The following is a 132,298-nucleotide window of genomic DNA, read 5'->3' on the forward strand; positions in this document are numbered from 1 at the left end:
GTGTCTTCCCCAAGGGGGCTCACACCTCCCTTGTTATGTCTCCTCCAGGGCTACATGTGAAGAGACAGATGGGTCTGGCCCTCACAGATACATTGGCCATGCCTTAAAACACACCTGCTTATTACTGAACCCCTTCTGTCAGTTTCCGTTTGCATCTCAGTGGGAAAACTCCCTCCATTCTTAGATCCTGTAACAATGTCTGTGTCCTGTGGTTTACACCTTGTGTTTCTAATCTGCTTGTTAGACACCCTACACAAATGGAGCGGTCAGGCATAAACCTGTCTTCGCATTAACGGGACAGGACTCTTGCTTTCCTATATCCTCCATTGTCCTCGTTTCGGCATCGTTCCCACCATGGGTAACGTTTCTGATCTGCCTTTATATCCCGTAATCATCAGCTGCTATTCCTACCATGTACAACGTGTACATGTTTCAAAAGCCCTTACAGGAGCCTGTGACTGCTGCATCTCGAGCCGTCGTGCAGGAGCAATACAAGGCTGCTTGCTCTCTCCTTCTCCAGTCAATCCGATCCAGTGTAGATACCCTGCCCCACATCTACGCCCCGTATCAGCAGGAAGTAGCCAGAAGGAAACCGGCGCCCCACTTCCTTATCTATACTCAAAACCAGGATTGATGGAACAAGGATAGATGTCTCAGCCATTTTAAAAAAGTCCTGGTTTTTCATGCCTTCTTTGAAGAGACCAGTTTCATCTCACATCCTGTTGTTCTCCCCCCCACCCCCCACCGCCTGCATTCTCCCCAGGTTTGGAAGCCAGGAGGCCAAACTTGAAGAACCTGTAGAGAGATGCTTGTCTCCACCTGCTGCCACCCATGCCCACCGTTAGCCCACCTAAGATTTAAAAAGGCCCTTCCTACTGGGGTGTGGGCCGTCTGCCACGTGTTCGGTCTGTGTGCTCGCTGGCAGTTGGTCCAACTCTGGGAGTTTCTTTTCTTTGACTAAATTTGATCTGGCTGTGAGTTTGTCTTGTGACTGCTGTCGATCTGCAGCCTTTCCCCTACATTTGGTGCCCAGCGAGAGGAGGCACTGCTCTGTTTAGTCTTTACTTCCAAGTTTGTATGACAATATGTCAGAAACAACCTGCCGCTTGGCAGCTTCTGCAAGGTTCTGGCCTGCTCTGCAGTCTGGTGTGTGTGTGTGGGGGGGAACGGTGCTGATAGCCAAAAAGCAGACTAATACTAGTAAAAATACATTTCTCTGGGGTGTTTTGGATAGGATGCAAAGTGATGAAAAACATTTTTTGCACTTAATGGTTGATTTTTGAAAAATGGTTTTTTGCTTTTATTTATTTAAAAGCACAGTACAGATAGTGACAGAGTGACGGGGACCTGGGGGTCTTCCATCCACTGGTTCGCTCCCTAAATGATTGCCATTGCCAGGGCTCGCCAGGGCAAAACCTTTGAGCCTGGAATTCCATTGAGGTCTTCCGTGTTGGTGGGAGGGCTCGAATATTGAGACATCTGCTGCCTTGCTGGGCGCATTAGCTGGGGGCTGGATCAGCAGTGGAGCAGCTGGGACTCGAACCAGTGCCCGTATGGGATGCTGGCCTCACAGGCGGCGGTTCATCTGCTGTGCCTCAGTGCTAGCCCGAGTGAGGAGCAGTTTTGCAGACAGTTTCCGGGTTCATAGAAGTATCTACCTGTTGACTTTGAAGAGATGCATTGTGGTTTGGGATGGCTAGGGAAGTAGGAATGTAGAGTGAGATAAGTTGAAAGGAGTAGGGTTCTCTGTGACCTTCTGCCTTCTCCTTAGGTTTTGTGCTGGTTTCTGTTCCTGCTGTCTCTTGGTCCTTGGATAATCAAAACCATTTGTGTTTAAGGCTGAATACACAACTACCTGAATCTGTTATCATGAGACACTGAATTGATAAAGGCTACCGAGTGTTCATTCACGAAATTTCCCTTTTTAAAGCTCTAGGATTAATGATTTAGGTTTTGCATGGTTTTTAAATAGAGTGTATATGACTGAAAGTTAATATTTTAGCCCTCCAAGTGTCCCATTTAATTGGATCTGGACTAGTTTTATACATGCCAACATCTAAATTTTTAAGCTTTGCTATTTTGTTCACAGTGCATAGATTCTCATGCTGAGTTGTCATTTTGTTAACCAAGCCTAAATGTAGTTTTGGTTTTACTTTGTCTCCCATTTAGCCCAGGTCTACTTTCGTTAAATCTAATTTTATGGCTTTTGGCAATTATCATCTTCCTTTTATCTCTGATAAAATTAAATTTAATTGTGGAATCTGAAAGGCTTTGAAAAATAGTCTCATCTTTAGATGGCACAGAGATCTCTGCCCATTGGTCAAAGTCTTTATATAATAAATATGTAATATAAAGCTTTTATATTGACTTTTACTTGATCTGCATTTTCTTACAACTACAATAAGCTTTCTAATGTACTTGGTTTCATTTTTCCCTTACAAAGCTTTATGGGTCCTGCCTCTGTGTTTGTGTAAGTGTTTGTAACTGGCTTTGTCACTCATTGCCTGAAGCTATATGTGGGGACATGCCTGAAGAATGGCTTCCTTGTTGTTTTTAAAGATTTATTCATTTGGAAGGGAGGCTTACAGAGAGGCAGAGAGAGTGAGAATGCTGGTTCATTCCCCAAAGGGCTGCAGTGGCCAGAGATGTGCCAGTCCAAAGCCAGGATCTAGGGTTTCTTCTGGTTTCCCGTGTGGATGCATGGCCCCAAGGATTTTGGCCATCTCCTACTGCTTTCCCAGGTCATAGCATAGAGCTTGATTGGAAGTGGGGCAGCCCGGACTCAAACCAGCACCCATGGGGGATGCCAGCACTGCAGGTGGCGGCTTTACCAGTTTTGCCACAGTGTGGGCCCCGCGAATGGTTTCTTGAATTTCGTGTGTGTGTGAGTGTGTGTGTGTGTGCATATGTGTGTGTGTATGAATAATAGAGCAAGGTTTTTATCCACTGATTCCCTTGCTGGATGACCACAATGGCCAGGCCAAAGCTAGGAGCCAAGAACCCAATCCAGATCTCCCACATGGGTGGCAGGAGTCCAGGCACTGGGGTTGTCTTCTGCCCTCCCAGGTGCATTAGCAGGGAGCTGAATCAGAAGCCGAAGAGCGAGGATTCAAAACCTGAAGTCCCATATGGGAAGCTGGTGTCCCAAATGCAGCTTAACCCTCTGAACCACACCTCCAGATCCACTCAGATTTATCCAGTATCAGACAGAATCTACTTTGTATTACTGATCGTTAATCTCCTTTTCACACAACATTTGCACTAGTAATGTCTCAGGCAGTGCTGATAAATTGGTGTTTGGAAAGCAGTATGGAAACAGATCTCAAGAATGCAAGGTTCAAAAGGAAGACTGAGCCAAGGGATCAGAAGATTGTTTCTCAGGTCCATAATTTATATCCTCCAAGAAAGTAGAATTAGCAGACAGCAGGTATGCCCATGTGTTACGGAGTAACCCTTCCATGTTGTCTGTTGGCAAGGGTTTTTCATGAGGGCTTTTCCATGAGCTTTCTGAAGTTCACATGCATGGATTTAAAAAATAAATTGCACCTGCAAGTTGCCCCAAGTGATGACCTGATTGGGAACAACCAGGAGAGTCAAGATAAAAGTTTGAATCAAAATGTCATCACCAACAGCAATACATCAGCCCTCAAGAGAATCAAGTTAAGAAAAAGACTTAATTTAAGCCCAAGTCATATTCCAAAAGTGGTTATGAAATAGGTGAACTGCTCAGGAATGAAACCAGAAGCATGCATTGTATTTCAATATGTGAAAAAAAAAATTGCGCCAAAGTAAATATGTAAATGTCATTTTCTGCAAACTTCAGGAAATACTCTTGTACTTTTAATTGTTTTAATCTTTGTTGGAACAAAAGCTCTCTGAGAAGGCAGAACATTTTGTTTTGTTCAACAAGGTGTTAGAAGTGCCTAGCACATAGTATGTGCTCATAAACATCTGTCAGCTTTATTGAAACACAGAATTAGCCCCAAGCCTAGCATTAAATACAGTTAGTTAGATGGCTCTGTTTTGAAAAACAGTGCAGTCCTAGGTGCGGAAAGAAATTTGTTCCAATTTTCTAATCCCGTGTAACAAGTCATCCCAAACGTTGTGGTTTTTAAATGGTACTTATTAATTTCCCACTATTTGGGGGATGGCTGGGTGGTTCTTACTTGGAGTTCTTGTGTGTATAGTCTGGTGGTTGCTGGGCTAATGGTTCCTTCATCATGAGGCTGTTGAAAGCTGGCAGAAAGTAACCATTTCTTCCTCCACCTCCTCCGGGTGGTGTCTCTACTTGGCTCACTTCAGCTTCCTCACCACATGGGCAGTAGGTGTGATTTCCTACACCACAGCTGGATCCCCATAGAGCCAGTGTTAGGAGAGGCCCAGGTGGCAGCTGTCTTGCTGCCTTAGAAGCCTTAAGATCATTTATGCATGGTCCAGGAAGGAAAGAATTCATCTCTTAAGAGACAAGCTACTTAGGGGATATTAAACTCATGATGTTATAGACAAAGCGACCTTCTGAACAGAATGCCATGGAAAATATGGAACAAATAGTGTTGAACGGTAATTAAGAGTAAGAACGGTGTGTCTGGTTAGATCGCCTTGGGCAAGCCCTGACTTCCCCATACGCCAGTTCTCTTTGACATATATGGCCATTTCAGGTTCAACTTCTCACACATAATAATGGATAAGCCCATTCAGATTGCATCGTTAGATTCTTCTGCCATTAGGCATGTTTTGGTGGGACATTTTGAGACTCTTTGTAAAAGGAACATGGAAGCTGATATAATCAAACTAAAAATTGTATTTGGAATGTTGTATTTCTAGTCACTTTGGCCACTGAATAACTCTAAAATCAGAATGAACCAGTGACTGGTTGGTCTTAAGTTTTAGGAATGTAGGGAGATGATCCTTCTTGTCTTTGGCCTTGGGTGCATGCATTATGGTGCAAAAATGCTGCAAAATCATCCCATCCCTGACTAGCTTGAAGTTTGCTAGTAGATAAATTTATTACAGATCAGTCCTTCCTGATGTTTACATCTCTGTTCTTTAACGCTAGAAGTGTACTCCTCAGTGAGCCTGAAGAAAATTCTACTTCTTTGCAGTGAATTCTGCTACCACTCCAGATTCATCCTGTTAGCCATGTGATGCAATGTTGAATGGGTTTTCTGAATCAATGCTGGTTTCTTGGAAGCCAAACCCTGTAAAGGCTTTTAAAGTTAGAACCTGTACCTGTTGTTCTTATGAAGCCAGGGTCCATTGGTTGGCTTCTGGATATGTGAAAGTGAAGAATTTGGAGATTGCTTTTGGGACCATGTCCTAGTCTTACGCTGAAGCATCAGTTCTGTTTGTCCCAGGTTATTTCCGGTAGTAATAGATCTGCCTTCTCTTCATTTCACTTGATCTTAGACAGCAAGGCATTCTGATTGTTGAGTGTTATTTTGTTTTTATCTTTTCTCTTGTTTTCTCTACATTCTTCTGTAATGAACATTTGGTCAAATATATGAGTCCAAGGTGAATGTGGATGCCTTTCTTGTCCTAGTGAAACTGACACAGTTGCGGCTGTCCTTTTGTTTGTACAACTTAGATTTGAGAGGCTGATGCCTGTGTCCTCCAAGTATAACATTTCAGTTGTCAAATGTAGATACGCAAAGATTTCAGAAAATGATAACCTCGGGGAGAGGTAAATATGTGTGTCCCTGACAGCGGTTTCGTTCAGTGGTGTTTTAATAGTGGAAACCATACATGAAAATTGATTGCAGGGAATAACTTATGATATCCTTGCTTTTAGTAACATGCATATAAAATAATGAAGATTTGATCTATGGTCACAGCTCTACAATCACATATGTGGGCCTGACCTCTTTGATTTAAGCAGCTGCTGCATAGAGATGCAAGCACCTTCATTGAAGCATGGAAGTTAAAAGTCATGTTAGTATTCTCGTCTGCCACGTCTTAAATATATTCCTTTCTCTGTTGTGCCTGTGCAGTTATTGCACAGCGTGGGAGAAAAGGATTTAGAAAGTGTTCCTTTTAGTTTCTGAAAGACAGTGTGTATACTTGTTGTCATTTCTTTAAATATTTGGCATAATTCACCTCTAACACCATCAGGGAATAGAGAGTTATCTTTAAGAAGATTTTGCCAAACTAAAAATTCTATTTCTTTGATATTTATAAGAATCATTAATTCATTTCATCTTGTTTGAGCTTATAGTTTACAGCTTTCAGGGAAATGCAATATTTCAGATAAAGTGTTGAGTACATAAAGCTCAGCAGAATTTTAGCTCACTGTTTTTTCTTAAAAATATTTATTTATTTATTAGCAAGTCAGAGTTACAGAGAGATCTTCCATCTGCTGGTTTACTCACCAGAAGGACCAGGCTTGAGCCAGGAGCTTCCTCTGGGTCTCCCAGGTGGGTGCAGAGATGCAAGCACTTGGGCCATCTTCTACTGCTTTCCAAGGCCATAGCAGAGAGCTGGATCAGAAGAGGAGCTACTGGGGCCCAAACCATCACCTATATGGGATGCCAGTGTTGCAGACAGCTTTACCTACTACACCACAGTGCTGGCCCCACTTATTATCCTTCTAATGTGTGTGTGGCATCTCCATAATTTGTCTTCTCTTTTTTCTTTATCATTGCAATAAAGATATATCAGTTTTGCTGACACAGTTTTTGTGCTCACTGGTTTTTTGTTTTGTTTTCAATTTTATTCTGTTTCACTCTTTGACTTATTAGTTGCTCCCTGATGCTTGGCTTAGTTTATTTTGCTGTTCTTTTTTATTTTTTCTAAACTAAGAATTATTGTTGAATAGATAGCTTTCTTCTCTTCTAATAAATGCCTTTATTGCTATGAATTTTACTCTAAATACTGCTTAAGTTGCATCTGTATAACTCTGATACATAAGCATTTTAAATTTTTTAAAGTTATATCCTTTTCTAATTTATCTTGAGACTTCCTCTTTGACTTAGGGATTTAGAAGTGAATTGTGGGGCCAGCGCTGTGGCCTAGCAGGTAAAGCTTCCACCTGCAGTGCCAGCATCCTATATGGGCACCGCTTTGAGTCCCTGTTGCTCTTTTTCGTATCCAGCTCTCTGGCCTGGGAAAGCAGTAAAAAATGGGCTAAGTCCTTGGGCCCCTGCACCGCATGGGAGACCTGGCTCCTGGCTTCAGATTGGCTCAGCTCTGGCCATTGCTGTCAATCCAGCAGATGGAAGACCTCTCTCTCTCTGACTCTCCTTCTCTCTCTGTGTAGCTCTGCCTTTCAAATAAAATAAATAAATCTTTTTTTTTTTTTTAAAAGAAGTGTGTTGTTTTACACTAAGGGATTGGAAGTTTTCCAGCTATCTTTGTAGTAATAATTTCTAACTTAATTCAATTTACATCTAATAACATTCTTTATAGCATTTAGTTTTTTTTTAAAAAAAAATTTGAAAGTCTGTTTTATGATGAATAAATGGGCTACATTGGTGAGTTTCCTTATGGACATAAAAAATGGGTCTTCTGCTATTTTTGGGTGCAGTATTCTAAAAACATCAATTATACCCATTTGATTGATAGTTTAATGCAATTCTTCAATCTCCTTAACTGATTGTCTGTCTTCTAGTCCTGTCTTTTACTAACTGATGCATTAACAATTACAAATAAAATTGTAAATTTTTCTATTTCTCTTTCGATTTTGGTCAACTTTTGCATAGTGAAGTTATGTTGCTATGTAATATGCATGTAGAATCATTTTATTGTTTTTTTTTTTTAATTGCACCTTCGGGAAACATGCCATGACCCTTTTAACTCCTTCTAATTTTTTCTGCTCCAAATTGTACTTTCTCTAGTATTAATACAGTTGTTCAAATTTGCACAGGATTAATGTTGCACAGGATGTGTTTATTTACCCCTTTTACTACTTTATCTATTTCGATGTATTTGAAGTGAGTTTGTCATAGCATCAGGAGGGCTCATTTAAAATAAAATCTTTTCTGAAAATTTCTCCTTCACTTGCTGTGTATAGGCTAGCTGCATTCAACACACTCACTGATAGTTTTGGATTTAGCCCGATTTCATCATCTGTTTTTTGACATCGAACTCATTTATTTCAGTTTCTCCTTTCTTGCTGTCAGGTGGCTTGCATGGCTTTTCATTCCATTTTAATTTATTAGTTGTGATGTATACATTATCTTTCTTTCTTTTTTTTTTTTTATAAGGGAGATGGGGGTTAGAGGGCAGGTGGAATGGTAGAGGCTTAAAGATTTTTTTTTTTTTTTTTGACAGGCAGAGTGGACAGTGAGAGAGAGAGAGACAGAGAGAAAGGTCTTCCTTTGCCGTTGGTTCACTCTCCAATGGCCGCCGCGGTTGGCGCGCTGTGGCCGGCGCACCACGCTGTTCCGATGGCAGGAGCCAGGTGCCTATCCTGGTCTCCCATGGGGTGCAGGGCCCAAGCATTTGAGCCATCCTCCACTGCACTCCCTGGCCACAGCAGAGAGCTGGCCTGGAAGAGGGGCAGCCTGGACAGAACCGGCGCCCCGACCGGGACTAGAACCCGGTATGCCGGCGCCGCAAGGCGGAGGATTAGCCTAGTGAGCCGTGGTGCCGGCTATACATTATCTGTTTCTAAGGATTGTTAGCGACTGCCCTCAGAATTACAACACACACTTTCATTTTCATAGGCTCGCAAAAATTATGCCATATCAGGGAGAAATCTTACCATCAGGTAGGTCCTTTCTTTTCTCTTTTATGTCATAGTTTTCTTACATATTCCACATATCCCAACAATCCACATTAAAAATTCATCAGGTGAATGTTATAATTTTTGGTTCAATCATTGAATCAATTTTGTTTTAAAAGATTTATTTATTTTACTTAAAAGTCACAGTTACACAGAGGGAGAGAAGGAGAGGCAGAGAGAGAGAGAGAGAGAGAGAGAGAGAGAGAGAGAGGTTTTCCATCTTTCCATCCCCTGGTTCATTTCCCGAGGGCTGCAATGGCCAGAGCTGCCCCAATCTGAAGCCAGGAGCCAGGAGCTTCTTCCAGGTCCCCCATGTGGGTGCCAGGGCCCAAGGACTTGAGCCATCTTCTACAGCTTTCCCAGGTCATAGTAGAGAGCTGGTTGGAAGTGAAACAACTGGGTCTCAAGTCGGTGCTCATATGGGATGCCGGCACTGCAGGCAGCAGCTTTATCTGCTATGCCACAGCACGGGCCCCCGTTGAATCCATTTTAAAAACCTATTGGGGCCGGCACTGTGGTGCAGTGGGTTAAGTCTCAGAGAACGTGGCGGTGAGACGGTATCACTAGTCAGGGTTAGGGGCCTGGAACTCTTTCCTCTCCTGCAGTGGAAGGCTATGTCTTTAACTGTCAGTGTGATGACATCCGCTTTCCCAGAATACACCTGTCACATCCGGGTCCAGAATGCGTGCTCGCACCCCAACATTTTCGTGGAGCCAGTCGGAGGGCGCACCAGCAGGAAGGAGCTGCACCTCCAGTGTGAATGAAGGCTGCTGTTTTCTCTCTTTCTCCGCGGAGCGCTGCACACCCGGAGCCAGGGACCGCTTGTGCGTGCTTTTTCCCGTGCAGGGCCGTCCACATTGGTGCTTTCCTGCTCTCTGTCTCCGACGTGTGCATGGACCACCCCAACCGTAGGTACCATTTTCGTTTTTTTCTCTTTCTCTTGTCCACGGGCAGTTCTTTGACCAGCTCTTGTTGAGCATTTCTCTGTGTGGGGCCGCCCATCCTTGGCCTGAATGTGTGTGTGTTTCCTGGGTGTTACATAACCTCCTTCCTATTTGCGCGTGGGACCTGTCTGTGTTTTGTATTTCTGTCTCGGAAGGAGACAAGAGCCTGCACCAAAATTAATATATTCTGAGTTCTGGTTGGAGCCTCGGCTGCTCCACTTCCTATCTAGCTCCCTGCTAGTGCCCTTGGGAAAGCAGCAGAGGATGGCCCCAGTACCTGGGCTGCTGCACCCACATGGGAGACCGGGATGGAATTCCAGGCTCCTGGCTTTGTCCTTGCCCCCGGCCTGGACATTCTGGCCATCTGGGGAGTGAACCAGCAGGTGGAAGACCTTTCTCTCTGTCTCTCCCTCTCTAACCATGACTTTCAAATAAGTAAATAAATACATCTTCAAAATCATGAATGTGTCCATGGCCCACAGAGTAGAACTCTGGGAAGTAAGCTCATGAAGAGTGAGGAGGCTTTTCCCGTCCTGCTCCTCTCCAGAGCCCTAATGGAGGTTGGGATTCTCTGCCCCTGCTGCTTTGTCTATAATTTTGGTCCAGAGTGATTTACCCTGTGAGCTCCTTTCTCTGACCAGGCTAGGAAAAGTTTTTGTTTTTGTTTTGACTTTGTGCAGTGTTTTTACTTGTTATGCATATGAACTGATGATCTACAAGCTCCTTAGTGTGCTGGACTAGATGCCAGCAAGGTTATTTTATTTTCATGCCTGGTAATATCTTGTTGAAAGTTGGACATTGTATTAAAAAATTATGAAGGCTCAGAATGATAATCTCATTGCCCAGAGATAATTCACTCTATCATAGACCAGGCAAATAGAATGAGGGTCATAACTCAGTCTTTCAGGGTGGACCTGGCTCGAGTCTGCGTTTCCTTTCTTAGAAGATTCTGGCTTCGTTTCCACTCCTAGGCGGTGGACCTGCAGGGATTCCAAGTGAAAATCAGCAACGTTTACCACCGGCTCCTGATGGCTGATTCTCAGAACTGTAAGTTGGCTTCTTACTAACATGACCAAAACCTGCACTCATCTTTCCCATTCTTTCTTCCCCTCTACTTCTTAGTCTTTTTAACCTAATGTTATAGTAGGAAAACTGGCATCTGGTCTGCTTGTCTTTTACTGTGACCTGCTGTTCTCTGGGATTTTGTTCCTTCAAGGTCTAGATGCTGGAAATTGGCAGTTAGCTGAGTGGCTCAGAAGCCCACATCCCACGTCACGGTATCTAGTTTTTTTTTTTTTTTTTTTTTTTTTGACAGGCAGAGTGGATAGAGAGAGACAGAGAGTAAGGTCTTCCTTTTTGCCGTTGGTTCACCCTCCAGTGGCCGCTGTGGCCAGCGCATCGTGCTGATCCGAAGCCAGGAGCCAGGTGCTTCTCCTAGTCTCCCATGCGGGTGCAGGGCCCAAGCACTTGGGCCATCCTCCACTGCCTTCCTGGGCCATAGCAGAGAGCTGGCCTGGAAGAGGGGAAACCGGGATAGAATCCGGCGCCCCAACCGGGACTAGAACCCAGTATGCTGGCGCCGCAAGGCGGAGGATTAGCCTGTTAAGCCACGGCACCGGCCTACGGTATCTAGTTTTGATTCCTGGCTCTGGCTCTTGGCTTCAGCTTCCTTTCAAGGCAGACCCAGGAAGGCAGCATTCATGGCTCAAATAATTGTTTTTTTCCACTCACAAGGGAGACTTGGATGGAGATACTGGTTCCCAGCTTCATCCTTGGCTGCTGTGGACATTTGGCGAGTAAACCAATGGATGGGAGTTCTCCCAGCTCCTTTAAATAAACACACATACACAATTAAAAAGATCTGGATGTTTTCATTGGCCCAAACTCCCTGGTTTTTGTTCCCCTGGTTCTGTGATATGTGGAAAGCTCTGCCTGGGTGATGATCTTCCCTTGGCTTCTGGCCCATTCTCTGGCTGGCTTCTCAGCTCCTTGCTGCAGACCAAAGTGGCTACTGCCAGTGGGAAGCACCTCACAGCATTCTCCACAGGACTGTGGCCCTCAACTCTTGAATCTTTCAGTAGCTCCCAATTAACTTGCAACCAGATGCTTTTGTTTTATGCAGTTTTTCTGGTTGTTGTTCTTGGAAATGTTGGTCTTAGTAGAAACAGAAGACCCAGGGCAACTTACTTATGAGAAGTAAAGTTGCAGACAGGTGCTCCTAGCAGCTGTGAGATAAACAGAAGTGGTATAAAGAGCCCAGAGGGCAGTGTTGGACATCCAAGTAATGAGATGACCCCTGGCTATAATTGAGGTTGTGTTTCTCTGTCCATCAGAATTGTTGGCATTCTCTTGTGTCTAGAGATGACATTACTGCATCCTTTACCCAGTCATCTCTGAGAGAGAAAAGGGGGCAGCTTTCTGACAGATCATGGTCAGGTGGCCTCTTGGGCATGGGCTAGTAAGGACTTCTTAGGAAGGGGCCAAGGCAGGGCATAACCTGTGGCGCAGGGTAGCTCCAGTGTCAGTGCTGGAACCTGCTCTTAAACTCACAAGAGCCAATGTGTGGTCACTTTAGTACATTGTGTGGTCAGTTTAGTACATTGTACAGGCCACGTACACCATGGAGATCCACAGGCACTATAAATCAGGGCTTTGTTTTACGCAGATGCTGGTTGTAAAACTTGAATCAGGAAAGACCACCCAGGAGGGATGTGTGGGTAGGGGTAGGGCCAGATTCAAGCCCTTTGGGTCAATAGATACTGGAGGCTGACTCAATAATGATTTGCTCTGTGTTCATTTGTGTGTGTGTGTATGTGTGTGTTTTATCATTTAGTTCTCACTACACCATGAAATCAGATAGTAGAGACTAGGAGATTTTCTGTTCCCTGCTTAAGTCCACATTGCAGCCCGGGTCGCTCTGACCCCCCTTCATCTTCATCCTTAACCACAGCAGCTGTAGCAGTGCAGGGTGGGAGGACTGAGCCCAGGCTAGTTTCCGGTCGCTGAGGGCAGACAATGCAGTGTGGCAGAGTCCAAGGACCCGTGTGGCCCTGAGCGCACACTCGGCCCATATAAAAAGTGCAAACAGGATTCTGAGCCCAAGCAGCATGGAGAGAACAGAGAGGGATTTGAGAAAAATTGTCCTTGGTTGCTTATTGTTCTTGCACCTTGTTGTCATGCCCCTGTCCTGTACAAACCCCACCACCTGTTTTCTCTGTTTCTATACCCAGACAGCGTAGCACAGGTAATGAAAGCCAGCACAACAGAGCAGATTGCCGCATTCTAAATTCTTGATCACCAATCTCCAAGACAGCAGGGGTCCTACCAGAACTTGTGGGCCGACTTTTCCTTTACTATCCCTAGAAAGTTTTCACACTTTTAATGTGCGGAAACATGTCTCTTCTCCCTCACTCAGTAATTCTAAAGTCAAACTCCTATTTATTTTGCAGTATCTATAAATTCACGTAATGGGGTGAGGCACAGTACAGAGAGGGTCCCGGGACCCTGTATCCGGTCTCCTGCAGAACCAGCATCTTGCAGAGTTACAGTACAGTTCCAAAGCTAGGAGACCACAATGGGCACAGCCAAGGGAGAGAATGTTTTGGACCTCACAAGACTTCACGTCACCCTCATAGAGCCACACCCATTTCCTCTGACAGGCTCCAGTCTGTCCCACGGCTCCATGACTGAGTCACATCCTGAATGTCATTTGTGTGCAGTCACACAGAGTAGGTGCCCTGGGGACTGGGTTTTATCAGTCAGCATGGTTCTCTGGAGATTCCTATAGGTCACTGTGTATCCATAGTTCCTATAGGTCACTGTGCGTACCCATAGTTCCTGTAGGTCACTGTGCATACCCATAGTTCCTATAGGTCACTGTGCGTACCCATAGTTCCATCCTTTGCATTAACATTCTGTGGGATGGATGTTCCGGTATTACCCACTAAGGCCCATCAGGATTGATTCCAGTTCTTGCCTGTTAAAAATTAAGCTGCTATAGACATGAAGTATTTTATATGAATGTAGGAATTAATTTTTGAGGGATAAAAACCTCTGGCATTTTAATGTAATTTATTATTAATTTAGTGTTCAGAGACTACCAAGCTGCTTGCCCGTGTAGCTGTACCATTTCATAGTCTCATTAGCAAGGTAGAGTTCATCCAGTTTCTCCACATCCTTGCTAGCATTGCATATTTTAAGTGATTTTTATTTGAGCCAATTTGATAGGTATATACTGATGGCCCAGGGTGGTTTGTATTTGCATTTCCCTCATGGGTAATGATATTGAACATCTTTTCATGGGCTTATTTGCCAACTGCATACTTCTTAGGTGGAATGTGTGTTTTCTAACTGGATTCTTTTTTTAGTGTTCAGTTGTGAGAGTCTTTTACATTTTCTAGATACTAGTCCTTTGTCATCTGTGTTGTTTGTAAATACATGTCTTAAAAGTATTTACCTCATTCTTTTTTTAACTTTTTTTACAAATATATTTGATGGGTAGAGTTATAGACAGTGAGTGAGAGAGAGAGAGAAAGGTCCTCCTTCTGTTGGTTCACTCCCCAAGTGGCCGCTCTGGCCAGCGCTGCGCTGATCTAAAGTCAGGAGCCAAGCATATCCTCCTGGTCTCCCATGCGGGTGCAGGGCCCAAGCACTTGGGCCATCCTCCACTGCTTCCCCAGGCCACAGCAGAGAGCTGGACTGGAAGAGGAGCAACTAGGACTAGAGCCCAGTGCTCATATAGGATGCCGGTGCTGCAGGCAGAGGATTAACCAAATGAGTCATGGTGCCGGCCCCTACCTCATTCTTTACTGCTTTATAGTTTTCTTGACATTTTGTCATTTTATATTTAAGTTTGTGATTCATTTTGAGCTCCGTTTTAAACACGCTGTGAGACTTAGGTTGAGTTTAATTGTTTTCCTCTGGGTAACCTCTTGCTCCAGGACTATTTGTTAAAAATCTTACCTTTATCGCTTTTTGGCCTTTTCGCTGAGATCAAGTGTAAAAAGTCTACCTTTCTGCTGTTGACTTGCTCTTCACTTTGTCAAAATAAGTTGAACATCTTTGCTTTATTTCTTAGTTCCCTATTCTCTTCTTATCGTCTAACCACGTACCCATCTATATATGCCACACAGTTTTCTTACTTTAGCTATTTCTTGAAACCAGATTTATTTATTTATTTATTTTATTTTTAAAGATTTATTTGAGAGGCAGAGCTACAGACAGAGAGGTCCTCCATCTGCTGGTTCACTCCCCACATGGCCGCAATGGGTGGAGCTGGGCTGATGAGAAGGCAGAAGCCAGGAGCTTCTTCTGGGTCTCCCAGGTGGGTGTAGGGACCCAAGCACCTGGGCTACCCTCCACTGCTTTCCTAGGTCATCAGCAGGGAGCGGGATCAGAAGTGGAGCAGCTGGGACTCGAACTGGTGCCCATACGGGATATGGGTACTGTAGGGAGACTTAATGTACTATGCCACAGCACCCATCCTGACAGACTTATTTATTACACTTTTTCTTCAAAGTTGTTTTAGTTATTCTAGTTATTTGCCTTTTCATTTACCTTATAGAATAATCTTGCCCCTATCTCTAAGATTCTTATAAGCTTAGTAGCAATTACATTAAGCTTGTATCTCAGTTTGGGGATAATTGACATAGTTACTATATTATGAACATAGGATATCTCTCTAATTAGATGTTACTTGATTTATTTTGTGAATATTTTGTGGATTTTTAACTTACTAAAGGTTCTCATTTTTAAAATTAATGATACTATATTTTAAATTATTGTATTCATGGGCTCATTGATAGTACCTTCAAAATCAGTTGGTTTTTATGTATATTGACCTTGTATCCTGCAACCTTACTAAATTCAGGTAAAATGTATAAAAAGTATTTTTGGAGGCAAGGGGTAGATTTCCTGAGATTTTCTATGTAGAAAATTATGCCATCTGAACATAGGGACAGTTTTGCTTATTCCTTTGCAACCTGTATGTTTTATTCTCTTGACTTATGCTAGATTGGAACCCAAGACTGCATTGAATAAGATCGCTGAGAGTGGAGGTTTTTGCATTGCTGTTGCTTTTTTGGGTTTATTTTGCTCTGCTCCCGCCAGGGTCTTGAGATAGGAGCTTATATTATTGTATTAATTATGTATACATTACTTTTCTAATATATATGTGTATATATTTAGTGCTATACATTTTCTTCTTAGCACTGCTATAGCAGTGTGCCACACTGCTATATTTGATTTTCAATTTGGAGATTTTTTTAAAAATTCCCTAGAAACTTTGTCTTTCATCTATGGATTATTTCCAACTGTGTTGCCTATTTTCCAAGCATTTGGATGTTCTCCCTATTTTATTCCTGTTACTGATGTCCAGTTTGATTCCATTGTGGCAGAAGAACATATTATTTGTGACTTGAACTTTTTAAAATTGGTTGGGGATGATTTTAGAGTCTGGAATCTGATGTATCTTTGTGAATATTTTGTGAGTATTTGATAAAAAATGTAATCTGCAGTTGGATGAATGTTCTAGAAACACTGATTAGATGCTGTTGACTGGTAATGTTGTTGATTCTTCTGTCCTTGCTGATTTTTTTTTTTCGAGTTGTTCTATTGTTTGTTGGGAGTGGGGTGTTGAAGTCACCAACTGTAATTGTAGGTTTTTCTGTTTCTGCTTCACATATTTGCAGTTCTGTTGTTTGGTGTACACAAATACACATTCAGAAATGTTGCGACTTCTTGGTATGTTGAACCTTTTGAAATATGTAAGTGTAAGCCAGGTACTCTGATATGGGGTGTGGTGTTCCAAGTGGCATCTTAACCACTGTGCCAAACAGCCAAACCGATGGTGTTTTTGGATAAATCTCTGTGCTTAGCTTGCCTAGTGTTTGCTCCAGATACTACATTATACATACATAACTTCTCACTTTCCACAAGAGTTTTCCTCTTACAGAGAAATACTGAACTGCTGCCCTTTCTACACTTTTACCTTTCCTTTCTATAGTATAATTACCTTCAGTGTTTTCTTTAAACGTCTTTACAATCACATAGAAATGTGTTTAATTCTTCCTTCAACCATGAAGCATAATTTAGTAAACTCGGTGAGGAATGCTTATTTGTTTACTCATATTTTTTCTCACTGTATTTTTCCTTGCTTCCTGATCTTCCAAGATTCTTCCTTGTTCTTTCTGTTTAGAGAATTTCTTTTATCCATCCTTTTAGGATCACTCTGCTGGTGACAAATACTCTGTTTTAATTTTTCAGAGACCATTTTCATGTCCTTTCTTTTGATGAAGTATATTTTCACTGGATAGAGAATTCTGGGATGACATTTCTTTTAGCACTTGAAAAATGTCGTTATTTACTTTTCAAAGCATTTAAAAAATTTATTTTAAGATGTAACAATGTTTTAAAGATTTATTTATTTGAAGGACAGAGTTACAGAGAGGGAGAGAGAGAGAGAGAGATATCTTCTATCCAGTGGTTTACTCTCCAAATGGCTGCTGGGCCAGGCTAAACCAGGAGCCAGGAACTTCATCCAGGTCTCCCACTTGAGGGGCCAATCTTCTGCTGCTTTCCTAGGTGTATTAGCAGGGAGCTGGACCTGAAGTGGAGTAGCTGGCGCTAAAACTGGTGCCCATATGAGATGCCAGCATCACCGACAGTGGCTTAACGCATTGCACCACAACACCAACCCCAGATATAGCGGTTTTTTTTAAACATTTTTGCTGCTTCTGGTTCATATGTAGATATTCTACACATACACATATATGTTACTTTTCTTGAATACAGGGATATTAATGTCACACAATGTGGGATTCATGACAATAGTCATAAAAAAGATCGAAGGGTATGTTGTCATGTAGATGGTATAACTCCAAGGAGAAACATATAACTATGTATACACTAAATAATATGACATCCATATCATTTTCATTTTTATACTCTTTCTATATAGTAGCTTCCACAGTAAGATAAAATGTGGTATTTGCCATTCTGTGTCTGGCTTATTTCTTTCTTTCTTTTTTTTTTTTTTTTTGACAGGCAGAGTGGACAGTGAGAGAGAGAGAGAGACAGAGAGAAAGGTCTTCCTTTTGCCGTTGGTTCACCCTCCAATGGCCACTGCAGCTGGCGCGCTGCAGCCAGCGCAGCACCACGCTGATCCCAAGGCAGGAGCCAGGTGCTTATCCTGGTCTCCCATGGGGTACAGGGTCCAAGCACTTGGGCCATCCTCCACTGCACTCCCTGGCCACAGCAGAGAGCTGGCCTGGAAGAGGGGCGTCCGGGACAGAATCCGGTGCCCTTACCGGGACTAGAACCCGGTGTACCTGCGCCGCAAGGCGGAGGATTAGCCTGTTGAGCCAAGGCGCTGGCGGCTTATTTCACTTATCATAATGATATCCAGTTTCACTGATTTTGTTTCAAACGTCAGGATTTCATTTTTTTTAATGGCTGAGTAATATTTTGTTGTGTATATATATAACATTTTCTTTATCCAGTCATCAGTTGATGGGCATCTAGGTTGATTCCATATTTTTGCTGTGGTGAATTGGGCTGCTGTAAACTTGGGAGTGCAATGTCAGCCTCCACGTTTTCTGTGAAGGAATTTGCTGTTATTGTAATTACTGTTCCTTTATAGGTAAGATGCTTTGCTTTCACTGGTTTCAAGATGTTTTCTGTGTGTTTAGTTTCCAGATATGTGAATACAATGTGTCTTCTGTGGCTTTCTTTAGGTTTATTCTGTTTTGGTTTCACTCCGCGTCTTGTATGTGTTATGTCTTTCACGGAATTTTAAAAGTTTTAAGCTATTACTTTATGAGTACTTTTCTCTGAAACCCTGTCTTCTTTCTCTCCTTTCTGGGACTCTGGTATCATGCATGTCAGATGTTTTTGTAATGTCCCGCTGACACCTGAGGCTCTGTTCATTTTTAAAGTCTATTTTCTATCTTCATTTTTCAGATTATCTAATTCGAATTGCTCTGTCTTTAAGTCCACTGCTTCTTTCCTCTTTGCTCTTCAGTTTGCTTTTGAGCCCATCCTGTGTTTACACTTTTTTCCTTGGAGTTGTATTATTCACTTCCAAAATTTGTGTTTGATTATTATTTATGTCTTCTGTTTCCTTACTGAGACTTTCTATCTTGAGTTTCCCCCAGTCTTTGTTTCAAGTATGTTCCCAATCATTTGTTGATTACTTTTATGACAGCTGCTTTAAAGACCTGTCAGGTTAATTCTGACATGGATGTCATCTCCATGTTGACATTTGTCGATCATCTTACTTTACACCTTTTTACATCTTCCTAGTTCTTGTTATGAGGAAGGATGTTAATTGAAATCTGAACATTTAGAGTATTATGCTAGGAGATGCTGGGTATTTTTAACATTTCTGCCTTTTTTTTCCATTTATTAAGAGGCAGAGCAAGAGAGGGAGGGAAGAGGGGAGGGAGAGAAGCAGAGAGAAAGAGATCTTCCATCTGCTGGCTCACTCTCCAGATGGTGGCAATAATCAGGATTAGGGCTGGGCCAGGTCATAGTCATGGAACTGGAACTCCACCCTGGTCTCTTTACAAGGGCGCAGGCACCTGAGCTGTGATCCTTGAGCCAGGCTGCATTAGGAAGCTGGATTGGAGGTGCAGGTGGTAGAACACAAGCCTGCCCTCTTGTATGGGGTGGCTGCGTCCCTAGCAGCACCTTAACCCACTGTGTGACAAACGTGCCCTGGGTTTTATGAAATCCTCTGTGTGGTTGACCTCTCTGCTCTGGTAGGAAAAAGTGGAGATGCTGCCTGGTTACTGCTACATAAGGGGTAGAGATCTACATTCACTGCTTAGCCTCCACTGAGATCCAAAATTGATGAATTCTTTGTTACTTCTGCTTGGACATGGAAGTTCCAGCTCCTCACTGGGTCCTCACAGACACCACAATGGGTGGGGGGGTGTTCCTCATTACCCCTGATGGGTAGTCCTAAAAGTCTGGTTTCCCACCATGACGCCTCTGATGCTGCCCTGACGGTTATGGATGGAGAGGGCTGATTTTCATCCTTCCCTTCTCTGTGAGCGCCCTAGTTGGAGATAAGCCTCACTTGAGCGCCACAAAGGTGGACGTCTAAGCTTGCCTCTTGGTTTTTGTTGGTGCAGGTGAGGGTGGGCCACGGTCCTTTCTCTGTCATTTTTGTTGTAGTGAAACAGTTATTACCAAGTTTTTTGTCTTGCAAAACTGCATGTTTCCTAGTACTTTGGAGACAGAGCATAGTACTCTGCTGCTGGGGCTACTTTGTGCCCCTTAGTGTTGCCCAGTTGTGTGCTTCTTCAGCTCCGAGTCCAGGATATAAGAGAGAAATAGAAAACCTCGGGGATTCATCAGACATGTTGTTCCTCACAGCCCGAGGTCCGGCCAGTCTGCTGCCATCTCTCCACCTTCCAGAGTCTTCTTTTATTTTTCCTATGTGCTATCCAGGGCTCCAAATTGTCATTTGGGGGCGGGGGGAAAGAAAGGCACATCTGCTCTGCCATGTAGAAGCAGAAGTCCTGGCTCAAGTCATTTTATTCCAGATCCATTTCACAGAAATAAACCACGTTGAAATAATAGCTTCCATGTAATAATTTGCTTGTCTTCCCAGATCTGCCAGTGACTTGCATCTGTGTGTGTGTGTGTGTGTGTCTGTTTCCTTGTAATATAGGAGACCTCTCTCACAGGAGCTAAAGCCACAGCTCATATTGAATAATAGATTCTATTCAGTTATGCTTCCCTGGGAGCATTGGAACACATTAATTATATGTACTCTCTCTTATCCATAGCTTCATCCTGTTAACTAGATTTTCCCATTGGCTTTTTAAAATTTTTAAAATTTTTAATTTTTTTTGACAGGCAGAGTGGACAGTGAGAGAGAGACAGAGAGAAAGGTCTTCCTTTTCCGTTGGTTCACCCTCCAGTGGCCGCTGCGGCTGGCACGCTGTGGCCGATGCACCGCACTGATCCGAAGCCAGGAGCCAGGTGCCTCTCCTGGTCTCCCATGGGGTGCAGGGCCCAAGGACTTGGGCCATCCTCCACTGCACTCCCTGGCCACAGCAGAGAGCTGGCCTGGAAGAGGGGCAACCGGTACAGAATCCGGCGCCCCGACCAGGACTAGAACCCGATATGCCGGCGCCGCAAGGCAGAGGATTAGCCTGTTAAGCCATGGCGCCGGCCTGTAAACGTCATTTTTGATGGGGCCATAATTTTTCAATCGTTTATCCCCACTGTAATTTCTTTAACTATTCCCACATTGCTGTCCTTTCTAGTTACTTTCTGAGGTTTCACTTTTAAGATCAATGTTGAAATACATCTTGGTTTACAAGTTTTGTGATTTCCTTTCAGTAAGTCTTTAGCGGTGAAGTTAGGGGAGCAGTGGTTCCAGACATGTTTGAGAATTACTCCCTGTTGCCAAATTGCCTTCCAGAACAGCTCTTCTCTGGAAAGGACATTTGTGGGCATCTTCTCCAACATGTGGTCCTGGGTCCTGAGACAGAGCCCATGCTCTGGGCCTTCCTCCTCAGGGAACTTCAAAGGGTGTCAGTTTACAGTTCCTGGCATCAGCCCCCTGGTTATTGCAGGCACTGAGTGACCCAGTGATTGCCAGCTCGTTCTCTCTCTCTCTCTCTCTCTCTCTCTCTCTCTCTCACACACACACACACACACACACACACACAAGTAAAACAAGGTGTGTTCCATGTGTTGTGTTGTACTGACTTGAGTTTCTTGCTCATGTCTGAAGCAATTCTAGTCCCACATTATGTACCAGGATTTCACAAGATTATAATGGAGCTCGACAATTCTGATCACCTGTTGGTGTCTTAGCCATTGTAGCATAGTAGTGCAACACATTACTCATGTGTGTGTGTGATGATGCCAGTAGAGCTAAACCTACTGCACTGCCAGTTGTACAGCACAATTGTGTACAGTATATACAATTTTTAACATTCTATTTGAGAGAGGGGGAGCTATCTCCTTTATTTCATTCCCCAAATGTGTGCAACATCAAGGCTGGGCCAAGCCAAAGGAAAGAGCTGGGAACTCAGTCTGGCTCTCCCACGTAGGTGGCAGGAACCCAACCACTTGAGCCATCATCCATTGCTTCTCAGGGTGCACATTTAAAAGAAGCTGGAATCAGGAGCAGAGATGGAACTTGAACCCAGACACTCTGATATGGGATGTGGGCATTCCCAGGGACATCTTCTTTTGAAGATTTGCTTTTATTCCCCAAGAGCATTTTTCAAATGATTCATTGCATTATACAGGCACTGCTTATTGCCCCTGCCTCCATCCTTTCCTTCCTTGGCCTAAATTTTTACTTAGTTATTTATTCTTTTTATTTTTTCTGATTTTTAAAATTTTTTAATACATAGAGAATAGATTTCATGTGTTTCCTAGGTACAATTATAAGAAATCAACCACAGTTTCAAGTGACATCTGAAATGCTATGCCAACCACCTGTCCCTACAGTGCATAATACTGATAATGAAAATCTGTGACCATGTTACTGATTTATGTACTATGCCATACACTGTTTTAGAGTGTACTCCTTTGACTGTCAAAGGAATGTTTAAAATAGCATGCTGTGTTGGGCTTGCTGCAGCTTCATACATCTTGTGGTTACCACGTCTCTTTATTGCATCAGAAGATCACTTTATGTGGTTGGCCTATCCCATCAGCATTCATGTGATTATTCTCTATGATGATAGCAAAATGAAGAAATGCCTGATAATGCATTGCTCAGCGTGTGTCCCCATCATTAAGCAACACATGATTGTACTTTATTCTGATGGAGATTGTCTTTGTCCTGTGTTTCTGTACAGAGCCCCAGGGACCATGCAGGGGGCAGATCTGTGATGCATTATGGAGTTAGCCTACTCCCCTAAGCAGTGGTGGGAGTGGGCTGTTGAGAAAGGGAGGAGGGCAGTATGTGGCAGAGCTGGTTAAGCCTCTGCCTGTAGTGCTGGCATCCCAGATGCGTGTTGGTCTGAGTTCCACATGCTCCACTTGTGATCTAGCTCCCTGCTAATGCACCTAGAAAAGCAGCAGAGGATGGCCCAAGTGTCTGGGCCGCTGTCCCCCATGTGGGAGATCTGGGTGGAGTTACAGGCTCCCGGCTTCGACCTGGCCCAGCACCAGCTGTTGTGGTCATTCAGAGAGTGAACTAGTAGGTGGAAGCTCACTCTCTCCTTCCCTCTCCCGTTTCCGCTCCCTCTCCTTCTCTCTCTGTAACTCTGTCTTTAGAATAAATAAACTACTGACTTCCCAGTGATAAAGACCCAAGTTGAGGATCCTACATCAGTTAATATGTTTTCCATGAAACCAAGCACAGTGGAAATTCTTGGGTTTTGGCTTCTGGATGACATACACAGTGGAGTTTCTAGAGTGCATTTTATTTCACCTAAAACCTGTTCTCAGAGGGTGATTCAGCCCTAGTTCAGAAGGCTCGTGATGTGCTCCTCTGCTGTGTCCTACCATTGTTCCCTGCTTCCATCCAGAGTCAGGGCAGTCCTTCCCCAGGGGCAGGCTCACCTCTGGTGTTTGGCTGTTTGCTGTCTATTGCCTGGGATGCTTCTTCTCCCCGTAATGTTGGTGCAAAGAGTTTTTTGGAGCCCATGCATAATTTTACCATAAATAGGCACTTGCTCTGAAATTGTTGAATATTTCTTGTACTTGCACTTGAATGGCTCCTTTTCCCATTGTCATCAACTCTCTGCTCAAATACTTCTCTGTAAGAGAACCTTTCCCAGGTGATTACTTTAAAATAATATCCATTCTCTCTTGCACTGCTTTATTTTCCCTGTTGCTCTTACATTCTGACGTAGTGGGTATTTATTTGCTTATTTACCATCTCCTAGTCTGTGTGGTTCACAGCTTTAACTCCATGGAAGAACTGGCATGTAGCAGATTCCCAGAAAACATTTATGAAATTGGAGAATTTTAACATGAATGTGTTTTATTTTTAGTTTCTTTGTTATGAAAGACTACTCGTATGCATGCATCCAAACTCAGTATCAATTTAGAACACATTTTAGTAGGATCTATTATATGCATAGAACTGTTCTTTTTTTCCTCAGCTGCTTTGCCTATTTTGCCTGTTTAGGTTCTTTGCATTTCTATATGATTTTACAACAACTTGGCCATGTTTTCCAGAAAAAGAAAAAAAGTTCTGCTAGATTTGGTTAGGGATTGTTTGAATCCTGTGATCATTTTTGGTAAAATGGTATCTGGACAATATTGAGTCTCCCAATCCATAAACATGGAGTGGCTCTTAGTTTATTCGTGTCTTTCTTAGGTTCCTTTGGTCATGATTTTAGTTTTTCATGTCAGCCCTCCAACTTCTGTGGATTCTGCAGTTGTGACTTGAATCAATCGAGGCCTGAAAATATTTGACAAAATTGCACCTGTGCTGAACATGTCCAGTGTTTTTCCTTTATATTATTTCCTAAACAGCATGGTCTAAGAACTATTTACATAACATTTACACTGTATTGCGTAATATAAGATCTAGAAGTGACAAAGTATACAAGAGGCAATGCTTAGGTTGTATGCAAAGACTATGCCATTGTATTGAAGGACTTCAGCAGCCATGGTTTTAGTATTCTCAGGAAGTCTTGGAACCAATGCCCCACAGTAACTAAAGGATGTCTGTATAGGAATGTATTAATTTTCTCATATATTTTTTCAGTGCTGGCGTGAACAGAATTGTTTTCTTAATTTCACACTTGGATTATTCATTGTTCACATATGTAGTTAACCTTGATTTTTATATACTGATTTGGAACTCAGAGACCTTGCTGATCTCTGTTTTTAGTTCTGGTCACTTGGTGTTTCTTAGAACATTCCATATATGAGATTGTGCATGCAAATAAAGACAGCCTTACATCTGTTTTCCACTGTGAATAGAGCTTATTTCAGTGTGATAGCACTGGATATAATTTCTAGAACAATGTAGAATGAGAGTGGCAAGAGCTGATACCTGTGCATTGCTGTGGATCCTAGGGAGACCACATTCAGTCTCCCATCCTTGAGTATGATATGGGGAGTAGGGTTTCCATAGAAGCCACTTGTCACGTTGAAGACATTGGAAACTATTTTTAACTGCATGACAGTGAAAGCATACATAGAGATTAGTGGGATACTAAGCCTCATATTTAGCATAATTGATCTGTCATTGCTCATACCACCACTCTACCATCACACAGGTTTCAACTTAGTGATACCCAGTGTGTCCGCCGCTGGCATTTTGGATGGACAGTCTTTGTTTGTGACTGTCCTGTGCTTTGTAGGGTGTTTAGCACCACCCTGGTATTCCAAAGACTAAATGTTGATGGTGCACACCCTACTCCAAGTTGTGGCAGTTGTTCTAGCTGGGATCCAGTGCCAGTGGATTTTCTTAGTTACCGTTTCCTCTGAAAATGTACTTATTTTATAGTTACTGCAAAACTGGTAGGATTCTGTGTTGATATTAGTTTTCTCTCATAAATTTAAAAATGTGTTGACACTGTCTTCTGAATTCCATCGTGGTCATCCAAACCAGTATTCTCCATTTGCACTGTGTTATTTTTCTCTGAATGTCTTTAAAATTTTCCTTTTTATTTGTTGCAGCGTGTTACCTGGTATTCCTAGGAGTGTGAGTGTGTGTGTGTATGTCTGTGTGTGTGTGTGTGTGAGAGAGAGAGAGAGAGAGAAAGTTAGTTTAAACTGTATGGGTTTAAGTGAACTTATTAATTCTGTAAATGCATGATGCCCTTCCCCACAGAAGTGGAATGAAGTCCCCATCTGAGAACAAAAACAAAACCAATGTATGTATGAAGTCTGATAATACCAAACACACACCAACGGAGTTGGAATTTATTACTCATCTCATGCAACTCTCTGGAGAGAGTAGGACAGGTTTCCCAAGCAGATATGAAATGACATGAAAGAGCAAGGCAAGGGATTGGCTTGGGTATTTTACTGTGTTGAGCGATTAAGGCCAGGATGAGTGATCCTGCATGGATTGAACTCTCCCCTGGTGCAAAAAGAGAGCACACCTGGACTTCCTTGTTTGCTCGTCCTGATGTAGGACACAGAAGGAAGATGACTTAAAAGTAGGCATCAATCACACCTCACAGATGGAATTAAACAATTCATTAGATGTCACTAAAACTTGAAACATTTAGAAAACTTTATCTCCAACTTTTTTTTTTTATTCTGAACTTCCTCTCCCTCTTCTCTCTCTCTCTCTCTCTCTCTCTCTCTGCTCTGTGTGTGTGTGTGTGTGTGTATATATATACTTCTGCCTCCAACTCTCCCCCCTGTAAATCTGCCCCCATCCCTGAAATTTGATAGTTGCTATTGCCCTGTCTTCAGGGTCACTTAGTCCTCTTCATCTCTATTCTGATGTAAACACATAGTGTGTCCCTAATGTTAGATACTGCATTTTTCACTGTAGAATGTCATCTCAGATTCTTTGTGTAGTTTCCATTTTCTGATTACATTTCATAACTTACTTGTATGAGCACATTCTCCTTTACCTATGAAATATAACTGTCATAGCTAATTGGGTACCTTTGTTTACTAATTTCAGTATCGAAATCATCTTGGGATCTGAAAGTTTCAGCTGATTGTTTTGTCTGTTGAGAATGGGTCACTGTTCACTGGTCTTTGTTGCATTTTGTTTTCACAGTATCCTGTACTAATATGGAGATGCTGGATTTTAGATTTTCCCCTGAGGAATATGAACTAGGTTGTACCCCAGTTGATAACTGTGTTTCTTGGTTTGTTGGCTTCAATAAGAGTTCAGTTTCTAAAAATCTCTATCAGTATGGCTTTGAGTCTGTTCTCTCCCTCTGGGGTTGAGGGTTTGGTTCATGCAACATGTAAACTGCCTCTTTTTAGCTTTTTGTTTGAAAAAGTGCTCCCTCCTCTGGCTTCCTTTTTGGTGGAGGGAGAGGGTAGGTTTTCCTAACCAAGTAGCGGTGGCTGTGGTTACTCCAATCTGTCCTGGGCTTCGTAGGACAGAAACATCGTCTTAACTGTTAGTTTTAGCTGGCCACACAACTTTGCCCTTCCCTCTGCTTGTATTATTTTGTTTTCCAAATTTTGAAGTCCCTTCCAGATACATCGCATTTCTCTTCATTCTCCAGTGCCTTTGTGTGATTTTATTTTTGTGTTTTTCCCATTAAGCTTCAAGGAAGTCAGACGTGTTATTTGCAGGCTGGGTGGCTCCAGCAGTAGCTTATACGACCATCACAGAATCAGTAAAATTACCTTCTGCCACCATTTTTGTTATATGGTCAGTGTTTTGCTTAAAGCTTTTTAGGAATTCTTTATATATTTTGGATATGTCTGTTTGTTCACTAGAGGATGGTGCTTCGAAAAGTTCATGGAAAATGGCATTAAAAGTTAAATATAGGGATGGGTATTTCTAGCACCTAAGAGAGCCACATCCCATGTCAGAGTGCCTGGGCTTGAGTCCTGGCTCCTGATTCCAGCTTCCTGCTGGTGCAGACCCTAGGAGGCAGCAGGCGACAGTTCAAGCAGTTGGGTCCCTGCCACACACGTGAGCTCTGGGTTGAATTCCTGGCTCCCAGCTTGTGCATAGTGGGAGCTCACTATCTGTGCCTCTCTCTCTCTCTCTCTCTCTGCCATGCAAATGATTTTTTTTTAAAAAAAGTAAGTTATTTTCACACAAATGGTTCATGGAAAATGAATTATATAAAAAACGAGGCATGGATTTCAAAATAAATTTATCTTTTAATTCCAAAATACATTTCAAAACCAAAATACATTTATCTTTTAATTCCATTTTCTATAAACTTTTTGTGGTTACTGTGTGTGTTTTGTGATATCTCCTTACACTCTGAGGCTTCCTCCTACTTACTCTTTACTCTGTCCAAAGCTTATTGGTTTTTGTTGTCTCTTGAAAATACTTTTGCTTCCTTCATGTCTTGAAGATGCTTCCCTGTTTTCTAGTTGTTACAATATGTATAACAGGCCTTTTGAGGCTTAATTGGCATATGAGAAAATGTCCCTGTTAAGTGCAGCATTTGACCAGATTCGACATGTGTGCACCTGTGAAACCAACTACCCCAGTCACGGTCTTGAACATGTGAGCACCTCCGGGGGCTTCCTGAGTTCCCCGTTAACCTTCCCAGACACACTCAGCTACTTACACCTTCTGTCACCATTTATCTCTAGCACTGATCTATCTTCTGTCACTGTTTCCTTATGCATTTAGCATTGGTTACACGTCCTGTACATGGAATAATACAGTAGGTGGGGATTTTCTGGAGGGTGGGAGTGTTTTGGGCTCTGTCCCTTCCGCATAATTATTTTGGATTTATCTAAGCTTTACAACTTGTTTCAATAATTCATTTTATTGCATGTGTTTTCTTACGTGGTATTCCATTGCATGGATATCTGTGTACTTCTTATCTTTTAGCTTATGAGTGGACATTTGGATTGTTCCTATTTTCTGGTTATTTGAAGCCAAGCTTCTATAAATGCTTTCATTAATAAAGCATATGTTTCCAATACTGTTGGGGAAGATTTGGCCTAGTGGATCAGATACCTATATGCCGTGTCAGAATGACTGGGTCCTGAATCCAGTTTCCTACTAAAGCAGACTCTGGGTGAGCAAGTGATGGCTCATGTAGTGCTGGATCATGTGGTGAATATGTATGAATATGTAACTTTTTAAGAAACTGCCAGTGTTTCTTCCACTGATTTTGTACTTTAGTTTCTTTTCTTCTTTAAAAGCATGCATTTATTTGTTTATTTTTATTTATTTTGAAATCAGTTACAGAGAGAGAGGTAGAGACAGAGACAGAGAGATCTTCCATTTGCTGATTCACTCCCCAGATGGCTGCAATATCCTGCATTGGGCCAGGCAGAAGCCAGGAGCCAGGAGCTTCATCTGGATCTCTTGCATGGGTGGCAAGAGCCCAAACACTTGGTCCATCTTCCATTGCTTTTCCCAGGCCATAAACAGGGAGCTGGATTGGAAATTGATCAGCTAGGTCATATATGTTCATATAGGATGCTGGCGTTGCCAGTGGTGGCTTTACTCACTCTACCACAACCCCAGCCCCTTCTTATTCTAGTTTCCTAAAGTAGAAATTGAGGTCCTTTGTTTGAGCTCTTTCAAAGATTTATTTATTTATTTGAAAGAGTTACACAGAGAGAGAAGGAGACAGAGAGAGAGAGAGGTCTTCCATCCACTGGTTCATTCCCCAATTGGCTGCAATGGCTGTAGCTGTGCTGATCGAAGCCAGGAGCCAGGAGCTTCTTCAGGTCTCCCACGCGGGTGCAGGGCCCCAAGGACTTGAGCCATCTTCTACTGTTTTCCTAGGTCATTAGCTGAGAGCTGGATTGGAAGTGGAACAGCCAGGACTCGAACCGGTGCCCATATGGGATGCTGGCACTGCAGGCGGCAGCTTTACCTGCTACGCCACAGCACCAGCCCCTCTTTCTTAATTTCTAATGTAAATGTTTAGTCCTGTAACCACTGCATCGGCAATATCCTATCCTTTTTCTTTATTTTTCTTATTTGTTTTGGTTTTAAAGATTTATCTGAAAGAGTTACAGAAAGGGAGAGAGAGACAGAGAAAGAAAGAGATCTTCTCTCCACTGGTTCACTCCCCAGATGGCTGCAACAGCCAGGGCTGGGTCAAGCTGAAGCCAGGAGCCAGAAGCTTCATCTGGGTCTCCCACAGGTTGCAGGGGCCTAGCTTGGACTTCAACTGGCACCTATATGGGATGCTGGCACCGCAGGCAGAGGCCTAACCCACTATACCGTGACAGTAGCTCCTGCAATGCCCCACACATTCTGATTTATCAAATCCTCATCTCAGTAAGTTTGGAGTGGTCTCTAATTTCCCTTTGAATTTCCATTTCCACCCATTCACTATTTAGAGGGGAATTAGACCTTCATTTTCAGCTATGTGGGGATTTTATTTTTTGTTACTGTTTTCAAATATAATTTCATTGTGTTCAGAGAACACATTTTGCATGACTTTGGTCATTTTAATTGTCTTAAGACTAGTTTTGTGGCCAAGAGTGTGTCCCATCTTGGTAAAGGTTCCGTGTGCCTGGAAACAAATCATGCATTGCTGTTGTGGGCTGGAGTGTCAGACAGATGTACCTGGGACAAACTCTTGCTGTGGCTGCCCTGGTCTTCCACACTCACAGTTTCTTCCAGTTGTTCCATCCATTGTCAACAGAAGGGTACAGAGGCTCTGACTACTCTTGTGGATTTGCCTGTCTTTACATTTACATTGGCTTTTGTGCTTCGCATCTTTAGGATCACTTTTATTAGGTGTGTAAGTATTTAGCTTTATATATATATGTATGTATGTATATATATATGTATATATATTCATATATATTTGATGAATTGACTCCTGAAACATATTGAAGTTTATTTATCTTTGATAAAATTCTTTTCTGTGAAATCTACCCAATATTAATACAGCTAGCTTCCTTTTATTTCTTCTATTTAGCATGGCATATTTTTTGTCCCTTTACTTTTGACCTATTTGGGTCAGTATTTTTAAAGTCCTTTTGTAGTCAGCTTATATGTTGATCTTGCTTTTTTCCAATCTTATATGTGCTGCTTTCTGTTCATGGGGAAAAGCTGCAGGTATAGACCATTAATATCAAGTGTGTTTATTGATATGTTTCAGTGTGAATTTGCCATATCATTCATTTTCAAATGTCCCATCTGTTTTTTTCCCCCTACTCTGTTTCCTCTTTCTCCTTGTTTTGGATAAAAGGCGCATTTATTATTCTTTTCTTGTTTATGTATTTGACAGATAGAGTTAGACGGTGAGAGAGAGAGAGAGAGAGGGAAAGGTCCTCCTTCTGTTGGTTCATCCCCCAAATGGCCGCTCTGGCCAGAGCTACGCTGATCCGAAGCCAGGAGCCAGGTTCTTCCTCCTGGTCTACAAGCAGGTGCAGGAGCCCAAGCACTTGGGCCATCCTCCACTGTCTCCCGGGCCACAGCAGAGAGCTGGACTGGAAGAGGAGCAACCGTGGAAAGAACCGGCAACCCAACTAGGACTAGAACCTGGAGTTCTGGCGCCGTAGGCAGAGGATTAGCCTAGTGAGCCATGGTTCCGGCCAGGACATTTGTCATTCTGTGAGTCTGCTGTGTTAGATCATTCTCTCCTTTTTCATTGTATCTATTGTTTTTACCAGACATTTGGCTTATTTATGTGATCCCTTTGACACTTAATCCTATCTATATTGATGGTTACACACATAATATGGTCACTTTAACATGTAAGATGGCATTAGTACCACCCAGCTTGATGGGATTTGGAGTCCCGTGGCAAGTTTTTAGCTTTACTCTTAGGGGTAAGTCTGTGGGAATGTGTACCAAGCTGTACATCTCTTCCCTCTCTTATTCCCATTCTTACATTTTGCTAGGATCTATTTTCTATTGGATTTAAACAACTATGAATAATTCTGTGTTAAATAACGAGTTCAACCAATAGTATTAAGTGGGAAAAGAAACTAGTAAAAAAAATAGTAAACTGTTCCTCAACAGTCAAGACAAGGACTGTTCGAGTCACTGCTTCTCATAGTGTAAATTTCACTTCTACAGGTTTTCTTTTAGGTGGTCTGTTGTCACAGGTCAGGGGGAACATGTGATCTTTGTCCCTTAGATACTGGCTTATTTCACTAAGTGTGATGTTTTCCAGATTCATCCATTTTGTTGCAAATGACTGGATTTTATCTTTTTTTTACTGATGTGGAGTATTTCATAGAGTCTATATCCCATGATTTCTTTAACCAGTATTCTGTTGCTGGGCATTTAGGTTGATTCCGTGTCTTAGCTATTGTGACTTGAGCTGCAAAAAACATGGAGATGCAGATAGCTCTTTTATTTGCTGAATTCATCTCCCTTGGATGAATTCCAAGGAGTAGCATGGCTGGGTCGTATGGTAGGACTATGTTCAGGTTTCTAAGGTACCTCCAAACTGTCTTCTCTAGTGCCTTTATCAGTTTGCATTCCCACCAACAGTGGATTTTAGGGTACCTTTTCCCCCACATCCTCTCCAGCATTTGTTGTTTGTTGATTTCTCTGTGAAAGCCATTTTAACTGGGGAGGTGAAACCTCATTGTGGTTTTGATTTGCATTTCCCTGAGGGCTAGTGATCCTGAACATTTTTTCATGTGTCTGTTGGCCATTTGGATTTCCTCTTTTGAAAAATGTCTATTGAGGTCCTTGGCCCATCTCTTAACTGGGTTGTTTGTTTAGTTGTTGTGGAGTTTCTTGATCTCTTTGTAGATTCTGGTTATCAATCCTTTATCAGTTGTATAGTTTGGAAATAATTTTTCCCACTCTGTCAATTGCCTCTTCATTTTCCTGACTGTTTCTTTTGCCATACAGAAACTTCTCAATTTGATGCAATCCCAAATGTCCATTTTGGCTTTGACTGCCTGTACCTCTGGGGTCTTTTCCAAGAACTCTTTGCCTATGCCAATGTCTTGCAGGGTTTCTCCAGTGTTCTCTAATAATTTGATGGTGTCAGGTCATAGATTGAGATCTTTAATCTATGTTGAGTGAATTTTTGTGTAAGGTGTAAGGTAGGGGTCTTGGCTTCATACTTCCGCATGTGGAAATCCAGTTTTCCCAGCACCATTTGTTGAAGAGACTGTCCTTGCTCCAGGGATTGGTTTTAGCTTCTTGATCAAATATAAGTTAGTTGTAGATGTTTGGGTTGATTTCTGGAGTTTCTGTTTTGTGCCATTGGTCAATGTATCTGTTTTTGTACTAGTATCAGGCTGTTTTGATTATAACTGCCCTGCAGTTTGTCTTAAAATCTGGTATTGTGATGCCCCGGCTTTAGCTATTTGAGGTCTCCTGTGCTGCCACATGAATTTCAGCATCATTTTTTTTATTTGACAGATAGAGTTAGACAGTGAGAGAGAGACAGAGAGAAAGGTCTTCCTTCTGTTGTTTCACCTCCCCACATGGCTGCTACAGCTGGAGCTACGCTGATCCGAAGCCAGGAGCCAGGTTCTTCCTCCTGGTCTCCCATGCGGGTGCAGGGCCCCAAGCACTTGGGCCATCCTTCACTGCCTTCCCGGGACACAGCAGAGAGCTGGACTGGAAGAGGAGCAACTGGGACTAGAACCAGGTGCCCATATGGGATGCCAGCACTGCAGGCAGAGGATTAAGATTAACCAAGTGAGCCACAGCGCTGGCCCCTCAGCACCATTTTTTCTAGATCTGAGAATATCTTTGGTATTTTGATTGGTGTTGCATTGAATCTGTAAATTGCTTTTGGAAGAATGGACTTTTTTTTTAATTTATATTTTTAATTTTTTTTTTTTTTTGACAGGCAGAGTGGATAGTGAGAGAGACAGAGAGAAAGGTCTTCCTTTTTGCCGTTGGTTCACCCTCCAATGGCCGCTGCGGTTGGCGCATCGTGCTGATCCGAAGCCAGGAGCCAGGTACTTCTCCTGGTCTCCCATGCGGGTACAGGGCCCAAGGACTTGGGCCATCCTCCACTGCCTTCCCGGGCCATAGCAGAGAGCTGGCCTGGAAGAGGGGTAACCAGGATAGAATCCGGCGCCCCGACCGGGATTAGAACCCGGTGTGCCGGCGCCGAAAGGCTGAGGATGAGCCTGTTAAGCCACGGCGCTGGCCTAGAATGGACATTTTGATGATATTGATTCTGCCAATCCATGAACATGGAAGATTTTCCCATTTTTTTTTTTGGTATCTTCTTCTATTTCTTTCTTTAATGTTTTGTAATTCTCATCGTAGAGATCTTCGACATCCTTGGTTAAATTTATTTCAAGATATTTGACTTTTTTTGTAGCTATTAGAATGGGACTGATCCTAGAAGATCTTTCTCAGCTGTGGCATTGTCTCACACACCATTAACACATGGTTATGCAAGGGCAGATTGCGTGCTTTAAATTAATTTTCTGTTACAGTAACTCAAAAGACTGGAGGGCCCAGTGCTATGGTGTAGCAGGTAACACTGCCACCTGCAGTGCCAGCATCCCATATATCCTCAGTCAAAGTGACCCCTGGTTAGTCACACACTGCCTAGAAGCATAACACTGCTTCTAGGTTCCTCCTTTTACTTTTGGTTCACCCAGCAAATTCACATAAGGGACTGATCATCCCAGAATTCAGAACCAAGTCATCTTCCCTCACTCGAGAGAGGTGACTCTCTGGAGACACCGTGTGGGCATACAGCCTTGACCTCATGAATCAAGGAGGTCCTCCATAAGCACAGGACATACCTACGATCTGATACATCACTGTCTGTTCATCTAGCCTAGGGAACCCCCTGCATAATGCCATCAGCCGCTGAGGTGCTAGGAATTTGTTTTGTTATGGCAGAAGTGCTGTGAGTGTCTTTCCTTTGGCTAGAATTGGCGTGGCATGCCAGTCTTAAACGCTCAAACATGGGAAAGATACGCCCCTCTCAGAAGCCCACAGAGATTACCAAACATAATGAATCTGTGAGTGCTAAGAGCCTGTCGTCACTCCAGGCCTCTGCCTCACAGGCAACAGTTGACTTAGGGAGAGAGAGCTCCAACAGTGAAAATGACATGACAGTGGACAATGCATCAATGCCTAGTCAGCCACCCCCCAAATACCCGTGGGATGAACTTAGACGACCTCAAGACGATAACCTATGTGAGGTCATCCCATCCGCACCCAGTGAGGATCCCCACGTTTGTGGCAGTCCCCAGACACCCCAGGCTCTCAGGGCAGCCCATCATCGGGCTCACATCTTCCCCCAGATAAGGAGCAGAAGAAGCAGGTGAAGACTCCAAACTATGGCCTTAGGGTTCCCAGGAACAAGAGGACCAGCCTTGAGCACTGGAGAACAGGAGCAGGCTCAGGACTGGCCCATGGCTGTGGCTCCCCAGCCTGGAGAGATGAGTCATCAGCACAGTAGCCACTTGTCACCCTCTATCTCACCAGTTTCTGGCCTCAGTGTGATTCTGCAAAAAGCACCCTGTGGGGGCCAGCGATTCTGAGCCCTTGGGGTCCTGCCACTGACACAGCCATGGCTCATTTGAGAATGGAGTACAGAGTGGTCAACTCCAAACCAGACTCAACACCTAGAGAATCCTGGGCCTTCCAGATCCAGGGGAAAATGGCTATGGTCTAACTTGCCCCATTGGGATGACCCAGGTAGCTTCTGATGAACAGGGCCTAGTCACCTTTTGGAGGTCGTGTGGGTTGAGGAAGAGGCTACAAGTGTCTGGGACCCTTGGAGAACTGGGATGCTGTCTCTGCCCAAGACAGGGTTCTAGACTCCTTCCTTATGGAGCCTCCAGGCCAGGAGCCTCTGAGCCCAGGAGTCTCTTCTCCCAATATCAGGGGATACATTCTCCATGCTAATGACCCCTAGGTGGCAGCATGACCTGGAGAAGCTGAACCCACTGTGACAGCAGCCCAGGAGGCCTGAGCTGCTAGAGGGCATGTGGGCATCTGGCCAGCCAGGTGTGCCACCAGGACCACCTGGACATTCTGGGCTGCCTCCACCCGCTGGCATCCTGGTCTGTGATCAGAAGCGCCCTGGGGTCCTCTCACGGGCTCAGGCCATGAGATGCTGGATTGTGAGATGGGGCAGGGGAGGATGGAAGGCAAAGAGGGAAGAAGAGCGGGAACCTGATGCCCGCACACCCAGGACAGTGCACAGAGGTGATCATGGGCCTGGTCCCTTGGCTGGGCCCACACTCCTGAACTGTCCCAAAGGCCACATGTATCCAGCCATTGCTGCTCCTCCAGTCTTCCCCTGGTCCACGCTGGGCACAGGTCAATCTTAGGAAGTGATGGAGCACCCTGAGCTGGGTCTCTGATTGCAGCTGGTGGCTGTGGCACCTCCACCCTCTTGCAAGGGACTCAGGGACACTGTGTGGCAGCTCGGATCCAGGGGTTACAAAATCAAATGCATTCTGAAATAAACAATTTAATATATAACAAACAAGGGGGCAGAAGTGGGCAGAAGTTCCCGGGTTCCCTCACGAAGGCAGGAGGGGTATGTGGCAGTCCACAGGAGCCTGGGTCCGTGTCCTAACTCATCTCCTGGCTCCTTGGCCGAGATGAGCCAGGGTGAGGCTGTTCAGGGAGGGGGAGAGGAGCTCCAGAAAGGAGCCTTGTCCATCCTGGAGGCTGCCAGGCATAAAGAAGCTAGAGTTTGGCCGAGTTGAGCTAGGGTGAGGCCTCAGGGAGGGGGAGAGGAGCTCCAGAGAGGAGCCTTGTCCATCGTGGAGGCTGCCAGGCATACAGAAGCTAGAGTTTGGCCGAGTTGAGCGAGGGGGAGAGGAGCTCCAGAGAGGAGCGTTGTCCATCGTGGAGGCTGCCAGGCATAAAGAAGCTAGAGTTTGGCCGAGTTGAGCGAGGGGGAGAGGAGCTCCAGAGAGGAGCGTTGTCCATCGTGGAGGCTGCCAGGCATAAAGAAGCTAGAGTTTGGCCGAGTTGAGCGAGGGGGAGAGGAGCTCCAGAGAGGAGCGTTGTTCATCGTGGAGGCTGCCAGGCATAAAGAAGCTAGAGTTTGGCCGAGTTGAGCTAGGGTGAGGCCTCAGGGAGGGGGAGAGGAGCTCCAGAGAGGAGCCTTGTCCATCCTGGAGGCTGCCAGGCATAAAGAAGCTAGAGTTTGGCCGAGTTGAGCTAGGGTGAGGCCTCAGGGATTGGGGGAGGAGCTCCAGAGAGGAGCCTTGTCCATCAGGGTGGCTGCCAGGCATAGAGAAGCTAGATGCTGGCAGAGTTGAGCTAGGGTGAGCTCAGGGATGGGGAGAGGAGCTCGAGAGAGGAGCCTTATCCATCGGGGAGGCCGCTGTGATTAGACAGGTTAGGCTTCTGGCCCGTCTGAGCTGGACACCTGCTGCGCTCTTCTTCCCCTCCAGGCGCCCACACACATCCAGCTGCTCCATGGAGTGGGCAGCAAGGAGGCCTTGAGCCAGGGAGGGCACGCAGGGCTGGTCTGCCAGCGCAGGGCTGGCTCCTGCAGGCTCCAGCCCATGACTGTCCCCAGAATGCATGGGGCTCCCATGCAGGGAGGGTGTCTTCAGCCCTGCTCCCAGGGCTGGCACAGCCTGCATGGGCCCGGATTCCAGGGGCTCCGAGGCAGGTGGAGGAGGGGCCCTGAGACCCTGCTGGCCGCCCAGTTCCAGGGGCCAGAAATCAGCGCCTCTGACAGGCAGGCTGAGATTTGGGAGGCCCCCCCATCGGGACAGGTCTCCCCTGCTCTGCAGGCTCTGTGGGGCCGAGAGGCGCCGGCCACGCAGAGACTCTGAGGACTTCACAGACAGGGCTGGGGACGAGGGCTCCGGGGAGGCGCCCTCTTCACGGCCTCCCTCCTCGTCCTCTTCAAAAATGGTCTCGGGCAGGACGAATTTCAGGTCCCGCAGCAGCTTTGGCCAGGGAGACGCAGGGCACTCAGCAGCCAGGTCTTCCTCCTCCTCTTCCTCCTCTTCCTGCTCCTCCAGGCAGCTGGAGTACTCCTCGTCCTCGTTGTCAGAGTCGTCGAAGGTCACGTTTGTCAGGGAAGTCCAGCGCCGGAGGGGGCCTGGCTCGTCCAGCCAGGAGCACTGGGGACCCGAGAGGCGGGCGGCGCCCCCTGACCCTGAGGTCCCCACGGAGGAGCCCGGGCCGCGGGGCTGGGTGCTGCTCTTGCCACGACTGCCCTTCTCCTCCTTGGTGTCTTGCTTGGAGTCGGGCTGGACGGCAGATCCGAGAGGACCGGTCTCCTCGGGGACAGAAGCTGAAGCCCCCGCTGGCTCCTGGGGAGCTGCAGCAGCGGGGTGGCAGCCTTTGCTCACCTCAGCGATGCTCTTGCGCTTGAGGGACACTGGCGGGGGAGCGCGCTCCTGAGAGCCAGGCGGCACCTGCAGGGCCGGGCTGCCATCTTCCGTTGGTTTTGCTGGAAAAAGGACAGATGGGTTTTGTTTCTCCACAGCCACTATCTGGCCTGCAGGGTGCCTGCCCTGACCTGACCCTTGGGGTCCCCATCGCTCGGTGTGACGCTCAGGACACCTCCAGCCTGCTGGCCGCAGAAGGAATGGTGCATGCAGCCTGGGCCATGGGAGTGCCGGGGACACCTCTGGTTCTTCCCTCAAAGCTGGCCAGGCCTTGACCTCCCCGCCTCACTCTCTCATCTGGAGACCGCTGGCACCGACTCAGGACCCCATCACCTACCCCACCTGAAATCCTGGGCCCTAACAGTGCATTGGCTGAGTTAACCGCATCTGAGTCCCTCCTGAATTGTAGGAAGGGAACTAAGCCTAAGATGATGAGGATGAGAGCTGGGGCTGTGGGGCAGACACGGAGTCTGGTTCAGGCCCTCGGGGACAAGGAATATGGTTTCTAAAGAGAAAGGCCACTGTCCCTTTCCCGGTGAGACTGGGCTGTCATTCTTCTGTCCCACGAGCACCTAGGGGAGGCAGCATCTGGAAGCACAGTGGGGCCTTCCCAGCGCCTGAACAGCCTGCCCCTGGGTCCCCACTGCCAGCCTCTAAAGCTGGGACAAACCCATCTCTGCTCTGCATGGGGACCCAGGCGCTCAGGTCCTTGATGGAACAGGGACGAGCACGGGAACCCCTCCCAACCAGAGGCCAGAGGCCTGTGCTGCTCTGGGTCCCACTGACTGTTGGCCCGAGGCTAGGACTGCAGAGCCCACACTCAGCTGCACTTGGGTTCTGCCGCAGGGGCCCCCAGCGCCTGCCTCTACGTCCACCCTGCTCACAGGAGTGGACTCGGCCCCCACAACTGGGCTCAGGGCACCTGGGCCTTCCAGGGGTCCTGAGATGGCCGAAGGGGATCCAGTGCCGGCTGGGCCACCCGGCAGGAGGATCCAGGGATGCTGCCCAAGGCCCTGCGAGGCCATGCTGTCAGAGCTTCTGAAAGCAGAACTGCTGAGCCCGGGTAGGACAAGGAGGACTAGGAAGAGGTGAGGCCCTGGGCGGGGCTGCCACTCCCACTACTGACTCCCCCAAGGGAGCATGGGACGGGGCCGTGTGCTGGACTCACCTTCGGGAGGCAGGAGGCACTGGAGCTTCCCCAGCTCACGCATGGAGGCCCGCAGCTGCCTGATGACCGCATCCTCGCTCAGTGACCAGGCCTGCTTCAGGGTCACCTGCAGGAACTCCCGGATGTGGTCCCTGGACATCTTCATGAGGCGCTCTAGATGTGGGGGCGGGCATCAGGCTAGGAGGAGCCCTAGGGATGGCGCAGCCACCATGGCTGCTCCAGCCCTTGTTCCTGTTCCACCCCTGACCCTGGCCCTGTCCCCCACTTGCTGGCCCTGAGGCTCAGCCTCAGCTTGGACCACCCTCAGCAGGACAGGGCCTGCCTGGTGTGCACAGCAGGCTCCCTCCTGTGTCTGCTGGGGCTGGGGGAGCTCAGCCCTGCTCAGAGTCACAGGACACCAGGTCAAGAGAGCCAGGCACTGGGGAAGGAGCACAAGCAGGAACTCCTGGATGTGGTCCCAGGGCATCTTCAACACGGGCTCTAGACATGGGGGTGGGTGTCAGGCTGGGAGGCGCCATTTTTGGGGGTAGGGGATGAAACGGGATTTGCAATGCTCTCTAAGCCGGCCAAGAACTCAGAAAACTCGTCCCTCCCCCAGGTTCTGCTCACCCGTGCCAAGCATGAGACTCTCCAACTCCTCCCTCCCCAGCACCATGGCCTCTGTGGGCCCTGAGGACTTACTTCGATGGACCTTGAGGACGGTATACGCCATGGTGGTGAGTACGTGCGCGCCCTCAAGGAGGTAGATGTCCCACATCCTAAGTGCCAGGGGGAACGGCACCTGGGGGACAGAGGCATTGGAGGACTCCGCGCGTCAGGGCCTCAGCAGGGCCCACAGTGGGTGGGTGTGCAGTGTCATAGGGCGTCCTAGCTGTGCCCTAGAAGCCCAGAGAGAAAGAGCACCAAGGCCTCTCCAGGACCCTGGGGCCACCCAGACTGCTCTGCACACTTTGGAAGCCACACTGGAGATGCCAGACACCCCAGGGACCTGGGGCATGGGTCAGCCCTTGGGCTGTGCTGAAACCAGCCTGTGGCACCCAGGGACTATGGATCTCCTGCCTCTCACTATAGGGCTCTGGCCTTTGCCAGGCTCTCAGGATGGGTCCTGGTGGGACCTGTCCCCTCCTTGCTGGCCCTGAGGCTCAGCCTCAGCTTGGATCACCCTCAGCATGGCAGCGCCTGCCTGGCCTTCACAGCAGACTCCCTCCTGTGTCTGCTGGGGTTGGGGGAGCTCAGAGTCACAGGCCACCAGGACAGGAGAGCCAGGCACTGGGGCAGGAGCTTTCCTGGGAAGGGGTCTCCAGGGCACTTACCGCATCCAGGAAGCCCTGGTTGTACCAGTGGGTGGTGTAGTCCTCCAGGCACACACCCTCCTTCTCCTAAGAAGAGGCAGAGGGGGCTCAGGGCCCAGGGCCCAGGCCTGGCTCCCTCTCATCTGAGCCCTGTGGCAGAGCCCCTGGGTGCAGGAAGCCCAGCAGCAGGTGCATCCCCTCTCCCAGCCATGCAGGTTCCTGAAGGGACACAGGTCCCTCAGTCCACTCTGCCCTGGGGGCAGCGTCTCCCTGCAATCTATGCAAACTCTGGGGGACCAAGTGCTGGAAAACAAACCAACACCCAAGCTTCCGCGGACCCCAGTGGCCAAGGAAAGCCACTGTGGCGAGGATGTAGCCTCCTCTGGCCCAGGAAGCAGTCAGGACCCCTCTCTGTCCTCCCCTCCATGAGCACAGAGCCCCTGAGAGGAGAAAGGAGATGCTTTACTTACCAGGTGTTTCTCCAGGGAGGGGAGCACGCGATGCATGATCGCTCTCAGGTGGTACTGGAATCGCTCCAGTTTTGGGGAGTCTGGTGTGTAGAAATCTGAGTAATAGCAACCTGCCAGCCCTCCCTTCAGAGTGTCTTCCCGGGAAGGCTAGAGAGCCAAAGTCTTGGGGCGGGGTCTTTCTGAGCACAGACGGTCAGGGGGGCCCTAACGGGCAGGAGAGCATCAGGGGAAGGGGGGTACAGCTGACAGCCCAGGGCAGGCTGCTTAAGGTGACTGCTGAACTGACTGCACTCACACTGGGTGCCTCAGGGCCATCTGGACACTCGGAGTGAGGAGGGGATCACCCTACAGGGGATGTTCCTTCTACAAGTTCCCGGGGTGTGGCTCGGTGCGTGAGAGTCTGGGTAGAGACATGTGAAGCAGTAAGACCAGTAGGGACCTAAGGGTCATGTGTCAAAGACAAGGCACAGGACCTTTTGGTGATGGGAAGTGAGGAGTATGGCTCGGTATTGGGCCCTCTGCCGGCCCTGGCTTCTAAGGAACCATCCTGAGGGAGGCTGCCCTATGCACGCAGCAGCCAGTGAGGGACAATGTCCCAGCCACTTGTCTGCATGCCCATCCCTGCACTTGCACGGACCACGCCCACCACACCCATCACCCACCATGCATCGCGTGCTGGCTGTCCTCCATAACCTGGACCAGGGCCCAGAAAGCATCCTCTTCACTCAGCCACATCAGCAGCAGGGCCGCCACGTGGCTTAGGCCCTGGCTGTAGCCCAAGTCCTGGAAGAACACAAAACACATCAGAGGGACCTCCCCGGCTGGGATGATCTCACGTGGCAAGGGTGACCTCTCCTGGGAGGGCTGAGCATTACCCCCAGGCCCCACTGCTGCCCCTTGGGTGTCAGGATCTCGGGGACTGGAGCACACGCTGGCTCTCAGCGTTCCTGGAGAGAATCCTGCAGGGTCTGAGTTCAGGCTGCACAGGGTTAAGAAGAGGTATGAGCCCCAGCCCAGATGTCAGAAAGGGGAAGACTGTTGTGGGAGTGCAGACTGCACACCCGTGACGGCCTCTGGAGCTCTCTGCTGCACAGGTGCCCTGCTGGGCCCCACTGCAGACGTGAGGAAGTAGCACCATAGTAAGGCCTGCCTGGGCCAGAACAGAGCCCAGCCCAGGAGAAGGCTTCCGTTCTGCCCCCAGAACTTGAGGTTGGGCCCAAGGAGGCCATGAGCCTGAACTCTACCCCTCTGTCTGCCTTGTGGATTAGAGAGGCCCCCTCAACCCAGGCTAGGATCTCTGTGACCAGGGGCACCCTGCATGGACAGCTCTGGATATGACCTTGGAACGGTATCCCAGAATACTCACGGGGTTGTACATAGAATAGGCGAGGAGCACCTCAAATAAGGAGCGTTGTCTGGAAGAGAGGACAGAGGCTGTGCGTCCTGTGCTGCGGAGGCTCTCAGTGTGGCTCTGCCTAACAGAGCCTGACAGCCACACACAGGGCCCGTGACACTCTGCTCATGAGCAGTGACGTTGTCAGGGCACCTGCGTGTGGTCCGCCGTGTGGGTGAGTGCTGCCTGCAGGGACACACACACCTCCCAGGGTGCAGTCACGTGCAGTTTCGTTTCCCCAGGTGGGTGTTCATTGCACAGGTGAGCATCCCACTGTGGGGGGTGTAGTCCCGTGGGTCTAAGCCATGGAGAGTCAGCCTCCCGTGCACGGTTAGCTGGGTATGGAGCAGCTCCTGTGGCCGATGTGTTCCCCATGGGCCCCCTGTGGCCAAACGCCCCACCTCCCCCAGCCTGTGGCCACCACTGCCCTGTTGTGTGTCCCGGAGTTCGGCCTCTTGCAGACGTCCTGTGAGTGGATCACAGCACGTGTAGCCTTGGAGGGACGCTTCCTCTCTTAGCAGGATGCACCTGAGATGCCTCCAGGTGAGCCCAGGGCTGAGCCTCGTCCTGCCTCTCACTGAATCCCGTTCTAGGATTCAGCTGTGACACGGGTTGCTTATCCGCTTCCCCACTGAGCATTGTGCAGGCTACTCCCGCGTCCAGTGACTGTGAACACAACCCTGAATCTTGCATGAGGGTTTTCTGTGCACTCAGCTGTTCTGGTGGTTGTGTAAATGTGTGTGTATGTGCTGGGGGTTCGTGTGGAAGGTGTGTGTCTCTCATTGTGAGAAATGGCCCTGGGTGCTGCCGGGGATCTGGGCCACTGTGCTCTGTTTCTGCAATGAACCAGAGTGGCCCTCGCCTCACGTTCTGCCCAGCACCCGGCGTCCTCGGTGGTCTAAGTTCCCCCATTCTCACAGCTGTGCGCTGGTGCCCCGTTGTGGTTTAGGTGCTAAGTGTGTGTTCACGCGTTGAGTAGGAGAATTGTGTGTGCCGTCATGAAGGGGCCCTCTTGAGCCTTGGCCCATGTCAGGGCAGGGAACCCTCATTTGCTTTCTTACTATTGAGATTTACGAACTTCATTTTCTGTATTTTGCAAATACTGTCTCCCCTTGTGTTACTTTTCACTTCATTCCCACCAAAGTGTCTTTGGGAAAGCAAACTGTTCAGTATAAATAGAAGGCCATGGAGCCATGTTTTTCAGTTGTAGAGGAATTATGCTTTAGGTTTGAGCCCAAGTCTCTCCCAGGACCCCATGTGTCCAGGACCCTTGTACCTGCTCCCCCCCCCCCCCGGCCCCCTCCAGCCCAGAGGCCTCACTTGGCTCCGTAGCGCTCTTGGAAAAACACATGACTTCTGAACGTGCGTGCCACCTCTTCATTGATCTGATGGACGTGATCAGAGCACAGCCTGGCCCGTTCCTTCATCTCCTGCAGGGCAGGGCCGAGGGGGAGGGGCCGGCCTCAGGACGAGCCAACCCCCACTGCCACACAAGCACCCCAAAGCCACATCAGCTCTTCTGGTTGGCAGGGAGAGTTCCCCCTGGGGGCAGCTCATTCCCCTGATCCAGGGAGGGTCATGGGTTCCCCACTCACCTTAGTGCCCACGCCACCCCCAGTGCCCAGCAGAGGGGGGCCCTGAGGACCCGCTACAGTCAGCCTGAGGCCAGGGGCTCTGCCAGTGTCCTTCTGTGCTACCTCTGCCTTCCCAGAGCAGGAGAGACCGAATCAGGCCCCCGAGCCTCCTCACTGGCCTCTCAGGCCCCACAGGACAGGAGTCAGCCTCACTCTGAGCAGCCTTCAGGACTGCCCCCTGCAGGAGAGCCCCAGCTCCATCAAGACAGTGGATGCCCTTCTTGGACTTGGAGCTCCCCAGGGGCAGCCCCACTTGAAGACTTGGGGGAGGGCGGGGCTGGCAGCTCAGTTGGTCCTTGCTCCCTGATGTCAGCCAGGGAGATGACAGTCAGCCCCGGGCCAGCCCTCTGATGGATCAGCCCTCATTCCCAGAAGCAGTTGAGAGCTGACTCTGACCGATGGAACCAGCAGGCCAGGTGGGATCTGAGTGAGCTGAGGCCAGGCCAGGCATGAGAAGGCCCAGGTGAGGGCAGGGCCCGGCGAGCATAAGAAACGCACAAGCAGGGTCAGGTGTGGGGAGGGCCATTTAGGGACAGAGCCAGCTGAGGGCCCTAGCACACAGGATTTCCACCTCATTCCAGGCGGTCTCTATGCGTCCAGGACCCAGCATAACGGCACTGGGCAGTCCTGGGCCTAGAGGCAAGGCGGGACCACAGGGATGAGGGCTGTGGCCCTGACCGGATCCTTGTGTCCAGCCCCATTTGTGTGTGGGGAGACATGGAGGAGGCCTCTGGGGAGACGTGGATGAGGCAGAGGGGAGGGCCGGCTGGGGGCCCCAACCAAATGACCACTCCCCCTTGGCATTACTTGTCCACCACATGGGAGCCTCGGGCTCCTGACCAGGCCCGAGCAGGTCGGGCTGCCTCAGGTTGCACACAGAGCCATACCTCAAATTTGCCAGGGTTCTGGGCCTTCCTGGTGTCCACGGAGAGCATCATGGCCCACACCTTGCCGCGCACCTGGGCGGGGATGCCTTTCCCAATTCTCTGGTGGAACTACAGGAGAGAGGAGGCTCTGGTGAGACCCTCCCCAGGTCCTCTGTCAGGGGGAGCGCAGGGTGAGACAGCAGGAAGGGGAGCCCTGGGCTCTGTGCTGTGTCCCCAGATCTGCCTGGACCTGGGCCTCCTGACCCAACAGTGAGAGGAGGGCCGAGGGCTCAGTGCAGGCTCTGTCATGCACTCCCTGCCCCTACAGGGCACCGGGAACTGTGCCTGCGCTGCATCTGGGAGTGACCCCAGGGGAGACCTTGGATCTTCTGCTGCGACAGTGTCCTGGGTGCGTGGGCATGGGGCTGAGATGACCTGTGTCCTTTCAGGACAGCACAGTTGTGTCTGAGAGGCACAGGGATGGGCACCGTCCATCCCAACTCTGCCCCCATGGTCCCCAGGGGCCCTCAGGTCCAGGCACCTTCTTGCTGCTGCGGTATTTGGTGAAATTTGCCAGCATCTTGCTCCATTTTTGCAGTCGGCAGCCCTCCTGATGTTTACGCTGGGAATGGAGACAGGATGGCGTGAGCCCAGCAGTGTCCTCTGAGAGAGGCCACGGGTGCAGCTCAGGAGCCCTGTGGACAACTCAGCTGGGAGGAGCCAGCAAAGGGGCAGATCATGGCACCCAGACCTTCCAACAAGGGGGCCCTCAGGGCCATGTGCTCTGTCCATAGGACAAGCCATCCTCAAGCCAGTCCCATCTCATCCAGGCAAGTGGGTCATAGTGGGGACCCCAGAGCTGCAGGCCTGCACTGGGGCATGTGGGCCTGAGGCCTCAACAGATCTCCTGGGGACTGCTGTCCCTGGAGGACCGTATGGCACTCCCCTAACCACTGCCCATCCCCACAGGCCTGCTAGTTCTGCCTCCTAGATGAGAGTCCATGGCCAAGGTCAGCTTACCCATTGCACTGCCAGCCAGCCATGCCTGGGCGGCTTCTGCTTACTAAAAGGCAAGAGAGAAAACACCATGAAAACGGGCACTGAACCTCACACGGTCCACTTTCCCAGCAAGGCTGGGACAGGACCAGTGTCCTCCTCACTCTGCTGAGGCGCAGCCCAGGGCACAGAGAAGGGCAGGGAGGGGGCAGCCATGCTGCAGGCAGACACCCAGCAGGGGCTGTGACCGTGAGCACAGGGAGCCCAGGGCCAGGCGGGAGCCCTTGCTGCCAGTGCTGTGAGTGTGCAGCTGGGGCTCAAGACACCTGGGACCGCCACACCCCCAGGGTCCCCCCCCCCCCCCGCCCATCCTCCCCGCCATGTACTGGCTGCCTGAGGTGCCTGTTCCCCACCTCACCCTCCTCTGTCAGCCCAGACCGTGGCCATCTCTCCACCACTCTGCTCCTTCTTTTTCTCCAGGTTCTGGCACAACATAGAGCCAGAAACCCCTATCCCCGAGCTAAGGTGGGCTGCTGAGTCACACCAGAGATGGCCCGAGGAAATGGCTCCATCCCTCTAGGTCACCAGAGCCCACCCTCCGGCCACGGGGCCTCTCTCCCTGACATCTGTGGGAACAGCCTCCAAATCTGACTCCTGCCCCCAGGCCTCAGTCCTCCCATACAGACCTGGGAGCAGGGCCCTCAGCTGACCCTCCCCCTGGTCTGTACTGTGGGAGCCTGCAGGCAGGCTCAGAGCTGCAGAGGCCACACCGCTGGCCATCCCTCAGACTAGGTCTTAATCAGCCTTTAGTCTGGCCCTGAGGCCCAGGCACCTGTTGGACAACTGCCAGCTGCTAGGCTGGTGCCCCAACCCTGTGGACACAGCTCTGGAGTGGCGATGGCCAGGCTGTGTCCCCTGGGAGCAGGGCAGGACCCTCAAGCCACCCCCTCTACTTAACATGAACAGAGGCCTCAGAGTAAGGGTGCCAGTGTCTACCCTACAACTAGCCCTTTCCCATCCTTCATTCTTGAGTCACAGGGTCACTCAGCTCTGCCTGTTGTTGACCTGTGCCTGCACTGTGACAACAGCTTGGATCAAGGAGGGGGCCTGGGGGCAGGTGTGCTACCTAATGGCGGGGTTTCTGGCCCTGGTCCCTCCCCTGGGTGGATCGGGGTGCAGAGGACTCACCGCAGGAATCCAAGGTTGTCTGGGACGAGGGCTCCACTCTCGTCATCCTCTTCTCCCAGCTGAAACTGGGCCCCTTTACGGGGACCCTGCAGGGGAGAGGGGACCCAGGTGAGAAGTCCGGGTCTCAGTCACAGGGGGAGATGAGCCACCCTCCCCGTGTCCCTAGGGAGACGGGGTCTGGCTCTCACAGGCACAGTACTTGAGGCAGGGCCCCACCTCCTCCCCCAGCGCCCTGGCCTGTACCTTCTCATAACTCATAATGATGGCTGCTCGCTCCTGGGCCCTGCCGGACCTCAGGGCGTCCATATCCAATCTGTAAGACACACACGCACGTGTGAGCCAGCACAGGGGAGCCCATGGGAACTGCTTCCCTGAGGGTTGTCCCCCTGGTCAGAGGGGAACAGTCACACAGCCAGGCGAGTAGGCACCTGGTGGCCGCATCCCAGGAGCATGGCTTGTGCAGAGCACAGGGACTAGGGACGGATGGGGAAGGACAGCCCCTACCTTGCCTCCCCTGCCCTCAGGTAGAACGCTCCTCCCCCAGCCTGGCATCCACATGTCCTCCAGGGAGCCCAAGTCTAAGGGTCTCCCTGGCCCGCTCTTGGCTCCCACATCTGTAGGGCTCTCAGAGGCGGCCTCCCTGCCCCACCTGATACCAGCTGATCCGACACCTAGTCTTGAACCCGTGTCTGACACAGACTCACACCAAGGCCCATTAGACACTGGTGCCCAGCAGAGCGGGAGGAATGAGATGACTGTATACACCCTCTGCACACAGGGGCCCACTGAGAGCTCAGCCACATCACTCACGGAACCCAGCGTGGGAGACCAGTGCCACCCACCTGGGCGCGACCTTCCCCATGGCATAGGTCACGTGGAGAGCTAGTGCCACTCACCTCCGTCTTGAATCCATTGGATTCTGTCAAATGTGCCTCCTGCCTATGCTACCAACACCTGGTCAGTTGGGCAGTAGACGCACTACTGACCACTGGTTGCCAACAAATCAGAGTGCAGAGTTCTCAGTGGCTGTGACATCACAGAAGCCTGCCAGCCAATGCCAAGGGGCTCTGCTGTGGCAGGGGTCAGGGTCCTCAGCCCTGGCTTCATTAAAGGTCACCAGAAGTGGGGCCTGTGTGCTCCCCAGGGCCCAGGTGAGGAGGGCAGGGCTCTGGCAGAACTGCCCCAGAACCAGGGGTGCCAGGGCCCTCTGCCACCTGCCGTAACGGTCCCAAGTCCCAGGCAACCTGCACCTGCTGCCCCTCTTTTCTTCCTCTGCCATTTTATTAGAGCCCAACTGTGAAGGCCTCTTTATTTGAACACAGGTGGCACAGGGAGCCCCATCACGGCCTGTCCATCTTCCTGAGGTCCCCACACTCCATGGTTGCCCCTGCAATGACCTGAACAGAGACTCCCAGGGCTGCAGCCTCCTGTCCTACCGCAGGCCCCACCCCAGCACTGCCAACTTCTACTGACCCCTCCTGCTCTGTTCAAGCCCTTCTTCCCAGAAGTTTTTTTTTTTTTTTTTTTTTTTTTTTTTTATTTTATTTTTGACAGGCAGAGTGGACAGTGAGAGAGAGAGAGACAGAGAGAAAGGTCTTCCTTTTGCCGTTGGTTCACCCTCTAATGGCCGCCGCGGTAGCGCGCTGCGGCCGGCGCACCGCGCTGTTCCGATGGCAGGAGCCAGGTGCTTCTCCTGGTCTCCCATGGGGTGCAGGGCCCAAGCACTTGGGCCATCCTCCACTGCACTCCCTGGCCACAGCAGAGAGCTGGCCTGGAAGAGGGGCAACCGGGACAGGATCGGTGCCCCGACCGGGACTAGAACCCGGTGTGCCGGCGCCGCAAGGCGGAGGATTAGCCTGTTGAGCCACGGCGCCGGCCTCTTCCCAGAAGTTTTAAGAGGTGGACACAGGGGGTCCTCCTGGGATGGAGGGGAGGGGAGTGGCCCGCTGAGCACCGCCTGCATAGGATCTCAAGCCGTCGTGGCCCAGACTGTCCAGAGCGGGAAGCAGGGCCCTGTCCTGGACACGGACCAGGGCTTCAGGCACAGAGCACTGAGAACTCCTTGGCACCAGCTCCTGAGCCGCATGCTGGTAACACCGGGCTGCTGCTGACCATAAGGACAGGGACAGCACGTGTCAGGCAGGAGCAGCCACAGGCCCGCAGCTCCCTGGGGTGCAGATCGCCAGGGTGCTCCCCCTGGGGAAAGTGGCTCAGCCCTCACCCAGCACCTCCTTGGTCCTGGGCCCCACACTGCCCCTAGGCTGCCACCTTGGGGCCACAGTCGGTTCTTTTCCCTTCAAGGGCCCGTTCGTTGCTCTGCCTCTCTGCCCACGTCCCTTGCCCTGGCATGGGGACCACAGTGTCCAGGGCCCTGGTCACCCACACACCTGCTGGCCTCCTCTGCGGGTGGGAACGAGTACACAGCTGTGTCATGTGCAGAGATGCTGTCCAGCAAGACTTGGGTGTTAGCTGATTCTGTTATTCCCCTCCCCAGTCAGCTTCTCCTCTTCTCAATTTCATTGTACACTCTTTAGGAGATTCACAAAGTGCTGTAAAGTAACACAATGAATGCTGAATGGGGATCACCCAGCTTCAGCAGTCAAATATTCTTAATTGGGTGGAAGATGCCCTTGGGTTTCCTTTCTCTGCCTGAGTTCATTCTCCAGATTCCCTAGGGTTAGTGTTCTCCAGATTGCATTTTCCTCCACTCGGGGTGAGGTTTGCTCCCCAGAGTCTGTGTGCTGGGAGCATGGGCCCCAATCCAGCTCCGGAATGCACTGAGGCTGGCCTCCTGGGGTGGCTTAGGGTGCACAGGGATTAGTTCCCATTGTTGTTGCTACAAATGTTTCCTTATTATCAGTGGGTTGTTAGTGTGAGGCCAGCCGAGACCACGTGGAGGAGCCACTGAAGCACCCAACTGTCCAGCCACGATCACCAGACACTCGAGTGAGGCCATCAAGGTACACACCAGTCCCCAGTTGATTTCCCATGACCACAGGTGAGGGCACTTTCTGCCCTGGCAATGGAGCAGTGCTGGGGTTGCCTCCATGTGTGCTGGAGGGCCTGGCTGTCAGGGTGCTTCCTCACCACTCACCTCCTAAGGAGGGGGACACTTCTGGTCTGCAGTGTTTTGTTTTTTTTTTTTTTTTTTAGGGGGGGGGGTGGGCAGCATCTCTGCCAAGAATGCTCTGTCTGCCTGTGGTGGAAGGTGGTTTGGGTACTGGCCATGCCTATGCCTCAGTTTGCTGTGTAGAACCTGCTACTCTTGGAGTATGTCAGCAGGGCAGCCCCACACGACCTCAGCTGCCTCTGTTTGCATGCAGAAGTCACAGCTGCCTGCTCACCCCTTTTCCCTCCCACAGAGCAGTTGTATGTCTGTGCCTGTGTTTTACATGTGCACAGCCCAGGTCCTGCCAGCTTCGTGGCAGATCATCTTCCGTGCACATCAGAGATGGCACTTGCTCTTGAAGTGAGCTTCTCCATTCACTTCCAGGCTCGGGAGGCAGACCACCAAGAATGCATGGCAGCCTGGCACTCCTGGCTGCAAAGGGTGTTCAGTACTCACATACCTCAGCTCCCCCAAGGAGCGGGGATCAATATGGCAGGTAGGAAATGGGCCTACATTGCTCTTGATGACTCTATTCCATAATGTTGGACCTTTCCTTCCAGTCCCACATAACAATAGTCATTTTCAAAATGGGGTGCTGCAGTTGTTTTTAAGGAGGAATTGACAATTGTGACCTATAGAGCAGTAATTTGCCAAATGTTCTTTCTTTAAGCTGTTGCTGGGAGATGCAGGAAGCCCAGGAGTGCAGAACTTGAGGTGAAAAAGGGCTGTAGCTGACGATAGCGCCAAGTGCGGAGGTAGTGCACAACCTTGGCGGTGATGTTCAGAGGCATAGCGGAGGCCAGCGAGAGGCAGAAACGGGAGCTTGCACCCCGGACAGCTGGGCTCAGAAGGTACTGAATAAACCTTATTTCACTTTGCAAGTGCATTTTACCTTGCTGTCTCTGCACTTCAGTGCCCCACAATAGGATTCTTATCTGGGAAGTCACTGGTTATTGTCATTGGACAGGAGGGATGGTGGCTCCAAGAACCACCTGACAGATGTGCCTGACAAACGTACCTGACAAATGCTCTGATTGCACCCGAACGATGCTGAGCCCTTAGATTCCTTATGCAAATTCACAAGCAGCAGCCCAGGCACTCTGCTTGGAACTGGTCTCACTTTGAGATCACAGGTGCATGTGATTCGTTCTTTACGCTCTCGTGCTGGTGGATGTCGGGTGCCCAAGGTGAGAGTATGTGTGGATGTTTTGCGTATGCTCATCTGAGACTCTTCAGCTCTGCTCAGGGGGTGGCATTTGTTCTGGAGTTTTCGCTGCAGTCCTCCACCCTTGCATGCCAGTTCATGAAGGCAGACCATCACAGGCCAGACTTGCTGGCTGGGGTGAGGGGTGGGAGACAGTGCATCACAGGGTCCAGGGTGCAGTGGCTTCCAACGTATCGCCCCTCCTGCCTTTGAATTTCCTGAAGACCTTTTGTTAAAGGCCTTTCAGGGCAACAAGAGGAGGGAGAGGGCGTAGATTTTCCATAGTCTGAGAGAGGTGATGGGAAGAAGGGTGCCCATACTACTTAATGGCATCTTTTAGAGGGAGCAAGGCCTCAGGGGAAATAGTTCCCAGTGTGGGCCAGGGGAGAATGGCTTGCAATTCTCAGCCTTTACAAAAGTCCTGCACCTTGTAATGTGCACTACAAGGGGGTACTGCTGGGTCCCCTGAGCCTTCTTTGGCCTTAAGCCATGGAGTTGTCAGCAGCAACCCTGTTGGGTTTGTACTGTGCCTTTACCGTGTGCCTCCCCCGCACCCCATATCTCTGGTTACCAGGTGGTCACCTCAGCCCCTCTGTAGACTCTGTGCCAAGTATATGGTGGCCCCTGCCTGCACCTGTATTCCCTGAGGACTGTCAAGACTATGCTCTACAGTGCAATGAGCTCCAACAGAGGCCCTTTCTTGCTGTTGATTCAGTGGTGATGTAGTGCTCTCATGTGCTGGTCTTTTTCTTTTTCTTTTTTTTTAAAGATTTTATTAATTTTTTTGAGAGGCAGAGTTACAGAGAGAGAGAAGGATAGAGAGAGAGAAAGGTCTTCCATCTGCTGGTTCACTCCTCTTACGGCCACAATGGCCAGAACTGAGTAGGTCTGAATCCAGGAGCCAGGAGATGATTCCTCTGGTCTCCCACGAGGGTGCAGGGGCCCACGCACTGGGGTCATCTTCTATTGCTTTCTCAGGCCATAGCAGAGAGCTGGATTGGAAGAGAAGCAGTGGGGACATGAAATGGCGCCCATATGGGATGATAGCACGGCAGGTGGAGGCTTAGCCTGCTATGCCACAGCGCTGGCCCCATGGACTGGTCTTAAGTCATCCAGGATGGAGGACAGAAATTCCTTGTGAGGATGGGATCTTTTACCTCTGCCCTACCTCCCTGCTGGAGGTGGCGTATGGAAGGCAGGTGTGTCATCAGTAATGGTAGAGGTACCATTTGAGGAATGCAGCAATTATAGCCTAGAGTCCAATAGAAGACATGGTAGGGACATGTGCTGTTCTCTTTCGATGCTGTAAAACACCAAATGCTAAATTTAACAGCAATAGAAAATGAGTTATCTCCCACATTTTCCTGTGCACTATGATTAAGAGTTGCATTGTGTGGACATCATCAATGAAACAAAATAATGACCTCTAAGAATGCCACTGGAAGCCACAGTTCATGGATGGCGTGTATGATAGATAATGTAATGGTCATGCACGAGTAATGATGTCACTAAGATCAAATAACTTGAGGGGCAAAATATCTATTTATTTCACTAAATCAGTTTCCAAGGTCAATGGCCATGGCTCCTGAATAACAGTGCTGCTGCCTTTTTCTTATTGGAGGGGGTGTAAAAATGGTGTATTGGACAACAACGGACATGAAGAGATGGTGTGCTCGTTGGACAGAAAGCAATTACATCAATATCCATGTATACATATACACCCAGCAATCACTAGACTCCTGAGTGAACATCTCCATGTCTCCCAGAAGTTTCTTTGTGCCCTTTGGCCAACTTTCTTTGTGCTCTGTCCCAATACTCACTCTCCCGGGGCAGCCACTAGTCTTTCTTTCTTTCTTTTTTTTTTTTTTTTATTAAACTTTTATTTAATGAATATAAATTTCCAAAGTATAGCTTATGGGTTACAGTGGCCTCCCCCCTCCCATAACTTCCCTCCCGCCCGCAACCCTCCCCTTTCCCGCTCCCTTTCCCCTTCCATTCATGTAAAGATTCATTTTCAATTCTCTTTGTATACAGAAGATCAGTTTAGTATATATTAGGTAAAGATTTCAACATTTGGCCCATATAGCAACATAAAGTGAAAAAATTACCATTGGATTACTAATTATAGCATTAAATAGCAATGTACAGCACATTAAAGACAGAGATCCTGCATAATTTTTTTTCGAATTAATTAATTTTCTATGCCATTTCCATTTTAACACCAGGTTGTTTTTTTTTTTCATTTCCAATTCTCTTTATATACAGAAGATCACTTCAGTATATAATTAGTAAAGACCTCATCAGTTTGTGCCCACACAGAAATGCAAAGTATAAAAATACTGTTTCAGTACTAGTTATAGCATCACTTCGCTTTAGACGACACATTAGGGACAGATCCCACATGGGGTGTAAGTACACAGTGACTCCTGTTGCTGATTTAATAATTTGACACTCCTGTTCATGGCGTCAGTAATCTCCCTAGGCTCTAGTCATGAGTTGCCAGGGCTATGGAAGCCTTTAGAGTTCGCTGACTTTGATCTTATTCCGATAGGGTCATAGTCAAAGTGGAAGTTCTCTCCTCCCTTCAGAGAAGGGTACCTCCTTCTCTGATGGCCCCGTTCTTTCCACTGGGATCTCACTCACAGAGATCGTTCATTTAGGTCTTTTTTTTTTTCCCATGATATCTTGGCTTTCCATGCCTGCTAACTCTCATGGGCTCTTCCGCCAGATCCGAATGCCTTGAGGGCTGATTCTGAGGCCAGAGTGTTGTTTAGGACATCTGCCATTCTATGAGTCTGCTGTCTTTCTATCAATATACATTCATTTGAATTTCTAGAATTTTCTATTAATAGAATCATACAGTATGTCCAAATATTTATAGACACAAACTTTTTTAAAAAAGATTTATTTTATTTATTTGAAAGAGTTACAGAGAGAGTTAGAGAAAGAGAGAGAGAGAGAGAGAGAGAGAGAGAGAGAGAGAGAGAGATCCATCTGTTGGTTCACTCCCCAGATGGCCACAATGGCCGGAGCTGCACCCATCTGAAGCCAGGAGCCAGGAGCTTCTTCCTGGTCTCCCACACAGGTACAGGGGCCCAGGGACTTGGGCCATCCTCTACTGCTAGCCCAGGCCATAGCAGAGAGCTGGATCAGAAGTGGAGCAGCCGGGACTAGAACCGGCACCCATTTGGGATGCTGGTGCTTCAGGCCAGGAAGTTAACTTGCTGTGCCACAGCGCCAGCCCCAACACAAACTTTTAACATTTTGGGGGTAACTATTGAAAAATGGAATAGCTGCCTCATCTTATAGCTTTCAATGAATTCCACAAATTTTGGGGAGTTGTTTTTTTTCATTACATTGTTTTAATTCATTAAAATACCTTCTGATTTCCCTTTTGATGTATTCTTTGACCAATGGGTTACTCAGAAGTGTGTTATTTAGATTCCAAAAATTTGGTGATGTTCCAGATATCTTTCTATTGTTGATTGCTAATCTGATGGCATGGTAATCACAGAATTTATTCTGTATGACTTAAATACTTGAAAATTTGTTGACACTTGTTTTGTTTTTTATATTTCCCCACATAGTGCTTTTTGGTCCTTTGTGTAAATCTAGATTTCTATATGAATCATTTTCCTTTAGATATCTTTTCCTTCATGTGTGTGAGCCAAGGAGAGAGTAATAGAATATAAGCTCTCTGATATCTTTTCTTTTAAGGACACTCATCCTATCTGAGCAGGGCCCCTTATCTATGACCTTATTTAGCCACCAATACCTCTATAAAGACCCTATCTTCAAATGCAGTTATACTGGAGGTTGAGACTCCAATGTGTGAGTTTGTGAGTGAGGGGCACAATTCATTCCATAGGAGAAGATGGCTTGGAAATATGGAGAAAGGGGTGAGGGGTAACTTGGGGGCAACAGAAAGCTGAGGGAAGAGAGGAGCTCATGGAAATGCGAGGCCAACACAATGAGACAATGCAGTCATAATAACACGGACAGTTCCAGCGCACTGTGTGGGTATTGTGGGCAGCTCTTCACCTGGGTGACCTCTGATTCCTCGTGGCACTGTGTGTGGTCAGCTTGCTTTAGAGTTCAGGAAACAGAGACGTGTGGAAGCTGAGTGACCTGACGGAGGATCCCACAGCTGCTGAGGAGAGCTGCATTCAAACTGGGCTCCCTTAACCCAGGATGTGCTGTTTTCATAGGCTCAGCTGCCTCTCGGTAGGGGTTGCTGCTGAGAAGAGAGACCTGGCTTGGAAGAGGCTTAGGAAACATCAGTGAGGCTGTGGGCGTCAGAAGGGAGGCTTTCTGATGTGGGTAGTTGGGAGCTATAGAAGTGTGCCCTGGCCAGTGTAGACCAGCGTGAAGGACATTGGTGCTCTTTGATGTGTCTGTTGGGTACTCATGGAAAAGATGACTCCAGGGCTTGGTGTTGTGGTGCAGCAGGCGAAGCTGCCCATTGTGTTGCCAGCATCCTGTAACCCAGCGCTGGTTTGAGTCCCAGATGCTCTGCTTCTCATACAGCTTCCTGCTAACACACCTGGGAAAGCAGCAGAAGATGCACTCACATGGGAGACCCGGATGGAGTTCCAGGCTCCTGACTTGAGGCAGGTCAGACCTAGCTTCAGTGGTTGCGAGCATTTGGGGAGTGCACCAGTGTAGAAGATCTTTCTGTCTCTCCCTGTCTGTCACTGTCTTTCAAATAAATAAGTAAATCTTTAAAAAAAAAAGAAAAAAAAATGACTCCAACTGCTGGGGGGAGGGGGAGAAGGTTCCCAGCTGTATTTACTCCAGGTTCTTATCTCAGTGTGAGATAAAATTCAAAGTAGAGTCATATATTGAGTGCAAGAATGGAAGGAGGATTTATTTAGAGAGAGAACATTTGAAAGTTAACATGGGTAGCCCTATGAGGAGAGGCACACACTACAAGGAGGAGCATTTGTAGCCCAGTTCGGTGGTCTCTTTTATTGGATAGGGGCGGTGACCTGAATATACAAATGGGGTGGAGCTTGGGCAGGGTTCAGTGCATGCGATGATTCCTGGGAAGGTTTTCTTGGCATCTCCACGCGGAGCCCAGTGTACTCACATTCATAATGGCATCTTTATGGTACAGGAGGCTCAGGTGCATCAATTAAATTGGCCTGCAAGGAGGGGGCAGTTAGGATCCAGGGCAACGAGACAGAGACTGCTGGAAAGTTCTCAGCTCCTTTGTTCCTCGCTGGCTCCCTGCCTCATCTGTATCACAGGTCGCTTTAGGAAGCTCGACATTCTGTGTTCACTGGCATCAGAACTGCGCACTCCACTTCAGATCTTCTCTGCATCATCGCCCTTCTCTTGTTCCGGGCTGCACCTCTGGTGACACCTCTGCATGGGCTACACCTGCAGGCAGGTGCACAGGTGTCTGACTTTGCCTGCTGTCACCATGGGCACCTACTCTGAGCCCCTACAAATTGATGGACACATTTCCTTCTTTTTCTGTCACGATGGCCAAAAGCTTTCAGCACTCCACTTTCAGAAGGAGCAGATCATCCAGGTAGAAAAGCAATAGGGAATCCAGGGTTTACAGGCCAGCAGCAGCCCTGGGTGGTGGCAGCCAGCCTGGAATGCGGAGTCATTTCCCCCTCTTTTCTTCCTCTGCTCCCCTGCTCCTTTCCTTTGGCTACTGCTTGGGATTATACTTAATACAGTGCTAATACTTAAGGCCTCTGCCTAAGGCTCTTTTTTATTTTTCCTAAATGTTTGTTTTTATCTGCTTGAAAGGCAGAGAATGAGTGAGTGAGAGAAACCCCCTCCCACTGGTTTACTCCCCAAGTGCCTGCAACAAGCAGGACTGTGCCAGACTTAAGTCAGGAGCCAGGAACTCCACCCAGGTCTCCCATGTGGGCAGCAGGAACCCAAGTACTTGGTCCGTCACTTACTACCTTCCAGGATGTATTAGCAGGGGTCTGGATCAGAAACAGAGTAGACAGGACTTGAACTGTGATAGAGGATGCCAGTGGCATCCCAGGGGTGGCTTAACTCTCTTGCCACAATACCTGTGCCCTCATTTTCTTTTGAAAATAAGGTTAAGACACCAAGACCATAACATCTCTTTCTTGGAGACTTAAAATGTGTATAAACATAATGTAGTTTCTGAGAATTCTTGCAGAAACTTCTTTGCATACCTTAGAGTCTCAATTTCATTAAGGACTCTTAAAAATAAAGTCACACTGGGGCCAGTGCTGTGGTGCAGCGGGTTGAAGCCCTGGCCTGAATTGCCAGCATCCCATATGGGCGCTGATTCTAGTCCGGCTGCTCCTCTTCTGATCCAGCGCTCTGCTATGGCCTGGGAAAGCAGTGGAAGACAGGCCGGGTCCTTTGGCCTCTGCACCTACATGGGAGATCTGGAGGAAGAACCTGGATCCATGAGATTGGTGCAGCTCTGGCCGTTGTGGCCATTTGGGGGAGTGAACCATCAGATGGAAGACCTCTTTCTCTCTCTGCCTCTCCTCTCTGTGTAACTCTGACTTTCAAATAAATAAATCTTGAAAAAAAAAGCAGGTCTGTTGGCAAAGGATTCTCCTAGTTTTTTTTTTTTTTTTTTAATTTTTTTTTAACCTAAAAGCAGTTTAAATTTTATGGTTCTTTCAGAAGAATATTTCCACTGTTTGTAGAGTTCTAAATTGACTCTCTTCTCCTTCCAGTGCCTGAAGAATGAATGTCATCTAATGAGGGGTTCACAGTCATTTGGATCATTGTGCCCTGCAGGTAACATGCTGCTTATCTCTGTCCAATTCGTTGCCTTTACTTCTTTGCAGTTTCAGTTACGCATTTGAAAACAAATTCTATGTTTATACTCTTTCTTCTCTGGGATTTTGTTGATGTTGTGTTAAACTTTTTGTGATTATCCAACATGTTCCTAAGATTTTAATTATTTTTCAGTCTCTTTTCTCCCTATTCAGAAAGTGTATATATATTTTAATTGGGTTATCTTTCCTCTGCCGTCTCCATTCTGGTCTAATTTTTTTTCTTTTGTAGTCATTGTATTTTTTGTTTCATTATTTCCATTCAGTCTTTATATTTGCTGTTTGCGGTGTGACTTTCTGTTCATTTGTTTCTGAGTTATTTCATAATCACATGCTGGAACAGTCTAATGTTAACGCTCTGAGTTCTTTGTTAGATAATTTTAAGAGTTTGTATCTTGGCATTAGCATCTGTTGCTTTTTTTCTCCCATGTGAATTGATATGTTTCTGGCTCTTCATGTATTAAATTTGGATTGCACCTTGGGTATTTTGAATAGTGTGCTATAAAATTCTGAGTTTTAAAACAAATCTTATGGAGAAGGCAGTTTTTGTTTTGTTAGGTAATCAGTCCTGGTTCAGGGCACGTGTTCATTCTATCTTCTTGGGGCTTTGGGTCCAAAGTTAATCCAGTTTTCAAGGCCTTTGTAATGCTCTTTGGAGCGTGTGTGTGTTTGTGTGTGTGAATGGAATTGGGGCAATGACCTGTTGTTTAGTTTCTTATCAAATTTATTATGTTGACTTGATCAGATCTACTTGTGTCCAGCTGTGGGTGAGCCCAGAAATTCCTTTAAAAAATCTTAATTCTTGGGCCAGAACATTGGGGCTTTAGTTACTCCTCTTCCCAATGTGATTCTGTGACTGCTTCTGCATCCAGAGACAAGTGGCACCAAGACAGAGGGCCCAAAACACCAATAAAGGTGTGAATTGCACTTAGGGCCCAGGGCTCTGGGCTCTGTGGAGGAGGGCTCCCTTGCCCCAGGGTCTGGGTTCTTCTGTCAACAGGAGAATGCTAGGGTCTGGGATTCAAGAAGATGGAGAAAGAAAGAAAATCAAGATTTCTGTTTTCTCTCTGAGCCCTAGGAACTCCCTTTTCTGTTTATTGTGCCAAAGCCCTTGGGCTCTTTCCATACCCTGGTGCCTGGCTATGGGTTTCAGCTGGCTTTGCATACTGACAGGTGCTGCCGGAGAAACTGGTAGACTTACTTCCATTAGTGATACTTTCGATTCTGTTCTGCCTCCCTAATCTGCCTCTTAATTACTTCTAGGTCCCTGAAATTACTGCCCCATGCATTTTGTCCAGGTCTTACAGTTGCATTTAGTATTAGAAAAAGGGTGGACTATTCAGCCTATTGTATCCAAAGTTGCGACTCCTTTATTGATCTTTATTATAGCAATTTCGTATTTTGTGGTTTCAAGATATCATTTTCTCAGGTGTTTCCTTTTCTTTCTTCTTTAATAGTTTCATAATATTAATAAAAGAGGCAACCAGGAGATGAGGAGAGATGCCTTTTATTAAAACATAATTTTTCCAAATGAGTTTCCTTTTCTCTTGATTAGATTTGCTGTTGTCCCTTTTATTTGCATCATAGTGTTTCCTGTGTCTTTGTTTTCCCGTGGTTCACCAAGCACCTCCGCTCCTGATGGCACTGAGGTACTCTTTGACATGGTGGAAACATTGAAGGCTCATGTGCTTCTCTTTTTGTATAGCTGTGCGTATCCCCTGCATTGTGATACAGGCTCTCCCTAAAATAGGAGATGAATGCTCTGATTTCCAGATTTTTTAATGTATTAATTGTGTGCCCTGAGAATAAAGCCTGCACATTTTCTTCGTTTTAAAATATAGAATATTCTTTTTTTTTTTTTTTTTTGACAGGCAGAGTGGACAGTGAGAGAGAGAGACAGAGAGAAAGGTCTTCCTTTGCCGTTGGTTGACCCTCCAATGGCCGCCGCGGTTGGCGCACTGCAGCTGGCGCACTGCGCTGATCCGATGGCAGGAGCCAGGTGCTTCTCCTGGTCTCCCATGGGGTGCAGGGCCCAAGCACTTGGGCCATCCTCCACTGCACTCCCTGGCCACAGCAGAGAGCTGGCCTGGAAGAGGGGCGTCCGGGACAGAATCCGGTGCCCCGACCGGGACTAGAACCCGGTGTGCCGGTGCCACAAGCCGGAGGATTCGCCTAGTGAGCCACGGCGCCGGCCAACATATAGAATATTCTTAATGTGTCTTATTTTTTCTTTCTTTTTGTATACTATCTGTGGATACTACAAAAGAAATTGTATTTTTGTCATTCTGGGGTAGTGTATTATCATTTAATGACATGTAGATTATTATTGGTCTGTTCTTCTGCCTTCCTTACTGGGCTGTGACCACCTGGGGGCAGGTGTAAATGTTTTTTTCATATTTGTGTTCCCAACAGCCAAGACATCCAGGCCTAATGTGGATGCTAGAAACATTTATTCATATTCTTTCCCCCTGTGTAAATTTCTTTGACATTCTGTATGTTTCTGAAGTCCATTTTCTATTTTGCTAATTGATTTTTCTACAGCATCAATTGTATTAACTACTTCCAATCCTCATTTAAGTTGTTCTGTAGTGTGATTTAATTGTATTGTCTTCCTTTTTCAAAGATGTCAAAGGAATAAGTCCTTGTGGTCTTAAGTTTTGTTTTTTTGGTTTTTTTATGTTTGCTCAGATTTTGTTTCCTGGGAGTCTGTCTTGAATTTTTTTGTTTGTTTTTTTGTTTGTTTGTTTTGGACAGGCAAGGTTAGACAGTGAGAGAGAGAGAGAGAGAGAGAGAGAGAGAGAAAGAGAGAAAGGTCTCCCTTTTTCTGTTGGTTCACTCCCCAAATGGCCACTACAGCCGGTGTGCTGCGCCGATCCAAAGTCAGGAGCCAGGTGCTTCTCCTGGTCTCCCATGCAGGCGCAGGGCCCAAGCACTTGGGCCATCCCCACAGCCTTCCTGGGCCACAGCAGAGAGTTGGACTGGAAGAGGAGCAACCAGAACAGAATCCGGCGCCCTGACTGGGACTAGAACCTGGGGTGCGGGCGCCACAGGTGGAGGATTAGCCAGGTGAGCCACGGCACCGGCTGAAATTTTATTTTTGTTGCTCATCGGTCTCCAAACCTTGGATTTGGGGTTAGAGCATTCTTGATCCTTAGGTTCAACTGATACTGGAATATGGGGTGCCATATGATATAACCATGTGTTTATTAATAAATTCCCAATATTAATAAGCCTGTGTGGGTTCTTGCCTAATATTCAGATAAGAAATCTGAATACCGGCATAAGTGAACAAGACAGCATGATAACTTTTTAAGCTTTTTATTTATTTTTATTTATTTATTTGACAGGCAGAGTTAGACAGTGAGAGACAGAAAGGTCTTCCTTTTCCATTGGTTCACCCCCCAAATGGCCGCTACAGCCGGTGCGCTGTACCAATCCCAAGGCAGGAGCCAGGTGCTTCTCCTGGTCTCCCATGTGGGTGCAGGGCCCAAGGACCTGGGCCATCCTCCACTGCCTTCCCGGGCCACAGCAGAGAGCTGGACTAGAAGAGGAGCAACCGGGACAGAACCGGTGCCCCAACCGGGACAAGAACCCAGGGTGCCGGCGCTGCAGGTGGAGGATTAGCCTAGTGAGCTGTGGCACCGGCCAGTTTTTAAGCTTTTTATTCAGTGGGAGAAATGCATAGGAGAGTGAGGACCCTATGTAAAAGAGAATGAAATCTGCATTCATACTGAGTACCAGGAGCCAGCCACATGGAGGAGCATGGGGCAGGTGGCCCTAGATGCACAGGGGCAGCAAGCTTCCCCCCCACCAATGGCAAAAGAGGCAAAAAGCCAAAAAAAAGGCCGGGCCCTCCATGTCCCAGGCCTTTAATCCACTTCCAGAGGGGAGTGGTCAGTTAATCTGATTGGCTGGTAGGCGCACAGGTGTGTCTAGGTAGGGGCGTGAGGTCACACAGGGGCGTGGTGAAGGCGTGTCCTTTCAGCTCACAAACCTAATAAATTTTATCCTCTATGCCTGCCTACAGTATAACCAGAGCTGTTGGCTTCTGTGTTTTTCAGATTTCTAGCTTCAGTTTTCCCCTTTTTCAGAATGAAAGGATCATCAATATTGCTTCTAAAATTGGGATTTGTTGTCTGTGCTAAATGTAAGTAGTTTTATTATTCTATCATCCCACTTTTGAGAATATCAGATGTTTCCAAAGGTGGAATAAAACTCACGAGGAAGGTTCCTTTCCATTTGCAGCAAGGGTCAAGCCAGCATCTGTACTACTTCAGCATCAGGGTGTGGCTGGGGCTTGGGCGATTGCTGCATACGCCTCTTGGATGAGAGGAATGGCACTCGCTGGATCTGGGGCTCAAGTCTGAACTTAGCACTGTGAGGTCCCTCGTGCCTGGCCTGGTTGTGCATCTATGGGTGCAGTGTCAGCACTTAGCTGGCCGCCAGTGTTCGGGCCATGCTGTGCTCTTCTCTTGACTCGATGTCTCCTGGGAGACAGAGTTCTGGGACTGGGTTGGCAGCTGGTACCAACTTGTAATTTTCTCCAACTTTTTAAGACAGAGTATACATTTGCTGCAGAATATGAAATATGCTCAACATTCTTGTCGAACACTTTGGGTGCTAATGTGAATTATTTTTACTCTTTGACAAAATGCCATGGATATTTTAAGAGGAAAAAGGGAGAAGGGGTATGAATTCCCTCGTGGTGCCACCCTTCTGGAATGACAATATATTCTCATCTTAACTTCCTTACCTGTAACTTTTATCTGAGAACCTTTCCTGTGTCATGTCTGGTAGCTTCTTAGTTTCCAGTAGCCTATATTTCAGATGAGGTTTTCATCTTTTTGACGACACTGACTGTCATATATTCTATCCTGACTTTGACTCTACTGTCTCGCATTCTTGCTTGTCCTAATAAAATCTCCTCTGTCTTTTGCCACGGCTCAGCCATCTCTTAAAGTCATGAGTTGGGAAGCTGAGTCTTGCATTGGCTTCTGCTTTGTTGATACTTCATACCCATTTCTCTTCCAAAGTTGTGATCTTTGGGTGGAAGGAAAATTAAAATATAACCACAATCTCTATCTGTGTTCTTCAGTTTTCTTCTAGGTCTCTGAAATCTTTCTATGTGCAAGTCATTTGCTTTTGATTTTATTTACTTTGAGTAATAGGGGAGAGGTTCATGGTCTCTGAGCTGCGTACATAAGACTCCCATCGTGCATCAGGTTCGTGTTTCAGGGGAGCACATGTCTGTCACAGCAATACTTGGTCACCTAAGCCTGTCATGTCACTATTTCCTCAAACACAATCCATCACGTTAAAGCACCACAGGTAAAGTTTTATAAGGATTGGTGAGAAGGTCACAGGAACATTGTATTCGTCTGCTTTTGGTTCCTTTAACTAAAATATCTTCAATTAAAATGTCCTTCTTGGAAAGGCTTGATTTCAGAGTATAATTTGGAGGTCACAGTTCATGATTAGGTGGCCCCATAGTCTAGCATCTGATGGAGGCTGGTCATGGTGGTATGGAGGAATAATTATGTGGTGAGCCAGGCAGGTAAATGAACAGCTGGCTAGAACTTTAATAATTATTTCTTTGAGAACCACTTCCAAGGGCACACCTCTGTGGCCTAAAACCTCCCACCCGACACCCCTCCCATTTGACATAATTAGATCAAGTCTGTGTCCTTAATCCATCGACCTTCAGTGTTAAGATAGTGGAGTTAATTTTATTTTTTAAGATTTATTTATTCCAAAATCAGAGTTACACAGAGAGAGAAGGAGAGGCTGAGAGAGAGAGAGAGAGAGAGGTCTTCCATCTGCTGGTTCACTCCCCAGTTGGTCACAACAGATGGTGCTGAGCTGATCCGAAGCCAGGAGCCAGGAGCTTCTTCTGAGTCTCCCATCTGGGTGCAGGGACCCAAGGACTTAGGCCATCTTCTACTGCTTTCCCAGGCCATAGCAGAAAGCTATGTAGCCAAGACTAGAACTGGCACCCATATGGGAAGCTGTCCCTGCAAGAGGCAGCTTTACCAGCTACACCACAGCGCCAGCCCTGGTAGTAGAGTTTAGTGCTGTGGCGTAATGGGTAAAGCTGCTGCCTGTGGTGCCAGTGTCCCACATGGGTGTGGGTTCAAGTACCTGCTGCTCCTCTTCTAATCCAGCTCTCTACTATGGCCTGAGAAAAACAGTGGAAGATGGCCCAAATCCTTGGGCCCCTGCACCCACATGGGGGACCCAGAGGAAGATCCTGGCTTTGGATCAGCCCAGCTCTGGCTGTTGCAGCCATTTGGGGAGTGAACCCATGGATGGAAGACCTCTCGTGCACTTTCTCACTCTCACTCACTCACTCTCTGTCTCTGTCTCTCTCTCTTTCCCTCTGCTTCTCTGTACTTCTACTTTTCAAATAAAATAAATCAGTTTTAAAAACCAGTAGAGTTGAACCATCTTGTATGAGTTTTGGGAAGACAGATCTTACTCGACCCATGACAAACATTCAGGAGCCAGTAATTACCTATCTAGCTCTGTATCTGTGTATCTGCTTGAATCCAGCAATCTTTCTATCTATCAATTGTCTGTGTATCTATCTACACAGAAGACTAGAGTCAAACCCTGAAAAAACATCTGGGGCCAGGGTGAATTTCTCTGCTTGTTCAGGGCTTTCTGGTCACACCTCCATGCTTCTCTGTCCTTTATACGTATTTCTTCCCCTTTGTGTGTGTATGGTTAAGATCAAAATGGGCCTTCAGCTGTTCCTCAGTATTTTCCAGTCCAAGTGCACAACAGAGCTAACTGACATCTTCCCATCTCAGACTCCTGGGAGAGAAGATTCCTTGATCCAGATCGGGTCCACTCAGCTGCATCAAGTAGGAGTGAAAATGTGTACCTCTGAGTAGGTCAGTAGTTCTCAGCAAAAGGAGTGTGTTGGCTGGAAAGAAAGCACAAAACGGTTCTGCCACAGCAACCCCTCAGCAGAGCATCGCTGGCTGCCAAGCTCTCGTGGACGTGGCAAGTGTTGTTTTCTCTCCAGTTTGTTCAGACTCCTCCGTAGAGTCTGGGATGTTTCTGTTTATCCAGAATGCCTGGTGCTCATCCTCCACAGGCAGAATTGAGAACGTACAATTTTAGCTCTGAAACAGGCCAGAGAGTCTTCCTACTTTAATCCTTCTCTTTGTATGCCTGTTCTCTCATCTGTAAAAGTGGACATAAAATGGTGCCTTTTGCTAGTGGAAATCCAATAGGATCACGTATGGAGCGGTACCTAGGATAGATAGTATGTGGCATGTGGCATGTGCACAAATGACATTGAGCCATAGTCTGTCACATTCTTGCACTGGACACTGATTTATCCTTACACTTCAAGAATCCTTTTCTTTCTGGCTTCCTTCTCTCTTGCTTTACCCATTTCCTTCCTATCATAAACTTTCCATTTTTGCATTAGTTTCACAAAGATCACTGACAGAAGCTTGTGAATTCCATTTGTAAATTCTCTTTTAACTAGGAGTAGAGCTCAAGTTTACAGACTTGAAAACACTAAGAGACTGTGGGTGCTCTTAAGTTTTCTGAGCAAATTTAAGGCTCTGATCGCTTCATGGTAGTCCGGTCATATTATTCTCAATCCGGATACCAGGTTCTTGAAGGAGTGGTTAAAACATCCATAGCCCCTATCTCAGTCCTTGTATTTGATCTCCAGCTCTTACTCCTGGCTCCAGTTTCCTGCTGATGTAAACCTGGGAGGCAGTGGTCTCTCTCTTGGGTTTGGGCCCCATTGTCATTCTTTTTCTTTTTTTTTTTTTTTTAAGATTTATTTTTTTGGAAAGGCAGAATAAGGGAAAGAAAGAAACATTCTGTTGGTTCTCTGCCCAATGGCTGGGGCTGGGGTAGGGTAGACTGGGCTGAAACCAGGAGCTTCATCTGGTTCTCCCATGTAGGTGGCAGGAGTCCACCTGGGAAAGCAATGGAGATGGCCCAGGGGCATGAACCCCTACACTCATGTGGAAGACCCTGAAGAAGCTCCTGGCTTCAGATCAACTCAGCTCCGGCCATTGCAGCCATTTGGGGAGTGAACCAGCAGATGGAAGATCTTTTCTCTGTCTCTCCCTCTCTAACTCTGCCTCTCAAATAAATTTAAAACATTTTTTTAAAAAAGGGGGGAAGCTGAAAATAATTTATGCATCTTAAAAATTCAGAGAACAGTAGAGTGAATCAAAAGGGGGGAGCAGTAGATGTCAGAGGAAATGAAGGTGATAGAAATAAAGAGGAACTGTTCACAGCACAGCCTGCGGACGGATGGAGTCTGTGTTGCACTGGGGTTTTGCCCTTGCATTATTAGGCTACTGGTGCTCCAGCTCCGCTAAAAGCTCAGGTGCAGGCCCTGAGGGGCACAAAGGATTTGCTCTGGTCAGAGTTTGGCTGCCGTGGTAACAGTACTCTGTGATGGTGGTGGGGCTTTAAGCCGTGATTGGGTCAGAAGGGCTCTGTCCTCCTGAAGGGGCTGATCCCAGTATCACAGGAGTGGCCCAGTCCTTGAAAGAGTGCATTCTTGACAAAAGAGTGACGTTGCCTGAGTCTTCCTCACAGGCCCTCCACCCTGTGTAACACCCCGCCAGAAATGGCCCCTCATTGGGAATTCCAGCCTCCAGAACCCAAATGAGTGTCTGTTGTTGATCAACTGCCCAGTCTGTGGTGGTCTGTTACAGCAGAACACGGGCTGGGACATGGGCTTCTGCCAGGGCCTGATCCTGCTGTTCTGTTGAGCTTGCTAGCAGTCCTAACAGTAACTGCTGGCCGGCGCCGTGGCTCAACAGGCTAATCCTCCGCCTTGCGGCGCCGGCACACCGGGTTCTAGTCCCGGTTGGGGCACCGATCCTGTCCCGGTTGCCCCTCTTCCAGGCCAGCTCTCTGCTGTGGCCAGGGAGTGCAGTGGAGGATGGCCCAAGTGCTTGGGCCCTGCATCCCATGGGAGACCAGGATAAGCACCTGGCTCCTGCCATCGGAACAGCGCGGTGCGCCGGCCGCAGCGCGCTACCCGCGGCGGCCATTGGAGGGTGAACCAACGGCAAAAGGAAGACCTTTCTCCCTGTCTCTCTCTCACTGTCTACTCTGCCTGTCAAAAAATTAAAAAAAAAAAAAAACAGTAACTGCTGTGTTTACTGAGCACTTACTGCATGCCCGTGGCCGTGCTGTATTAGATTATTAATCTTTACAGCTTCCTACAAGGTAGTTACGTTTTCCACACTTCCAACACTAGGGAATGAGCCCTAGTCTAGAGGTTTCAGTTATCCAGTGGTGATTTCCTGAGTGTTTACTTTGTGCTAGGCAGCCTTCTCAGTGAAGGTGCAGTGCTGAACAAAACGTGCCTGTGTGATTTCCATCCTAGTAGAGGAGAGAAAGTTAGTTTAAACTGTATGGGTTTAAGTGAACTTATTAATTCTGTAAATGCATGATGCCCTTCCCCACAGAAGTGGAATGAAGTCCCCATCTGAGAACAAAAACAAAACCAATGTATGTATGAAGTCTGATAATACCAAACACACACCAACGGAGTTGGAATTTATTACTCATCTCATGCAACTCTCTGGAGAGAGTAGGACAGGTTTCCCAAGCAGATATGAAATGACATGAAAGAGCAAGGCAAGGGATTGGCTTGGGTATTTTACTGTGTTGAGCGATTAAGGCCAGGATGAGTGATCCTGCATGGATTGAACTCTCCCCTGGTGCAAAAAGAGAGCACACCTGGACTTCCTTGTTTGCTCGTCCTGATGTAGGACACAGAAGGAAGATGACTTAAAAGTAGGCATCAATCACACCTCACAGATGGAATTAAACAATTCATTAGATGTCACTAAAACTTGAAACATTTAGAAAACTTTATTTCCAACTTTTTTTTTTATTCTGAACTTCCTCTCCCTCTTCTCTCTCTCTCTCTCTCTCTCTCTCTCTCTGCTCTGTGTGTGTGTGTATATATATACTTCTGCCTCCAACTCTCCCCCCTGTAAATCTGCCCCCATCCCTGATATTTGATAGTTGCTATTGCCCTGTCTTCAGGGTCACTTAGTCCTCTTCATCTCTATTCTGATGTAAACACATAGTGTGTCCCTAATGTTAGATACTGCATTTTTCACTGTAGAATGTCGTCTCAGATTCTTTGTGTAGTTTCCATTTTCTGATTACATTTCATAACTTACTTGTATGAGCACATTCTCCTTTACCTATGAAATATAACTGTCATAGCTAATTGGGTACCTTTGTTTACTAATTTCAGTATCGAAATCATCTTGGGATCTGAAAGTTTCAGCTGATTGTTTTGTCTGTTGAGAATGGGTCACTGTTCACTGGTCTTTGTTGCATTTTGTTTTCACAGTATCCTGTACTAATATGGAGATGCTGGATTTTAGATTTTCCCCTGAGGAATATGAACTAGGTTGTACCCCAGTTGATAACTGTGTTTCTTGGTTTGTTGGCTTCAATAAGAGTTCAGTTTCTAAAAATCTCTATCAGTATGGCTTTGAGTCTGTTCTCTCCCTCTGGGGTTGAGGGTTTGGTTCATGCAACATGTAAACTGCCTCTTTTTAGCTTTTTGTTTGAAAAAGTGCTCCCTCCTCTGGCTTCCTTTTTGGTGGAGGGAGAGGGTAGGTTTTCCTAACCAAGTAGCGGTGGCTGTGGTTACTCCAGTCTGTCCTGGGCTTCGTAGGACAGAAACATCGTCTTAACTGTTAGTTTTAGCTGCCCGCACAACTTTGCCCTTCCCTCTGCTTGTATTATTTTGTTTTCCAAATTTTGAAGTCCCTTCCAGATACATCGCATTTCTCTTCATTCTCCAGTGCCTTTGTGTGATTTTATTTTTGTGTTTTTCCCATTAAGCTTCAAGGAAGTCAGACGTGTTATTTGCAGGCTGGGTGGCTCCAGCAGTAGCTTATACGACCATCACAGAATCAGTAAAATTACCTTCTGCCACCATTTTTGTTATATGGTCAGTGTTTTGCTTAAAGCTTTTTAGGAATTCTTTATATATTTTGGATATGTCTGTTTGTTCACTAGAGGATGGTGCTTCGAAAAGTTCATGGAAAATGGCATTAAAAGTTAAATATAGGGATGGGTATTTCTAGCACCTAAGAGAGCCACATCCCATGTCAGAGTGCCTGGGCTTGAGTCCTGGCTCCTGATTCCAGCTTCCTGCTGGTGCAGACCCTAGGAGGCAGCAGGCGACAGTTCAAGCAGTTGGGTCCCTGCCACACACACGTGAGCTCTGGGTTGAATTCCTGGCTCCCAGCTTGTGCATAGTGGGAGCTCACTATCTGTGCCTCTCCCTCTCTCTCTCTCTCTCTCTCTCTCTCTCTCTCTGCCATGCAAATGATTTTTTTTAAAAAAAAGTAAGTTATTTTCACACAAATGGTTCATGGAAAATGAATTATATAAAAAACGAGGCATGGATTTCAAAATAAATTTATCTTTTAATTCCAAAATACATTTCAAAACCAAAATACATTTATCTTTTAATTCCATTTTCTATAAACTTTTTGTGGTTACTGTGTGTGTTTTGTGATATCTCCTTACACTCTGAGGCTTCCTCCTACTTACTCTTTACTCTGTCCAAAGCTTATTGGTTTTTGTTGTCTCTTAAAAATACTTTTGCTTCCTTCATGTCTTGAAGATGCTTCCCTGTTTTCTAGTTGTTACAATATGTATAACAGGCCTTTTGAGGCTTAATTGGCATATGAGAAAATGTCCCTGTTAAGTGCAGCATTTGACCAGATTCGACATGTGTGCACCTGTGAAACCAACTACCCCAGTCACGGTCTTGAACATGTGAGCACCTCCGGGGGCTTCCTGAGTTCCCCGTTAACCTTCCCAGACACACTCAGCTACTTACACCTTCTGTCACCATTTATCTCTAGCACTGATCTATCTTCTGTCACTGTTTCCTTATGCATTTAGCATTGGTTACACGTCCTGTACATGGAATAATACAGTAGGTGGGGATTTTCTGGAGGGTGGGAGTGTTTTGGGCTCTGTCCCTTCCGCATAATTATTTTGGATTTATCTAAGCTTTACAACTTGTTTCAATAATTCATTTTATTGCATGTGTTTTCTTACGTGGTATTCCATTGCATGGATATCTGTGTACTTCTTATCTTTTAGCTTATGAGTGGACATTTGGATTGTTCCTATTTTCTGGTTATTTGAAGCCAAGCTTCTATAAATGCTTTCATTAATAAAGCATATGTTTCCAATACTGTTGGGGAAGATTTGGCCTAGTGGATCAGATACCTATATGCCGTGTCAGAATGACTGGGTCCTGAATCCAGTTTCCTACTAAAGCAGACTCTGGGTGAGCAAGTGATGGCTCATGTAGTGCTGGATCATGTGGTGAATATGTATGAATATGTAACTTTTTAAGAAACTGCCAGTGTTTCTTCCACTGATTTTGTACTTTAGTTTCTTTTCTTCTTTAAAAGCATGCATTTATTTGTTTATTTTTATTTATTTTGAAATCAGTTACAGAGAGAGAGGTAGAGACAGAGACAGAGAGATCTTCCATTTGCTGATTCACTCCCCAGATGGCTGCAATATCCTGCATTGGGCCAGGCAGAAGCCAGGAGCCAGGAGCTTCATCTGGATCTCTTGCATGGGTGGCAAGAGCCCAAACACTTGGTCCATCTTCCATTGCTTTTCCCAGGCCATAAACAGGGAGCTGGATTGGAAATTGATCAGCTAGGTCATATATGTTCATATAGGATGCTGGCGTTGCCAGTGGTGGCTTTACTCACTCTACCACAACCCCAGCCCCTTCTTATTCTAGTTTCCTAAAGTAGAAATTGAGGTCCTTTGTTTGAGCTCTTTCAAAGATTTATTTATTTATTTGAAAGAGTTACACAGAGAGAGAAGGAGACAGAGAGAGAGAGAGGTCTTCCATCCACTGGTTCATTCCCCAATTGGCTGCAATGGCTGTAGCTGTGCTGATCGAAGCCAGGAGCCAGGAGCTTCTTCAGGTCTCCCACGCGGGTGCAGGGCCCCAAGGACTTGAGCCATCTTCTACTGTTTTCCTAGGTCATTAGCTGAGAGCTGGATTGGAAGTGGAACAGCCAGGACTCGAACCGGTGCCCATATGGGATGCTGGCACTGCAGGCGGCAGCTTTACCTGCTACGCCACAGCACCAGCCCCTCTTTCTTAATTTCTAATGTAAATGTTTAGTCCTGTAACCACTGCATCGGCAATATCCTATCCTTTTTCTTTATTTTTCTTATTTGTTTTGGTTTTAAAGATTTATCTGAAAGAGTTACAGAAAGGGAGAGAGAGACAGAGAAAGAAAGAGATCTTCTCTCCACTGGTTCACTCCCCAGATGGCTGCAACAGCCAGGGCTGGGTCAAGCTGAAGCCAGGAGCCAGAAGCTTCATCTGGGTCTCCCACAGGTTGCAGGGGCCTAGCTTGGACTTCAACTGGCACCTATATGGGATGCTGGCACCGCAGGCAGAGGCCTAACCCACTATACCATGACAGTAGCTCCTGCAATGCCCCACACATTCTGATTTATCAAATCCTCATCTCAGTAAGTTTGGAGTGGTCTCTAATTTCCCTTTGAATTTCCATTTCCACCCATTCACTATTTAGAGGGGAATTAGACCTTCATTTTCAGCTATGTGGGGATTTTATTTTTTGTTACTATTTTCAAATATAATTTCATTGTGTTCAGAGAACACATTTTGCATGACTTTGGTCATTTTAATTGTCTTAAGACTAGTTTTGTTGCCAAGAGTGTGTCCCATCTTGGTAAAGGTTCCGTGTGCCTGGAAACAAATCATGCATTGCTGTTGTGGGCTGGAGTGTCAGACAGATGTACCTAGGACAAACTCTTGCTGTGGCTGCCCTGGTCTTCCACACTCACAGTTTCTTCCAGTTGTTCCATCCATTGTCAACAGAAGGGTACAGAGGCTCTGACTACTCTTGTGGATTTGCCCGTCTTTACATTTACATTGGCTTTTGTGCTTCGCATCTTTAGGATCACTTTTATTAGGTGTGTAAGTATTTAGCTTTATATATATATGTATGTATATATATATATATGTATATATATTCATATATATTTGATGAATTGACTCCTGAAACATATTGAAGTTTATTTATCTTTGATAAAATTCTTTTCTGTGAAATCTACCCAATATTAATACAGCTAGCTTCCTTTTATTTCTTCTATTTAGCATGGCATATTTTTTGTCCCTTTACTTTTGACCTATTTGGGTCAGTATTTTTAAAGTCCTTTTGTAGTCAGCTTATATGTTGATCTTGCTTTTTTCCAATCTTACATGTGCTGCTTTCTGTTCATGGGGAAAAGCTGCAGGTATAGACCATTAATATCAAGTGTGTTTATTGATATGTTTCAGTGTGAATTTGCCATATCATTCATTTTCAAAAATGTCCCATCTGTTTTTTTCCCCCTACTCTGTTTCCTCTTTCTCCTTGTTTTGGATAAAAGGCGCATTTATTATTCTTTTCTTGTTTATGTATTTGACAGATAGAGTTAGACGGTGAGAGAGAGAGAGAGGGAAAGGTCCTCCTTCTGTTGGTTCATCCCCCAAATGGCCGCTCTGGCCAGAGCTACGCTGATCCGAAGCCAGGAGCCAGGTTCTTCCTCCTGGTCTACAAGCAGGTGCAGGAGCCCAAGCACTTGGGCCATCCTCCACTGTCTCCCGGGCCACAGCAGAGAGCTGGACTGGAAGAGGAGCAACCGTGGAAAGAACCGGCAACCCAACTAGGACTAGAACCTGGAGTTCTGGCGCCGTAGGCAGAGGATTAGCCTAGTGAGCCATGGTTCCGGCCAGGACATTTGTCATTCTGTGAGTCTGCTGTGTTAGATCATTCTCTCCTTTTTCATTGTATCTATTGTTTTTACCAGACATTTGGCTTATTTATGTGATCCCTTTGACACTTAATCCTATCTATATTGATGGTTACACACATAATATGGTCACTTTAACATGTAAGATGGCATTAGTACCACCCAGCTTGATGGGATTTTGGAGTCCCGTGGCAAGTTTTTAGCTTTACTCTTAGGGGTAAGTCTGTGGGAATGTGTACCAAGCTGTACATCTCTTCCCTCTCTTATTCCCATTCTTACATTTTGCTAGGATCTATTTTCTATTGGATTTAAACAACTATGAATAATTCTGTGTTAAATAACGAGTTCAACCAATAGTATTAAGTGGGAAAAGAAACTAGTAAAAAAAATAGTAAACTGTTCCTCAACAGTCAAGACAAGGACTGTTCGAGTCACTGCTTCTCATAGTGTAAATTTCACTTCTACAGGTTTTCTTTTAGGTGGTCTGTTGTCACAGGTCAGGGGGAACATGTGATCTTTGTCCCTTAGATACTGGCTTATTTCACTAAGTGTGATGTTTTCCAGATTCATCCATTTTGTTGCAAATGACTGGATTTTATCTTTTTTTTACTGATGTGGAGTATTTCATAGAGTCTATATCCCATGATTTCTTTAACCAGTATTCTGTTGCTGGGCATTTAGGTTGATTCCGTGTCTTAGCTATTGTGACTTGAGCTGCAAAAAACATGGAGATGCAGATAGCTCTTTTATTTGCTGAATTCATCTCCCTTGGATGAATTCCAAGGAGTAGCATGGCTGGGTCGTATGGTAGGACTATGTTCAGGTTTCTAAGGTACCTCCAAACTGTCTTCTCTAGTGCCTTTATCAGTTTGCATTCCCACCAACAGTGGATTTTAGGGTACCTTTTCCCCCACATCCTCTCCAGCATTTGTTGTTTGTTGATTTCTCTGTGAAAGCCATTTTAACTGGGGAGGTGAAACCTCATTGTGGTTTTGATTTGCATTTCCCTGAGGGCTAGTGATCCTGAACATTTTTTCATGTGTCTGTTGGCCATTTGGATTTCCTCTTTTGAAAAATGTCTATTGAGGTCCTTGGCCCATCTCTTAACTGGGTTGTTTGTTTAGTTGTTGTGGAGTTTCTTGATCTCTTTGTAGATTCTGGTTATCAATCCTTTATCAGTTGTATAGTTTGGAAATAATTTTTCCCACTCTGTCAATTGCCTCTTCATTTTCCTGACTGTTTCTTTTGCCATACAGAAACTTCTCAATTTGATGCAATCCCAAATGTCCATTTTGGCTTTGACTGCCTGTACCTCTGGGGTCTTTTCCAAGAACTCTTTGCCTATGCCAATGTCTTGCAGGGTTTCTCCAGTGTTCTCTAATAATTTGATGGTGTCAGGTCATAGATTGAGATCTTTAATCCATGTTGAGTGAATTTTTGTGTAAGGTGTAAGGTAGGGGTCTTGGCTTCATACTTCCGCATGTGGAAATCCAGTTTTCCCAGCACCATTTGTTGAAGAGACTGTCCTTGCTCCAGGGATTGGTTTTAGCTTCTTGATCAAATATAAGTTGGTTGTAGATGTTTGGGTTGATTTCTGGAGTTTCTGTTTTGTGCCATTGGTCAATGTATCTGTTTTTGTACTAGTATCAGGCTGTTTTGATTATAACTGCCCTGCAGTATGTCTTAAAATCTGGTATTGTGATGCCCCGGCTTTAGCTATTTGAGGTCTCCTGTGCTGCCACATGAATTTCAGCATCATTTTTTTTATTTGACAGATAGAGTTAGACAGTGAGAGAGAGACAGAGAGAAAGGTCTTCCTTCTGTTGTTTCACCTCCCCACATGGCTGCTACAGCTGGAGCTACGCTGATCCGAAGCCAGGAGCCAGGTTCTTCCTCCTGGTCTCCCATGCGGGTGCAGGGCCCCAAGCACTTGGGCCATCCTTCACTGCCTTCCCGGGACACAGCAGAGAGCTGGACTGGAAGAGGAGCAACTGGGACTAGAACCAGGTGCCCATATGGGATGCCAGCACTGCAGGCAGAGGATTAACCAAGTGAGCCACAGCGCTGGCCCCTCAGCACCATTTTTTCTAGATCTGAGAATATCTTTGGTATTTTGATTGGTGTTGCATTGAATCTGTAAATTGCTTTTGGAAGAATGGACTTTTTTTTTAATTTATATTTTTAATTTTTTTTTTTTTTTGACAGGCAGAGTGGATAGTGAGAGAGACAGAGAGAAAGGTCTTCCTTTTTGCCGTTGGTTCACCCTCCAATGGCCGCTGCGGTTGGCGCATCGTGCTGATCCGAAGCCAGGAGCCAGGTACTTCTCCTGGTCTCCCATGCGGGTACAGGGCCCAAGGACTTGGGCCATCCTCCACTGCCTTCCCGGGCCATAGCAGAGAGCTGGCCTGGAAGAGGGGTAACCAGGATAGAATCCGGCGCCCCGACCGGGATTAGAACCCGGTGTGCCGGCGCCGAAAGGCTGAGGATGAGCCTGTTAAGCCACGGCGCTGGCCTAGAATGGACATTTTGATGATATTGATTCTGCCAATCCATGAACATGGAAGATTTTCCCATTTTTTTTGGTATCTTCTTCTATTTCTTTCTTTAATGTTTTGTAATTCTCATCGTAGAGATCTTCGACATCCTTGGTTAAATTTATTTCAAGATATTTGACTTTTTTTGTAGCTATTAGAATGGGACTGATCCTAGAAGATCTTTCTCAGCTGTGGCATTGTCTCACACACCATTAACACATGGTTATGCAAGGGCAGATTGCGTGCTTTAAATTAATTTTCTGTTACAGTAACTCAAAAGACTGGAGGGCCCAGTGCTATGGTGTAGCAGGTAACACTGCCACCTGCAGTGCCAGCATCCCATATATCCTCAGTCAAAGTGACCCCTGGTTAGTCACACACTGCCTAGAAGCATAACACTGCTTCTAGGTTCCTCCTTTTACTTTTGGTTCACCCAGCAAATTCACATAAGGGACTGATCATCCCAGAATTCAGAACCAAGTCATCTTCCCTCACTCGAGAGAGGTGACTCTCTGGAGACACCGTGTGGGCATACAGCCTTGACCTCATGAATCAAGGAGGTCCTCCATAAGCACAGGACATACCTACGATCTGATACATCACTGTCTGTTCATCTAGCCTAGGGAACCCCCTGCATAATGCCATCAGCCGCTGAGGTGCTAGGAATTTGTTTTGTTATGGCAGAAGTGCTGTGAGTGTCTTTCCTTTGGCTAGAATTGGCGTGGCATGCCAGTCTTAAACGCTCAAACATGGGAAAGATACGCCCCTCTCAGAAGCCCACAGAGATTACCAAACATAATGAATCTGTGAGTGCTAAGAGCCTGTCGTCACTCCAGGCCTCTGCCTCACAGGCAACAGTTGACTTAGGGAGAGAGAGCTCCAACAGTGAAAATGACATGACAGTGGACAATGCATCAATGCCTAGTCAGCCACCCCCCAAATACCCGTGGGATGAACTTAGACGACCTCAAGACGATAACCTATGTGAGGTCATCCCATCCGCACCCAGTGAGGATCCCCACGTTTGTGGCAGTCCCCAGACACCCCAGGCTCTCAGGGCAGCCCATCATCGGGCTCACATCTTCCCCCAGATAAGGAGCAGAAGAAGCAGGTGAAGACTCCAAACTATGGCCTTAGGGTTCCCAGGAACAAGAGGACCAGCCTTGAGCACTGGAGAACAGGAGCAGGCTCAGGACTGGCCCATGGCTGTGGCTCCCCAGCCTGGAGAGATGAGTCATCAGCACAGTAGCCACTTGTCACCCTCTATCTCACCAGTTTCTGGCCTCAGTGTGATTCTGCAAAAAGCACCCTGTGGGGGCCAGCGATTCTGAGCCCTTGGGGTCCTGCCACTGACACAGCCATGGCTCATTTGAGAATGGAGTACAGAGTGGTCAACTCCAAACCAGACTCAACACCTAGAGAATCCTGGGCCTTCCAGATCCAGGGGAAAATGGCTATGGTCTAACTTGCCCCATTGGGATGACCCAGGTAGCTTCTGATGAACAGGGCCTAGTCACCTTTTGGAGGTCGTGTGGGTTGAGGAAGAGGCTACAAGTGTCTGGGACCCTTGGAGAACTGGGATGCTGTCTCTGCCCAAGACAGGGTTCTAGACTCCTTCCTTATGGAGCCTCCAGGCCAGGAGCCTCTGAGCCCAGGAGTCTCTTCTCCCAATATCAGGGGATACATTCTCCATGCTAATGACCCCTAGGTGGCAGCATGACCTGGAGAAGCTGAACCCACTGTGACAGCAGCCCAGGAGGCCTGAGCTGCTAGAGGGCATGTGGGCATCTGGCCAGCCAGGTGTGCCACCAGGACCACCTGGACATTCTGGGCTGCCTCCACCCGCTGGCATCCTGGTCTGTGATCAGAAGCGCCCTGGGGTCCTCTCACGGGCTCAGGCCATGAGATGCTGGATTGTGAGATGGGGCAGGGGAGGATGGAAGGCAAAGAGGGAAGAAGAGCGGGAACCTGATGCCCGCACACCCAGGACAGTGCACAGAGGTGATCATGGGCCTGGTCCCTTGGCTGGGCCCACACTCCTGAACTGTCCCAAAGGCCACATGTATCCAGCCATTGCTGCTCCTCCAGTCTTCCCCTGGTCCACGCTGGGCACAGGTCAATCTTAGGAAGTGATGGAGCACCCTGAGCTGGGTCTCTGATTGCAGCTGGTGGCTGTGGCACCTCCACCCTCTTGCAAGGGACTCAGGGACACTGTGTGGCAGCTCGGATCCAGGGGTTACAAAATCAAATGCATTCTGAAATAAACAATTTAATATATAACAAACAAGGGGGCAGAAGTGGGCAGAAGTTCCCGGGTTCCCTCACGAAGGCAGGAGGGGTATGTGGCAGTCCACAGGAGCCTGGGTCCGTGTCCTAACTCATCTCCTGGCTCCTTGGCCGAGATGAGCCAGGGTGAGGCTGTTCAGGGAGGGGGAGAGGAGCTCCAGAAAGGAGCCTTGTCCATCCTGGAGGCTGCCAGGCATAAAGAAGCTAGAGTTTGGCCGAGTTGAGCTAGGGTGAGGCCTCAGGGAGGGGGAGAGGAGCTCGAGAGAGGAGCCTTGTCCATCAGGGTGGCTGCCAGGCATAGAGAAGCTAGATGCTGGCGGAGTTGAGCTAGGGTGAGCTCAGGGAGGGGGAGAGGAGCTCGAGAGAGGAGCCTTATCCATCGGGGAGGCCGCTGTGATTAGACAGGTTAGGCTTCTGGCCCGTCTGAGCTGGACACCTGCTGCGCTCTTCTTCCCCTCCAGGCGCCCACACACATCCAGCTGCTCCATGGAGTGGGCAGCAAGGAGGCCTTGAGCCAGGGAGGGCACGCAGGGCTGGTCTGCCAGCGCAGGGCTGGCTCCTGCAGGCTCCAGCCCATGACTGTCCCCAGAGTGCATGGGGCTCCCATGCAGGGAGGGTGTCTTCAGCCCTGCTCCCAGGGCTGGCACAGCCTGCATGGGCCCGGGTTCCAGGGGCTCCGAGGCAGGTGGAGGAGGGGCCCTGAGACCCTGCTGGCCGCCCAGTTCCAGGGGCCAGAAATCAGCGCCTCTGACAGGCAGGCTGAGATTTGGGAGGCCCCCCCATCGGGACAGGTCTCCCCTGCTCTGCAGGCTCTGTGGGGCCGAGAGGCCCGGGCCACGCAGAGACTCTGAGGACTTCACCGACAGGGCTGGGGACGAGGGCTCCGGGGAGGCGCCCTCTTCACGGCCTCCCTCCTCGTCCTCTTCAAAAATGGTCTCGGGCAGGACGAATTTCAGGTCCCGCAGCAGCTTTGGCCAGGGAGACGCAGGGCACTCAGCAGCCAGGTCTTCCTCCTCCTCTTCCTCCTCTTCCTGCTCCTCCAGGCAGCTGGAGTACTCCTCGTCCTCGTTGTCAGAGTCGTCGAAGGTCACGTTTGTCAGGGAAGTCCAGCGCCGGAGGGGGCCTGGCTCGTCCAGCCAGGAGCACTGGGGGCCCGAGAGGCGGGTGGCGCCCCCTGACCCTGAGGTCCCCACGGAGGAGCCCGGGCCGCGGGGCTGGGTGCTGCTCTTGCCACGACTGCCCTTCTCCTCCTTGGTGTCTTGCTTGGAGTCGGGCTGGACGGCAGATCCGAGAGGACCGGTCTCCTCGGGGACAGAAGCTGAAGCCCCCGCTGGCTCCTGGGGAGCTGCAGCAGCGGGGTGGCAGCCTTTGCTCACCTCAGCGATGCTCTTGCGCTTGAGGGACACTGGCGGGGGAGCGCGCTCCTGAGAGCCAGGCGGCACCTGCAGGGCCGGGCTGCCATCTTCCGTTGGTTTTGCTGGAAAAAGGACAGATGGGTTTTGTTTCTCCACAGCCACTATCTGGCCTGCAGGGTGCCTGCCCTGACCTGACCCTTGGGGTCCCCATCGCTCGGTGTGACGCTCAGGACACCTCCAGCCTGCTGGCCGCAGAAGGAATGGTGCATGCAGCCTGGGCCATGGGAGTGCCGGGGACACCTCTGGTTCTTCCCTCAAAGCTGGCCAGGCCTTGACCTCCCCGCCTCACTCTCTCATCTGGAGACCGCTGGCACCAACTCAGGACCCCATCACCTACCCCACCTGACCTCCTGGGCCCTAACAGTGCATTGGCTGAGTTAACCGCATCTGAGTCCCTCCTGAATTGTAGGAAGGGAACTAAGCCTAAGATGATGAGGATGAGAGCTGGGGCTGTGGGGCAGACACGGAGTCTGGTTCAGGCCCTCGGGGACAAGGAATATGGTTTCTAAAGAGAAAGGCCACTGTCCCTTTCCCGGTGAGACTGGGCTGTCATTCTTCTGTCCCACGAGCACCTAGGGGAGGCAGCATCTGGAAGCACAGTGGGGCCTTCCCAGCGCCTGAACAGCCTGCCCCTGGGTCCCCACTGCCAGCCTCTAAAGCTGGGACAAACCCATCTCTGCTCTGCATGGGGACCCAGGCGCTCAGGTCCTTGATGGAACAGGGACGAGCACGGGAACCCCTCCCAACCAGAGGCCAGAGGCCTGTGCTGCTCTGGGTCCCACTGACTGTTGGCCCGAGGCTAGGACTGCAGAGCCCACACTCAGCTGCACTTGGGTTCTGCCGCAGGGGCCCCCAGCGCCTGCCTCTACGTCCACCCTGCTCACAGGAGTGGACTCGGCCCCCACAACTGGGCTCAGGGCACCTGGGCCTTCCAGGGGTCCTGAGATGGCCGAAGGGGATCCAGTGCCGGCTGGGCCACCCGGCAGGAGGATCCAGGGATGCTGCCCAAGGCCCTGCGAGGCCATGCTGTCAGAGCTTCTGAAAGCAGAACTGCTGAGCCCGGGTAGGACAAGGAGGACTAGGAAGAGGTGAGGCCCTGGGCGGGGCTGCCACTCCCACTACTGACTCCCCCAAGGGAGCATGGGACGGGGCCGTGTGCTGGACTCACCTTCGGGAGGCAGGAGGCACTGGAGCTTCCCCAGCTCACGCATGGAGGCCCGCAGCTGCCTGATGACCGCATCCTCGCTCAGTGACCAGGCCTGCTTCAGGGTCACCTGCAGGAACTCCCGGATGTGGTCCCTGGACATCTTCATGAGGCGCTCTAGATGTGGGGGCGGGCATCAGGCTAGGAGGAGCCCTAGGGATGGCGCAGCCACCATGGCTGCTCCAGCCCTTGTTCCTGTTCCACCCCTGACCCTGGCCCTGTCCCCCACTTGCTGGCCCTGAGGCTCAGCCTCAGCTTGGACCACCCTCAGCAGGACAGGGCCTGCCTGGTGTGCACAGCAGGCTCCCTCCTGTGTCTGCTGGGGCTGGGGGAGCTCAGCCCTGCTCAGAGTCACAGGACACCAGGTCAAGAGAGCCAGGCACTGGGGAAGGAGCACAAGCAGGAACTCCTGGATGTGGTCCCAGGGCATCTTCAACACGGGCTCTAGACATGGGGGTGGGTGTCAGGCTGGGAGGCGCCATTTTTGGGGGTAGGGGATGAAACGGGATTTGCAATGCTCTCTAAGCCGGCCAAGAACTCAGAAAACTCGTCCCTCCCCCAGGTTCTGCTCACCCGTGCCAAGCATGAGACTCCCCAACTCCTCCCTCCCCAGCACCATGGCCTCTGTGGGCCCTGAGGACTTACTTCGATGGACCTTGAGGACGGTATACGCCATGGTGGTGAGTACGTGCGCGCCCTCAAGGAGGTAGATGTCCCACATCCTAAGTGCCAGGGGGAACGGCACCTGGGGGACAGAGGCATTGGAGGACTCCGCGCGTCAGGGCCTCAGCAGGGCCCACAGTGGGTGGGTGTGCAGTGTCATAGGGCGTCCTAGCTGTGCCCTAGAAGCCCAGAGAGAAAGAGCACCAAGGCCTCTCCAGGACCCTGGGGCCACCCAGACTGCTCTGCACACTTTGGAAGCCACACTGGAGATGCCAGACACCCCAGGGACCTGGGGCATGGGTCAGCCCTTGGGCTGTGCTGAAACCAGCCTGTGGCACCCAGGGACTATGGATCTCCTGCCTCTCACTATAGGGCTCTGGCCTTTGCCAGGCTCTCAGGATGGGTCCTGGTGGGACCTGTCCCCTCCTTGCTGGCCCTGAGGCTCAGCCTCAGCTTGGATCACCCTCAGCATGGCAGGGCCTGCCTGGCCTTCACAGCAGACTCCCTCCTGTGTCTGCTGGGGTTGGGGGAGCTCAGAGTCACAGGCCACCAGGACAGGAGAGCCAGGCACTGGGGCAGGAGCTTTCCTGGGAAGGGGTCTCCAGGGCACTTACCGCATCCAGGAAGCCCTGGTTGTACCAGTGGGTGGTGTAGTCCTCCAGGCACACACCCTCCTTCTCCTAAGAAGAGGCAGAGGGGGCTCAGGGCCCAGGGCCCAGGCCTGGCTCCCTCTCATCTGAGCCCTGTGGCAGAGCCCCTGGGTGCAGGAAGCCCAGCAGCAGGTGCATCCCCTCTCCCAGCCATGCAGGTTCCTGAAGGGACACAGGTCCCTCAGTCCACTCTGCCCTGGGGGCAGCGTCTCCCTGCAATCTATGCAAACTCTGGGGGACCAAGTGCTGGAAAACAAACCAACACCCAAGCTTCCGCGGACCCCAGTGGCCAAGGAAAGCCACTGTGGCGAGGATGTAGCCTCCTCTGGCCCAGGAAGCAGTCAGGACCCCTCTCTGTGCTCCCCTCCATGAGCACAGAGCCCCTGAGAGGAGAAAGGAGATGCTTTACTTACCAGGTGTTTCTCCAGGGAGGGGAGCACGCGATGCATGATCGCTCCCAGGTGGTACTGGAATCGCTCCAGTTTTGGGGAGTCTGGTGTGTAGAAATCTGAGTAATAGCAACCTGCCAGCCCTCCCTTCAGAGTGTCTTCCCGGGAAGGCTAGAGAGCCAAAGTCTTGGGGCGGGGTCTTTCTGAGCACAGACGGTCAGGGGGGCCCTAACGGGCAGGAGAGCATCAGGGGAAGGGGGGTACAGCTGACAGCCCAGGGCAGGCTGCTTAAGGTGACTGCTGAACTGACTGCACTCACACTGGGTGCCTCAGGGCCATCTGGACACTCAGAGTGAGGAGGGGATCACCCTACAGGGGATGTTCCTTCTACAAGTTCCCGGGGTGTGGCTCGGTGCGTGAGAGTCTGGGTAGAGACATGTGAAGCAGTAAGACCAGTAGGGACCTAAGGGTCATGTGTCAAAGACAAGGCACAGGACCTTTTGGTGATGGGAAGTGAGGAGTATGGCTCGGTATTGGGCCCTCTGCCGGCCCTGGCTTCTAAGGAACCATCCTGAGGGAGGCTGCCCTATGCACGCAGCAGCCAGTGAGGGACAATGTCCCAGCCACTTGTCTGCATGCCCATCCCTGCACTTGCACGGACCACGCCCACCACACCCATCACCCACCATGCATCGCGTGCTGGCTGTCCTCCATAAGCTGGACCAGGGCCCAGAAAGCATCCTCTTCACTCAGCCACATCAGCAGCAGGGCCGCCACGTGGCTTAGGCCCTGGCTGTAGCCCAAGTCCTGGAAGAACACAAAACACATCAGAGGGACCTCCCCGGCTGGGATGATCTCACGTGGCAAGGGTGACCTCTCCTGGGAGGGCTGAGCGTTACCCCCAGGCCCCACTGCTGCCCCTTGGGTGTCAGGATCTCGGGGACTGGAGCACACGCTGGCTCTCAGCGTTCCTGGAGAGAATCCTGCAGGGTCTGAGTTCAGGCTGCACAGGGTTAAGAAGAGGTATGAGCCCCAGCCCAGATGTCAGAAAGGGGAAGACTGTTGTGGGAGTGCAGACTGCACACCCGTGACGGCCTCTGGAGCTCTCTGCTGCACAGGTGCCCTGCTGGGCCCCACTGCAGACGTGAGGAAGTAGCACCATAGTAAGGCCTGCCTGGGCCAGAACAGAGCCCAGCCCAGGAGAGAAGGCTTCCGTTCTGCCCCCAGAACTTGAGGTTGGGCCCAAGGAGGCCATGAGCCTGAACTCTACCCCTCTGTCTGCCTTGTGGATTAGAGAGGCCCCCTCAACCCAGGCTAGGATCTCTGTGACCAGGGGCGCCCTGCATGGACAGCTCTGGATATGACCTTGGAACGGTATCCCAGAATACTCACGGGGTTGTACATAGAATAGGCGAGGAGCACCTCAAATAAGGAGCGTTGTCTGGAAGAGAGGACAGAGGCTGTGCGTCCTGTGCTGCGGAGGCTCTCAGTGTGGCTCTGCCTAACAGAGCCTGACAGCCACACGCAGGGCCCGTGACACTCTGCTCATGAGCAGTGTCATCGTCACGGCACCTGCGTGTGGTCCGCCGTGTGGGTGAGTGCTGCCTGCAGGGACACACACACCTCCCAGGGTGCAGTCACGTGCAGTTTCGTTTCCCCAGGTGGGTGTTCATTGCACAGGTGAGCATCCCACTGTGGGGGGTGTAGTCCCGTGGGTCTAAGCCATGGAGAGTCAGCCTCCCGTGCACGGTTAGCTGGGTATGGAGCAGCTCCTGTGGCCGATGTGTTCCCCATGGGCCCCCTGTGGCCAAACACCCCACCTCCCCCAGCCTGTGGCCACCACTGCCCTGTTGTGTGTCCCGGAGTTCGGCCTCTTGCAGACGTCCTGTGAGTGGATCACAGCACGTGTAGCCTTGGAGGGACGCTTCCTCTCTTAGCAGGATGCACCTGAGATGCCTCCAGGTGAGCCCAGGGCTGAGCCTCGTCCTGCCTCTCACTGAATCCCGTTCTAGGATTCAGCTGTGACACGGGTTGCTTATCCGCTTCCCCACTGAGCATTGTGCAGGCTACTCCCGCGTCCAGTGACTGTGAACACAACCCTGAATCTTGCATGAGGGTTTTCTGTGCACTCAGCTGTTCTGGTGGTTGTGTAAATGTGTGTGTATGTGCTGGGGGTTCGTGTGGAAGGTGTGTGTCTCTCATTGTGAGAAATGGCCCTGGGTGCTGCCGGGGATCTGGGCCACTGTGCTCTGTTTCTGCAATGAACCAGAGTGGCCCTCGCCTCACGTTCTGCCCAGCACCCGGCGTCCTCGGTGGTCTAAGTTCCCCCATTCTCACAGCTGTGCGCTGGTGCCCCGTTGTGGTTTAGGTGCTAAGTGTGTGTTCACGCGTTGAGTAGGAGAATTGTGTGTGCCGTCATGAAGGGGCCCTCTTGAGCCTTGGCCCATGTCAGGGCAGGGAACCCTCATTTGCTTTCTTATTATTGAGATTTACGAACTTCATTTTCTGTATTTTGCAAATACTGTCTCCCCTTGTGTTACTTTTCACTTCATTCCCACCAAAGTGTCTTTGGGAAAGCAAACTGTTCAGTATAAATAGAAGGCCATGGATCCAGGTTTTTCAGTTGTAGAGGAATTATGCTTTAGGTTTGAGCCCAAGTCTCTCCCAGGACCCCATGTGTCCAGGACCCTTGTACCTGCTCCCCCCCCCCCCGGCCCCCTCCAGCCCAGAGGCCTCACTTGGCTCCGTAGCGCTCTCGGAAAAACACATGACTTCTGAACGTGCATGCCACCTCTTCATTGATCTGATGGACGTGATCAGAGCACAGCCTGGCCCGTTCCTTCATCTCCTGCAGGGCAGGGCCGAGGGGGAGGGGCCGGCCTCAGGACGAGCCAACCCCCACTGCCACACAAGCACCCCAAAGCCACATCAGCTCTTCTGGTTGGCAGGGAGAGTTCCCCTGGGGGCAGCTCATTCCCCTGATCCAGGGAGGGTCATGGGTTCCCCACTCACCTTAGTGCCCACGCCACCCCCAGTGCCCAGCAGAGGGGGGCCCTGAGGACCCGCTACAGTCAGCCTGAGGCCAGGGGCTCTGCCAGTGTCCTTCTGTGCTACCTCTGCCTTCCCACAGCAGGAGAGACCGAATCAGGCCCCCGAGCCTCCTCACTGGCCTCTCAGGCCCCACAGGACAGGAGTCAGCCTCACTCTGAGCAGCCTTCAGGACTGCCCCCTGCAGGAGAGCCCAGCTCCATCAAGACAGTGGATGCCCTTCTTGGACTTGGAGCTCCCCAGGGGCAGCCCCCACTTGAAGACTTGGGGGAGGGCGGGGCTGGCAGCTCAGTTGCTCCTTGCTCCCTGATGTCAGCCAGGGAGATGACAGTCAGCCCCGGGCCAGCCCTCTGATGGATCAGCCCTCATTCCCAGAAGCAGTTGAGAGCTGACTCTGACCGATGGAACCAGCAGGCCAGGTGGGATCTGAGTGAGCTGAGGCCAGGCCAGGCATGAGAAGGCCAGGTGAGGGCAGGGCCCGGCGAGCATAAGAAACGCACAAGCAGGGTCAGGTGTGGGGAGGGCCATTTAGGGACTGAGCCAGCTGAGGGCCCTAGCACACAGGATTTCCACCTCATTCCAGGCAGTCTCTATGCGTCCAGGACCCAGCATAACGGCACTGGGCAGTCCTGGGCCTAGAGGCAAGGCGGGACCACAGGGATGAGGGCTGTGGCCCTGACCGGATCCTGTGTCCAGCCCCATTTGTGTGTGGGGAGACATGGAGGAGGCCTCTGGGGAGACGTGGATGAGGCAGAGGGGAGGGCCGGCTGGGGGCCCCAACCAAGTGACCACTCCCCCTTGGCATTACTTGTCCACCACATGGGAGCCTCGGGCTCCTGACCAGGCCCGAGCAGGTCGGGCTGCCTCAGGTTGCACACAGAGCCATACCTCAAATTTGCCAGGGTTCTGGGCCTTCCTGGTGTCCACGGAGAGCATCATGGCCCACACCTTGCCGCGCACCTGGGCGGGGATGCCTTTCCCAATTCTCTGGTGGAACTACAGGAGAGAGGAGGCTCTGGTGAGACCCTCCCCAGGTCCTCTGTCAGGGGGAGCGCAGGGTGAGACAGCAGGAAGGGGAGCCCTGGGCTCTGTGCTGTGTCCCCAGATCTGCCTGGACCTGGGCCTCTTGACCCAACAGTGAGAGGAGGGCCGAGGGCTCAGTGCAGGCTCTGTCATGCACTCCCTGCCCCTACAGGGCACCGGGAACTGTGCCTGCGCTGCATCTGGGAGTGACCCCAGGGGAGACCTTGGATCTTCTACTGCGACAGTGTCCTGGGTGCGTGGGCATGGGGCTGAGATGACCTGTGTCCTTTCAGGACAGCACAGTTGTGTCTGAGAGGCACAGGGATGGGCACCGTCCATCCCAACTCTGCCCCCATGGTCCCCAGGGGCCCTCAGGTCCAGGCACCTTCTTGCTGCTGCGGTATTTGGTGAAATTTGCCAGCATCTTGCTCCATTTTTGCAGTCGGCGGCCCTCCTGATGTTTACGCTGGGAATGGAGACAGGGTGGCGTGAGCCCAGCAGTGTCCTCTGAGAGAGGCCACGGGTGCAGCTCAGGAGCCCTGTGGACAACTCAGCTGGGAGGAGCCAGCAAAGGGGCAGATCATGGCACCCAGACCTTCCAACAAGGGGGCCCTCAGGGCCATGTGCTCTGTCCATAGGACAAGCCATCCTCAAGCCAGTCCCATCTCATCCAGGCAAGTGGGTCATAGTGGGGACCCCAGAGCTGCAGGCCTGCACTGGGGCATGTGGGCCTGAGGCCTCAACAGATCTCCTGGGGACTGCTGTCCCTGGAGGACCGTATGGCACTCCCCTAACCACTGCCCATCCCCACAGGCCTGCTAGTTCTGCCTCCTAGATGAGCAGTCCACGGCCAAGGTCAGCTTACCCATTGCACTGCCAGCCAGCCATGCCTGGGCGGCTTCTGCTTACTAAAAGGCAAGAGAGACAACACCATGAAAACGGGCACTGAACCTCACACGGTCCACTTTCCCAGCAAGGCTGGGACAGGACCAGTGTCCTCCTCACTCTGCTGAGGCGCAGCCCAGGGCACAGAGAAGGGCAGGGAGGGGGCAGCCATGCTGCAGGCAGACACCCAGCAGGGGCTGTGACCGTGAGCACAGGGAGCCCAGGGCCAGGCGGGAGCCCTTGCTGCCAGTGCTGTGAGTGTGCAGCTGGGGCTCAAGACACCTGGGACCGCCACACCCCCAGGGTCCCCCCCCCCCCCGCCCATCCTCCCCGCCATGTACTGGCTGCCTGAGGTGCCTGTTCCCCACCTCACCCTCCTCTGTCAGCCCAGACCGTGGCCATCTCTCCACCACTCTGCTCCTTCTTTTTCTCCAGGTTCTGGCACAACATAGAGCCAGAAACCCCTATCCCCGAGCTAAGGTGGGCTGCTGAGTCACACCAGAGATGGCCCGAGGAAATGGCTCCATCCCTCTAGGTCACCAGAGCCCACCCTCCGGCCACGGGGCCTCTCTCCCTGACATCTGTGGGAACAGCCTCCAAATCTGACTCCTGCCCCCAGGCCTCAGTCCTCCCATACAGACCTGGGAGCAGGGCCCTCAGCTGACCCTCCCCCTGGTCTGTACTGTGGGAGCCTGCAGGCAGGCTCAGAGCTGCAGAGGCCACACCGCTGGCCATCCCTCAGACTAGGTCTTAATCAGCCTTTAGTCTGGCCCTGAGGCCCAGGCACCTGTTGGACAACTGCCAGCTGCTAGGCTGGTGCCCCAACCCTGTGGACACAGCTCTGGAGTGGCGATGGCCAGGCTGTGTCCCCTGGGAGCAGGGCAGGACCCTCAAGCCACCCCCTCTACTTAACATGAACAGAGGCCTCAGAGTAAGGGTGCCAGTGTCTACCCTACAACTAGCCCTTTCCCATCCTTCATTCTTGAGTCACAGGGTCACTCAGCTCTGCCTGTTGTTGACCTGTGCCTGCACTGTGACAACAGCTTGGATCAAGGAGGGGGCCTGGGGGCAGGTGTGCTACCTAATGGCGGGGTTTCTGGCCCTGGTCCCTCCCCTGGGGTGGATCGGGGTGCAGAGGACTCACCGCAGGAATCCAAGGTTGTCTGGGACGAGGGCTCCACTCTCGTCATCCTCTTCTCCCAGCTGAAACTGGGCCCCTTTACGGGGACCCTGCAGGGGAGAGGGGACCCAGGTGAGAAGTCCGGGTCTCAGTCACAGGGGGAGATGAGCCACCCTCCCCATGTCCCTAGGGAGACGGGGTCTGGCTCTCACAGGCACAGTACTTGAGGCAGGGCCCCACCTCCTCCCCCAGCGCCCTGGCCTGTACCTTCTCATAACTCATAATGATGGCTGCTCGCTCCTGGGCCCTGCCGGACCTCAGGGCGTCCATATCCAATCTGTAAGACACACACGCACGTGTGAGCCAGCACAGGGGAGCCCATGGGAACTGCTTCCCTGAGGGTTGTCCCCCTGGTCAGAGGGGAACAGTCACACAGCCAGGCGAGTAGGCACCTGGTGGCCGCATCCCAGGAGCATGGCTTGTGCAGAGCACAGGGACTAGGGACGGATGGGGAAGGACAGCCCCTACCTTGCCTCCCCTGCCCTCAGGTAGAACGCTCCTCCCCCAGCCTGGCATCCACATGTCCTCCAGGGAGCCCAAGTCTAAGGGTCTCCCTGGCCCGCTCTTGGCTCCCACATCTGTACGGCTCTCAGAGGCGGCCTCCCTGCCCCACCTGATACCAGCTGATCCGACACCTAGTCTTGACCCCGTGTCTGACACAGACTCACACCAAGGCCCATTAGACACTGGTGCCCAGCAGAGTGGGAGGAATGAGATGACTGTATACACCCTCTGCACACAGGGGCCCACTGAGAGCTCAGCCACATCACTCACGGAACCCAGCGTGGGAGACCAGTGCCACCCACCTGGGCGCGACCTTCCCCATGGCATAGGTCACGTGGAGAGCTAGTGCCACTCACCTCCGTCTTGAATCCATTGGATTCTGTCACATGTGCCTCCTGCCTATGCTACCAACACCTGGTCAGTTGGGCAGTAGACGCACTACTGACCACTGGTTGCCGACAAATCAGAGTGCAGAGTTCTCAGTGGCTGTGACATCACAGAAGCCTGCCAGCCAATGCCAAGGGGCTCTGCTGTGGCAGGGGTCAGGGTCCTCAGCCCTGGCTTCATTAAAGGTCACCAGAAGTGGGGCCTGTGTGCTCCCCAGGGCCCAGGTGAAGAGGGCAGGGCTCTGGCAGAACTGCCCCAGAACCAGGGGTGCCAGGGCCCTCTGCCACCTGCCGTAACGGTCCCAAGTCCCAGGCAACCTGCACCTGCTGCCCCTCTTTTCTTCCTCTGCCATTTTATTAGAGCCCAACTGTGAAGGCCTCTTTATTTGAACACAGGTGGCACAGGGAGCCCCATCACGGCCTGTCCATCTTCCTGAGGTCCCCACACTCCATGGTTGCCCCTGCAATGACCTGAACAGAGACTCCCAGGGCTGCAGCCTCCTGTCCTACCGCAGGCCCCACCCCAGCACTGCCAACCTCTACTGACCCCTCCTGCTCTGTTCAAGCCCTTCTTCCCAGGAGTTTTAAGAGGTGGACACAGGGGGTCCTCCTGGGATGGAGGGGAGGGGAGTGGCCCGCTGAGCACCGCCTGCATAGGACCTCAAGCCGTCGTGGCCCAGACTGTCCAGAGCGGGAAGCAGGGCCCTGTCCTGGATCGGACCAGGGCTTCAGGCACAGAGCACTGAGAACTCCTTGGCACCAGCTCCTGAGCCGCATGCTGGTAACACCGGGCTGCTGCTGACCATAAGGACAGGGACAGCACGTGTCAGGCAGGAGCAGCCACAGGCCCGCAGCTCCCTGGGGTGCTGATCGCCAGGGTGCTCCCCCTGGGGAAAGTGGCTCAGCCCTCACCCAGCACCTCCTTGGTCCTGGGCCCCACACTGCCCCTAGGCTGCCACCTTGGGGCCACAGTCGGTTCTTTTCCCTTCAAGGGCCCGTTCGTTGCTCTGCCTCTCTGCCCACGTCCCTTGCCCTGGCATGGGGACCACAGTGTCCAGGGCCCTGGTCACCCACACACCTGCTGGCCTCCTCTGCGGGTGGGAACGAGTACACAGCTGTGTCATGTGCAGAGATGCTGTCCAGCAAGACTTGGGTGTTAGCTGATTCTGTTATTCCCCTCCCCAGTCAGCTTCTCCTCTTCTCAATTTCATTGTACACTCTTTAGGAGATTCACAAAGTGCTGTAAAGTAACACAATGAATGCTGAATGGGGATCACCCAGCTTCAGCAGTCAAATATTCTTAATTGGGTGGAAGATGCCCTTGGGTTTCCTTTCTCTGCCTGAGTTCATTCTCCAGATTCCCTAGGGTTAGTGTTCTCCAGATTGCATTTTCCTCCACTCGGGGTGAGGTTTGCTCCCCAGAGTCTGTGTGCTGGGAGCATGGGCCCCAATCCAGCTCCGGAATGCACTGAGGCTGGCCTCCTGGGGTGGCTTAGGGTGCACAGGGATTAGTTCCCATTGTTGTTGCTACAAATGTTTCCTTATTATCAGTGGGTTGTTAGTGTGAGGCCAGCCAAGACCACGTGGAGGAGCCACTGAAGCACCCAACTGTCCAGCCACGATCACCAGACACTCGAGTGAGGCCATCAAGGTACACACCAGTCCCCAGTTGATTTCCCATGACCACAGGTGAGGGCACTTTCTGCCCTGGCAATGGAGCAGTGCTGGGGTTGCCTCCATGTGTGCTGGAGGGCCTGGCTGTCAGGGTGCTTCCTCACCACTCACCTCCTAAGGAGGGGGACACTTCTGGTCTGCAGTGTTTTGTTTTGTTTTTTTTTTTTTTTGGGGGGGGGGGTGGGCAGCATCTCTGCCAAGAATGCTCTGTCTGCCTGTGGTGGAAGGTGGTTTGGGTACTGGCCATGCCTATGCCTCAGTTTGCTGTGTAGAACCTGCTACTCTTGGAGTATGTCAGCAGGGCAGCCCCACACGACCTCAGCTGCCTCTGTTTGCATGCAGAAGTCACAGCTGCCTGCTCACCCCTTTTCCCTCCCACAGAGCAGTTGTATGTCTGTGCCTGCGTTTTACATGTGCACAGCCCAGGTCCTGCCAGCTTCGTGGCAGATCATCTTCCGTGCACATCAGAGATGGCACTTGCTCTTGAAGTGAGCTTCTCCATTCACTTCCAGGCTCGGGAGGCAGACCACCAAGAATGCATGGCAGCCTGGCACTCCTGGCTGCAAAGGGTGTTCAGTACTCACATACCTCAGCTCCCCCAAGGAGCGGGGATCAATATGGCAGGTAGGAAATGGGCCTACATTGCTCTTGATGACTCTATTCCATAATGTTGGACCTTTCCTTCCAGTCCCACATAACAATAGTCATTTTCAAAATGGGGTGCTGCAGTTGTTTTTAAGGAGGAATTGACAATTGTGACCTATAGAGCAGTAATTTGCCAAATGTTCTTTCTTTAAGCTGTTGCTGGGAGATGCAGGAAGCCCAGGAGTGCAGAACTTGAGGTGAAAAAGGGCTGTAGCTGACGATAGCGCCAAGTGCGGAGGTAGTGCACAACCTTGGCGGTGATGTTCAGAGGCATAGCGGAGGCCAGCGAGAGGCAGAAACGGGAGCTTGCACCCCGGACAGCTGGGCTCAGAAGGTACTGAATAAACCTTATTTCACTTTGCAAGTGCATTTTACCTTGCTGTCTCTGCACTTCAGTGCCCCACAATAGGATTCTTATCTGGGAAGTCACTGGTTATTGTCATTGGACAGGAGGGATGGTGGCTCCAAGAACCACCTGACAGATGTGCCTGACAAACGTACCTGACAAATGCTCTGATTGCACCCGAACGATGCTGAGCCCTTAGATTCCTTATGCAAATTCACAAGCAGCAGCCCAGGCACTCTGCTTGGAACTGGTCTCACTTTGAGATCACAGGTGCATGTGATTCGTTCTTTACGCTCTCGTGCTGGTGGATGTCGGGTGCCCAAGGTGAGAGTATGTGTGGATGTTTTGCGTATGCTCATCTGAGACTCTTCAGCTCTGCTCAGGGGGTGGCATTTGTTCTGGAGTTTTCGCTGCAGTCCTCCACCCTTGCATGCCAGTTCATGAAGGCAGACCATCACAGGCCAGACTTGCTGGCTGGGGTGAGGGGTGGGAGACAGTGCATCACAGGGTCCAGGGTGCAGTGGCTTCCAACGTATCGCCCCTCCTGCCTTTGAATTTCCTGAAGACCTTTTGTTAAAGGCCTTTCAGGGCAACAAGAGGAGGGAGAGGGCGTAGATTTTCCATAGTCTGAGAGAGGTGATGGGAAGAAGGGTGCCCATACTACTTAATGGCATCTTTTAGAGGGAGCAAGGCCTCAGGGGAAATAGTTCCCAGTGTGGGCCAGGGGAGAATGGCTTGCAATTCTCAGCCTTTACAAAAGTCCTGCACCTTGTAATGTGCACTACAAGGGGGTACTGCTGGGTCCCCTGAGCCTTCTTTGGCCTTAAGCCATGGAGTTGTCAGCAGCAACCCTGTTGGGTTTGTCCTGTGCCTTTACCGTGTGCCTCCCCCGCACCCCATATCTCTGGTTACCAGGTGGTCACCTCAGCCCCTCTGTAGACTCTGTGCCAAGTATATGGTGGCCCCTGCCTGCACCTGTATTCCCTGAGGACTGTCAAGACTATGCTCTACAGTGCAATGAGCTCCAACAGAGGCCCTTTCTTGCTGTTGATTCAGTGGTGATGTAGTGCTCTCATGTGCTGGTCTTTTTCTTTTTCTTTTTTTTTAAAGATTTTATTAATTTTTTTGAGAGGCAGAGTTACAGAGAGAGAGAAGGATAGAGAGAGAGAAAGGTCTTCCATCTGCTGGTTCACTCCTCTTACGGCCACAATGGCCAGAACTGAGTAGGTCTGAATCCAGGAGCCAGGAGATGATTCCTCTGGTCTCCCACGAGGGTGCAGGGGCCCACGCACTGGGGTCATCTTCTATTGCTTTCTCAGGCCATAGCAGAGAGCTGGATTGGAAGAGAAGCAGTGGGGACATGAAATGGCGCCCATATGGGATGATAGCACGGCAGGTGGAGGCTTAGCCTGCTATGCCACAGCGCTGGCCCCATGGACTGGTCTTAAGTCATCCAGGATGGAGGACAGAAATTCCTTGTGAGGATGGGATCTTTTACCTCTGCCCTACCTCCCTGCTGGAGGTGGCGTATGGAAGGCAGGTGTGTCATCAGTAATGGTAGAGGTACCATTTGAGGAATGCAGCAATTATAGCCTAGAGTCCAATAGAAGACATGGTAGGGACATGTGCTGTTCTCTTTCGATGCTGTAAAACACCAAATGCTAAATTTAACAGCAATAGAAAATGAGTTATCTCCCACATTTTCCTGTGCACTATGATTAAGAGTTGCATTGTGTGGACATCATCAATGAAACAAAATAATGACCTCTAAGAATGCCACTGGAAGCCACAGTTCATGGATGGCGTGTATGATAGATAATGTAATGGTCATGCACGAGTAATGATGTCACTAAGATCAAATAACTTGAGGGGCAAAATATCTATTTATTTCACTAAATCAGTTTCCAAGGTCAATGGCCATGGCTCCTGAATAACAGTGCTGCTGCCTTTTTCTTATTGGAGGGGGTGTAAAAATGGTGTATTGGACAACAACGGACATGAAGAGATGGTGTGCTCGTTGGACAGAAAGCAATTACATCAATATCCATGTATACATATACACCCAGCAATCACTAGACTCCTGAGTGAACATCTCCATGTCTCCCAGAAGTTTCTTTGTGCCCTTTGGCCAACTTTCTTTGTGCTCTGTCCCAATACTCACTCTCCCGGGGCAGCCACTAGTCTTTCTTTCTTTCTTTTTTTTTTTTTTTTATTAAACTTTTATTTAATGAATATAAATTTCCAAAGTATAGCTTATGGGTTACAGTGGCCTCCCCCCTCCCATAACTTCCCTCCCGCCCGCAACCCTCCCCTTTCCCGCTCCCTTTCCCCTTCCATTCATGTAAAGATTCATTTTCAATTCTCTTTGTATACAGAAGATCAGTTTAGTATATATTAGGTAAAGATTTCAACATTTGGCCCATATAGCAACATAAAGTGAAAAAATTACCATTGGATTACTAATTATAGCATTAAATAGCAATGTACAGCACATTAAAGACAGAGATCCTGCATAATTTTTTTTCGAATTAATTAATTTTCTATGCCATTTCCATTTTAACACCAGGTTGTTTTTTTTTTTCATTTCCAATTCTCTTTATATACAGAAGATCACTTCAGTATATAATTAGTAAAGACCTCATCAGTTTGTGCCCACACAGAAATGCAAAGTATAAAAATACTGTTTCAGTACTAGTTATAGCATCACTTCGCTTTAGACGACACATTAGGGACAGATCCCACATGGGGTGTAAGTACACAGTGACTCCTGTTGCTGATTTAATAATTTGACACTCCTGTTCATGGCGTCAGTAATCTCCCTAGGCTCTAGTCATGAGTTGCCAGGGCTATGGAAGCCTTTAGAGTTCGCTGACTTTGATCTTATTCCGATAGGGTCATAGTCAAAGTGGAAGTTCTCTCCTCCCTTCAGAGAAGGGTACCTCCTTCTCTGATGGCCCCGTTCTTTCCACTGGGATCTCACTCACAGAGATCGTTCATTTAGGTCTTTTTTTTTTTCCCATGATATCTTGGCTTTCCATGCCTGCTAACTCTCATGGGCTCTTCCGCCAGATCCGAATGCCTTGAGGGCTGATTCTGAGGCCAGAGTGTTGTTTAGGACATCTGCCATTCTATGAGTCTGCTGTCTTTCTATCAATATACATTCATTTGAATTTCTAGAATTTTCTATTAATAGAATCATACAGTATGTCCAAATATTTATAGACACAAACTTTTTTTAAAAAGATTTATTTTATTTATTTGAAAGAGTTACAGAGAGAGTTAGAGAAAGAGAGAGAGAGAGAGAGAGAGAGAGAGAGAGAGAGATCCATCTGTTGGTTCACTCCCCAGATGGCCACAATGGCCGGAGCTGCACCGATCTGAAGCCAGGAGCCAGGAGCTTCTTCCTGGTCTCCCACACAGGTACAGGGGCCCAGGGACTTGGGCCATCCTCTACTGCTATCCCAGGCCATAGCAGAGAGCTGGATCAGAAGTGGAGCAGCCGGGACTAGAACCGGCACCCATTTGGGATGCTGGTGCTTCAGGCCAGGAAGTTAACTTGCTGTGCCACAGCGCCAGCCCCAACACAAACTTTTAACATTTTGGGGGTAACTATTGAAAAATGGAATAGCTGCCTCATCTTATAGCTTTCAATGAATTCCACAAATTTTGGGGAGTTGTTTTTTTTCATTACATTGTTTTAATTCATTAAAATACCTTCTGATTTCCCTTTTGATGTATTCTTTGACCAATGGGTTACTCAGAAGTGTGTTATTTAGATTCCAAAAATTTGGTGATGTTCCAGATATCTTTCTATTGTTGATTGCTAATCTGATGGCATGGTAATCACAGAATTTATTCTGTATGACTTAAATACTTGAAAATTTGTTGACACTTGTTTTGTTTTTTATATTTCCCCACATAGTGCTTTTTGGTCCTTTGTGTAAATCTAGATTTCTATATGAATCATTTTCCTTTAGATATCTTTTCCTTCATGTGTGTGAGCCAAGGAGAGAGTAATAGAATATAAGCTCTCTGATATCTTTTCTTTTAAGGACACTCATCCTATCTGAGCAGGGCCCCTTATCTATGACCTTATTTAGCCACCAATACCTCTATAAAGACCCTATCTTCAAATGCAGTTATACTGGAGGTTGAGACTCCAATGTGTGAGTTTGTGAGTGAGGGGCACAATTCATCCCAAAGGAGAAGATGGCTTGGAAATATGGAGAAAGGGGTGAGGGGTAACTTGGGGGCAACAGAAAGCTGAGGGAAGAGAGGAGTTCATGGAAATGCGAGGACAACACAATGAGACAATGCAGTCATAATAACACGGACAGTTCCAGCACACTGTGTGGGTATTGTGGGCAGCTCTTCACCTGGGTGACCTCTGATTCCTCGTGGCACTGTGTGTGGTCAGCTTGCTTTGGAGTTCAGGAAACAGAGACGTGTGGAAGCTGAGTGACCTGACGGAGGATCCCACAGCTGCTGAGGAGAGCTGCATTCAAACTGGGCTCCCTTAACCCAGGATGTGCTGTTTTCATAGGCTCAGCTGCCTCTCGGTAGGGGTTGCTGCTGAGAAGAGAGACCTGGCTTGGAAGAGGCTTAGGAAACATCAGTGAGGCTGTGGGCGTCAGAAGGGAGGCTTTCTGATGTGGGTAGTTGGGAGCTATAGAAGTGTGCCCTGGCCAGTGTAGACCAGCGTGAAGGACATTGGTGCTCTTTGATGTATCTGTTGGGTACTCATGGAAAAGATGACTCCAGGGCTTGGTGTTGTGGTGCAGCAGGCGAAGCTGCCCATTGTGTTGCCAGCATCCTGTAACCCAGCGCTGGTTTGAGTCCCAGATGCTCTGCTTCTCATACAGCTTCCTGCTAACACACCTGGGAAAGCAGCAGAAGATGCACTCACATGGGAGACCCGGATGGAGTTCCAGGCTCCTGACTTGAGGCAGGTCAGACCTAGCTTCAGTGGTTGCGAGCATTTGGGGAGTGCACCAGTGTAGAAGATCTTTCTGTCTCTCCCTGTCTGTCACTGTCTTTCAAATAAATAAGTAAATCTTTAAAAAAAAAAAGAAAAAAAATGACTCCAACTGCTGGGGGGAGGGGGAGAAGGTTCCCAGCTGTATTTACTCCAGGTTCTTATCTCAGTGTGAGATAAAATTCAAAGTAGAGTCATATATTGAGTGCAAGAATGGAAGGAGGATTTATTTAGAGAGAGAACATTTGAAAGTTAACATGGGTAGCCCTATGAGGAGAGGCACACACTACAAGGAGGAGCATTTGTAGCCCAGTTCGGTGGTCTCTTTTATTGGATAGGGGCGGTGACCTGAATATACAAATGGGGTGGAGCTTGGGCAGGGTTCAGTGCATGCGATGATTCCTGGGAAGGTTTTCTTGGCATCTCCACGCGGAGCCCAGTGTACTCACATTCATAATGGCATCTTTATGGTACAGGAGGCTCAGGTGCATCAATTAAATTGGCCTGCAAGGAGGGGGGAGTTAGGATCCAGGGCAACAAGACAGAGACTGCTGGAAACTTCTTAGCTCCTTTGTTCCTCGCTGGCTCCCTGCCTCATCTGTATCACAGGTCGCTTTAGGAAGCTCGACATTCTGTGTTCACTGGCATCAGAACTGCGCACTCCACTTCAGATCTTCTCTGCATCATCGCCCTTCTCTTGTTCCGGGCTGCACCTCTGGTGACACCTCTGCATGGGCTACACCTGCAGGCAGGTGCACAGGTGTCTGACTTTGCCTGCTGTCACCATGGGCACCTACTCTGAGCCCCTACAAATTGATGGACACATTTCCTTCTTTTTCTGTCACGATGGCCAAAAGCTTTCAGCACTCCACTTTCAGAAGGAGCAGATCATCCAGGTAGAAAAGCAATAGGGAATCCAGGGTTTACAGGCCAGCAGCAGCCCTGGGTGGTGGCAGCCAGCCTGGAATGCGGAGTCATTTCCCCCTCTTTTCTTCCTCTGCTCCCCTGCTCCTTTCCTTTGGCTACTGCTTGGGATTATACTTAATACAGTGCTAATACTTAAGGCCTCTGCCTAAGGCTCTTTTTTATTTTTCCTAAATGTTTGTTTTTATCTGCTTGAAAGGCAGAGAATGAGTGAGTGAGAGAAACCCCCTCCCACTGGTTTACTCCCCAAGTGCCTGCAACAAGCAGGACTGTGCCAGACTTAAGTCAGGAGCCAGGAACTCCACCCAGGTCTCCCATGTGGGCAGCAGGAACCCAAGTACTTGGTCCGTCACTTACTACCTTCCAGGATGTATTAGCAGGGGTCTGGATCAGAAACAGAGTAGACAGGACTTGAACTGTGATAGAGGATGCCAGTGGCATCCCAGGGGTGGCTTAACTCTCTTGCCACAATACCTGTGCCCTCATTTTCTTTTGAAAATAAGGTTAAGACACCAAGACCATAACATCTCTTTCTTGGAGACTTAAAATGTGTATAAACATAATGTAGTTTCTGAGAATTCTTGCAGAAACTTCTTTGCATACCTTAGAGTCTCAATTTCATTAAGGACTCTTAAAAATAAAGTGACACTGGGGCCAGTGCTGTGGTGCAGCGGGTTGAAGCCCTGGCCTGAATTGCCAGCATCCCATATGGGCGCTGATTCTAGTCCGGCTGCTCCTCTTCTGATCCAGCGCTCTGCTATGGCCTGGGAAAGCAGTGGAAGACAGGCCGGGTCCTTTGGCCTCTGCACCTACATGGGAGATCTGGAGGAAGAACCTGGATCCATGAGATTGGTGCAGCTCTGGCCGTTGTGGCCATTTGGGGGAGTGAACCATCAGATGGAAGACCTCTTTCTCTCTCTGCCTCTCCTCTCTGTGTAACTCTGACTTTCAAATAAATAAATCTTGAAAAAAAAAGCAGGTCTGTTGGCAAAGGATTCTCCTAGTTTTTTTTTTTTTTTAATTTTTTTTAACCTAAAAGCAGTTTAAATTTTATGGTTCTTTCAGAAGAATATTTCCACTGTTTGTAGAGTTCTAAATTGACTCTCTTCTCCTTCCAGTGCCTGAAGAATGAATGTCATCTAATGAGGGGTTCACAGTCATTTGGATCATTGTGCCCTGCAGGTAACATGCTGCTTATCTCTGTCCAATTCGTTGCCTTTACTTCTTTGCAGTTTCAGTTACGCATTTGAAAACAAATTCTATGTTTATACTCTTTCTTCTCTGGGATTTTGTTGATGTTGTGTTAAACTTTTTGTGATTATCCAACATGTTCCTAAGATTTTAATTATTTTTCAGTCTCTTTTCTCCCTATTCAGAAAGTGTATATATATTTTAATTGGGTTATCTTTCCTCTGCCGTCTCCATTCTGGTCTAATTTTTTTTCTTTTGTAGTCATTGTATTTTTTGTTTCATTATTTCCATTCAGTCTTTATATTTGCTGTTTGTGGTGTGACTTTCTGTTCATTTGTTTCTGAGTTATTTCATAATCACATGCTGGAACAGTCTAATGTTAACGCTCTGAGTTCTTTGTTAGATAATTTTAAGAGTTTGTATCTTGGTATTAGCATCTGTTGCTTTTTTTCTCCCATGTGAATTGATATGTTTCTGGCTCTTCATGTATTAAATTTGGATTGCACCTTGGGTATTTTGAATAGTGTGCTATAAAATTCTGAGTTTTAAAACAAATCTTATGGAGAAGGCAGTTTTTGTTTTGTTAGGTAATCAGTCCTGGTTCAGGGCACGTGTTCATTCTATCTTCTTGGGGCTTTGGGTCCAAAGTTAATCCAGTTTTCAAGGCCTTTGTAATGCTCTTTGGAGCGTGTGTGTGTTTGTGTGTGTGAATGGAATTGGGGCAATGACCTGTTGTTTAGTTTCTTATCAAATTTATTATGTTGACTTGATCAGATCTACTTGTGTCCAGCTGTGGGTGAGCCCAGAAATTCCTTTAAAAAATCTTAATTCTTGGGCCAGAACATTGGGGCTTTAGTTACTCCTCTTCCCAATGTGATTCTGTGACTGCTTCTGCATCCAGAGACAAGTGGCACCAAGACAGAGGGCCCAAAACACCAATAAAGGTGTGAATTGCACTTAGGGCCCAGGGCTCTGGGCTCTGTGGAGGAGGGCTCCCTTGCCCCAGGGTCTGGGTTCTTCTGTCAACAGGAGAATGCTAGGGTCTGGGATTCAAGAAGATGGAGAAAGAAAGAAAATCAAGATTTCTGTTTTCTCTCTGAGCCCTAGGAACTCCCTTTTCTGTTTATTGTGCCAAAGCCCTTGGGCTCTTTCCATACCCTGGTGCCTGGCTATGGGTTTCAGCTGGCTTTGCATACTGACAGGTGCTGCCGGAGAAACTGGTAGACTTACTTCCATTAGTGATACTTTCGATTCTGTTCTGCCTCCCTAATCTGCCTCTTAATTACTTCTAGGTCCCTGAAATTACTGCCCCATGCATTTTGTCCAGGTCTTACAGTTGCATTTAGTATTAGAAAAAGGGTGGACTATTCAGCCTATTGTATCCAAAGTTGCGACTCCTTTATTGATCTTTATTATAGCAATTTCGTATTTTGTGGTTTCAAGATATCATTTTCTCAGGTGTTTCCTTTTCTTTCTTCTTTAATAGTTTCATAATATTAATAAAAGAGGCAACCAGGAGATGAGGAGAGATGCCTTTTATTAAAACATAATTTTTCCAAATGAGTTTCCTTTTCTCTTGATTAGATTTGCTGTTGTCCCTTTTATTTGCATCATAGTGTTTCCTGTGTCTTTGTTTTCCCGTGGTTCACCAAGCACCTCCGCTCCTGATGGCACTGAGGTACTCTTTGACATGGTGGAAACATTGAAGGCTCATGTGCTTCTCTTTTTGTATAGCTGTGCGTATCCCCTGCATTGTGATACAGGCTCTCCCTAAAATAGGAGATGAATGCTCTGATTTCCAGATTTTTTAATGTATTAATTGTGTGCCCTGAGAATAAAGCCTGCACATTTTCTTCGTTTTAAAATATAGAATATTCTTTTTTTTTTTTTTTTTGACAGGCAGAGTGGACAGTGAGAGAGAGAGACAGAGAGAAAGGTCTTCCTTTGCCGTTGGTTGACCCTCCAATGGCCGCCGCGGTTGGCGCACTGCAGCTGGCGCACTGCGCTGATCCGATGGCAGGAGCCAGGTGCTTCTCCTGGTCTCCCATGGGGTGCAGGGCCCAAGCACTTGGGCCATCCTCCACTGCACTCCCTGGCCACAGCAGAGAGCTGGCCTGGAAGAGGGGCGTCCGGCACAGAATCCGGTGCCCCGACCGGGACTAGAACCCGGTGTGCCGGTGCCACAAGCCGGAGGATTCGCCTAGTGAGCCACGGCGCCGGCCAACATATAGAATATTCTTAATGTGTCTTATTTTTTCTTTCTTTTTGTATACTATCTGTGGATACTACAAAAGAAATTGTATTTTTGTCATTCTGGGGTAGTGTATTATCATTTAATGACATGTAGATTATTATTGGTCTGTTCTTCTGCCTTCCTTACTGGGCTGTGACCACCCTGGGGGCAGGTGTAAATGTTTTTTTCATATTTGTGTTCCCAACAGCCAAGACATCCAGGCCTAATGTGGATGCTAGAAACATTTATTCATATTCTTTCCCCCTGTGTAAATTTCTTTGACATTCTGTATGTTTCTGAAGTCCATTTTCTATTTTGCTAATTGATTTTTCTACAGCATCAATTGTATTAACTACTTCCAATCCTCATTTAAGTTGTTCTGTAGTGTGATTTAATTGTATTGTCTTCCTTTTTCAAAGATGTCAAAGGAATAAGTCCTTGTGGTCTTAAGTTTTGTTTTTTTGGTTTTTTTATGTTTGCTCAGATTTTGTTTCCTGGGAGTCTGTCTTGAATTTTTTTGTTTGTTTTTTTGTTTGTTTGTTTTGGACAGGCAAGGTTAGACAGTGAGAGAGAGAGAGAGAGAGAGAGAAAGAGAGAGAAAGGTCTCCCTTTTTCTGTTGGTTCACTCCCCAAATGGCCACTACAGCCGGTGTGCTGCGCCGATCCAAAGTCAGGAGCCAGGTGCTTCTCCTGGTCTCCCATGCAGGCGCAGGGCCCAAGCACTTGGGCCATCCCCACAGCCTTCCTGGGCCACAGCAGAGAGTTGGACTGGAAGAGGAGCAACCAGAACAGAATCCGGCGCCCTGACTGGGACTAGAACCTGGGGTGCGGGCGCCACAGGTGGAGGATTAGCCAGGTGAGCCACGGCACCGGCTGAAATTTTATTTTTGTTGCTCATCGGTCTCCAAACCTTGGATTTGGGGTTAGAGCATTCTTGATCCTTAGGTTCAACTGATACTGGAATATGGGGTGCCATATGATATAACCATGTGTTTATTAATAAATTCCCAATATTAATAAGCCTGTGTGGGTTCTTGCCTAATATTCAGATAAGAAATCTGAATACCGGCATAAGTGAACAAGACAGCATGATAACTTTTTAAGCTTTTTATTTATTTTTATTTATTTATTTGACAGGCAGAGTTAGACAGTGAGAGACAGAAAGGTCTTCCTTTTCCATTGGTTCACCCCCCAAATGGCCGCTACAGCCGGTGCGCTGTACCAATCCCAAGGCAGGAGCCAGGTGCTTCTCCTGGTCTCCCATGTGGGTGCAGGGCCCAAGGACCTGGGCCATCCTCCACTGCCTTCCCGGGCCACAGCAGAGAGCTGGACTAGAAGAGGAGCAACCGGGACAGAACCGGTGCCCCAACCGGGACAAGAACCCAGGGTGCCGGCGCTGCAGGTGGAGGATTAGCCTAGTGAGCTGTGGCACCGGCCAGTTTTTAAGCTTTTTATTCAGTGGGAGAAATGCATAGGAGAGTGAGGACCCTATGTAAAAGAGAATGAAATCTGCATTCATACTGAGTACCAGGAGCCAGCCACATGGAGGAGCATGGGGCAGGTGGCCCTAGATGCACAGGGGCAGCAAGCTTCCCCCCCACCAATGGCAAAAGAGGCAAAAAGCCAAAAAAAAGGCCGGGCCCTCCATGTCCCAGGCCTTTAATCCACTTCCAGAGGGGAGTGGTCAGTTAATCTGATTGGCTGGTAGGCGCACAGGTGTGTCTAGGTAGGGGCGTGAGGTCACACAGGGGCGTGGTGAAGGCGTGTCCTTTCAGCTCACAAACCTAATAAATTTTATCCTCTATGCCTGCCTACAGTATAACCAGAGCTGTTGGCTTCTGTGTTTTTCAGATTTCTAGCTTCAGTTTTCCCCTTTTTCAGAATGAAAGGATCATCAATATTGCTTCTAAAATTGGGATTTGTTGTCTGTGCTAAATGTAAGTAGTTTTATTATTCTATCATCCCACTTTTGAGAATATCAGATGTTTCCAAAGGTGGAATAAAACTCACGAGGAAGGTTCCTTTCCATTTGCAGCAAGGGTCAAGCCAGCATCTGTACTACTTCAGCATCAGGGTGTGGCTGGGGCTTGGGCGATTGCTGCATACGCCTCTTGGATGAGAGGAATGGCACTCGCTGGATCTGGGGCTCAAGTCTGAACTTAGCACTGTGAGGTCCCTCGTGCCTGGCCTGGTTGTGCATCTATGGGTGCAGTGTCAGCACTTAGCTGGCCGCCAGTGTTCGGGCCATGCTGTGCTCTTCTCTTGACTCGATGTCTCCTGGGAGACAGAGTTCTGGGACTGGGTTGGCAGCTGGTACCAACTTGTAATTTTCTCCAACTTTTTAAGACAGAGTATACATTTGCTGCAGAATATGAAATATGCTCAACATTCTTGTCGAACACTTTGGGTGCTAATGTGAATTATTTTTACTCTTTGACAAAATGCCATGGATATTTTAAGAGGAAAAAGGGAGAAGGGGTATGAATTCCCTCGTGGTGCCACCCTTCTGGAATGACAATATATTCTCATCTTAACTTCCTTACCTGTAACTTTTATCTGAGAACCTTTCCTGTGTCATGTCTGGTAGCTTCTTAGTTTCCAGTAGCCTATATTTCAGATGAGGTTTTCATCTTTTTGACGACACTGACTGTCATATATTCTATCCTGACTTTGACTCTACTGTCTCGCATTCTTGCTTGTCCTAATAAAATCTCCTCTGTCTTTTGCCACGGCTCAGCCATCTCTTAAAGTCATGAGTTGGGAAGCTGAGTCTTGCATTGGCTTCTGCTTTGTTGATACTTCATACCCATTTCTCTTCCAAAGTTGTGATCTTTGGGTGGAAGGAAAATTAAAATATAACCACAATCTCTATCTGTGTTCTTCAGTTTTCTTCTAGGTCTCTGAAATCTTTCTATGTGCAAGTCATTTGCTTTTGATTTTATTTACTTTGAGTAATAGGGGAGAGGTTCATGGTCTCTGAGCTGCGTACATAAGACTCCCATCGTGCATCAGGTTCGTGTTTCAGGGGAGCACATGTCTGTCACAGCAATACTTGGTCACCTAAGCCTGTCATGTCACTATTTCCTCAAACACAATCCATCACGTTAAAGCACCACAGGTAAAGTTTTATAAGGATTGGTGAGAAGGTCACAGGAACATTGTATTCGTCTGCTTTTGGTTCCTTTAACTAAAATATCTTCAATTAAAATGTCCTTCTTGGAAAGGCTTGATTTCAGAGTATAATTTGGAGGTCACAGTTCATGATTAGGTGGCCCCATAGTCTAGCATCTGATGGAGGCTGGTCATGGTGGTATGGAGGAATAATTATGTGGTGAGCCAGGCAGGTAAATGAACAGCTGGCTAGAACTTTAATAATTATTTCTTTGAGAACCACTTCCAAGGGCACACCTCTGTGGCCTAAAACCTCCCACCCGACACCCCTCCCATTTGACATAATTAGATCAAGTCTGTGTCCTTAATCCATCGACCTTCAGTGTTAAGATAGTGGAGTTAATTTTATTTTTTAAGATTTATTTATTCCAAAATCAGAGTTACACAGAGAGAGAAGGAGAGGCTGAGAGAGAGAGAGAGAGAGAGGTCTTCCATCTGCTGGTTCACTCCCCAGTTGGTCACAACAGATGGTGCTGAGCTGATCCGAAGCCAGGAGCCAGGAGCTTCTTCTGAGTCTCCCATCTGGGTGCAGGGACCCAAGGACTTAGGCCATCTTCTACTGCTTTCCCAGGCCATAGCAGAAAGCTATGTAGCCAAGACTAGAACTGGCACCCATATGGGAAGCTGTCCCTGCAAGAGGCAGCTTTACCAGCTACACCACAGCGCCAGCCCTGGTAGTAGAGTTTAGTGCTGTGGCGTAATGGGTAAAGCTGCTGCCTGTGGTGCCAGTGTCCCACATGGGTGTGGGTTCAAGTACCTGCTGCTCCTCTTCTAATCCAGCTCTCTACTATGGCCTGAGAAAAACAGTGGAAGATGGCCCAAATCCTTGGGCCCCTGCACCCACATGGGGGACCCAGAGGAAGATCCTGGCTTTGGATCAGCCCAGCTCTGGCTGTTGCAGCCATTTGGGGAGTGAACCCATGGATGGAAGACCTCTCGTGCACTTTCTCACTCTCACTCACTCACTCTCTGTCTCTGTCTCTCTCTCTTTCCCTCTGCTTCTCTGTACTTCTACTTTTCAAATAAAATAAATCAGTTTTAAAAACCAGTAGAGTTGAACCATCTTGTATGAGTTTTGGGAAGACAGATCTTACTCGACCCATGACAAACATTCAGGAGCCAGTAATTACCTATCTAGCTCTGTATCTGTGTATCTGCTTGAATCCAGCAATCTTTCTATCTATCAATTGTCTGTGTATCTATCTACACAGAAGACTAGAGTCAAACCCTGAAAAAACATCTGGGGCCAGGGTGAATTTCTCTGCTTGTTCAGGGCTTTCTGGTCACACCTCCATGCTTCTCTGTCCTTTATACGTATTTCTTCCCCTTTGTGTGTGTATGGTTAAGATCAAAATGGGCCTTCAGCTGTTCCTCAGTATTTTCCAGTCCAAGTGCACAACAGAGCTAACTGACATCTTCCCATCTCAGACTCCTGGGAGAGAAGATTCCTTGATCCAGATCGGGTCCACTCAGCTGCATCAAGTAGGAGTGAAAATGTGTACCTCTGAGTAGGTCAGTAGTTCTCAGCAAAAGGAGTGTGTTGGCTGGAAAGAAAGCACAAAACGGTTCTGCCACAGCAACCCCTCAGCAGAGCATCGCTGGCTGCCAAGCTCTCGTGGACGTGGCAAGTGTTGTTTTCTCTCCAGTTTGTTCAGACTCCTCCGTAGAGTCTGGGATGTTTCTGTTTATCCAGAATGCCTGGTGCTCATCCTCCACAGGCAGAATTGAGAACGTACAATTTTAGCTCTGAAACAGGCCAGAGAGTCTTCCTACTTTAATCCTTCTCTTTGTATGCCTGTTCTCTCATCTGTAAAAGTGGACATAAAATGGTGCCTTTTGCTAGTGGAAATCCAATAGGATCACGTATGGAGCGGTACCTAGGATAGATAGTATGTGGCATGTGGCATGTGCACAAATGACATTGAGCCATAGTCTGTCACATTCTTGCACTGGACACTGATTTATCCTTACACTTCAAGAATCCTTTTCTTTCTGGCTTCCTTCTCTCTTGCTTTACCCATTTCCTTCCTATCATAAACTTTCCATTTTTGCATTAGTTTCACAAAGATCACTGACAGAAGCTTGTGAATTCCATTTGTAAATTCTCTTTTAACTAGGAGTAGAGCTCAAGTTTACAGACTTGAAAACACTAAGAGACTGTGGGTGCTCTTAAGTTTTCTGAGCAAATTTAAGGCTCTGATCGCTTCATGGTAGTCCGGTCATATTATTCTCAATCCGGATACCAGGTTCTTGAAGGAGTGGTTAAAACATCCATAGCCCCTATCTCAGTCCTTGTATTTGATCTCCAGCTCTTACTCCTGGCTCCAGTTTCCTGCTGATGTAAACCTGGGAGGCAGTGGTCTCTCTCTTGGGTTTGGGCCCCATTGTCATTCTTTTTCTTTTTTTTTTTTTTTAAAGATTTATTTTTTTGGAAAGGCAGAGTAAGGCAAAGAAAGAAACATTCTGTTGGTTCTCTGCCCAATGGCTGGGGCTGGGGTAGGGTAGACTGGGCTGAAACCAGGAGCTTCATCTGGTTCTCCCATGTAGGTGGCAGGAGTCCACCTGGGAAAGCAATGGAGATGGCCCAGGGGCATGAACCCCTACACTCATGTGGAAGACCCTGAAGAAGCTCCTGGCTTCAGATCAACTCAGCTCCGGCCATTGCAGCCATTTGGGGAGTGAACCAGCAGATGGAAGATCTTTTCTCTGTCTCTCCCTCTCTAACTCTGCCTCTCAAATAAATTTAAAACATTTTTTTAAAAAAGGGGGGAAGCTGAAAATAATTTATGCATCTTAAAAATTCAGAGAACAGTAGAGTGAATCAAAAGGGGGGAGCAGTAGATGTCAGAGGAAATGAAGGTGATAGAAAATAAAGAGGAACTGTTCACAGCACAGCCTGCGGACGGATGGAGTCTGTGTTGCACTGGGTTTTGCCCTTGCATTATCGGGCTACTGGTGCTCCAGCTCCGCTAAAAGCTCAGGTGCAGGCCCTGAGGGGCACAAAGGATTTGCTCTGGTCAGAGTTTGGCTGCCGTGGTAACAGTACTCTGTGATGGTGGTGGGCTTTAAGTGGTGATTGGTTCAGAAGGGCTCTGTCCTCCTGAAGGGGCTGATCCCAGTATCACAGGAGTGGCCCAGTCCTTGCAAGAGTGCATTCTTGACAAAAGAGTGACGTTGCCTGAGTCTTCCTCACAGGCCCTCCACCCTGTGTAACACCCCGCCAGAAATGGCCCCTCATTGGGAATTCCAGCCTCCAGAACCCAAATGAGTGTCTGTTGTTGATCAACTGCCCAGTCTGTGGTGGTCTGTTACAGCAGAACACGGGCTGGGACATGGGCTTCTGCCAGGGCCTGATCCTGCTGTTCTGTTGAGCTTGCTAGCAGTCCTAACAGTAACTGCTGTGTTTACTGAGCACTTACTGCATGCCCGTGGCCGTGCTGCATTAGCTTATTAATCTTTACAGCTTCCTACAAGGTAGTTACGTTTTCCACACTTCCAACACTAGGGAATGAGCCCTAGTCTAGAGGTTTCAGTTATCCAGTGGTGATTTCCTGAGTGTTTACTTTGTGCTAGGCAGCCTTCTCAGTGAAGGTGCAGTGCTGAACAAAACGTGCCTGTGTGATTTCCATCCTAGTAGAGGAGAGAAAGTTAGTTTAAACTGTATGGGTTTAAGTGAACTTATTAATTCTGTAAATGCATGATGCCCTTCCCCACAGAAGTGGAATGAAGTCCCCATCTGAGAACAAAAACAAAACCAATGTATGTATGAAGTCTGATAATACCAAACACACACCAACGGAGTTGGAATTTATTACTCATCTCATGCAACTCTCTGGAGAGAGTAGGACAGGTTTCCCAAGCAGATATGAAATGACATGAAAGAGCAAGGCAAGGGATTGGCTTGGGTATTTTACTGTGTTGAGCGATTAAGGCCAGGATGAGTGATCCTGCATGGATTGAGCTCTCCCCTGGTGCAAAAAGAGAGCACACCTGGATTTCCTTGTTTGCTCGTCCTGATGTAGGACACAGAAGGAAGATGACTTAAAAGTAGGCATCAATCACACCTCACAGATGGAATTAAACAATTCATTAGATGTCACTAAAACTTGAAACATTTAGAAAACTTTATCTCCAACTTTTTTTTTTATTCTGAACTTCCTCTCCCTCTTCTCTCTCTCTCTCTCTCTCTCTCTCTCTCTCTCTCTGCTCTGTGTGTGTGTGTGTGTGTGTGTATATACTTCTGCCTCCAACTCTCCCCCCTGTAAATCTGCCCCCATCCCTGATATTTGATAGTTGCTATTGCCCTGTCTTCAGGGTCACTTAGTCCTCCTCATCTCTATTCTGATGTAAACACATAGTGTGTCCCTAATGTTAGATACTGCATTTTTCACTGTAGAATGTCGTCTCAGATTCTTTGTGTAGTTTCCATTTTCTGATTACATTTCATAACTTACTTGTATGAGCACATTCTCCTTTACCTATGAAATATAACTGTCATAGCTAATTGGGTACCTTTGTTTACTAATTTCAGTATCGAAATCATCTTGGGATCTGAAAGTTTCAGCTGATTGTTTTGTCTGTTGAGAATGGGTCACTGTTCACTGGTCTTTGTTGCATTTTGTTTTCACAGTATCCTGTACTAATATGGAGATGCTGGATTTTAGATTTTCCCCTGAGGAATATGAACTAGGTTGTACCCCAGTTGATAACTGTGTTTCTTGGTTTGTTGGCTTCAATAAGAGTTCAGTTTCTAAAAATCTCTATCAGTATGGCTTTGAGTCTGTTCTCTCCCTCTGGGGTTGAGGGTTTGGTTCATGCAACATGTAAACTGCCTCTTTTTAGCTTTTTGTTTGAAAAAGTACTCCCTCCTCTGGCTTCCTTTTTGGTGGAGGGAGAGGGTAGGTTTTCCTAACCAAGTAGTGGTGGCTGTGGTTACTCCAGTCTGTCCTGGGCTTCGTAGGACAGAAACATCGTCTTAACTGTTAGTTTTAGCTGCCCGCACAACTTTGCCCTTCCCTCTGCTTGTATTATTTTGTTTTCCAAATTTTGAAGTCCCTTCCAGATACATCGCATTTCTCTTCATTCTCCAGTGCCTTTGTGTGATTTTATTTTTGTGTTTTTCCCATTAAGCTTCAAGGAAGTCAGACGTGTTATTTGCAGGCTGGGTGGCTCCAGCAGTAGCTTATACGACCATCACAGAATCAGTAAAATTACCTTCTGCCACCATTTTTGTTATATGGTCAGTGTTTTGCTTAAAGCTTTTTAGGAATTCTTTATATATTTTGGATATGTCTGTTTGTTCACTAGAGGATGGTGCTTCGAAAAGTTCATGGAAAATGGCATTAAAAGTTAAATATAGGGATGGGTATTTCTAGCACCTAAGAGAGCCACATCCCATGTCAGAGTGCCTGGGCTTGAGTCCTGGCTCCTGATTCCAGCTTCCTGCTGGTGCAGACCCTAGGAGGCAGCAGGCGACAGTTCAAGCAGTTGGGTCCCTGCCACACACACGTGAGCTCTGGGTTGAATTCCTGGCTCCCAGCTTGTGCATAGTGGGAGCTCACTATCTGTGCCCCTCCCTCCCTCCCTCCCTCTCTCTCTCTCTCTCTCTCTCTCTCTCTCTGCCATGCAAATGATTTTTTTTAAAAAAAAGTAAGTTATTTTCACACAAATGGTTCATGGAAAATGAATTATATAAAAAACGAGGCATGGATTTCAAAATAAATTTATCTTTTAATTCCAAAATACATTTCAAAACCAAAATACATTTATCTTTTAATTCCATTTTCTATAAACTTTTTGTGGTTACTGTGTGTGTTTTGTGATATCTCCTTACACTCTGAGGCTTCCTCCTACTTACTCTTTACTCTGTCCAAAGCTTATTGGTTTTTGTTGTCTCTTAAAAATACTTTTGCTTCCTTCATGTCTTGAAGATGCTTCCCTGTTTTCTAGTTGTTACAATATGTATAACAGGCCTTTTGAGGCTTAATTGGCATATGAGAAAATGTCCCTGTTAAGTGCAGCATTTGACCAGATTCGACATGTGTGCACCTGTGAAACCAACTACCCCAGTCACGGTCTTGAACATGTGAGCACCTCCGGGGGCTTCCTGAGTTCCCCGTTAACCTTCCCAGACACACTCAGCTACTTACACCTTCTGTCACCATTTATCTCTAGCACTGATCTATTTTCTGTCACTGTTTCCTTATGCATTTAGCATTGGTTACACGTCCTGTACATGGAATAATACAGTAGGTGGGGATTTTCTGGAGGGTGGGAGTGTTTTGGGCTCTGTCCCTTCCGCATAATTATTTTGGATTTATCTAAGCTTTACAACTTGTTTCAATAATTCATTTTATTGCATGTATTTTCTTACGTGGTATTCCATTGCATGGATATCTGTGTACTTCTTATCTTTTAGCTTATGAGTGGACATTTGGATTGTTCCTATTTTCTGGTTATTTGAAGCCAAGCTTCTATAAATGCTTTCATTAATAAAGCATATGTTTCCAATACTGTTGGGGAAGATTTGGCCTAGTGGATCAGATACCTATATGCCGTGTCAGAATGACTGGGTCCTGAATCCAGTTTCCTACTAAAGCAGACTCTGGGTGAGCAAGTGATGGCTCATGTAGTGCTGGATCATGTGGTGAATATGTATGAATATGTAACTTTTTAAGAAACTGCCAGTGTTTCTTCCACTGATTTTGTACTTTAGTTTCTTTTCTTCTTTAAAAGCATGCATTTATTTGTTTATTTTTATTTATTTTGAAATCAGTTACAGAGAGAGAGGTAGAGACAGAGACAGAGAGATCTTCCATTTGCTGATTCACTCCCCAGATGGCTGCAATATCCTGCATTGGGCCAGGCAGAAGCCAGGAGCCAGGAGCTTCATCTGGATCTCTTGCATGGGTGGCAAGAGCCCAAACACTTGGTCCATCTTCCATTGCTTTTCCCAGGCCATAAACAGGGAGCTGGATTGGAAATTGATCAGCTAGGTCATATATGTTCATATAGGATGCTGGCGTTGCCAGTGGTGGCTTTACTCACTCTACCACAACCCCAGCCCCTTCTTATTCTAGTTTCCTAAAGTAGAAATTGAGGTCCTTTGTTTGAGCTCTTTCAAAGATTTATTTATTTATTTGAAAGAGTTACACAGAGAGAGAAGGAGACAGAGAGAGAGAGAGGTCTTCCATCCACTGGTTCATTCCCCAATTGGCTGCAATGGCTGTAGCTGTGCTGATCGAAGCCAGGAGCCAGGAGCTTCTTCAGGTCTCCCACGCGGGTGCAGGGCCCCAAGGACTTGAGCCATCTTCTACTGTTTTCCTAGGTCATTAGCTGAGAGCTGGATTGGAAGTGGAACAGCCAGGACTCGAACCGGTGCCCATATGGGATGCTGGCACTGCAGGCGGCAGCTTTACCTGCTACGCCACAGCACCAGCCCCTCTTTCTTAATTTCTAATGTAAATGTTTAGTCCTGTAACCACTGCATCGGCAATATCCTATCCTTTTTCTTTATTTTTCTTATTTGTTTTGGTTTTAAAGATTTATCTGAAAGAGTTACAGAAAGGGAGAGAGAGACAGAGAAAGAAAGAGATCTTCTCTCCACTGGTTCACTCCCCAGATGGCTGCAACAGCCAGGGCTGGGTCAAGCTGAAGCCAGGAGCCAGAAGCTTCATCTGGGTCTCCCACAGGTTGCAGGGGCCTAGCTTGGACTTCAACTGGCACCTATATGGGATGCTGGCACCGCAGGCAGAGGCCTAACCCACTATACCATGACAGTAGCTCCTGCAATGCCCCACACATTCTGATTTATCAAATCCTCATCTCAGTAAGTTTGGAGTGGTCTCTAATTTCCCTTTGAATTTCCATTTCCACCCATTCACTATTTAGAGGGGAATTAGACCTTCATTTTCAGCTATGTGGGGATTTTATTTTTTGTTACTATTTTCAAATATAATTTCATTGTGTTCAGAGAACACATTTTGCATGACTTTGGTCATTTTAATTGTCTTAAGACTAGTTTTGTTGCCAAGAGTGTGTCCCATCTTGGTAAAGGTTCCGTGTGCCTGGAAACAAATCATGCATTGCTGTTGTGGGCTGGAGTGTCAGACAGATGTACCTAGGACAAACTCTTGCTGTGGCTGCCCTGGTCTTCCACACTCACAGTTTCTTCCAGTTGTTCCATCCATTGTCAACAGAAGGGTACAGAGGCTCTGACTACTCTTGTGGATTTGCCTGTCTTTACATTTACATTGGCTTTTGTGCTTCGCATCTTTAGGATCACTTTTATTAGGTGTGTAAGTATTTAGCTTTATATATATATGTATGTATATATATATATATGTATATATATTCATATATATTTGATGAATTGACTCCTGAAACATATTGAAGTTTATTTATCTTTGATAAAATTCTTTTCTGTGAAATCTACCCAATATTAATACAGCTAGCTTCCTTTTATTTCTTCTATTTAGCATGGCATATTTTTTGTCCCTTTACTTTTGACCTATTTGGGTCAGTATTTTTAAAGTCCTTTTGTAGTCAGCTTATATGTTGATCTTGCTTTTTTCCAATCTTACATGTGCTGCTTTCTGTTCATGGGGAAAAGCTGCAGGTATAGACCATTAATATCAAGTGTGTTTATTGATATGTTTCAGTGTGAATTTGCCATATCATTCATTTTCAAAAATGTCCCATCTGTTTTTTTCCCCCTACTCTGTTTCCTCTTTCTCCTTGTTTTGGATAAAAGGCGCATTTATTATTCTTTTCTTGTTTATGTATTTGACAGATAGAGTTAGACGGTGAGAGAGAGAGAGAGGGAAAGGTCCTCCTTCTGTTGGTTCATCCCCCAAATGGCCGCTCTGGCCAGAGCTACGCTGATCCGAAGCCAGGAGCCAGGTTCTTCCTCCTGGTCTACAAGCAGGTGCAGGAGCCCAAGCACTTGGGCCATCCTCCACTGTCTCCCGGGCCACAGCAGAGAGCTGGACTGGAAGAGGAGCAACCGTGGAAAGAACCGGCAACCCAACTAGGACTAGAACCTGGAGTTCTGGCGCCGTAGGCAGAGGATTAGCCTAGTGAGCCATGGTTCCGGCCAGGACATTTGTCATTCTGTGAGTCTGCTGTGTTAGATCATTCTCTCCTTTTTCATTGTATCTATTGTTTTTACCAGACATTTGGCTTATTTATGTGATCCCTTTGACACTTAATCCTATCTATATTGATGGTTACACACATAATATGGTCACTTTAACATGTAAGATGGCATTAGTACCACCCAGCTTGATGGGATTTTGGAGTCCCGTGGCAAGTTTTTAGCTTTACTCTTAGGGGTAAGTCTGTGGGAATGTGTACCAAGCTGTACATCTCTTCCCTCTCTTATTCCCATTCTTACATTTTGCTAGGATCTATTTTCTATTGGATTTAAACAACTATGAATAATTCTGTGTTAAATAACGAGTTCAACCAATAGTATTAAGTGGGAAAAGAAACTAGTAAAAAAAATAGTAAACTGTTCCTCAACAGTCAAGACAAGGACTGTTCGAGTCACTGCTTCTCATAGTGTAAATTTCACTTCTACAGGTTTTCTTTTAGGTGGTCTGTTGTCACAGGTCAGGGGGAACATGTGATCTTTGTCCCTTAGATACTGGCTTATTTCACTAAGTGTGATGTTTTCCAGATTCATCCATTTTGTTGCAAATGACTGGATTTTATCTTTTTTTTACTGATGTGGAGTATTTCATAGAGTCTATATCCCATGATTTCTTTAACCAGTATTCTGTTGCTGGGCATTTAGGTTGATTCCGTGTCTTAGCTATTGTGACTTGAGCTGCAAAAAACATGGAGATGCAGATAGCTCTTTTATTTGCTGAATTCATTTCCCTTGGATGAATTCCAAGGAGTAGCATGGCTGGGTCGTATGGTAGGACTATGTTCAGGTTTCTAAGGTACCTCCAAACTGTCTTCTCTAGTGCCTTTATCAGTTTGCATTCCCACCAACAGTGGATTTTAGGGTACCTTTTCCCCCACATCCTCTCCAGCATTTGTTGTTTGTTGATTTCTCTGTGAAAGCCATTTTAACTGGGGAGGTGAAACCTCATTGTGGTTTTGATTTGCATTTCCCTGAGGGCTAGTGATCCTGAACATTTTTTCATGTGTCTGTTGGCCATTTGGATTTCCTCTTTTGAAAAATGTCTATTGAGGTCCTTGGCCCATCTCTTAACTGGGTTGTTTGTTTAGTTGTTGTGGAGTTTCTTGATCTCTTTGTAGATTCTGGTTATCAATCCTTTATCAGTTGTATAGTTTGGAAATAATTTTTCCCACTCTGTCAATTGCCTCTTCATTTTCCTGACTGTTTCTTTTGCCATACAGAAACTTCTCAATTTGATGCAATCCCAAATGTCCATTTTGGCTTTGACTGCCTGTACCTCTGGGGTCTTTTCCAAGAACTCTTTGCCTATGCCAATGTCTTGCAGGGTTTCTCCAGTGTTCTCTAATAATTTGATGGTGTCAGGTCATAGATTGAGATCTTTAATCCATGTTGAGTGAATTTTTGTGTAAGGTGTAAGGTAGGGGTCTTGGCTTCATACTTCCGCATGTGGAAATCCAGTTTTCCCAGCACCATTTGTTGAAGAGACTGTCCTTGCTCCAGGGATTGGTTTTAGCTTCTTGATCAAATATAAGTTGGTTGTAGATGTTTGGGTTGATTTCTGGAGTTTCTGTTTTGTGCCATTGGTCAATGTATCTGTTTTTGTACTAGTATCAGGCTGTTTTGATTATAACTGCCCTGCAGTATGTCTTAAAATCTGGTATTGTGATGCCCCGGCTTTAGCTATTTGAGGTCTCCTGTGCTGCCACATGAATTTCAGCATCATTTTTTTTATTTGACAGATAGAGTTAGACAGTGAGAGAGAGACAGAGAGAAAGGTCTTCCTTCTGTTGTTTCACCTCCCCACATGGCTGCTACAGCTGGAGCTACGCTGATCCGAAGCCAGGAGCCAGGTTCTTCCTCCTGGTCTCCCATGCGGGTGCAGGGCCCCAAGCACTTGGGCCATCCTTCACTGCCTTCCCGGGACACAGCAGAGAGCTGGACTGGAAGAGGAGCAACTGGGACTAGAACCAGGTGCCCATATGGGATGCCAGCACTGCAGGCAGAGGATTAACCAAGTGAGCCACAGCGCTGGCCCCTCAGCACCATTTTTTCTAGATCTGAGAATATCTTTGGTATTTTGATTGGTGTTGCATTGAATCTGTAAATTGCTTTTGGAAGAATGGACTTTTTTTTTAATTTATATTTTTAATTTATTTTTTTTTTTTGACAGGCAGAGTGGATAGTGAGAGAGACAGAGAGAAAGGTCTTCCTTTTTGCCGTTGGTTCACCCTCCAATGGCCGCTGCGGTTGGCGCATCGTGCTGATCCGAAGCCAGGAGCCAGGTACTTCTCCTGGTCTCCCATGCGGGTACAGGGCCCAAGGACTTGGGCCATCCTCCACTGCCTTCCCGGGCCATAGCAGAGAGCTGGCCTGGAAGAGGGGTAACCAGGATAGAATCCGGCGCCCCGACCGGGATTAGAACCCGGTGTGCCGGCGCCGAAAGGCTGAGGATGAGCCTGTTAAGCCACGGCGCTGGCCTAGAATGGACATTTTGATGATATTGATTCTGCCAATCCATGAACATGGAAGATTTTCCCATTTTTTTTGGTATCTTCTTCTATTTCTTTCTTTAATGTTTTGTAATTCTCATCGTAGAGATCTTCGACATCCTTGGTTAAATTTATTTCAAGATATTTGACTTTTTTTGTAGCTATTAGAATGGGACTGATCCTAGAAGATCTTTCTCAGCTGTGGCATTGTCTCACACACCATTAACACATGGTTATGCAAGGGCAGATTGCGTGCTTTAAATTAATTTTCTGTTACAGTAACTCAAAAGACTGGAGGGCCCAGTGCTATGGTGTAGCAGGTAACACTGCCACCTGCAGTGCCAGCATCCCATATATCCTCAGTCAAAGTGACCCCTGGTTAGTCACACACTGCCTAGAAGCATAACACTGCTTCTAGGTTCCTCCTTTTACTTTTGGTTCACCCAGCAAATTCACATAAGGGACTGATCATCCCAGAATTCAGAACCAAGTCATCTTCCCTCACTCGAGAGAGGTGACTCTCTGGAGACACTGTGTGGGCATACAGCCTTGACCTCATGAATCAAGGAGGTCCTCCATAAGCACAGGACATACCTACGATCTGATACATCACTGTCTGTTCATCTAGCCTAGGGAACCCCCTGCATAATGCCATCAGCCGCTGAGGTGCTAGGAATTTGTTTTGTTATGGCAGAAGTGCTGTGAGTGTCTTTCCTTTGGCTAGAATTGGCGTGGCATGCCAGTCTTAAACGCTCAAACATGGGAAAGATACGCCCCTCTCAGAAGCCCACAGAGATTACCAAACATAATGAATCTGTGAGTGCTAAGAGCCTGTCGTCACTCCAGGCCTCTGCCTCACAGGCAACAGTTGACTTAGGGAGAGAGAGCTCCAACAGTGAAAATGACATGACAGTGGACAATGCATCAATGCCTAGTCAGCCACCCCCCAAATACCCGTGGGATGAACTTAGACGACCTCAAGACGATAACCTATGTGAGGTCATCCCATCCGCACCCAGTGAGGATCCCCACGTTTGTGGCAGTCCCCAGACACCCCAGGCTCTCAGGGCAGCCCATCATCGGGCTCACATCTTCCCCCAGATAAGGAGCAGAAGAAGCAGGTGAAGACTCCAAACTATGGCCTTAGGGTTCCCAGGAACAAGAGGACCAGCCTTGAGCACTGGAGAACAGGAGCAGGCTCAGGACTGGCCCATGGCTGTGGCTCCCCAGCCTGGAGAGATGAGTCATCAGCACAGTAGCCACTTGTCACCCTCTATCTCACCAGTTTCTGGCCTCAGTGTGATTCTGCAAAAAGCACCCTGTGGGGGCCAGCGATTCTGAGCCCTTGGGGTCCTGCCACTGACACAGCCATGGCTCATTTGAGAATGGAGTACAGAGTGGTCAACTCCAAACCAGATTCAACACCTAGAGAATCCTGGGCCTTCCAGATCCAGGGGAAAATGGCTATGGTCTAACTTGCCCCATTGGGATGACCCAGGTAGCTTCTGATGAACAGGGCCTAGTCACCTTTTGGAGGTCGTGTGGGTTGAGGAAGAGGCTACAAGTGTCTGGGACCCTTGGAGAACTGGGATGCTGTCTCTGCCCAAGACAGGGTTCTAGACTCCTTCCTTATGGAGCCTCCAGGCCAGGAGCCTCTGAGCCCAGGAGTCTCTTCTCCCAATATCAGGGGATACATTCTCCATGCTAATGACCCCTAGGTGGCAGCATGACCTGGAGAAGCTGAACCCACTGTGACAGCAGCCCAGGAGGCCTGAGCTGCTAGAGGGCATGTGGGCATCTGGCCAGCCAGGTGTGCCACCAGGACCACCTGGACATTCTGGGCTGCCTCCACCCGCTGGCATCCTGGTCTGTGATCAGAAGCGCCCTGGGGTCATCTCACGGGCTCAGGCCATGAGATGCTGGATTGTGAGATGGGGCAGGGGAGGATGGAAGGCAAAGAGGGAAGAAGAGCGGGAACCTGATGCCCGCACACCCAGGACAGTGCACAGAGGTGATCATGGGCCTGGTCCCTTGGCTGGGCCCACACTCCTGAACTGTCCCAAAGGCCACATGTATCCAGCCATTGCTGCTCCTCCAGTCTTCCCCTGGTCCACGCTGGGCACAGGTCAATCTTAGGAAGTGATGGAGCACCCTGAGCTGGGTCTCTGATTGCAGCTGGTGGCTGTGGCACCTCCACCCTCTTGCAAGGGACTCAGGGACACTGTGTGGCAGCTCGGATCCAGGGGTTACAAAATCAAATGCATTCTGAAATAAACAATTTAATATATAACAAACAAGGGGGCAGAAGTGGGCAGAAGTTCCCGGGTTCCCTCACGAAGGCAGGAGGGGTATGTGGCAGTCCACAGGAGCCTGGGTCCGTGTCCTAACTCATCTCCTGGCTCCTTGGCCGAGATGAGCCAGGGTGAGGCTGTTCAGGGAGGGGGAGAGGAGCTCCAGAAAGGAGCCTTGTCCATCCTGGAGGCTGCCAGGCATAAAGAAGCTAGAGTTTGGCCGAGTTGAGCTAGGGTGAGGCCTCAGGGAGGGGGAGAGGAGCTCCAGAGAGGAGCCTTGTCCATCGTGGAGGCTGCCAGGCATACAGAAGCTAGAGTTTGGCCGAGTTGAGCGAGGGGGAGAGGAGCTCCAGAGAGGAGCGTTGTCCATCCTGGAGGCTGCCAGGCATAGAGAAGCTAGAGTTTAGCCGAGTTGAGCGAGGGGGAGAGGAGCTCCAGAGAGGAGCATTGTCCATCCTGGAGGCTGCCAGGCATACAGAAGCTAGAGTTTGGACGAGTTGAGCGAGGGGGAGAGGAGCTCCAGAGAGGAGCCTTGTCCATCCTGGAGGCTGCCAGGCATAAAGAAGCTAGAGTTTGGCCGAGTTGAGCCAGGGTGAGGCCTCAGGGAGGGGGAGAGGAGCTCGAGAGAGGAGCCTTGTCCATCAGGGTGGCTGCCAGGCATAGAGAAGCTAGATGCTGGCGGAGTTGAGCTAGGGTGAGCTCAGGGAGGGGGAGAGGAGCTCGAGAGAGGAGCCTTATCCATCGGGGAGGCCGCTGTGATTAGACAGGTTAGGCTTCTGGCCCGTCTGAGCTGGACACCTGCTGCGCTCTTCTTCCCCTCCAGGCGCCCACACACATCCAGCTGCTCCATGGAGTGGGCAGCAAGGAGGCCTTGAGCCAGGGAGGGCACGCAGGGCTGGTCTGCCAGCGCAGGGCTGGCTCCTGCAGGCTCCAGCCCATGACTGTCCCCAGAGTGCATGGGGCTCCCATGCAGGGAGGGTGTCTTCAGCCCTGCTCCCAGGGCTGGCACAGCCTGCATGGGCCCGGATTCCAGGGGCTCCGAGGCAGGTGGAGGAGGGGCCCTGAGACCCTGCTGGCCGCCCAGTTCCAGGGGCCAGAAATCAGCGCCTCTGACAGGCAGGCTGAGATTTGGGAGGCCCCCCCATCGGGACAGGTCTCCCCTGCTCTGCAGGCTCTGTGGGGCCGAGAGGCCCGGGCCACGCAGAGACTCTGAGGACTTCACAGACAGGGCTGGGGACGAGGGCTCCGGGGAGGCGCCCTCTTCACAGCCTCCCTCCTCGTCCTCTTCAAAAATGGTCTCGGGCAGGACGAATTTCAGGTCCCGCAGCAGCTTTGGCCAGGGAGACGCAGGGCACTCAGCAGCCAGGTCTTCCTCCTCCTCTTCCTCCTCTTCCTGCTCCTCCAGGCAGCTGGAGTACTCCTCGTCCTCAGAGTCAGAGTCGTCGAAGGTCACGTTTGTCAGGGAAGTCCAGCGCCGGAGGGGGCCTGGCTCGTCCAGCCAGGAGCACTGGGGGCCCGAGAGGCGGGTGGCGCCCCCTGACCCTGAGGTCCCCACGGAGGAGCCCGGGCCGCGGGGCTGGGTGCTGCTCTTGCCACGACTGCCCTTCTCCTCCTTGGTGTCTTGCTTGGAGTCGGGCTGGACGGCAGATCCGAGAGGACCGGTCTCCTCGGGGACAGAAGCTGAAGCCCCCGCTGGCTCCTGGGGAGCTGCAGCAGCGGGGTGGCAGCCTTTGCTCACCTCAGCGATGCTCTTGCGCTTGAGGGACACTGGCGGGGGAGCGCGCTCCTGAGAGCCAGGCGGCACCTGCAGGGCCGGGCTGCCATCTTCCGTTGGTTTTGCTGGAAAAAGGACAGATGGGTTTTGTTTCTCCACAGCCACTATCTGGCCTGCAGGGTGCCTGCCCTGACCTGACCCTTGGGGTCCCCATCGCTCGGTGTGACGCTCAGGACACCTCCAGCCTGCTGGCCGCAGAAGGAATGGTGCATGCAGCCTGGGCCATGGGAGTGCCGGGGACACCTCTGGTTCTTCCCTCAAAGCTGGCCAGGCCTTGACCTCCCCGCCTCACTCTCTCATCTGGAGACCGCTGGCACCAACTCAGGACCCCATCACCTACCCCACCTGACCTCCTGGGCCCTAACAGTGCATTGGCTGAGTTAACCGCATCTGAGTCCCTCCTGAATTGTAGGAAGGGAACTAAGCCTAAGATGATGAGGATGAGAGCTGGGGCTGTGGGGCAGACACGGAGTCTGGTTCAGGCCCTCGGGGACAAGGAATATGGTTTCTAAAGAGAAAGGCCACTGTCCCTTTCCCGGTGAGACTGGGCTGTCATTCTTCTGTCCCACGAGCACCTAGGGGAGGCAGCATCTGGAAGCACAGTGGGGCCTTCCCAGCGCCTGAACAGCCTGCCCCTGGGTCCCCACTGCCAGCCTCTAAAGCTGGGACAAACCCATCTCTGCTCTGCATGGGGACCCAGGCGCTCAGGTCCTTGATGGAACAGGGACGAGCACGGGAACCCCTCCCAACCAGAGGCCAGAGGCCTGTGCTGCTCTGGGTCCCACTGACTGTTGGCCCGAGGCTAGGACTGCAGAGCCCACACTCAGCTGCACTTGGGTTCTGCCGCAGGGGCCCCCAGCGCCTGCCTCTACGTCCACCCTGCTCACAGGAGTGGACTCGGCCCCCACAACTGGGCTCAGGGCACCTGGGCCTTCCAGGGGTCCTGAGATGGCCGAAAGGGATCCAGTGCCGGCTGGGCCACCCGGCAGGAGGATCCAGGGATGCTGCCCAAGGCCCTGCGAGGCCATGCTGTCAGAGCTTCTGAAAGCAGAACTGCTGAGCCCGGGTAGGACAAGGAGGACTAGGAAGAGGTGAGGCCCTGGGCGGGGCTGCCACTCCCACTACTGACTCCCCCAAGGGAGCATGGGACGGGGCCGTGTGCTGGACTCACCTTCGGGAGGCAGGAGGCACTGGAGCTTCCCCAGCTCACGCATGGAGGCCCGCAGCTGCCTGATGACCGCATCCTCGCTCAGTGACCAGGCCTGCTTCAGGGTCACCTGCAGGAACTCCCGGATGTGGTCCCTGGACATCTTCATGAGGCGCTCTAGATGTGGGGGCGGGCATCAGGCTAGGAGGAGCCCTAGGGATGGCGCAGCCACCATGGCTGCTCCAGCCCTTGTTCCTGTTCCACCCCTGACCCTGGCCCTGTCCCCCACTTGCTGGCCCTGAGGCTCAGCCTCAGCTTGGACCACCCTCAGCAGGACAGGGCCTGCCTGGTGTGCACAGCAGGCTCCCTCCTGTGTCTGCTGGGGCTGGGGGAGCTCAGCCCTGCTCAGAGTCACAGGACACCAGGTCAAGAGAGCCAGGCACTGGGGAAGGAGCACAAGCAGGAACTCCTGGATGTGGTCCCAAGGCATCTTCAACACGGGCTCTAGACATGGGGGTGGGTGTCAGGCTGGGAGGCGCCATTTTTGGGGGTAGGGGATGAAACGGGATTTGCAATGCTCTCTAAGCCGGCCAAGAACTCAGAAAACTCGTCCCTCCCCCAGGTTCTGCTCACCCGTGCCAAGCATGAGACTCCCCAACTCCTCCCTCCCCAGCACCATGGCCTCTGTGGGCCCTGAGGACTTACTTCGATGGACCTTGAGGACGGTATACGCCATGGTGGTGAGTACGTGCGCGCCCTCAAGGAGGTAGATGTCCCACATCCTAAGTGCCAGGGGGAACGGCACCTGGGGGACAGAGGCATTGGAGGACTCCGCGCGTCAGGGCCTCAGCAGGGCCCACAGTGGGTGGGTGTGCAGTGTCATAGGGCGTCCTAGCTGTGCCCTAGAAGCCCAGAGAGAAAGAGCACCAAGGCCTATCCAGGACCCTGGGGCCACCCAGACTGCTCTGCACACTTTGGAAGCCACACTGGAGATGCCAGACACCCCAGGGACCTGGGGCATGGGTCAGCCCTTGGGCTGTGCTGAAACCAGCCTGTGGCACCCAGGGACTATGGATCTCCTGCCTCTCACTATAGGGCTCTGGCCTTTGCCAGGCTCTCAGGATGGGTCCTGGTGGGACCTGTCCCCTCCTTGCTGGCCCTGAGGCTCAGCCTCAGCTTGGATCACCCTCAGCATGGCAGGGCCTGCCTGGCCTTCACAGCAGACTCCCTCCTGTGTCTGCTGGGGTTGGGGGAGCTCAGAGTCACAGGCCACCAGGACAGGAGAGCCAGGCACTGGGGCAGGAGCTTTCCTGGGAAGGGGTCTCCAGGGCACTTACCGCATCCAGGAAGCCCTGGTTGTACCAGTGGGTGGTGTAGTCCTCCAGGCACACACCCTCCTTCTCCTAAGAAGAGGCAGAGGGGGCTCAGGGCCCAGGGCCCAGGCCTGGCTCCCTCTCATCTGAGCCCTGTGGCAGAGCCCCTGGGTGCAGGAAGCCCAGCAGCAGGTGCATCCCCTCTCCCAGCCATGCAGGTTCCTGAAGGGACACAGGTCCCTCAGTCCACTCTGCCCTGGGGGCAGCGTCTCCCTGCAATCTATGCAAACTCTGGGGGACCAAGTGCTGGAAAACAAACCAACACCCAAGCTTCCGCGGACCCCAGTGGCCAAAGAAAGCCACTGTGGCGAGGATGTAGCCTCCTCTGGCCCAGGAAGCAGTCAGGACCCCTCTCTGTGCTCCCCTCCATGAGCACAGAGCCCCCGAGAGGAGAAAGGAGATGCTTTACTTACCAGGTGTTTCTCCAGGGAGGGGAGCACGCGATGCATGATCGCTCCCAGGTGGTACTGGAATCGCTCCAGTTTTGGGGAGTCTGGTGTGTAGAAATCTGAGTAATAGCAACCTGCCAGCCCTCCCTTCAGAGTGTCTTCCCGGGAAGGCTAGAGAGCCAAAGTCTTGGGGCGGGGTCTTTCTGAGCACAGACGGTCAGGGGGGCCCTAACGGGCAGGAGAGCATCAGGGGAAGGGGGGTACAGCTGACAGCCCAGGGCAGGCTGCTTAAGGTGACTGCTGAACTGACTGCACTCACACTGGGTGCCTCAGGGCCATCTGGACACTCGGAGTGAGGAGGGGATCACCCTACAGGGGATGTTCCTTCTACAAGTTCCCGGGGTGTGGCTCGGTGCGTGAGAGTCTGGGTAGAGACAGGTGAAGCAGTAAGACCAGTAGGGACCTAAGGGTCATGTGTCAAAGACAAGGCACAGGACCTTTTGGTGATGGGAAGTGAGGAGTATGGCTCGGTATCGGGCCCTCTGCCGGCCCTGGCTTCTAAGGAACCATCCTGAGGGAGGCTGCCCTATGCACGCAGCAGCCAGTGAGGGACAATGTCCCAGCCACTTGTCTGCATGCCCATCCCTGCACTTGCACGGACCACGCCCACCACACCCATCACCCACCATGCATCGCGTGCTGGCTGTCCTCCATAAGCTGGACCAGGGCCCAGAAAGCATCCTCTTCACTCAGCCACATCAGCAGCAGGGCCGCCACGTGGCTTAGGCCCTGGCTGTAGCCCAAGTCCTGGAAGAACACAAAACACATCAGAGGGACCTCCCCGGCTGGGATGATCTCACGTGGCAAGGGTGACCTCTCCTGGGAGGGCTGAGCGTTACCCCCAGGCCCCACTGCTGCCCCTTGAGTGTCAGGATCTCGGGGACTGGAGCACACGGCGGCTCTCAGCGTTCCTGGAGAGAATCCTGCAGGGTCTGAGTTCAGGCTGCACAGGGTTAAGAAGAGGTATGAGCCCCAGCCCAGATGTCAGAAAGGGGAAGACTGTTGTGGGAGTGCAGACTGCACACCCGTGACGGCCTCTGGAGCTCTCTGCTGCACAGGTGCCCTGCTGGGCCCCACTGCAGACGTGAGGAAGTAGCACCATAGTAAGGCCTGCCTGGGCCAGAACAGAGCCCAGCCCAGGAGAGAAGGCTTCCGTTCTGCCCCCAGAACTTGAGGTTGGGCCCAAGGAGGCCAGGAGCCTGAACTCTACCCCTCTGTCTGCCTTGTGGATTAGAGAGGCCCCCTCAACCCAGGCTAGGATCTCTGTGACCAGGGGCGCCCTGCATGGACAGCTCTGGACATGACCTTGGAACGGTATCCCAGAATACTCACGGGGTTGTACATAGAATAGGCGAGGAGCACCTCAAATAAGGAGCGTTGTCTGGAAGAGAGGACAGAGGCTGTGCGTCCTGTGCTGCGGAGGCTCTCAGTGTGGCTCTGCCTAACAGAGCCTGACAGCCACACGCAGGGCCCGTGACACTCTGCTCATGAGCAGTGTCATCGTCACGGCACCTGCGTGTGGTCCGCCGTGTGGGTGAGTGCTGCCTGCAGGGACACACACACCTCCCAGGGTGCAGTCACGTGCAGTTTCGTTTCCCCAGGTGGGTGTTCATTGCACAGGTGAGCATCCCACTGTGGGGGGTGTAGTCCCGTGGGTCTAAGCCATGGAGAGTCAGCCTCCCGTGCACGGTTAGCTGGGTATGGAGCAGCTCCTGTGGCCGATGTGTTCCCCATGGGCCCCCTGTGGCCAAACGCCCCACCTCCCCCAGCCTGTGGCCACCACTGCCCTGTTGTGTGTCCCGGAGTTCGGCCTCTTGCAGACGTCCTGTGAGTGGATCACAGCACGTGTAGCCTTGGAGGGACGCTTCCTCTCTTAGCAGGATGCACCTGAGATGCCTCCAGGTGAGCCCAGGGCTGAGCCTCGTCCTGCCTCTCACTGAATCCCGTTCTAGGATTCAGCTGTGACACGGGTTGCTTATCCGCTTCCCCACTGAGCATTGTGCAGGCTACTCCCGCGTCCAGTGACTGTGAACACAACCCTGAATCTTGCATGAGGGTTTTCTGTGCACTCAGCTGTTCTGGTGGTTGTGTACATGTGTGTATGTGCTGGGGGTTCGTGTGGAAGGTGTGTGTCTCTCATTGTGAGAAATGGCCCTGGGTGCTGCCGGGGATCTGGGCCACTGTGCTCTGTTTCTGCAATGAACCAGAGTGGCCCTCGCCTCACGTTCTGCCCAGCACCCGGCGTCCTCGGTGGTCTAAGTTCCCCCATTCTCACAGCTGTGCGCTGGTGCCCCGTTGTGGTTTAGGTGCTAAGTGTGTGTTCACGCGTTGAGTAGGAGAATTGTGTGTGCCGTCATGAAGGGGCCCTCTTGAGCCTTGGCCCATGTCAGGGCAGGGAACCCTCATTTACTTTCTTATTATTGAGATTTACGAACTTCATTTTCTGTATTTTGCAAATACTGTCTCCCCTTGTGTTACTTTTCACTTCATTCCCACCAAAGTGTCTTTGGGAAAGCAAACTGTTCAGTATAAATAGAAGGCCATGGATCCATTTTCAGTTGTAGAGGAATTATGCTTTAGGTTTGAGCCCAAGTCTCTCCCAGGACCCCATGTGTCCAGGACCCTTGTACCTGCTCCCCCCCACCCGGCCCCCTCCAGCCCAGAGGCCTCACTTGGCTCCGTAGCGCTCTCGGAAAAACACATGACTTCTGAACGTGCGTGCCACCTCTTCATTGATCTGATGGACGTGATCAGAGCACAGCCTGGCCCGTTCCTTCATCTCCTGCAGGGCAGGGCCGAGGGGGAGGGGCCGGCCTCAGGACGAGCCAACCCCCACTGCCACACAAGCACCCCAAAGCCACATCAGCTCTTCTGGTTGGCAGGGAGAGTTCCCCTGGGGGCAGCTCATTCCCCTGATCCAGGGAGGGTCATGGGTTCCCCACTCACCTTAGTGCCCACGCCACCCCCAGTGCCCAGCAGAGGGGGGCCCTGAGGACCCGCTACAGTCAGCCTGAGGCCAGGGGCTCTGCCAGTGTCCTTCTGTGCTACCTCTGCCTTCCCAGAGCAGGAGAGACCGAATCAGGCCCCCGAGCCTCCTCACTGGCCTCTCAGGCCCCAGAGGACAGGAGTCAGCCTCACTCTGAGCAGCCTTCAGGACTGCCCCCTGCAGGAGAGCCCAGCTCCATCAAGACAGTGGATGCCCTTCTTGGACTTGGAGCTCCCCACGGGCAGCCCCACTTGAAGACTTGGGGGAGGGCGGGGCTGGCAGCTCAGTTGCTCCTTGCTGCCTGATGTCAGCCAGGGAGATGACAGTCAGCCCCGGGCCAGCCCTCTGATGGATCAGCCCTCATTCCCAGAAGCAGTTGAGAGCTGACTCTGACCGATGGAACCAGCAGGCCAGGTGGGATCTGAGTGAGCTGAGGCCAGGCCAGGCATGAGAAGGCCCAGGTGAGGGCAGGGCCCGGCGAGCATAAGAAACGCACAAGCAGGGTCAGGTGTGGGGAGGGCCATTTAGGGACAGAGCCAGCTGAGGGCCCTAGCACACAGGATTTCCACCTCATTCCAGGCGGTCTCTATGCGTCCAGGACCCAGCATAACGGCACTGGGCAGTCCTGGGCCTAGAGGCAAGGCGGGACCACAGGGATGAGGGCTGTGGCCCTGACCGGATCCTTGTGTCCAGCCCCATTTGTGTGTGGGGAGACATGGAGGAGGCCTCTGGGGAGACGTGGATGAGGCAGAGGGGAGGGCCGGCTGGGGGCCCCAACCAAGTGACCACTCCCCCTTGGCATTACTTGTCCACCACATGGGAGCCTCGGGCTCCTGACCAGGCCCGAGCAGGTCGGGCTGCCTCAGGTTGCACACAGAGCCATACCTCAAATTTGCCAGGGTTCTGGGCCTTCCTGGTGTCCACGGAGAGCATCATGGCCCACACCTTGCCGCGCACCTGGGCGGGGATGCCTTTCCCAATTCTCTGGTGGAACTACAGGAGAGAGGAGGCTCTGGTGAGACCCTCCCCAGGTCCTCTGTCAGGGGGAGCGCAGGGTGAGACAGCAGGAAGGGGAGCCCTGGGCTCTGTGCTGTGTCCCCAGATCTGCCTGGACCTGGGCCTCTTGACCCAACAGTGAGAGGAGGGCCGAGGGCTCAGTGCAGGCTCTGTCATGCACTCCCTGCCCCTACAGGGCACCGGGAACTGTGCCTGCGCTGCATCTGGGAGTGACCCCAGGGGAGACCTTGGATCTTCTACTGCGACAGTGTCCTGGGTGCGTGGGCATGGGGCTGAGATGACCTGTGTCCTTTCAGGACAGCACAGTTGTGTCTGAGAGGCACAGGGATGGGCACCGTCCATCCCAACTCTGCCCCCATGGTCCCCAGGGGCCCTCAGGTCCAGGCACCTTCTTGCTGCTGCGGTATTTGGTGAAATTTGCCAGCATCTTGCTCCATTTTTGCAGTCGGCGGCCCTCCTGATGTTTACGCTGGGAATGGAGACAGGGTGGCGTGAGCCCAGCAGTGTCCTCTGAGAGAGGCCACGGGTGCAGCTCAGGAGCCCTGTGGACAACTCAGCTGGGAGGAGCCAGCAAAGGGGCAGATCATGGCACCCAGACCTTCCAACAAGGGGGCCCTCAGGGCCATGTGCTCTGTCCATAGGACAAGCCATCCTCAAGCCAGTCCCATCTCATCCAGGCAAGTGGGTCATAGTGGGGACCCCAGAGCTGCAGGCCTGCACTGGGGCATGTGGGCCTGAGGCCTCAACAGATCTCCTGGGGACTGCTGTCCCTGGAGGACCGTATGGCACTCCCCTAACCACTGCCCATCCCCACAGGCCTGCTAGTTCTGCCTCCTAGATGAGCAGTCCACGGCCAAGGTCAGCTTACCCATTGCACTGCCAGCCAGCCATGCCTGGGCAGCTTCTGCTTACTAAAAGGCAAGAGAGAAAACACCATGAAAACGGGCACTGAACCTCACACGGTCCACTTTCCCAGCAAGGCTGGGACAGGACCAGTGTCCTCCTCACTCTGCTGAGGCGCAGCCCAGGGCACAGAGAAGGGCAGGGAGGGGGCAGCCATGCTGCAGGCAGACACCCAGCAGGGGCTGTGACCGTGAGCACAGGGAGCCCAGGGCCAGGCAGGAGTCATTGCTGCCAGTGCTGTGAGTGTGCAGCTGGGGCTCGAGACACCTGGGGCCACCACACCCCCAGGGTCCCCCAGTCCACCCTCCCCGCCATGTACTGGCCGCCTGAGGTGCCTGCTTCCCACCTCACCCTCCTCTGTCAGCCCGGACCATGGCCATCTCTCCACCACTCAGCTCCTGCTTTTTCTCCAGGTCCTGGCACAACATGGAGCCAGAACCCCCTATCCCTGAGCTAAGGTGGGCTGCTGAGTCACGCTAGAGAGAGCCCGAGCTGGCTCCACCCCTCTAGGTCCCCGGAGCCCACCTCTAGCCACGGGGCCTCTTTGCCTGACATCTGTGGGAACAGCCTCCAAGTCTGCCTCCTGCTCGCAGGACCCACTCCTCCCAGCACAGACCCGGGGGCAGGGCCCTCAGCTGCATACCCCTCTGCCCCGGTCTGTACTGGGGAAGCCTGTGCAGGCAGGTTTGGAGCCTTGAGGTCACACCCCTGGCCATCCCTCAGGGGCCTTTAGCTTGGGCCCTGAGACCCAGGTACCTCCTGGACAACTGCCCACCTTCTAGGCTGGTGCCCCAACCCCGTGGCCACAGCTCTGGAATGCTGATGACCCGGTTGTGTCCCCTGAGAGCAGGGCAGGACCCTCAGGCCACCCCCTCTACTTAGCATGAACAGAGGCCTCAGAGGCAGAGTGCCCCGTGCTTGCCCCACGTCCAGCTCTGTCCCTGCCTGTAGTTTTGATTCACTCACTGGGTCATCAGCTCTGGCCACGCGCTGACCAGTGCCTGCACTGTGACAACAGCTTGGATCAAGGAGGGGGCCTGGGGGCAGGTGTGCTACCTAATGGTGGGGTTTCTGGCCCTGGTCCCTCCCCTGGGTGGATCGGGGTGCAGAGGACTCACCGCAGGAATCCAAGGCTGTCTGGGACGAGGGCTCCACTCTCGTCATCCTCTTCTCCCAGCTGAAACTGGGCCCCTTTACGGGGACCCTGCAGGGGAGAGGGAACCCAGGTGAGAAGCCCGGGTCTCAGTCACTGAGGGAGCTGAGCCGCCCGCCCCACTCTGTGTCCCCAGGGAGGCGTGGTCTGGCTCTCACAGGCACAGTCTTTGAGGCAGGGCCCTACCTCCTCCCCCAGCACCCTGGCCCGTACCTTCTCATACTGCATAATGATGGCTGCTCGCTCCTGGGCCCTTCCGGACCTCAGGGCGTCCATATCCAATCTGTAAGACACACACGCACATGTGAGCCAGCACAGGGGAGCCCACGGAACTGCTGCCCCGAGCTCTGTCCCCCTGGTCAGAGGAGGGACAGCCACGCAGCCAGGTGGGCGGGCACCTGGTGACCGCGTCCCAGGATGATGACTCGTCCAGAGCACAGGGACTAGGGACAGTTGGGGAAGGACAGCCCCCACCTTGCCTCCCCTGCCCTCGGAAAGGACGCTCCTCCCCCAGCCTGGCATCCAAGTCTAAGGGTCTCCCTGGCCCGCTCCCAGCCCCCGCATCTCTGGGGCTCTCAGAGGCAGCCTCCCTGCCCCACCTGATACCAGCTGATCCGACACCTAGTCTTGAACCCGTGTCTGACACAGACTCACACCAAGGCCCATTAGACACTGGTGCCCAGCAGAGCGGGAGGAATGAGATGACTGTATACACCCTCTGCACACAGGGGCCCACTGAGAGCTCAGCCACATCACTCATGGAACCCAGCGTGGGAGACCAGTGCCACCCACCTGGGCGCGACCTTCCCCACGTCACAGGTCACCCAGAGAGCCAGTCCCACTCACCTCCGTCTTGAATCCATTGGATTCTGTCAAATGCGCCTCCTGCCTATGCTACCAACACCTGGTCAGTTGGGCAGTAGACGCACTACTGACCACTGGTTGCCGACAAACCAGAGTGCACAGTCTCAGTGACTGTGACATCACAGAAGCCTGCCAGCCAATCCCAAGTGGCTCTGCTGTGGCAGGGGTCAGGGTCCTCAGCCCTGGTTTCTTTAAAGGTCACCAGAAGTGGGGCCTGTGTGCTCCCCAGGGCCCAGTTGAAGAGGCAGGGCTCTGGCAGAACTGCCCCAGAACCAGGAGTGCCAGGGCCCTCTGCCACCTGCCGTAATGGTCCCAAGTCCCAGGCAACCTGCACCTGCTGCTCCTCCTTTCTTCCTCTGCAATTTTATTAGAGCCCAACTGTGAAGGCCTCTTTATTTGAACACAGGTGGCACAGGGAGCCCTTCATGGCCTGTCCATCTTCCTGAGGTCCCCACACTCGGGGTGGCCCCTGCAAAGACCTGAACAGAGACTCCCAGGGCTGCAGCCTCCTGTCCTATCACAGGCCCCACCCCAGCACTGCCAACCTCTGCTGACCCCTCCTGCTCTGTTCCAGCCCTTCTTCCCAGGAGTTTTAAGAGGTGGACACAGGGGTCCTCCTGGGATGGAGGGGAGGGGAGTGGCCCGCTGAGCACCGCCTGCATAGGACCTCAAGCCGTCGTGGCCCAGACTGTCCAGAGCGGGAGCCAGGGCCCTGTCCTGGACACGGACCAGGGCTTCAGGCACAGAGTCCTGAGAACTCCTTGGCACCAGCTCCTGAGCCGCATGCTGGTAACACCGGGCTGCTGCTGACCATAAGGACAGGGACAGCACGTGTCAGGCAGGAGCAGCCACAGGCCCGCAGCTCCCCGGGGTGCTGATCACCAGGACACCCACCCCGAGGGATGCAGGGGTCACTGCCAGCAGCAGCTCAGTCCTCCCACACCTGGGCAGCTCGTGGTCACCACGGGCTCTGCAGAGCCCAGGGACTCCAGCAGGGTTGGCCCAGCCTCAAGGGCTCCAGCTTAGGCTGCCTTCCTTCAGTTTCCTTGCTGCCTATTCAGGGGAGGGGGAGATGTCTTCTATTGTGGGGTACACATGTATTTCTGAGTTCTCACACGTGTGTGCCCAAGGTGGGTGTGCTCCAGGCCTCCCCCGGGACTAGAAGCTCCACGCCTGAAGCACCCGGTCCTTGTCACTGTCACCTCATGGCATGCAGGCTACACTGAGATGGCACCAAGTGTCCCCCCATTTACCACCCCGCCTTGCTGGGCTGCTTTGGTGCAGTGGAGGTGGGCTTGCAGCAGGCACAGCCCCATGGCAAGGCAGGAATCTACGCTCCTTCAAGAACTCCTGTTGCCCTCAGTTCAGAGTGAATGGGTGAGGCCGAGACGATGGCCCAGGCTGATGGGTTCAGGAGGTGCCCAGGATGAATCCTGCTCTGGGTGACAAGGCAGCTGGCTGCATAGCCCCTGCCAACCTGGCCCAGCATGGAGGACGCCCAGGGGGGAGGGATGAACTCACCTCTGCAACGTGGCTTCTGTCCCCTACTGTCAGGTGACGATCCCACCTGTTGGCCATCTCCTCCTCTGTCAGGACCCTGGAGGCAGATGAGGAGGAACAAAGATGCACCTGTCTCCAGCCCCTCCCTGCCCTAGGTCAGGCCCCAGGACAGGCCTCTCCTGCTCACCCCATCGTGGCCAGGGCAGTGACAACCCAAATCTCATCTGCAGCATGCGGGGGGCCACAGAGTCCAGCATCCCCATCACCCACACATGCACCACATCACTCTCTGTTCCACTTCCTCATCGCAAGGAGCCCCTCCTGTGCCCAGGAACCCATGCAGGTGTCCCACTCTGCTGTGCCGCCCTACCTTGATGCAGCACTCACCAACCCCTGGAGAAACTTGTCCCCAGATGGGGCCATGAGGCCTCCCTGCACCCCCTAAAGCCACACAGCCATGGCGTTGTCCTGCCTGTCAGTTTCTTCCCAGTCCTCACCGCAGCCATGCTCATCTTATCACTTGAAGGTCGTGGGTATGGGCGGTTTCTCTTTAGTGTTCCTGCCCTGCAGATTTGCTAACAAACAGTAGAATGCAAATAAATACCAATAAATTGAAAAACATGGGATTCTCACACATTCGGTGTGGAGTTGATGGCCTTTTTAAAAAGGCCACAAAGAGACTGAGGGTAATAAATGCTCATCCCCAGGCCGCCTCCTCTGCAGGTGTCATGGACAGAAGAGTTACTGAGCCATCAGGAAACACCTCTCACACCCAGGGGCCCTGCTCAGGGGCAGGAGCCAAGATTCGGGAGTGGATGCCGTCTGACCCACAACACTGTGCATCTGGCAGAGTTGGAGAGTGAACCAGATGCGCGCGCTCTTCTCTCTCTCTCTTTCTCTCTCTCTCTCCCTGCTCTCTTTATGTAACTCTTACTCTCAAATAAACAAATCATATATATGTACATATATATAAAACATTAATTAGTGGAGCTGTAGAACATTTCTATTACTATATATATAGTATATATAGTGATATGTGTATATATATATATATATATATATATATATATCTCACTACACTGTATACATTTTTTTTTCTAGTGAGCCCTTCTAGTCTTCACCAAAATAAACTGCTCATGGGCCTTAATACCACTTGTTCAAATTTCAAAGGTTTTTTAAAAAATATTTATTTATTTGAAAGCTTGTTTGACATGTAGACATCTTGGCATAAGGAAAAAACAAGGGGCTGGCACCATGGCATGTTAAGTTAATCCTCTGCTTGCGGTGCCAGTATCCCATATGGGCGCCAGTTCTAGTCCCGGCTGCTCCTTTTCCGAACCAGCTCTCTGCTGTGATCTGGGAAAGCAGTAGAAGATGGCCCAAGTCCTTGGGCCTCTGTACACACATGGGAGACCGGCAGGAAGCACCTGGT

The 132,298-nt window shown here is 49.6% G+C and overlaps 1 long non-coding RNA gene across 1 annotated transcript; it reads left to right on the plus strand.

The window, feature by feature from the left end:
* The first annotated feature begins 39,298 nt into the window (after positions 1–39,298).
* Positions 39,299–121,351, plus strand: LOC133776327 (uncharacterized). Its single transcript, XR_009868368.1, has 3 exons — positions 39,299–39,384; positions 80,445–80,562; positions 121,244–121,351. It is a non-coding gene; the product is annotated as an uncharacterized LOC133776327 (long non-coding RNA).
* The last annotated feature ends 10,947 nt before the right edge of the window (positions 121,352–132,298 follow it).

The sequence above is a fragment of the Lepus europaeus genome, chromosome 17 (genome assembly GCF_033115175.1).
Source record: "Lepus europaeus isolate LE1 chromosome 17, mLepTim1.pri, whole genome shotgun sequence".
Lineage (NCBI taxonomy): Eukaryota > Metazoa > Chordata > Mammalia > Lagomorpha > Leporidae > Lepus > Lepus europaeus.